This window comes from Choloepus didactylus, chromosome 9 (assembly GCF_015220235.1).
Source record: "Choloepus didactylus isolate mChoDid1 chromosome 9, mChoDid1.pri, whole genome shotgun sequence".
In the NCBI taxonomy this organism is placed as follows: domain Eukaryota; kingdom Metazoa; phylum Chordata; class Mammalia; order Pilosa; family Megalonychidae; genus Choloepus; species Choloepus didactylus.
Genome location: NC_051315.1, coordinates 65,764,101 through 65,908,279, shown reverse-complemented (window position 1 = coordinate 65,908,279; position 144,179 = coordinate 65,764,101). Strand labels below are relative to the sequence as shown.

The window sequence follows — 144,179 nt, the reverse complement described above, 5'->3', positions numbered from 1 at the left end:
ATGCAAATTAAGACCACAATGAGATACCATCTAACACCGGTTAGAATGGCTGCCATTAAACAAACAGGAAACTACAAATGCTGGAGGGGATGTGGAGAAATTGGAACTCTTATTCATTGTTGGTGGGACTGTATAATGGTTCAGCCACTCTGGAAGTCAGTCTGGCAGTTCCTTAGAAAACTAGAGATAGAGCTACCATTCGATCCAGCGATTGCACTTCTCGGGATATACCCGGAAGATCGGAAAGCAGTGACACGAACAGATATCTGCACGCCAATGTTCATAGCAGCATTATTCACAATTGCCAAGAGATGGAAACAACCCAAATGTCCATCAACAGATGAGTGGATAAATAAAATGTGGTATATACACACGATGGAATACTACGCGGCAGTAAGAAGGAACGATCTGGTGAAACATATGACAACATGGATGAACCTTGAAGACATAATGCTGAGCGAAATAAGCCAGGCACAAAAAGAGAAATATTATATGCTACCACTAATGTGAACTTTGAAAAATGTAAAACAAATGGTTTATAATGTAGAATGTAGGGGATCTAGCAGTAGAGAGCAATTAAGGAAGGGGGAACAATAATCCAAGAAGAACAGATAAGCTATTTAACGTTCTGGGGATGCCCAGAAATGACTATGGTCTGTTAATTTCTGATGGATGTAGTAGGAACAAGTTCACTGAAATGTTGCTATAGTATGTAACTTTCTTGGGGTAAAGTAGGAACATGTTGGAAGTTAAGCAGTTATCTTAGGTTAGTTGTCTTTTTCTTACTCCCTTGCTATGGTCTCTTTGAAATGTTCTTTTATTGTATGTTTGTTTTCTTTTTAACTTGTTTTTTCATACAGTTGATTTGAAAAAAGAAGGGAAAGTTAAAAAAAAAAAAAAAAGAAAAAAGACAAACAAGGAAAAAAAAAAAAAAACAAAAAACGATGTAGTGCCCCCTTGAGGAGCCTGTGGAGAATGCAGGGGTATTCGCCTACCCCACCTCCATGGTTGCTAACATGACCACAGACATAGGGGACTGGTGGTTTGATGGGTTGAGCCCTCTACCATAAGTTTCACCCTTGGGAAGACGGTTGCTGCAAAGGAGAGGCTAGGCCTCCCTGTATTTGTGCCTAAGAGTCTCCTCCTGAATGCCTCTTTGTTGCTCAGATGTGGCCCTCTCTCTCTGGCTAAGCCAACTTGAAAGGTGAAATCACTGCCCTCCCCCCTACGTGGGATCAGACACCCAGGGAAGTGAATCTCCCTGGCAACGTGGAATATGACTCCCGGGGAGGAATGTAGACCCGGCATCGTGGGATGGAGAACATCTTCTTGACCAAAAGGGGGATGTGAAAGGAAATGAAATAAGCTTCAGTGGCAGAGAGATTCCAAAACGAGCCGAGAGATCACTCTGGTGGGCACTCTTACCCACACTTTAGACAACCTTTTTTAGGTTCTAAAGAATTGGGGTAGCTGGTGGTGGATACCTGAAACTATTAAACTACAACCCAGAACCCATGAATCTCGAAGACAGTTGTATAAAAATGTAGCTTATGAGGGGTGACAGTGGGATTGGGAATGCCATAAGGACCAAACTCCACTTTGTCTAGTTTATGGATCGATGTGTAGAAAAGTAGGGGAAGCAAACAAACAGACAAAGGTACCTAGTGTTCTTTTTTACTTCAATTGCTCTTTTTCACTCTAATTATTATTCTTGTTATTTTTGTGTGTGTGCTAGTGAAGGTGTCAGGGATTGATTTAGGTGATGAATGTACAGCTATGTGATGGTGCTGTGGACAATCGAAAGTACAATTTGTTTTGTATGACTGCGTGGTATGTGAATATATCTCAATAGAGTGATGATAAAAAAAAAAAAAAAAAAAAAAAAAAAAAGAAGACATTGCAAGACTAAATAAAAAAATGGATGATCTTATGGAAATTAAAGAAACTGTTGACCAAATTAAAAAGATTCTGGACACTCATAGTACAAGACTAGAGGAAGTTGAACAACGAATCAGTGACCTGGAAGATGACAGAATGGAAAATGAAAGCATAAAAGAAAGAATGGGGAAAAAAATTGAAAAACTCGAAATGGACCTCAGGGATATGATAGATAATATGAAACGTCCGAATATAAGACTCATTGGTGTCCCAGAAGGGGAAGAAAAGGGTAAAGGTCTAGGAAGAGTATTCAAAGAAATTGTTGGGGAAACTTCCCAAATCTTCTAAACAACATAAATACACAAATCATAAATGCTCAGCGAACTCCAAATAGAATAAATCCAAAAAAACCCACTCCGAGACATATACTGATCACACTGTCAAACATAGAAGAGAAGGAGCAAGTTCTGAAAGCAGCAAGAGAAAAGCAATTCACCACATACAAAGGAAACAGCATAAGACTAAGTAGTGACTACTCAGCAGCCACCATGGAGGCGAGAAGGCAGTGGCACGATATATTTAAAATTCTGAGTGAGAGGAATTTCCAGCCAAGAATACTTTATCCAGCAAAGCTCTCCTTCAAATTTGAGGGAGAGCTTAAATTTTTCACAGACAAAGAAATGCTGAGAGAATTTGCTAACAAGAGACCTGCCCTACTGGAGATACTAAAGGGAGCCCTACAGACAGAGAAACAAAGACAGGACAGAGAGACTTGGAGAAAGGTTCAGTACTAAAGAGATTCGGTATGGGTACAATAAAGGATATTAATAGAGAGAGGGAAAAATATGGCAAACATAATCCAAAGGATAAGATGGCCGATTCAAGAAATGCCTTCACGGTTTTAACGTTGAATGTAAATGGATTAAACTCCCCAATTAAAAGATATAGATTCGCAGAATGGATCAAAAAAAATGAACCATCAATATGTTGCATACAAGAGACTCATCTTAGACACAGGGACACAAAGAAACTGAAAGTGAAAGGATGGAAAAAAATATTTCATGCAAGCTACAGCCAAAAGAAAGCAGGTGTAGCAATATTAATCTCAGATAAAATAGACTTCAAATGCAGGGATGTTTTGAGAGACAAAGAAGGCCACTACATACTAATAAAAGGGGCAATTCAGCAAGAAGAAATAACAATCGTAAATGTCTATGCACCCAATCAAGGTGCCACAAAATACATGAGAGAAACATTGGCAAAACTAAAGGAAGCAATTGATGTTTCCACAATAATTGTGGGAGACTTCAACACATCACTCTCTCCTATAGATAGATCAACCAGACAGAAGACCAATAAGGAAATTGAAAACCTAAACAATCTGATAAATTAATTAGATTTAACAGACATCTACAGGACATTACATCCCAAATCACCAGGATACACATACTTTTCTAGTGCTCACGGAACTTTCTCCAGAATAGATCATATGCTGGGACATAAAACAAGCCTCAATAAATTTAAAAAGATTGAAATTATTCAAAGCACATTCTCTGACCACAATGGAATACAATTAGAAGTCAATAACCATCAGAGACTTAGAAAATTCACAAATACCTGGAGGTTAAACAACACACTCCTAAACAATCAGTGGGTTAAAGAAGAAATAGCAAGAGAAATTGCTAAATATATAGAGACGAATGAAAATGAGAACACAACATACCAAAACCTATGGGATGCAGCAAAAGCAGTGCTAAGGGGGAAATTTATAGCACTAAACGCATATATTAAAAGGAAGAAAGAGCCAAAATCAAAGAACTAATGGATCAACTGAAGAAGCTAGAAAATGAACAGCAAACCAATCCTAAACCAAGTACAAGAAAAGAAATAACAAGGATTAAAGCAGAAATAAATGACATAGAGAACAAAAAAACAATAGAAAGGAGAAATATCACCAAAAGTTGGTTCTTTGAGAAGATCAACAAGATTGACAAGCCCCTAGCTAGACTGACAAAATCAAAAAGAGAGAAGACCCATATAAACAAAATAATGAATGAAAAAGGTGACATAACTGCAGATCCTGAAGAAATTAAAAAAATTATAAGAGGATATTATGAACAACTGTATGGCAACAAACTGGATAATGTAGAAGAAATGGACAATTTCCTGGAAACATATGAACAACCTAGACTGACCAGAGAAGAAATAGAAGACCTCAACCAACCCATCACAAGCAAAGAGATCCAATCAGTCATCAAAAATCTTCCCACAAATAAATGCCCAGGGCCAGATGGCTTCACAGGGGAATTCTACCAAACTTTCCAGAAAGAACTGACACCAATCTTACTCAAACTCTTTCAAAACATTGAAAAAAATGGAACACTACCTAACTCATTTTATGAAGCTAACATCAATCTAATACCAAAACCAGGCAAAGATGCTACAAAAAGGAAAACTACCGGCCAATCTCCCTAATGAATATAGATGCAAAAATCCTCAACAAAATACTTGCAAATCGAATCCAAAGACACATTAAAAAATCATACACCATGACCAAGTGGGGTTCATTCCAGGCATGCAAGGATGGTTCAACATAAGAAAAACAATCAATGTATTACAACACATTAAAAACTCGAAAGGGAAAAATCAATTGATCATCTCAATAGATGCTGAAAAAGCATTTGACAAAATCCAACATCCCTTTTTGATAAAAACACTTCAAAAGGTAGGAATTGAAGGAAACTTCCTCAACATGATAAAGAGCATATATGAAAAACCCACAGCCAGCATAGTACTCAATGGTGAGAGACTGAAAGCCTTCCCGCTAAGATCAGGAACAAGACAAGGATGCCCGCTGTCACCACTGTTATTCAACATTGTGCTGGAAGTGCTAGCCAGGGCAATCCGGCAAGACAAAGAAATAAAAGGCATCCAAATTGGAAAAGAAGAAGTAAAACTGTCATTGTTTGCAGATGATATGATCTTATATCTAGAAAACCCTGAGAAATCAACGATATACCTACTAGAGCTAATAAACAAATTTAGCAAAGTAGCGGGATACAAGATTAATGCACATAAGTCAGTAATGTTTCTATATGCTAGAAATGAACAAACTGAAGAGACACTCAAGAAAAAGATACCATTTTCAATAGCAACTAAAAAAATCAAGTACCTAGGAATAAACTTAACCAAAGATGTAAAAGACCTATACAAAGAAAACTACATAACTCTACTAAAAGAAATAGAAGGGGACCTTAAAAGATGGAAAAATATTCCATGTTCATGGATAGGAAGGCTAAATGTCATTAAGATGTCAATTCTACCCAAACTCATCTACAGATTCAATGCAATCCCAATCAAAATTCCAACAACCTACTTTGCAGACTTGGAAAAGCTAGTTATCAAATTTATTTGGAAAGGGAAGATGCCTCGAATTGCTAAAGACACTCTAAAAAAGAAAAACGAAGTGGGAGGACTTACACTCCCTGACTTTGAAGCTTATTATAAAGCCACAGTTGCCAAAACAGCATGGTACTGGCACAAAGATAGACATATAGATCAATGGAATCGAATTGAGAATTCAGAGATAGACCCTCAGATCTATGGCCGACTGATCTTTGATAAGGCCCCCAAAGTCACCGAACTGAGCCATAATGGTCTTTTCAACAAATGGGGCTGGGAGAGTTGGATATCCATATCCAAAAGAATGAAAGAGGACCCCTACCTCACCCCCTACACAAAAATTAACTCAAAATGGACCAAAGATCTCAATATAAAAGAAAGTACCATAAAACTCCTAGAAGATAATGTAGGAAAACATCTTCAAGACCTTGTATTAGGAGGCCACTTCCTAGACTTTACACCCAAAGCACAAGCAACAAAAGAGAAAATAGATAAATGGGAACTGCTCAAGCTTAGAAGTTTCTGCACCTCAAAGGAATTTCTCAAAAAGGTAAAGAGGCAGCCAACTCAATGGGAAAAAATTTTTGGAAACCATGTATCTGACAAAAGACTGATATCTTGCATATACAAAGAAATCCTACAACTCAATGACAATAGTACAGACAGCCCAATTATAAAATGGGCAAAAGATATGAAAAGACAGTTCTCTGAAGAGGAAATACAAATGGCCAAGAAACACATGAAAAAATGTTCAGCTTCACTAGCTATTAGAGAGATGCAAATTAAGACCACAATGAGATACCATCTAACACCAGTTAGAATGGCTGCCATTAAACAAACAGGAAACTACAAATGCTGGAGGGGATGTGGAGAAATTGGAACTCTTATTCATTGTTGGTGGGACTGTATAAGGGTTCAGCCACTCTGGAAGTCAGTCTGGCAGTTCCTTAGAAAACTACATATAGAGCTACCATTCGATCCAGCGATTGCACTTCTCGGTATATACCCGGAAGATCGGAAAGCAGTGACACGAACAGATATCTGCACGCCAATGTTCATAGCAGCATTATTCACAATTGCCAAGAGATGGAAACAACCCAAATGTCCTTCAACAGATGAGTGGATAAATAAAATGTGGTATATACACACGATGGAATACTACGCGGCAGTAAGAAGGAACGATCTGGTGAAACATATGACAACATGGATGAACCTTGAAGACATAATGCTGAGCGAAATAAGCCAGGCACAAAAAGAGAAATATTATATGCTACCACTAATGTGAACTTTGAAAAATGTAAAACAAATGGTTTATAATGTAGAATGTAGGGGAACTAGCAGTAGAGAGCAATTAAGGAAGGGGGAACAATAATCCAAGAAGAACAGATAAGCTATTTAACGATCTGGGGATGCCCAGAAATGACTATGGTCTGTTAATCTCTGATGGATGTAGTAGGAACAAGTTCACTGAAATGTTGCTATACTATGTAACTTTCTTGGGGTAAAGTAGGAACATGTTGGAAGTTAAGCAGTTATCTTAGGTTAGTTGTCTTTTTCTTACTCCCTTGCTATGGTCTCTTTGAAATGTTCTTTTATTGTATGTTTGTTTTCTTTTTAACTTTTTTTTTCATATAGTTGATTTGAAAAAAGAAGGGAAAGTTAAAAAAAAAAAAAAAAAGAAAAAAGACAAACAAGGAAAAAAAAAAAAAAAGATGTAGTGCCCCCTTGAGGAGCCTGTGGAGAATGCAGGGGTATTCGCCTACCCCACCTCCATGGTTGCTAACATGACCACAGACATAGGGGACTGGTGGTTTGATGGGTTGAGCCCTCTACCATAAGTTTTACCCTTGGGAAGACGGTTGCTGCAAAGGAGAGGCTAGGCCTCCCTGTATTTGTGCCTAAGAGCCTCCTCCCGAATTCCTCTTTGTTGCTCAGATGTGGCCCTCTCTCTCTGGCTAAGCCAACTTGAAAGGTGAAATCACTGCCCTCCCCCCTACGTGGGATCAGACACCCAGGGAAGTGAATCTCCCCGGCAACGTGGAATATGACTCCCGGGGAGGAATGTAGACCCGGCATCGTGGGATGGAGAACATCTTCTTGACCAAAAGGGGGATGTGAAAGGAAATGAAATAAGCTTCAGTGGCAGAGAGATTCCAAAACGAGCCGAGAGATCACTCTGGTGGGCACTCTTACGCACACTTTAGACAACCTTTTTTAGGTTCTAAAGAATTGGGGTAGCTGGTGGTGGATACCTGAAACTATTAAACTACAACCCAGAACCCATGAATCTCGAAGACAGTTGTATAAAAATGTAGCTTATGAGGGGTGACAGTGGGATTGGGAATGCCATAAGGACCAAACTCCACTTTGTCTAGTTTATGGATCGATGTGTAGAAAAGTAGGGGAAGCAAACAAATAGACAAAGGTACCTAGTGTTCTTTTTTACTTCAATTGCTCTTTTTCACTCTAATTATTATTCTTGTTATTTTTGTGTGTGTGCTAATGAAGGTGTCAGGGATTGATTTAGGTGATGAATGTACAACTATGTAATGGTATTGTAAACAATCGAAAGTACAATTTGTTTTGTATGACTGCGTGGTATGTGAATATATCTCAATAAAATGATGATAAAAAAAAAAGATACACAGCATAAAAAAAAAAAAAAAAAAAAAAAAAAAAAAAAGGAAAGGGAAACCACAAATGGGAGAATATACTCATATTCTGACTAAAGACTTATCCAGAACACTTTTAAAAATAAACTCTTAGAACCTAACTAAAATTGGACAAAAGATCTGAACAGCACTTTCCAAAAGAAGCATATGATTGGTCAATAGGCCTATGAAAGATGCTCAATATCACTGTATCAGGAAAAGGCAAAATAAAATCACAGTGAGATACAACTACTCATGCTCTAGAATGGCTAAAATTAAAATGGCCACCAATACACCAAGGGGTGTAGAGCAAATGAAACTCTTGAAAATTGCTGATAGGAGGGCTCTATAGTATAGCCACTTTGGAAAACATTTTGTAGTTACTTATAAAGTTAAGCATACACTTAACAGATGACGGAGCATTTCCACTCCCAGGTATTTACTCAAATAAAAACATGTCCACACAAAAATCTACACATGAATGTTCATAATAGCTTTATTCAAAATAACCAAAAACTTGAAACAACTCAAATGACAATTAACAGATGAATAGATAATGTGGTACCTCCACACAACACATAAAATGGACTAAGTGAATAAAAGGAATGAACTATTGATATATGTGACAACATGGGTGAATCTCAAAAACAATGTTAATCAAAAAAGTCAGTTATGGAGTACATACAATATAATTACACTTACATAAAATTTTAGGATAGGTAAGATTAATATGTAGTGACAGAGGACAAATCAGCAGTTGCCAGGAGTCTGGGGGTTGGGTACTGACTGGAAAGAGTCATGAAGACTTTGGAGGGTGATGGAATGCTCTATATATTGATTTTGGTGATAGTCACAACCATGTCTACAGTATCCTAAACCTGAAAACTAGACATTTAAAGTTTGCATTTACTATATGTAAATTATACCTCTATAAAGTTGATTTTAAAATCTAGACTGAGATACTATTTCTTACCTATCAGTTTAGTAAAAATCAAAGAATTTGACAACATACTGTGTTGGTGAGGCTGTGGGGGGAACAAGAACTCTCACACATTACTAGTGACGGTACAAATTTGTACTATCCATAGAGAAGGGAACTTGCCAATAGCTAACAAAATGACACAGGCATTTACTCTTTAACCCAAATATCTTACTTCTGGGAATCTATTCCAAAGGTATACTGTGAACAACATATACATACAACTTTTCATTGAAACAGAGTTTGTTCTGCCATAATTGCAAAAGAATGGAAAAACATCTAGATGTTCATAAATAAGCATCAGGTTGAATATACTAAGGTACATCCACACAATGTTAACGCAACAGAAATTAGGAATAAGGTGTAGCTCTATATACTATGATGGTGTGAACTCCAGGATATACTGTCAAAAATGAAAGCAAGCAAGGTGAATAAAAGTGTATATACTATGTTATCATCTATTTAAGAAAGATGAGGATACAAATACACATTTTTAGGAAAAATGGTAAAATATTCATACACCTATGTATATGTATGTATATATATATATATATATACACACTCACACATATATGCATAAATACATACATATTCATACTTTTGCCCTTTTGAAAGTGGAATAAAAACATTTACTTATCAGAGAAGGGAGGGAATATGATATATTCAGAGCAGGGATAAAAGCTAGACTTCTCTGAATATGTCCTGGGTTTCATTTATATATATGAATGTTCTAGTTCTGTTCAGTGAAAAGGCCTAGAGATGATGATAATTCCAGTAGCAATGAGCATCCCTTTTGTGGTCCCTAAACACCATTTCCCATGAAAAAGAACACGAGCTCTTAAGAGAGATGGATGATTCCAGGTCTGGGGAAGGGAATGTATAAGATAGGTCATAATAAAAAGCAAGGAGCTAGCAAATACAACCCTAGTCAAAAAGACTCAGAAACCAAACAGAAGACGTTCCCATGGGCCAAAGATGGGGAAATTTGAGCATCAATAAGGATAATAAATGCAATGGATCAAAAAAAATATTTTTAGGTCCATGTGCTCATAATAATATAAGAAAAAAAGTACACATCTGGTCACTTTTGAGAGGGTTAGGGAACAAATTCGTTAATTTGAAAAACAGTAAATGAAGACAAAGAATCAAGCATTTATCCCGTCTTTTATTGTAAGGAAAGTAAGAACTGCCTTAGTTACCAATAGATGAGGGGAAGTTTCTCTTTGTAGATGCATTCCAGCTAATAAATGAAGAAGGAATAATAGAATTAGAATACCATCATTTTGCAAACCTTAATGAATTAATGGATCAAGGCAATGATCAAATGGCTAATACCATCATAAAAGAGAGGTAACCAGACATTATAAGCTGCCTACCACCTATGAGGTATTCTTATATAAATCTGATCTAGCCCCCAGATCTAAAAACCAGTTTGCTGGAAATAGGGAGACAGAGAAGCATGTTAAACAGCATTAAAAGATACAATCAGCAAAATCCAGACTGTGGGAAACACTGTAGGACAAGCAATCCAGTTTTTTCAACAACTAAAAGCCAAGAAAAAATAAGAAAGAGATGGAGGAGTTCTCTATAGATTATATGAGCCTTGAGAGAACTGTCAACCCAGTGGCAATGCATGGACCTTATTTGGATGTTAATCCAAACAAAACAATTTTAAAAACACATTTATGAGACAGCTGAGGAATCTGAACATTGACTGCATATCAGATGATATAAGGTATTTTTATCATTTTTGCTAAGTGTGAGAATGGTATTTAATAAGGTTTAAAAAGAGTACTTATTCTTTAGAAATACATACTAATGTACTATATTTAAAGATAAAACATGTCATATGGGATTTGATTTAAAACAATGGAGCACAGGGGAGAGGTTATATAGATGAAACAAGATTTTCTGTGAGTTCATTTTAGTTGAAACTGGGTGATGGAAACAGAGTTTTTTTGTTTTTTTTTTTTGTATGTTTGAAAATTTTCATGAAAGAAAGTTTTGTTTTGTTTTGTGTTTAAATACCATATGTAAAATGGCTGAAAGGACTAAAGATACCTGGCCTGGAGAAGAGAAGTCTAAATCTGGACATGTGAGCTAAAATAGATGTTTCATTACAAGAGAGATCAGACTTGGTGAAAGCTACAACACAATATAAAGAATTATATTTTAAACCTCATACTACACACAAAAAAAGGAAATTTCTTGGTGAGGATAATAGTAAGATAACATTTATCAGTCCTGTTAGGTGAGAAATAAATAAATAAACACATAAAATAAGGCCATGAGTCCCATGGAGCAGGAAGAGGGAAGCACGTGGACCACAAGGCAATACACATCCAACTAGAGCAGAGGGAAAAACAGTCTATGCCAATCTGGAAGGATTAATTAGCAAAAAATAATAGAGCTGATGAAGATCAGAAACTGAGGAAAAAGTAGTGGAAATGAAGATGAAGGGATGAATTCCAAAAACGACTCTTAAAAACAATTGACAGTACTTGATTATATTGAGATAAAGAAGAAAGAGAAGCCAAAGATGATTCAATTCAGTTCAACAAATATTTACTGAGCATCTGTGTGTACTGGAAATAGTCTCAAAGACCTTACAGTCAAATTGGGGAAGTGAATAACTAACACTGTATCTATACCTATACCTATATCTATATCTATAGATACAGGTATAGATATAAATGTTCTATAACACAAATTAGCATGATGTTGTATGGGAACACAGATGAAAGAACAACTGAATATGATAGTGATATTAAACTGAGATGGGGAAAATACCGTAGGAACAGCAGTATAGAAAGGACATACAGAATTCAAGATGCTTATGTGACATCCAGTTGACTACGCTCAACAGGAGGTTAGACATGCTCATATTTCAGCATATAGGTGATGACTCTCAAAATAAATAGATTAGTTAAGTTTGGTGGGAATTAGCAAAAAAAAATGTCACCTTTATACTTTGGTCTTATAAATACAATATTTGATTTGATAGCATCCTTTGTCAAGTTTACATTTTTATTAATTTAAGTCTTTCCTGAGTTCTAAGTAAAGAATACTTCAATTTAATGCTGCTAGACTTTCATAAATCAACCGAACCTAATGTCAAATTCCCTGATGCACCATTTAAGTACATTATTTAAGAGAAATTTAAATAACTTACTTGTAAATGGTTTCCTCACTGCCTTTATCAGTATCGATACAAAATAGCAGGGTGATAATGGCTACCTTCAATGAAAAAATGTTATTTCAAAGACACAAATCTAATAAATTGTTGTTTTAAGGACTAAGAGAAGGTAGATGCAGCTCTGCTCATGTAACTGAAAGGAAATAACTTTTTCAAATGAAAACAAATCATATTTCTCCTTTGAAATTTTTGTACTCAATTTCTGAATACACTGTTTTAGAATGTATAGTTTGCTTTTTTTTTTGAAACTCTGGAAAATTGAGAAACTGTCTCTAAAGTTCATTTATCAATTGGTCCAAATATTTGCAACAACGCAATGTCTCAGAAGTGTTAACATTTGTTATGTATTGTCAAATTGTAAAACACAGTTTTCAACATCAATTGGCATCAAGAACTCAATAAGTTAAACGCACCATATGGTAGTAAGTGCATACACTAGGAACAGGGAGAATACCATCTGTTATTTAAGCACTAGTTAGTCATTTTCTTGGTTTGAGAAAGAAATCCAGTAACAGCATATATAAAATTTAAAGGGGGTTATGAATATATTGAACATTTGCTTAATTTCTTAAATTTATCAAAATACACTTAATAAAAATCCTTATGATGGATCATTTTAACCTTATATACATTCTATACATCTTTATAGTAAGAAACAAAAGTTAACGTTTTCCAAGATAACTTCACCAACTTGAAAAATGAACTGAAGTTTTATTTAACTATCACCTCTCAAAGATATGAAATGGAAGACTGCCTCAAGATCCCCATCTCACAGAATGCGGTTTTTATTTTTATCTAAGAAATGTGCATGATACAGTACCTGACTAAACATAATCCAATTTGATTTGTGTTGCAGCGGTTCTCCAAAGAACAAATCTGTAAAATTACAACATGTGAAAGCTTAACATAGTGATAGAAAATGGCAGTGGCATGGTTCATATCTTAAACTGACAGACTGATGGTGATTATTGCAAGGACAATGCCCTGCATATGTCAAACGATTTGCAAATAATTTATGTCACCTTTCCTTCCATTATTGTTTCTGCAGAGGACATAAACTGTGTCACCAATATTAAACTGTCTGCAAAAAAGAGCCGAGCTCAGCTTTCTCCTCTCTGAGAAGGCAGAGCCATCTGCACCCAGACAAACATGCATATGGCCATCATTTGTCCAACATCTTACACAGTATGAAGGTTTTTTACTTGAAATGCCAACCTGTGTGGCAGATGATGTATGTGTTTCCTCAGTCCCGTGATTACCAGGCCCGCACCGCTGTGCCGCGCTCTCACCTCATCAGTTCCACAAGCTGCACTCCAAGGTGTGTGACGCATTTGCAGCAAGATGGCTTCTGACACACCGTGAGGCGGAGGTGTTCTGATGTGAATATTTGACTCTAGATTTTGTTCCAATCAGGGTCAAAGTCTGACCCTCAGAAATTAGTGTGGGTTGAGATTTAGGACTCAAAAACAGCAATTTGAAAACTGGAATGAATATATTTTGATGAAAAGGAAAGCAAAGGGCACCACGGCTATCCCCTGGTTGACCACTATGCCAAATGCCTTAGAAATGACTGCTGTTTTGTTCCTTTGGATGAGAAGGAGGCATATTGGTTATCACCAGTTGAAAACAGAAAATGTTACCCCTGCAACAAGTAGGTGTAACTAGTGTTAGGGATTTGCCATTACTACAGACTAGAAGTAGAGGGAATTGCCATCCTTGTAAAATGAAATGAAATGACAAGGAAGCTCTCTGGACATGTAGATGAAGTTTTAGGAACATTTAGGAATTTTCTTACATATATATACGTATACACACACACATGTTCATGCACACACAGAGAATAACAGTGAGATTCTAAAACATAATTGTCTAAACTATTAGTTTTTTTGGTTTTGTTTGTTTGTTTGTTTGTTTTGCTAAAATAAGAGCTCTCCAGAATCCAGACATTCAATTCAAGGCAGAGTACAATATTTTTCTCTTAATATGATCCTCTATTTTTATCAGAGCAATAGAGGAGGATAACTAAGAAATTTAAAGATTGTCCCAAAGGGATCTGGTTAGACATCAAATAGCTTTTACAAAACCACACATTTTGATGAGTTAAGTGTAAATTCATCAGAAACATATGGATTTATTTTCCCATAAAATTCACATGGACATAAAATATCTCTCCTCCCTTTTACAATGATGGGGTGGGGGGTTGGGGCAACTGGCATAAACAAAAAAGTTTTAAAACGGACTTTGAAAACTTGACCAAAAGTACATAAGTTTAATAAATGGAATAACTCCTTAAAATTAATTTACAAAAGTCAATGTACTTACCAAAATGAAAACATATCTCAGTTAGAACTAATTATGCTTAAGGGAGTAAGCTAAATTTTGATTTGGGCAACAAGGCCATCTTATGATACCATATATGATATCCAGAAATTGAGTACTCTCAATTAAAAATAACAGGCCGTTAACAGAATTACCATCAATATTTGCCACTTTTGATTACCTACAATTCTTTCCATTAATAACAAGAAGGAAGAAACTGGAAACATATATATATTAATAATAAAATTATAGAAAACAAGCATGACGGATTTTGTGAGTTTATATTTGGGGAGTTTTTAAGATGTGGCCAGCAGCCCCACAGGAGCTTCTTCTGACAAATGTTTTAAAATAAGCATTGTCAAGTTTGGCAGAGCTAAATTACACCCAGTTTACCCCTCTCTTACCCACAGGACTTTGTTCTCCTAGACTCTAAAAATACCAGGGATATGGGTATTAAAGATCTCTCTTAAGTCATAGAAGCTTCTTTTGGAATTTCTTTGAATTAGAATTGTGAAAATTAATACCTTTTAAAACTGCTACCAGATATTTCCACTTGGATGTCCAATGCAATATGTCCAAAAATGGCCTCCAAACTGTTAACCTCACATGAATTTGCTTTTCTATCAACTATATCTTTTCTACCTCAAATCCTATTTCTAGCTCAAATCCTTTGACCCTACTTTTTCCGTTCACCACATCTGTGCCGGTTTGAAACTGTTATGTACCCCAGGAAAGACTATGTTCTTTAATGCAACCTTGTGGAGGCAGACTTATTGTGGGTGGAATCTTTTGATTAGGCTGTTTCATGGAGATGCGACCCACCCAACTGAGGGAGAGATCCTTTGATTAGATTATTTCCACGGAGGTGGGACCCGGCCCATTTAAGGTGGGTCTTGATTAGTTTACTGGAGCCCTTAAGAGAGCCCAGGGGCCAACACAGACCCAGATGCTTGGAGATGCAGACAGAAAGACATTTGGAGATACTAAGCTAAGAGATGAAGCCCAGAGTTTGCCCCGGAGAAGCTAAAACAGGACCCCCCGACGCTTAGAGAGAAACGCCTTGGGAGAACAAGCAAGGGTGCACAGGAGCTGAGAAAGAGAAGCTAAGAGAGACGGGAGCCCAGAGACATTTTGGAGAAAGCCATTTTGAAACCAGAGCCCAGGAGAGAAGGATCAGCAGACTTTACCATGTGTCTTCCCATGTGACACAAGAACCCCAGATGCCATCAGCCTTTCTTCAGTGAAGCTTTAGCAAACCAGAAAAACATCCCATTAGCTATCAAGCCTGTTAACTTTTCCTTCCAATTTTTTCTCAGATGTACTCTTCAATTTCCTCTTTCTTGACAACCTTTCTAATCAAGATTCTCATTGCTTCACACTTGAATTAATGAAATGGCCTTTCATTTTCATCTCTTAGCTCTGAAGCATTCTACACATCACTTCCTGATCCATCTAGCTCAACAGACAATTTAATCATAAAATATTCTTCTTTCCAATAAAAACAACACTTTGCATTTGTGGAGTGCTTCATAATCCACAAAGCAGTTTCACATATATTAACATGTTTGATCTTCACACCAAGCCTGTGAGGTGGGCAGAAGAGTCATTAACATTTCCATTTTGTAGATGAGGAAGCTAAAACTTGGAGAGGGAGTGACTTGCCAAGTAGAGCCAGGAGTTCAACTCAAGTCTTTTGACTCCAAGCCCAGAGTTATTTCCTTTATGCCACGCTGTTTTGATGACTGCACATTGTTTAAATGTCAAAGTTGTTTAAGTATGCCGTCAAGGCCTTTTGTAATCTAGTCCAAACTTATAACTTCATCTTCGATTGCTACCCTACAGAAATGTTCTGATCCAGCCACATTGTTTAACCTACCATCCATGAATTTGTTGGGCACTTTTTACTCATACTGTGACCTTCTAATCTAAAAGTGTTTCTCTATTCAAAACCTACATATTTAACTTTTTAAAATGCAATTCAATTAATTTTCTCCATGAAGTGTTCTACAATGATTCCAGTAAACATCAGTAATTTTTCATATGTTTAAATTCAGTGTCTTTTTTTGCATTCTTAACAATATATGACTTATGTGCCTCATAAACTACTGCTTTTTTTTTTTTTTGCACTCTCATTTAACTTTTCATGCATCCTTGTTTTGTCTACCCGTATAGATTGAATTTTCTTGAGAGCAGGGGCTGTGTCTGACACTTTCTATGCAATATAAAATGCAATATAAATAAATAAATGCAACAAAATAAATTAAAATGCAATATAAAAGATATTTGTTTAATTGAAGTCATCTTGGTTGAGTTTTGCTAGAAGATGGATTTTAGATTTGGGATTTCTATTCTGGCCTTATAGTTGGAAACCATATTCAGATATGATTACCCCCATTAGATGTTTTCAATTTAATTTTATATATTTTTAAAATTTTTATATTTTAAAAATCTTTAAATATTTTTAAAGATTCACTTTAAATATCAAACAAATTATTAACCAGCTTCAAAGAAGTTTAAAATAAAGTAACCTTTTTGGGGACTGTTTTAGAAGTCAAGCTTTAATTTGATCTTATTTTTCTGATTAGGTGTGTTCACATACACACAGATAGTATTCCTTAACTCCTAGAAGAAAACCACTTGAAGCTTATCTTCTATAGCAGAAATGTACCATTAATCAATAGTAATTATTAAATACAATGAAGCTTTGACAACATAGGGAATGAAAAGAACATAGACCTATACTTTGTTTATTCCTCAGATGTCCTTTCCTCACCTTAAAATACTTTCTAACATAATTATAAATATCATAAAGTACAGCATTTTGATTTGCCATTCAAGATCATTTTTCTTGTTCTATTGATTTGAAAATATAAATGACAAGTTTTTTCAAGGCTTTCTGTACTTATTGAAATGCAACTTCTGGAAAGCAAACCATATTAATCTTGACTTATTGCATTTATTCAGTCCTTAACACACTTTTATAGTTCTAACATCAATTGTACATACCGAAAAATGTGTATTTTAGATAGCATGCTCTCCTCTATCTTCCTGTATATGTGGAATATATTTATAATAGCTGTTTTAACAGCTTTGTCTACTAATCCTGACATCTGTGCCATTTCTGAATCTATTTCTATTGATTAATATTTCTTCTCATTATGGATATTTTTATGCTTCTGTGCATGCCTGGTAATTTTTTATTGGATGGCAGACATTATGAATTTTACATTATTGGATGCTAGCGATGTGCTCCTGAGAAGCGGTTAAGTTACTAGCAATCAATTTGATCCTTTTGAGGCATTTTTTTAAACTTTGTTCAGTGAGTCCAGAACAGCCTTTAGTCTAGGTTTAATTTGGCCTTAATACTGAGGCAATTATTTTTTTGAGGACTCAATTTGATACCACATGTGTCAGAAGTCTTTCCACTCCAAGTGATGGGAAAAACTATTTTGGAAACTCTGTGAGCTCCAAAGATGTTCTGCTTGCTCTTTTCCAGTAGTTCTTTCCCCAGACTTGGTAGTTTCTTCATATGCATGTACTAATACTCAGTTGACGACAAGGAGAACCCTCTGTAGAGCTGCAGAAATCTCTCTCTCCGTGCAGTGCTCTCCTCTCCAATACTCTGCTCCGTGAATTCTAGCCTGGGGCCTTCTTGAACTCTGAACTCTCTTCTCCTCAATTTAGGGAGACTACTGGGCTGTATTCGAGTTTCCCTCTTTCCTGTGCTGCCTGGAAAAGCTCTCTTAGAAAAAGTTGGGCAATCGAAGGGCTCATTTCATTTGTTTCCCTTCTTGTAGGGATCATTGTATTGGACTGACTGTTGTTTTATGTCTGAAAACCATTGTTCCATATATTTTGTCTGGTTTTTTTTTTAGCTGTTTAAGACAGGAGGATAAACCCAGTTCCTGTTACTCCCATCAGAACTGGAAATGGAAGTTCTAAGGTAGAATTATGAAAGGTGAAAGTTGCTCCAGGGGTCAGAGCAAAAATGAGCTTTTCTTATTTGGAATCGTTAAAGAATAAAAACAACAGAAATGAAAATTTACTTTTTCTAAAATAAGACTTTCAGCAATGATATTTAGTTCAAAGTAGAAAAAAGAAAAATTCATTGACTCGTTTACTACACTTCAGAGTAAAATCTTTAATTTATACAAATATGAAGAGGGAATTCAAATTTTCATGGGAATCTAAAATGTACCCATTCTCTTGCAAAATCACTTTCATTTCTTAAACATCACAATTACATTGTTTCAATAGCCAGAAATGTTTTCTGATGTAATATTGGAATATAAGGTGTTTTCCATTTGTTATTTGGTAGCAAACAAACAAACAAAATAGCACAACTGCAACACAAACTTGTTCATAGTCGAAAGAAAGAAAGAAAAAAAGAAAGAAAGAAAGAAACGAACAAAATAAACAGAAAAATCGGTCAGCACAAGCTGGTTTTTTTTTTTATGTGCCCCACTTTGTATTGGTAAGACCAGATAATGAGTAGCACTTTTTCTTTGTAACAATTCATTAATCAGAGAAATGATCCTTGCTAGTGTTTAGATGTTTTACTTAATTTGGTACCTCTGGCCTGCTGCCCCACTAGTGCCAAAATTATTATTTCTCACCCAGCAGGTGATAAATAACAACTTCAGTCGTGATTAATACCAGGAATCCTTCAACCTGACTAATGCAAAAAAAACTTGAGACCTACGGAAGAAGTGGGTGATAATTGTTGTGAGAACTGTTGCAGCTCTGCTCTGCTCAGCTTGTGAGGGAAGAAATCCACAGGAAATGAAGCATTTGCTGGCAGTCCAGCTGATCCTACGAGGCTTCATTAAGTCCATCTCAACATTTGCCATTTGAATACCAGTGTTGGACTTTCTCCCTCCCAACACTAAGTTTTAACTATCTTCTGAGAAAAGAAACCACTAACTTATTTTGCATACATTTAAATATTTATTGAATGAATGAATGAATGAATAATAGATGAGAAAATAGAATTCTTGCCCAAGTATTCGACTTTATAATATTGGTCACTTGAGAGCTACTTACGGTTATCTCTTGTCATTTCACTAATAACACAATTGTGCACAAATTTTTTTTGCTAAAACCCACAGCAAAAGTAACATTCTCTAATGGTCAAAAGAAAACTGGTAGCAATGGTCAGTATAAAGCCACATGCTGCTGTCAACTTGATTATTATCATTTAGTATTTAGATACCAAGGTAGTATAGTAGTTGTCCTCAATTAGGAAGATGGTAAGGGGAATATATATTGTTTGGAAAAGCTTCCCAGGATATTAGCTGCATCCTAATTGAGAAACACTGCTTTAAATGGTACTATATAATTTAAATTACAAGTCATTGGATTCACAATAGTAGTAAACCAGTTGATTTTGGCCTACAGACCTATTTCTTTGGCAGGCAAGTTGTTTTATTAATTTTATTTCAATGCCTATTTAGGTAGGGGATGTACTCTCCAGTTTGACACAGTCCCACTATTTCCTATTATCTAGTACCTAGTCTGTTTCACTCTATTCATTATATGACTGGCTTCAGAATTGAGTTAGTGATTCCTGGCTAAATGGGGAGGTACTGAAAAACCAACCAAGAGGAGGGAAGGAAAAAAAAAAAAACTAAGAAAATGACTTGGATAGAAATATGTGACTAAGTATATTTATAGATTTGCAAGAAATACAAAATATCTAAGCATCAAGTTCTTCAGTTAAAGAAAAAATATTTTACCTCTGGCCTTATCTAAACAAACAATGTCTGGCATGGTATCAAGATTACTTGAAAATTGCACAATGCTATAAATAATATGTTAACACAGAAGAGGGGAATGTAGTCTAGTCTGTATCTCAAGATAACTATTAAGAATGGTTTCAACAGGCTTTGAAGTAGGTGGAGAAAGAAACAGAATGAAACAAAAATCATCTTCCCTCATTAACCAAACTCATAATTCTTAATAAAAAAGTAAAGAAAGGAAATTTAAATTGAAATTCTAGATTACTGATTTATCACTGATTCACTCTTTAAATCAAGAGGAAATAGAAAACCTAAATTAATGATCATCAAAATAAATTGAATTGGGAGTTAAAACTCAACTTCCTCTTCAGAAGCCACTAATCTTTGAAGAACAGCTAATCTATATCTTATAGTTCTGTTTCAGTGGACAGAAAAAAGTGTCCCCCAATTCATTTCCTTAAATCTACTTTATTGAGATATAATTTCCATATAATAAAATGCAGTTTGATGAATTTTGACAAATGCATACATCTTAGAACCAACACCAAAATAAAAATATAGAATTTTTCCATTACCCCAGAAAGTTCCCTGTGCACCTTTGCATTTAATCAATCAAACAAAAAACAGAAAATGACTGAGGCAGCCACTGATTTGCCTTCACTATAGATTACTTTTGCCTATTCTGGAATTTCATATATATGCACATAGAATATGTATGCTTTTGTGGCTGGTCTCTTACCCTCAGCATACATAGGGTTTTGAGATTCATCCTTATGGCTGCAGGTACAGTAGTAGTTTATTCCTTCTTATTACTGAGTACTATTCCATTGTATTCATGTATTTTATTTTTTAAAAATTCTGGACTATTATGAATTAAGCTGCTATGAACATTCAGGTACAAATATTTGTGTGGACATGGTTTCATTTCTCTAAGGCAAATATTTAGGAATGGAACTGCTCCATCATATAGTAAATGTATGTTTAACAAACTCTTTTTCAAAGTGCTTGCACCAATTTATACTCCACATCCTTTAATATACAATTTTAATATACAACTTTTCAATTTTAGCCATTTTAATGGGTGTGTAAAGGTAAATCATTGTAGCTTAATTTACATTACCCTAATGGCTAATGATGTTCAGCTTTTCATTTGTTTATTGGCCATTCACATATTCTCTCTCGCATAATGTCTGTGTCTTTTGCTCATTTTTGAACCTGGGTTGTCTGTCTTCTTAAGTTGTGAGAGTTCTTTTTCTGCTCTGAATACAGTTGTTTATCAGATATATTATTGCTAATATTTTCTCCCAGTCTGTGGCAAGACTTTTCATTTTATAAAGTGTCTTTGGAAAAGTAGAAGTTTTAAGTTTTTGATGAAATCTACTTTTTCAATTTTTTCTGTTCTGGTAAGTGCCTTCTGTGTCTTATCTAGAAAATCTCTGCCTACTCCAAAGTCACAAAAATTTTTCCCAGTGTTTTTTTTCTAAGTTTTGAAGTTTTAACTTTTACATTTAGGTCTATGGTCCATTTTGAGTTAACTTTTGTGTATAGTTGAGGTAAAAGTTGTTGTTTCCCATAAAGATATTGAATTGTTCCAAACCATCTCTCTAAAAGAGGTATCTTTCTTCCTTTGAATTACCTTGGGTTTTATTGAGTTTTTTCTACTGGCTCTGTTCTCTATTTCAATTTTGTTTCATTTATTTTCTCCTTGTTTGTCCATTTTCTAACTTATTGATTTCCACTCTTTATTATTTCCTTCATAGTAGTTATTTGGAGTTTAATAATTCTTTTTTTAGATTCTAAAGGTGGACGTAGGATCTTTGATTTTGGGACATTCTTTTCTAATATATACATTTAAAGCTCTCATTTTCCCCTAGGTACTGATTTAGTTGCATCCCACATATTTGGTTATACTGTATTTCCATTATACCTAAATTCAAAATATTTTCTAATTTCCCTTGTGATTTCCTTGACCTTGGGATATTTAAAAGCATGTTGTTTAATTTCCAAATATTTGGAGATTTTCCATGGCCTCAATTTACTCAATAACTATTTGCTGAGCACCTACCATATTCTCAACATGTAATTAAGGTCCTGGATATAAGAAGCAGTGAGTTAGCAGTTCTTATCCACAGAACTCACCTTGAACATTCCATTGCAAACTATAGGTGTTTTATAAATAAATGAAAATAAGCACATTGGGGGACATAAACATGAAATTTGATAAGGACCTAACTCTCAAAAGAGTATCAGTGTAGTGGTGAAAGAATATGACACCAGGAGAAAAGGCTATTCGGTATTCAAGAACTTGCTGAAATAACGCTCCTTCTGTTATCTAATGAGAAATTCAGCACTTCCAAATTCTCCAAAGAAACAGATAATGAAAGCCTAATCTGTTATTTATTTTAGTTGTGGAAGGAGGCGAGGACTTTTAACATCATATAGTCAAATGACTGTCAATAAATTATACACTGAATCTACATGATATGAATAAACTTATTATTTACACAATGATGGCCTGTTGTTCAGGAATATATCATATATTAACTAAATATTTAAAGCATCAATTATTTATCATGGTAAACAGCTAGACAGTGAGTGATGCTTCCTATTTAAAAGCCTGGACATTTACATTTTTTTATTAATTGCCTTAATTTCATTATTAGTTTTGCCTTTTCACTTGAGACTCCATATATGGTCAATAAAGAGTCTCACATGTTTTTTCTCATGTGTGCCATTTTCATCTTGTCTTTCAGTGTCTGTTGGTTGTACGAGTTCTCAATAATATTTAAGAATGTAACTTACTTGTTCCAGGAGGAAAAAGCAAATAATTATTATAATAAATAGGACCAGGAATTAAAACTAAATGTATGTCAGATGCCCACTGTCATCATTGTTATGGTGGAAGTTCTAGCTAGAGCAATTAGGCAAGAAAAAGAAATAAGAGGCATCCAAATTAGAGAAGAAGAAGTAAAACTTTCACTCTTTGCAGATGACATGATTCTATATGTAAAAAATCTGAAAAATCTAGAGCAAAGCTATTAGAACTAATCAATGAATACAGTAAAGTGTCAGGATACAAGATCGACACACAAAGATCCGTAGTGTTCTTATACATAAGTAATGTGCAACAAGAGGAAGAAATCAAGAAAAAAATTCCATTTACAATAGCAACCAAAAGAAACAAGTATTTAGGAATAAAGTTAATGAAGCCCACAAAAGACCTATACAATGAAAACTACAGGAAACTGCTAAAATAAATTGAACAGGACCTAAAAAAATCAAAGAACATACCATGTTCATGGATTGGAAAACTAAATATAAATGTCAATTCTACCTAAACTGATTTATAGATTCAATGCAATAGCAATTAAAATCCCAACAATTTACATTGCAGAAATAGAAAAACCAATAACCAAATTTATTTGGAAGGGCAAGGTGCTTCAAATAGCCAAAAATATCTTGAGAAAGAGGAACAAAGTGGGAGGTCTCACACGTCTTCACTTTGAAGCATATTACAAAGCTACAGTGCTCAAAACATCATGGTACTGGCATAAGGATAGAAACACTAACCAATGGAATTAAATTGAGTGTTCAAAAAATAGACTCTCGCATCTACGGACAATTGATCTTTGATAAGACAGTCAAGTCAGAGCAACTGGGACAGAGCAGCCTCTTCAATAAATGGTATTTGGAGAACTGGATATCCATTTCCAAAGGAACGAAAGAGGACCCCTATCTCACACCTTATACAAAAATTGACTCAAAATGGATCAAAGACGTAAACATTAGCACTAAGAACAGAAGACCCTTGAAGAAAAGGTAGGGCAATTTCTTAAAGATCTTGCGATAGGAGGCGATTACACCCAAAGCATGAGCAACCAAAGAACAAACAGACAAATGGAATCTCCTCAAAATTAAACACTTTTGCACATCAAAGGGCTTTGTCAGAAAGTAAAAAGGCAGCCTACACAGTGGGAGACAATATTTGGAAACCAAATTTCAGACAACGGCTTAATATCCTGAATATATAAAGTGATCCTGGGGGGGCGGGGCAAGATGGTGGACTGGTGAGCTGTATGTTTTAGTTACTCCTCCAGGAAAGTAGGTAGAAAGCCAAGAACTGCGTGGACTGGACACCACAGAGCAATCTGACTTTGGGCATACTTCATACAACACTCATGAAAACGTGGAACTGCTGAGATCAGCGAAATCTGTAAGTTTTTGTGGCCAGGGGACCCGCACCCCTCCCTGCCAGGCTCAGTCCTGTGGGAAGAGGGGCTGTCAGCTCCGGAAAGGAGAAGGGATAACTGCAGTGGCAGCCCTTATCAGAAACTCATTCTACTGATCCAAACTCCAACCATAGATAGAATGAGACCAGACACCAGAGAATCTGAGAGAAGCCAGCCCAGCAGAGAGGAGACAGGCATAGGAAAAACAACACGAAAAACTCCAAAATAAAAGCGGAGGATTTTTGGAGTTCTGGTGAACATAGAAAGGGGAAGGACAGAGCTCAGGCCCTGAGGCTCATATGCAAATCCCGAAGAAAAGCTGATCTCTCTGCCCTGTGGACTTTCCTTAATGGCCCTAATTGCTTTGTCTCTTAGCATTTCAATAGCCCATTAGATCTCTGAGGAGGGCCCTTTTTTTTTTTAATCCTTTTTTCTTTTTCTAAAACAATTACTCTAAGAAGCCCAATACAGAAAGCTTCAAAGACTTGCAATTTGGGCAGGTCAAGACAAGAGCAGAACTAAGAGAGCTCTGAGACAAAAGGCAATAATCCAGTGGCTGAGAAAATTCACTAAACACCACAACTTCCCAAGAAAAGGGGGGTGTCCGCTCACAGCCATCATCCTGGTGGACAGGAAACACTCCTGCCCATCGCCAGCCCCATAGCCCAGAGCTGCCCCAGACAACCCAGTGTGATGGAAGTGCTTCAAATAACAGGCACACACCAAAAAACTGGGCGTGGACATTAGCCTTCCCTGCAACCTCAGCTGATTGTCCCAGAGTTGGAAAGGTGGAGCAGTGTAAATTAACAAAGCCCCATTCAGCCATCATTTCAGCAGACTGGGAGCCTCCCTACACAGCCCAGCAGCCCAGAACTGCCCTGGGGGGATGGCACTCACCTGTGACATAGTACAGTCATCCCTCAACAGAGGACCCGGGGTGCACGGCCTGGAAGAGGGGCCCACTTGCAAGTCTCAGGAGCCATACGCCAATACCAAGAACTTGTGGGTCAGTGGCAGAGACAAACTGTGGCAGGACTGAACTGAAGGAGTAGACTATTGCAGCAGCTTTAAAACTCTAGGATAACCAGGGAGATTTGATTGTTAGAGCCACCCCCCCTCCCTGACTGCCCAGAAACACGCCCCATATACAGGGCGGGCAACACCAACTACACACGCAAGCTTGGTACACCAATTGGAACCCACAAGACTCACTCCCCCACTCACCAAAAAGGCTAAGCAGGGGAGAACTGGCTTGTGGAGAACAGGTGGCTCGTGGACGCCACCTGCTGGTTAGTTAGAGAAAGTGTACTCCACGAAGCTGTAGATCTGATAAATTAGAGATAAGGACTTCAATTGGTCTACAAATCCTAAAAGAACCCTATCAAGTTCAGCAAATGCCACGAGGCCAAAAACAACAGAAAATTATAAAGCATATGAAAAAACCAGACGATATGGATAACCCAAGCCCAACCACCCAAATCAAAAGATCAGAAGAGACACAGCACCTAGAGCAGCTACTCAAAGAACTAAAGATGAACAATGAGACCATAGTACGGGATACAAAGGAGATCAAGAAGATCCTAGAAGAGCATACAGAAGACATTGCAAGACTAAATAAAAAAATGGATGATCTTATGGAAATTAAAGAAACTGTTGACCAAATTAAAAAGATTCTGGACACTCATAGTACAAGACTAGAGGAAGTTGAACAACGAATCCGTGACCTGGAAGATGACAGAATGGAAAATGAAAGCATAAAAGAAAGAATGGGGAAAAAAATTGAAAAAATCGAAATGGACCTCAGGGATAAGATAGATAATATGAAACGTCCAAATATAAGACTCATTGGTGTCCCAGAAGGGGAAGAAAAGGGTAAAGGTCTAGGAAGAGTATTCAAAGAAACTGATGGGGAGAACTTCCCCAATCTTCTAAACAACATAAATACACAAATCATAAATGCTCAGCGAACTCCAAATAGAATAAATCCAAATAAACCCACTCCGAGACATATTCTGATCACACTGTCAAACACGGAAGAGAAGGAGCAAGTTCTGAAAGCAGCAAGAGAAAAGCAATTCACCACATACAAAGGAAACAGCATAAGACTAAGTAGTGACTACTCAGCAGCCACCATGGAGGCAAGAAGGCAGTGGCACGATATATTTAAAATTCTGAGTGAGAAAAATTTCCAGCCAAGAATACTTTATCCAGCAAAGCTCTCCTTCAAATTTGAGGGAGAGCTTAAATTTTTCACAGACAAACAAATGCTGAGAGAATTTGCTAACAAGAGACCTGCCCTACTGGAGATAGTAAAGGGAGCCCTACAGACAGAGAAACAAAGAACGGACAGAGAGACTTGAAGAAAGGTTCAGTACTAAAGAGATTCGATATGGGTACAATAAAGGATATTAATAGACAGAGGGGAAAAATATGACAAACATAAACCAAAGGATAAGATGGCTGATTCAAGAAATGCCTTCACGGTTATAACGTTGAATGTAAATGGATTAAACTCCCCAATTAAAAGATATAGATTCGCAGAATGGATCAAAAAAAATGAACCATCAATATGTTGCATACAAGAGACTCATCTTAGACACAGGGACACAAAGAAACTGAAAGTGAAATGATGGAAAAAAATATTTCATGCAAGCTACAGCCAAAAGAAAGCAGGTGTAGCAATATTAATCTCAGATAAAATAGACTTTAAATGCAGGGATGTTTTGAGAGACAAAGAAGGCCACTACATACTAATAAAAGGGGCAATTCAACAAGAAGAAATAACAATCGTAAATGTCTATGCACCCAATCAAGGTGCCACAAAATACATGAGAGAAACACTGGCAAAACTAAAGGAAGCAATTGATGTTTCCACAATAATTGTGGGAGAATTCAACACATCACTCTCTCCTATAGATAGATCAACCAGACAGACGACCAATAAGGAAATTGAAAACCTAAACAATCTGATAAATTAATTAGATTTAACAGACATATACAGGACATTACATCCCAAATCACCAGGATACACATACTTTTCTAGTGCTCATGGAACTTTCTCCAGAATAGATCATATGCTGGGGCATAAAACAAGCCTCAATAAATTTAAAAAGATTGAAATTATTCAAAGCACATTCTCTGACCACAATGGAATACAATTAGAAGTCAATAACCATCAGAGACTTAGAAAATTCACAAATACCTGGAGGTTAAACAACACACTCCTAAACAATCAGTGGGTTAAAGAAGAAATAGCAAGAGAAATTGCTAAATACATAGAGACGAATGAAAATGAGAACACAACATACCAAAACCTATGGGATGCAGCAAAAGCAGTGCTAAGGGGGAAATTTATAGCACTAAACGCATATATTAAAAAGGAAGAAAGAGCCAAAATCAAAGAACTAATGGATCAACTGAAGAAGCTAGAAAATGAACAGCAAACCAATCCTAAACCAAGTACAAGAAAAGAAATAACAAGGATTAAAGCAGAAATAAATGACATAGAGAACAAAAAACAATACAGAGGACAAATATCACCAAAAGTTGGTTCTTTGAGAAGATCAACAAGATTGACAAGCCCCTAGCTAGACTGACAAAATCAAAAAGAGAGAAGACCCATATAAACAAAATAAGGAATGAAAAAGGTGACATAACTGCAGATCCTGAAGAAATTAAAAAAATTATAAGAGGATATTATGAACAACTGTATGGCAACAAACTGGATAATGTAGAAGAAATGGACAATTTCCTGGAAACATATGAACAACCTAGACTGACCAGAGAGGAAATAGAAGACCTCAACCAACCCATCACAAGCAAAGAGATCCAATCAGTCATCAAAAATCTTCCCACAAATAAATGCCCAGGGCCAGATGGCTTCACAGGGGAATTCTACCAAACTTTCCAGAAAGAACTGACACCAATCTTACTCAAACTCTTTCAAAACATTGAAGAAAATGGAACACTACCTAACTCATTTTATGAAGCTAACATCAATCTAATACCAAAACCAGGCAAAGATGCTACAAAAAAGGAAAACTACCAGCCAATCTCCCTAATGAATATAGATGCAAAAATCCTCAACAAAATACTTGCAAATCGAATCCAAAGACACATTAAAAAAATCATACACCATGACCAAGTGGGGTTCATTCCAGGCATGCAAGGATGGTTCAACATAAGAAAATCAATCAATGTATTACAACACATTAACAAGTCAAAAGGGAAAAATCAATTGATCATCTCAATAGATGCTGAAAAAGCATTTGACAAAATCCAACATCCCTTTTTGATAAAAACACTTCAAAAGGTAGGAATTGAAGGAAACTTCCTCAACATGATAAAGAGCATATATGAAAAACCCACAGCCAGCATAGTACTCAATGGAGAGAGACTGAAAGCCTTCCCTCTAAGATCAGGAACAAGACAAGGATGCCCGCTGTCACCACTGTTATTCAACATTGTGCTGGAAGTGCTAGCCAGGGCAATCCGGCAAGACAAAGAAATAAAAGGCATCCAAATTGGAAAAGAAGAAGTAAAACTGTCATTGTTTGCAGATGATATGATCTTATATCTAGAAAATCCTGAGAAATCGACGATACAGCTACTAGAGCTAATAAACAAATTTAGCAAAGTAGCGGGATACAAGATTAATGCACATAAGTCAGTAATGTTTCTATATGCTAGAAATGAACAAACTGAAGAGACACCCAAGAAAAAGATACCATTTTCAATAGCAACTAAAAAAATCAAGTACCTAGGAATAAACTTAACCAAAGATGTAAAAGACCTATACAAAGAAAACTACATAACTCTACTAAAAGAAATAGAAGGGGACCTTAAAAGATGGAAAAATATTCCATGTTCATGGATAGGAAGGCTAAATGTCATTAAGATGTCAATTCTACCCAAACTCATCTACAGATTCAATGCAATCCCAATCAAAATTCCAACAACCTACTTTGCAGACTTGGAAAAGCTAGTTATCAAATTTATTTGGAAAGGGAAGATGCCTCGAATTGCTAAAGACACTCTAAAAAAGAAAAACGAAGTGGGAGGACTTACACTCCCTGACTTTGAAGCTTATTATAAAGCCACAGTTGCCAAAACAGCATGGTACTGGCACAAAGATAGACATATAGATCAATGGAATCGAATTGAGAATTCAGAGATAGACCCTCAGATCTATGGCCAACTGATCTTTGATAAGGCCCCCAAAGTCACTGAACTGAGTCATAATGGTCTTTTCAACAAATCGGGCTGGGAGAGTTGGATATCCATATCCAAAAGAATGAAAGAGGACCCCTACCTCACCCCCTACACAAAAATTAACTCAAAATGGACCAAAGATCTCAATATAAAAGAAAGTACCATAAAACTCCTAGAAGATAATGTAGGAAAACATCTTCAAGACCTTGTATTAGGCGGCCACTTCCTAGACTTTACACCTAAAGTACAAGCAACAAAAGAGAAAATAGATAAATGGGAACTGCTCAAGCTTAGAAGTTTCTGCACCTCAAAGGAATTTCTCAAAAAGGTAAAGAGGCAGCCAACTCAATGGGAAAAAATTTTTGGAAACCATGTATCTGACAAAAGACTGATATCTTGCATATACAAAGAAATCCTACAACTCAATGACAATAGTACAGACAGCCCAATTATAAAATGGGCAAAAGATATGAAAAGACAGTTCTCTGAAGAGGAAATACAAATGGCCAAGAAACACATGAAAAAATGTTCAGCTTCACTAGCTATTAGAGAGATGCAAATTAAGACCACGATGAGATACCATCTAACACCGATTAGAATGGCTGCCATTAAACAAACAGGAAACTACAAATGCTGGAGGGGATGTGGAGAAATTGGAACTCTTATTTATTGTTGGTGGGACTGTATAATGGTTCAGCCACTCTGGAAGTCAGTCTGGCAGTTCCTTAGAAAACTAGATATAGAGTTACCATTCGATCCAGCGATTGCACTTCTCGGTATATACCCAGAAGATCGGAAACCAGTGACACGAACAGATATCTGCACGCCAATGTTCATAGCAGCATTATTCACAATTTCCAAGAGATGGAAACAACCCAGATGTCCTTCAACAGATGAGTGGATAAATAAAATGTGGTATATACACACGATGGAATACTACGCGGCAGTAAGAAGGAACGATCTCGTGAAACATATGACAACATGGACATAATTGAAGACATAATGCTGAGCGAAATAAGCCAGGCACAAAAAGAGAAATATTATATGCTACCACTAATGTGAACTTTGAAAAATATAAAACAAATGGTTTATAATGTAGAATGTAGGGGAACTAGCAATAGAGAGCAATTAAGGAAGGGGGAACAATAATCCAAGAAGAACAGATAAGCTATTTAACGTTCTGGGGATGCCCAGGAATGACTATGGTCTGTTAATTTCTGATGGATATAGTAGGAACAAGCTCACAGAAATGTTGCTATATTATGTAACTTTCTTGGGGTAAAGTAGGAACATGTTGGAAGTTAAGCAGTTATCTTAGGTTAGTTGTCTTTTTCTTACTCCCTTGTTATGGTCTCTTTGAAATGTTCTTTTATTGTATGTTTGTTTTCTTTTTAACTTTTTTTTCATACAGTTGATTTAAAAAAGAAGGGAAAGGTTAAAAAAAAAAAAAGAAAAACAAGGAAAAAAAGATGTAGTGCCCCCTTGAGGAGCCTGTGGAGAATGCAGGGGTATTGGCCTACCCCACCTCCGTGGTTGCTAACATGACCACAGACATAGGGGACTGGTGGTTTGATGGGTTGAGCCCTCTAGCATAGGTTTTACCCTTGGGAAGACGGTTGCTGCAAAGGAGAGGCTAGGCCTCCCTATGGTTGTGCCTAAGAGCCTCCTCCCAAATGCCTCTTTGTTGCTCAGATGTGGCCCTCTCTCTGGCTAAGCCAACTTGAAAGGTGAAATCACTGCCCTCCCCACTACGTGGGATCAGACACCCAGGGGAGTGAATCTCCCTGGCAACGTGGAATATGACTCCCGGTGAGGAATGTAGACCTGGCATCGTGGGACGGAGAACATCTTCTTGACCAAAAGGGGGATGTGAAAGGAAATGAAATAATCTTCAGTAGCAGAGAGATTCCAAAAGGAGCCGAGAGGTCACTCTGGTGGGCACTCTTACGCACACTTTAGACAACCCTTTTTAGGTTCTAAAGAATTGGGGTAGCTGGTGGTGGATACCTGAAACTATCAAAGTACAACCCAGAACCCATGAATCTCGAAGACAGTTGTATAAAAATGTAGCTTATGAGGGGTGACAATGGGATTGGGAAAGCGATAAGGACCACACTCCACTTTGTCTAGTTTATGGATGGATGAGTAGAAAAATAGGGGAAGGAAACAAACAGACAAAGGTACCCAGTGTTCTTTTTTACTTCAGTTGCTCTTTTTCACTCTAATTATTTATTCTTGTTATTTTTGTGTGTGTGCTAATAAGGTGTCAGGGATTGATTTAGGTGATGAATGTACAACTATGTAATGGTACTGTGAACAATTGAAAGTACAATTTGTTTTGTATGACTGCGTGGTATGTGAATATATCTCAATAAAATGAAGATAAAAAAAAAAGTGATCCTACAACTCAACAACAGAAAGACAAACAAGCCAATCAAAAAAATGGGCAGAAGACATGGACAGACACTTTTCTGAAGAGGAAATACAAATGGTTCAAAAACATATGAAAAAAATGCTCAACTTCACTGGCTATAAGGGAAATGCAAAACAAAACCACAATAAGATATCATCTCACACTTACCAGAATGGCCATTATCCAAAACACAAAAAATTAAAAGTGCTGGAGAGGATGTGGAGAAAAAGGCACACTTATTCACTGTTGGTGGGAATGTAGAATGGTGCAACCACTCTGGAAGACAGTGTGGCAGTTCCTCAGGAAACTAAGTATAGATTTGCCATATGACCCAGCTATTCCATTACTAGGTATATACTCAGAGGAACTGAAAGTTAAGACACAAATGGACATTTGCAAACTAATATTTATAGCAGCATTATTCACAATAGCCAAGAGATGGAAATGGCCAAATGTCCATCAACAGATGAATGGATAAACAAACTGTGGTACATACACATGTAGGAATATTACACAGCTGTAAGACAAAACAAAGACACAGAACATAAAATAATGTTGATAAACCTTGAGGACATTATGTTGAGCAAAGTTAGCCAGAAACAAAAGGACAAATACTGTACAATCTCACTAATATGAACTAACATTAATGAACAAACTTTGAGAGTTAAAAGCTGATAACACAGGCTACCAGGAGACAGAAAGAGGGTAGCGATCAGGCATTTGATGCTAAAGGACTACAGAATGTTCAGCAGGCTTAATTGTACAGACCCAGAAATAGACAGCATAATACTGTGTGATGGTAGCACAATTTTTTAAGAACACTGAACAAAGATGTCCATGAGTAAAGCTGAAAGAGGTGGGCTAGAAGCATGCATGATACCTGAGGTAAAGATAGAAGATAAAGACTGGGACAGTTGAACTTAGCAAAAACTGGAGTGGTCAATGATTGTTACTAAATGTACAAATATAAAACTGGTCTTGCATGTGGAAGACCAAATGAATGTCAACCATGCAGAGTGTTGGAAAGGGGATGGCAGTGGGGAAGAAATATAATTAAAAAAAAACAAAACTGGAATCTATGGTCAACAGTAACATTGTAATCTGCTTCCATTAAATGTAACAAAGGCAATATACCAAAGCTAAATGAGTATGAGAGGGGGATATAAGGGAGGGACATGGACTTCTTGGTAGTGGTGTTGTTGTCTGACCCTACTATTACATTGTATTGTACGATATTTTATTTTTCTTTTTATTATCTTTTTTATTATCCGTTAAAAAAAACAAAAAAACTTTTTTCTGTAGTAATCAATATGTTCAAGTTCTGTTGTGGTGCTAAATGCACAACTGTATGATGATACCATGAACAACTGATTGTATACTGTGGATAATTATATGGTATGTGAACATAGCTCTATAAAATTGTATGGAAAAATACAAACAGGGATAAAAGTGTTGGAGAAAAGATGGAGAGAGGGATGCACATATTTACTGTTGGTTAAGAGGCAGAATGGTGGAGCCCTTCTGGAGGACAGTAAGGTGGTATCACACAAAGCTAAGTATGTGGGTGCCATAAGGTCCTACAACCTCATTAGGGGGCATTTACTTGGAGGATCTGAGAGCAGGGAAATGGATGGACATTTGCACACTGGTGTTTATGGAGAGATTATACATGATTTCCTATGGGTGGAGGTGGCCTAAGGGTACACTGACTTAGGAACAAAATGGTGAACTGTTGTGTGTACATACAAGGAAATACTGAGCTACTGTGAGGAGTGAAGCTCTGAGACATGCAATGAGGTGAACAGAACCTATAGACAGTATTTTAAGTGAACTATGCCAGAAACAAAGGCAAACACTAAAATGCCTCACCAATATGGACTAATTGTAATGTGTAAATTCAGAATTGAACCTTAGAGCACAGCTTATCAGGGGAACGCTTATTCTAATGGATCCTAGATTGCAAGCTCTTACAGTAGTCACATCTATTCCAGAATTGTAATGACTATCTCCAGATTCCAAGATGCTGATCCCTTTGTGTATAACCTGATCAATCCCTGGAACTTTGAGTATGTGTGTGACACCTGAAACTCAGAGCTAGAACTTGGCAGATAAAAATGTCAGTATTAGCACATATAGCAACTATTAAAGCTGAAAAAGAATCCAGACTTCAACTAGAGATATGACTGAAGCAGATGTGGTCAGGACTAGAGCAAATCAGGCCAAAGGGTAAAGAACAATACTGAACGCATTTTAAAACTTCAAATTCCATGTGAGACCAAGGGAAGAGATGTTTAGTTGGTGCAAGAGCTATATTTCCTAAACAATTTAACTCTCACAGTTCGTTCAAATACCATAATTACATGAAACTTTTAATAGGAAGTGAGACCTGGTAGGTTTGCATAGGTTAGTGTGAAATAGCGACACATCCCAATGTAATTTGGACAGAGAATAAAAATATATATGCAGGACCTCCCTGAGGAGCTGGGGAGGTGTTGGGCTTCCTCACCTGGATTGTTGCCAATGTTCTCACAAACATTGAGGACTGGCAGTTTGATGTGCCGAATCCTCTATCACAGGACTTGCCCTTATGAAGCTTGTTACTGCAAAGGAGAGGCTAAACCTGCTTATAATTGTGCCTGAGAGTCTCCTCCTGAGTACCTCTTTGCTGCTCAGATGTGGCCCTCTCTCTCTAGCTAAGCCAACTCGGCAGATGAACTTACTGCCCTACCCCCTACGTGGGATCTGACTCCCAGGGGTGTAAATCTCTCTGGCAATGCAGGATATGACTCCTGGGGATGAAGCTGGACCCATCCGGACCCAACATCATGGGATTCAGAACATCTTCTTGGCCAAAAGGGGGATGCAAAATGAAACAAAGTTGCAGTGGCTGAGAGATTCCAAATGGAGTCAAGACATCACTCTTGTGGGCATTCTTATGTACTATATAGATAACCCTTTTTAGATTTTAATGTATTAGAATAGCTAGAAGTAAATACCTGAAACTATCAAACTGCAACCCAGTAGCCTTGACTCTTGAAGATAACTGTATACAATGTAACTTACAAGAGTTGACAGTGTGATTGTGAAAGCCTTATGGATCACACTCCATTTATCCAGTGTATGGATGGATGAGCAGAAAAATGGGAACAAAAAACTAAACAAAAAATAGGGTGGGAGTGGGGGTGTTTTAGGTGTTCTTTACTTTCATTTTTTATTCTTATTTTCACTTTTTCTGGTACAAGGAAAATGTTCAAAAAATAGACTGGGGTGATGAATGCACAACTATATTATGGTACTGTGAATAACTGATTGTACACTTTGTATGACTGTATGGTAAGTGAATAAACTGAATAAAAAAATAAAAATAAAACAATAAAAAAAACTAAACATGTATAAATGATATGTGCACAGTTCCATATAAGATAAGCACTTTTTCTTTCAATTAGTACACCAACAAAAAGCTGAAAATAGCAATATCCTTAATGCTTTATTTTCAATTCACTCTGGTTTTATAGGAGTGAAACATAACACTGATGAAAGTAGACTGTATTAAATTCAGTAAGCCAACATTTCTGATTTAAAGAAAAAATCACCATGAAATTAGTAGTATTTCTAGTCTAAGTTATATTGTAGCTCTTATATACATTACCATTTTTAAAACAACTTTGGTTAAGTTTAGTTTTAAAGCTAAGAGAAAAACAATAAGGAGCTAATCCCCCAGAAACAACTTTGTGCCTACTGTAGATGGTGTTTCTTTTGAAGGCATAATTAAACCAAAATAAAATACACATTCAACATTAGCAAAGTATGTTATTTAGGAGCAGAGAGTTTTAAGTATGCTATCCCCTCAAGAACACTTCCAACTCAATAATTTTGGAAAATGTATATATTAAATATCTGGGCATGAAAAACACAAAAAGTACTGAACAGTGTCTAATACACTAATCTTAGGACACTGATCTGAAGAGTCAGTGTCAATTAACTTAATCTATCACCTAAGTTAATGTTTCAGTAATCTGGCATGTTTGGTAAAAGTTTTCAAAATACTTAGTAAATGCAAAGGGCTTATTTGTTTTTAAAGGTACTGTCTTTGACTATCTCTCACTAATGGGAGAAGATAAGAGTCAGGAGAGAGAGTGTTTTTCAAATTAGAATCGATAATATTTTCTCCTCATCACTAGGAAGGCAAGGATAAATGAATACTATATATTTTTAGTGCTTAAATGGGATGTAAACAAATCAAATAAACTATGTTTTACAACTTTATAAAGAAATGTTAGTAATTAGGTACAAACAGACATAGTTAGCATTCTAGAAACTAGATACATCAATTAACTGATACATTAATTAAATTTCATCCTATTATAACTGATTCTAATAATAACCTTGAAACATTATAATATCCTAGAATATTTCTCTGATCATTCTGAGAAATTCAAACTATGGTTGAGGCAATTTCACTGTTAATTACATTCTACTGAATTTCAATTATTTGAAAACCGGCAATCTATTTAACATGAAATACTACATACCTCGCTATAATAACTAAAGTTACTGTACCATTTCTGTGCCATATTTCAAATTGGAATTTGGTATATGATATATTAGTATTTCTAATCAATGAATTCAAAAAATGGTGTTGAAACAACTGGCTAGCCATTTGTATAAACAGATAAGTAAATAAACATTCAAACAAAAGATAAATAAAGCTGAATCCTTAACTCTCTCGTTTCTTGCCTCAAGATAATTAGATAGACCACCATAACAGCACAAATCAGAAAGCCATAATGGAAAAAGACTGATATATCTGTTACATAAAAATTTTAATTTATTTCTGGAAAAAAATATCATAAAGTTAAAAACAAATGGAAAGCTGAAGACAAATATCTGCAACACCTATAAAAACAATACAAAGACCAAATGTAAATCATTAAGAACAAGAAGCAATCCAACTGGTGATGAACAAAAACAAAGATTACAAATAACCAATATGAAAAGATGTCTAACCTCACTAACAGTTAGATACAAAATGAAGGGTATTGAGATACTATTTTTCACTTAGATTGGCAAACATTAAAATATTTCATGGTGAAATACAGTTCCATGGGAATGGAAATTGATGTAACTTAGACCTCATGTTGGGTCACAAAGCAAGTCTCAATAAAATTTAAAAAGATTGAAATCATACAAAGCACTTTCTCTGACCACAACAGAATGAAGCTAGGAATCAATAACACGTGGAGAACTGGAAAATTCACAAATAAATGGAAGTTCAACAATACACTCTTAAACAATCAGTGGGTCAAAGAAGAAATTGCAAGAGAAATCAGTAAATATCTCGAGATGAATGTAAACAAGAATACAACATAACAAAACTTACGGGATGCAGCAAAGGCAGTGCTATATGTTTGTCAGAATTGTACTATGCAATAGTACAATTATGAAAATGTTCTTTCATGAATTATAATTAATGTACCACACTAATGCAAGGCATTAATAAGAGGGTGGTACATGCAGAAAAAATATACCCTAACGTAAACTATGGACTATAGTCAATAATACAGTTTAATATTCTTTCATCACTGGTAACAAAGATACCACACTAATGCCAAGTTTTAACAATAGGGGAATACATGGGATGCTGTATTTTTTACATGATTTTTCTATAAACCAACAACTTTTCTAAATAAAAGAAAATTTAATGAGATCTCCAAAATGCAGCAATCAAGATTTATAGAAAAGAGAAAAAGCAGCAGCCACAATTCAACACTCTTCTCTCAGCAATGCAGAACACTCCTGTCAGGAATGTAGAACAAGTAGACAGAAAATCAATAAGGATATAAAAAATCTAAACAAAATTATCAACCAGCTTAACCAACTTAACATTTATAGAATACTATACCAACGAGAGCAAAATACACATTTTTTTCAACTTTACATGAAATATTCACCAAGATAAACCATATTCTGCATCACAAAACAAACCATAAGACCATTTTAAATAACTAAAATTAGACAAAGTATGATCTAGGAAAGTAAAAGAATTAAACTATACATCAATTACAAAGATAACTGGAAAATCTCCAAATACTTTCAAAGTAATAATACACTTATAAATAAGCCATGATTCAAAGAGGAAATCACAAGAGAAATAAGAAAATATTTTGTATTGGATGAAACATATCAAAATGTGTGGGGTCCAGCTAAAGCTCTGCTTGGAGGGAATTTTATAGTACTAAATGTGTATATTAAAAAGAAAGTCTAAATCAATCTAAGCCTCTCCCTAAAGAAACCAGAAAAAGTAGAGCAAATTAAACTCAAAGCAAGTAGAAGGAAGGAATAAGAGTAGAAATCAAAGAAACAGAACAACAAAACTACACAGAAAAACCAAAAGATGGTGTTTTTTTTTGGAGAAAAAGAAATCAATAGAATCAATAAACCTCTACCCAGACTAACCAAGTAAAAGAGAAGGAAAAAATTACAAATACAAAGAAGGAAAAAATAAAGGGCATCACTATAATCTCATAGACATTAAAGGAATAATAAAGGAATACCAAGAACAACTCTATGCCCATAAATTCAACAACTTAAGAGAAAATGGACAAATTCCTTTAAAGGCACAAACTGCTAAAGTTCATTCATGAAGAAAAGGATGACCTGAATAGTCCTAAATTACTAAAGAAATTAAAATTTTAGTTTAAAACCTTCCAATAAGGAAACCCCTAGGTCTAGATGGTTGTACTGGTGAATTCTACCAAACATTTAAGGAAGAAATAATACCAAATCCAAACTCTTCTAGAATACAAAAGAGGGAAGAACACTTCCTAACTCATTTAATAAGGCCAGAGTATTAATCTGACAGCAAAACTAGACAAAGCTATCATAAGAAAGCTAGAGACCATCATCTCTCATAAACATGGATGTAAAAATTCTTAACAAAATGCTAGGAAATCAAATCCAACAATATATTTTTAAAATAATATAACACGACCAAATTAGGATTTACCACAGGACACCAAGGCTGATTCAACATTTGAAAATCATTTCCTGCAACCCACCATTTCAAAAGTAGTCTTTAGGGAAAAAAATTTTAAAATATGATCATTTTAAAAGTTGCAGAAAAAGCCTTTGAAAAAACACACCATCCATTTATTTTATATATATTATTTATTATATATATATATATAAATATAATAACTCAACAAACTAGGACAAGATGTGACTTGCTCAACCTGATGGTAGCTACAAAAAAAGTCTACAGCAACATATGAAATGGTAAAAGACTGGGTACTCCCCACATAAGATCAAGAATAAGGCAAGGATGTCCATTTTCACTACTCCAACTCAGCACTGTACTAGAAGGAAGTGCAATAAGGTAAAATAAAAAATCAATGAACAAAAAAGTAAAAGGATACAAATTGGAAAGGATGAAATAAGGCTATTTCTATTCACAGAAGACAGGATTGTCTAAGTAAAGAATTCCAGAAATTTACAAAAAAGATACTAAAATTAATAAGTGAGTTTAGCAATGTCACAGGTAAATATTTAAAAACCAATCTTATTTCTAAATATTAGTGAATTATGGGAGATTGAAATTTTAAAAAGCACCATTCACAATAAGCACAAAAAACATCACATTCTTTGTAAAATCTCATAAAATGTGTGTAATGACTCTATACTGAAAATTACGATGAAAAAAATCAAAGAAAATCTAGATAAAGGGAGAGGTACCATGTTCATGGATTGGGAGGTTTAATATTAAGATGGCAATTTTCCCCAAACTGACCTATAGATTCAACACTGTCCCAATCAAAATCCCACCAGAAATTTTTCTAGAAATTGACAGGCTGATTCTAAAATTTATATGAAAATACAATAGCTAAAAGGTAGAAGCAACCCATATGTTCATCAGCAGATGAATGGATAACAAAATGTGGGATATACATAGAAGGGACTATTATTCAGCCTTAAAAAGAAATGACACTCTGAAACATGCTACTACATGGATGAACCTTAGAGATATCATGTTGAGTGAAGTAAGTCAGACATAAAGGGACACAGTGTATGACTGCACTTATATGAAATAATTATAATATGAAAAGTCATAGACACAGCAAGTAAGAGTACAGGTAATAGGGGGAGGAATGGGGAGTCAATGTGTAATGGGTACAGGGTTTCTGTTTGGGGTGATAGGAAAGTTCTGATAATGGATGGTGGTTAGAGTAGCACAACCTTGTGAATGTGATTAATCCCACTGAACTACATGCCTGTGATGGCTGAGATGGGTAAGTTTATGTTGTATATGTTTCCACAATTTAAAAAAATAAAGAGACTAAAGAGATACTGACACTTAAATGCAATATGTAATCCTGGCCTGTTTCTAATAATGAAGGAAACAATGCCCAAAATGACATTATTGGGACATATGAAAAAACTTTGGAATAAAGTCTATAAATTATGTATAATGCTAAATTTCTAGAACTTGATAAATGTACTTATGTAGTTACATAAGTGAATATCCTGTTCTAAGGAAATACACATGCATGTATTAAGTGTTCAGGAGCATGATGTATACAATGCATTCTCCAATGTTTAGAAAATAGATAAATGGATAAATAGATAAACAGCTGGCTGGATGGATGGATGGATGGAAAGAAAGATACATAGATGAGATAGATAAAAGGAAAGAATGATACAGCATATGTAGCAAAATGTTAAAAGTTGGTGGATCTGGGTATCTGGGCAGGAGGTATGTTGGAGTTCTCGGCTCAGGTGTTGTATTATTTTTGCAACTGTCGTAAGTTTGAAATTATTTCAAAATAAAAGTTTAAAAATCTATATAGAGATATGCAGGAGGAGGCGGGGCAAGATGGCAGACTGGTGAGCTGTAAGTTTTAGTTACTCCTCCAGGAAAGTAGGTAAAAAGCCAGGAACTGCGTGGACTGGACACCACAGAGCAATCTGTCTTTGGGCATACTTCATACAACACTCATGAAAACGTGGAACTGCTGAGATCAGCGAAATCTGTAAGCTTTTGCGGCCAGGGGTCCCGCGCCCCTCCCTGCCAGGCTCAGTACCGGGGGAGGAGGGGCTGTCAGCTCCGGGAAGGAGAAGGGAGAACTGCAGTGGCTGCTCTTATCGGAAACTCATTCTACTGATACAAACTCCAACCATAGATAGACTGAGACCAGACACCAGAGACTCTGAGAGCAGCCAGCCCAGCAGAGAGGAGACAGGCATAGAAAAAAAACAACACGAAAAACTCCAAAATAAAAGCAGAGGATTTTTGGAGTTCTGGTGAACACAGAAAGGGGAAGGGCGGAGCTCAGGCCTTGAGGCGCATATGCAAATCCCGAAGCAAAGCTGATCTCTCTGCCCTGTGCACCTTTCCTTAATGGCCCTGGTTGCTTTGTCTATTAGCATTTCAATAACCCATTAGATCTCTGAGGAGGGCCATTTTTTTTGTTTTGTTTTGTTTTTAAATCCTTTTTGCTTTTTCTAAAACAATTACTCTAAGAAGCTCAATACAGAAAGCTTCAAAGAATTGCAATTTGGGCACGTCAAGTCAAGAGCAGAACTAAGAGAGCTCTGAGACAAAAGGCAATAATCCAGTGGCTGAGAAAATTCACTAAACAACACAACTTCCCAAGAAAAGGGGGGTGTCCGCTCACAGCCACCATCCTGGTGGACAGGAAACACTCCTGCCCATTGCCAGCCCCATAGCCCAGAGCTGCCCCAGACAACCCAGTGTGACAGAAGTGCTTCAAATAACAGGCACACACCACAAAACTGGGCGTGGACATTAGCCTTCCCTGCAACCTCAGCTGAATGTCCCAGAGCTGGGAAGGTGGAGCAGTGTGAATTAACAAAGCCCCATTCAGCCATCAGTTCAGCAGACTGGGAGCCTCCCTACACAGCCCAGCAGCCCAGAACTGCCCTGGGGGGACGGCACTCACCTGTGACATAGCACAGTCATCCCTCAACAGAGGACCCGGGGTGCACAGCCTGGAAGAGGGGCCCACTTGCAAGTCTCAGGAGCCATACGCCAATACCAAAGACTTGTGGGTCAGTAGCAGAGACAAACTGTGGCAGGACTGAACTGAAGGAGTAGACTATTGCAGCAGCTTTAAAACTCTAGGATCATCAGGGAGATTTGATTGTTAGGGCCACCCCCCCTCCCCGACTGCCCAGAAACACGCCCCACATACAGGGCAGGCAACACCAACTACACACGCAAGCTTGGTACACCAATTGGGCCCCACAAGACTCACTCCCCCACTCACCAAAAAGGCTAAGCAGGGGAGATCTGGCTTGTGGAGAACAGGTGGCTCGTGGACGCCACCTGCTGGTTAGTTAGAGAAAGTGTACTCCACGAAGCTGTAGATCTGATAAATTAGAGATAAGGACTTCAATAGGTCTACAAACCCTAAAAGAACCCTATCAAGTTCAGCAAATGCCACGAGGCCAAAAACAACAGAAAATTATAAAGCATATGAAAAAACCAGACGATATGGATAACCCAAACCCAAGCACCCAAATCAAAAGACCAGAAGAGACACAGCACCTAGAGCAGCTACTCAAAGAACTAAAGATGAACAATGAGACCATGGTACGGGATATGAAGGAAATCAAGAAGACCCTAGAAGAGCATAAAGAAGACATTGCAAGACTAAATAAAAAAATGGATGATCTTATGGAAATTAAAGAAACTGTTGACCAAATTAAAAAGATTCTGGACACTCATAGTACAAGACTAGAGGAAGTTGAACAACGAATCAGTGACCTGGAAGATGACAGAATGGAAAATGAAAGCATAAAAGAAAGAATGGGGAAAAAAATTGAAAAACTCGAAATGGACCTCAGGGATATGATAGATAATATGAAACGTACGAATATAAGACTCATTGGTGTCCCAGAAGGGGAAGAAAAGGGTAAAGGTCTGGGAAGAGTATTCAAAGAAATTGTTGGGGAAAACTTCCCAAATCTTCTAAACAACATAAATACACAAATCATAAATGCTCAGCGAACTCCAAATAGAATAAATCCAAAAAAACCCACTCCGAGACATATACTGATCACACTGTCAAACATAGAAGAGAAGGAGCAAGTTCTGAAAGCAGCAAGAGAAAAGCAATTCACCACATACAAAGGAAACAGCATAAGACTAAGTAGTGACTACTCAGCAGCCACCATGGAGGCAAGAAGGCAGTGGCACGATATATTTAAAATTCTGAGTGAGAGGAATTTCCAGCCAAGAATACTTTATCCAGCAAAGCTCTCCTTCAAATTTGAGGGAGAGCTTAAATTTTTCACAGACAAAGAAATGCTGAGAGAATTTGCTAACAAGAGACCTGCCCTACTGGAGATACTAAAGGGAGCCCTACAGACAGAGAAACAAAGACAGGACAGAGAGACTTGGAGAAAGGTTCAGTACTGAAGAGATTCGGTATGGGTACAATAAAGGATATTAATAGAGAGAGGGAAAAATATGGCAAACATAATCCAAAGGATAAGATGGCTGATTCAAGAAATGCCTTCACGGTTTTAACGTTGAATGTAAATGGATTAAACTCCCCAATTAAAAGATATAGATTCGCAGAATGGATCAAAAAAAATGAACCATCAATATGTTGCATACAAGAGACTCATCTTAGACACAGGGACACAAAGAAACTGAAAGTGAAAGGATGGAAAAAAATATTTCATGCAAGCTACAGCCAAAAGAAAGCAGGTGTAGCAATATTAATCTCAGATAAAATAGACTTCAAATGCAGGGATGTTTTGAGAGACAAAGAAGGCCACTACATACTAATAAAAGGGGCAATTCAGCAAGAAGAAATAACAATCGTAAATGTCTATGCACCCAATCAAGGTGCCACAAAATACATGAGAGAAACACTGGCAAAACTAAAGGAAGCAATTGATGTTTCCACAATAATTGTGGGAGACTTCAACACATCACTCTCTCCTATAGATAGATCAACCAGACAGAAGACCAATAAGGAAATTGAAAACCTAAACAATCTGATAAATGAATTAGATTTAACAGACATCTACAGGACATTACATCCCAAATCACCAGGATACACATACTTTTCTAGTGCTCACGGAACTTTCTCCAGAATAGATCATATGCTGGGACATAAAACAAGCCTCAGTAAATTTAAAAAGATTGAAATTATTCAAAGCACATTCTCTGACCACAATGGAATACAATTAGAAGTCAATAACCATCAGAGACTTAGAAAATTCACAAATACCTGGAGGTTAAACAACACACTCCTAAACAATCAGTGTGTTAAAGAAGAAATAGCAAGAGAAATTGCTAAATACATAGAGACGAATGAAAATGAGAACACAACATACCAAAACCTATGGGATGCAGCAAAAGCAGTGCTAAGGGGGAAATTTATAGCACTAAACGCATATATTAAAAAAGAAGAAAGAGCCAAAATCAAAGAACTAATGGATCAACTGAAGAAGCTAGAAAATGAACAGCAAACCAATCCTAAACCAAGTACAAGAAAAGAAATAACAAGGATTAAAGCAGAAATAAATGACATAGAGAACAAAAAAACAATAGAGAGGATAAATATCACCAAAAGTTGGTTCTTTGAGAAGATCAACAAGATTGACAAGCCCCTAGCTAGACTGACAAAATCAAAAAGAGAGAAGACCCATATAAACAAAATAATGAATGAAAAAGGTGACATAACTGCAGATCCTGAAGAAATTAAAAAAATTATAAGAGGATACTATGAACAACTGTATGGCAACAAACTGGATAATGTAGAAGAAATGGACAATTTCCTGGAAACATATGAACAACCTAGACTGACCAGAGAAGAAATAGAAGACCTCAACCAACCCATCACAAGCAAAGAGATCCAATCAGTCATCAAAAATCTTCCCACAAATAAATGCCCAGGGCCAGATGGCTTCACAGGGGAATTCTACCAAACTTTCCAGAAAGAACTGACACCAATCTTACTCAAACTCTTTCAAAACATTGAAAAAAATGGAACACTACCTAACTCATTTTATGAAGCTAACATCAATCTAATACCAAAACCAGGCAAAGATGCTACAAAAAAGGAAAACTACCGGCCAATCTCCCTAATGAATATAGATGCAAAAATCCTCAACAAAATACTTGCAAATCGAATCCAAAGACACATTAAAAAAATCATACACCATGACCAAGTGGGGTTCATTCCAGGCATGCAAGGATGGTTCAACATAAGAAAAACAATCAATGTATTACAACACATTAAAAACTCGAAAGGGAAAAATCAATTGATCATCTCAATAGATGCTGAAAAAGCATTTGACAAAATCCAACATCCCTTTTTGATAAAAACACTTCAAAAGGTAGGAATTGAAGGAAACTTCCTCAACATGATAAAGAGCATATATGAAAAACCCACAGCCAGCATAGTACTCAATGGTGAGAGACTGAAAGCCTTCCCGCTAAGATCAGGAACAAGACAAGGATGCCCGCTGTCACCACTGTTATTCAACATTGTGCTGGAAGTGCTAGCCAGGGCAATCCGGCAAGACAAAGAAATAAAAGGCATCCAAATTGGAAAAGAAGAAGTAAAACTGTCATTGTTTGCAGATGATATGATCTTATATCTAGAAAACCCTGAGAAATCAACGATACACCTACTAGAGCTAATAAACAAATTTAGCAAAGTAGCGGGATACAAGATTAATGCACATAAGTCAGTAATGTTTCTATATGCTAGAAATGAACAAACTGAAGAGACACTCAAGAAAAAGATACCATTTTCAATAGCAACTAAAAAAATCAAGTACCTAGGAATAAACTTAACCAAAGATGTAAAAGACCTATACAAAGAAAACTACATAACTCTACTAAAAGAAATAGAAGGGGACCTTAAAAGATGGAAAAATATTCCATGTTCATGGATAGGAAGGCTAAATGTCATTAAGATGTCAATTCTACCCAAACTCATCTACAGATTCAATGCAATCCCAATCAAAATTCCAACAACCTACTTTGCAGACTTGGAAAAGCTAGTTATCAAATTTATTTGGAAAGGGAAGATGCCTCGAATTGCTAAAGACACTCTAAAAAAGAAAAACGAAGTGGGAGGACTTACACTCCCTGACTTTGAAGCTTATTATAAAGCCACAGTTGCCAAAACAGCATGGTACTGGCACAAAGATAGACATATAGATCAATGGAATCGAATTGAGAATTCAGAGATAGACCCTCAGATCTATGGCCGACTGATCTTTGATAAGGCCCCCAAAGTCACCGAACTGACCCATAATGGTCTTTTCAACAAATGGGGCTGGGAGAGTTGGATATCCATATCCAAAAGAATGAAAGAGGACCCCTACCTCACCCCCTACACAAAAATTAACTCAAAATGGACCAAAGATCTCAATATAAAAGAAAGTACCATTAAACTCCTAGAAGATAATGTAGGAAAACATCTTCAAGACCTTGTATTAGGAGGCCACTTCCTAGACTTTACACCCAAAGCACAAGCAACAAAAGAGAAAATAGATAAATGGGAACTCCTCAAGCTTAGAAGTTTCTGCACCTCAAAGGAATTTCTCAAAAAGGTAAAGAGGCAGCCAACTCAATGGGAAAAAATTTTTGGAAACCATGTATCTGACAAAAGACTGATATCTTGCATATACAAAGAAATCCTACAACTCAATGACAATAGTACAGACAGCCCAATTATAAAATGGGCAAAAGATATGAAAAGACAGTTCTCTGAAGAGGAAATACAAATGGCCAAGAAACACATGAAAAAATGTTCAGCTTCACTAGCTATTAGAGAGATGCAAATTAAGACCACAATGAGATACCATCTCACACCGGTTAGAATGGCTGCCATTAAACAAACAGGAAACTACAAATGCTGGAGGGGATGTGGAGAAATTGGAACTCTTACTCATTGTTGGTGGGACTGTATAATGGTTCAGCCACTCTGGAAGTCAGTCTGGCAGTTCCTTAGAAAACTAGATATAGAGCTACCATTCGATCCAGCGATTGCACTTCTCGGTATATACCCGGAAGATCGGAAAGCAGTGACACGAACAGATATCTGCACGCCAATGTTCATAGCAGCATTATTCACAATTGCCAAGAGATGGAAACAACCCAAATGTCCTTCAACAGATGAGTGGATAAATAAAATGTGGTATATACACACGATGGAATACTACGCGTCAGTAAGAAGGAACGATCTGGTGAAACATATGACAACATGGATGAACCTTGAAGACATAATGCTGAGCGAAATAAGCCAGGCACAAAAAGAGAAATATTATATGCTACCACTAATGTGAACTTTGAAAAATGTAAAACAAATGGTTTATAATGTAGAATGTAGGGGAACTAGCAGTAGAGAGCAATTAAGGAAGGGGGAACAATAATCCAAGAAGAACAGATAAGCTATTTAACGTTCTGGGGATGCCCAGAAATGACTATGGTCTGTTAATTTCTGATGGATGTAGTAGGAACAAGTTCACTGAAATGTTGCTATATTATGTAACTTTCTTGGGGTAAAGTGGGAACATGTTAGAAGTTAAGCAGTTATCTTAGGTTAGTTGTCTTTTTCTTACTCCCTTGTTATGGTCTCTTTGAAATGTTCTTTTATTGTATGTTTGTTTTCTTTTTAACTTTTTTTTTCATACAGTTGATTTAAAAAAGAAGGGAAAGTTAAAAAAAAAAAAAAAGATGTAGTGCCCCCTTGAGGAGCCTGTGGAGAATGCAGGGGTATTCGCCTACCCCACCTCCATGGTTGCTAACATGACCACAGACATAGGGGACTGGTGGTTTGATGGGTTGAGCCCTCTACCATAAGTTTTACCCTTGGGAAGACAGTTGCTGCAAAGGAGAGGCTAGGCCTCCCTGTATTTGTGCCTAAGAGTCTCCTCCTGAATGCCTCTTTGTTGCTCAGATGTGGCCCTCTCTCTCTGGCTAAGCCAACTTGAAAGGTGAAATCACTGCCCTCCCCCCTACGTGGGATCAGACACCCAGGGAAGTGAATCTCCCTGGCAACGTGGAATATGACTCCCGGGGAGGAATGTAGACCCGGCATCGTGGGATGGAGAACATCTTCTTGACCAAAAGGGGGATGTGAAAGGAAATGAAATAAGCTTCAGTGGCAGAGAGATTCAAAAACGAGCCGAGAGATCACTCTGGTGGGCACTCTTACGCACACTTTAGACAACCTTTTTTAGGTTCTAAAGAATTGGAGTAGCTGGTGGTGGATACCTGAAACTATTAAACTACAACCCAGAACCCATGAATCTCGAAGACAGTTGTATAAAAATGTAGCTTATGAGGGGTGACAGTGGGATTGGGAAAGCCATAAGGACCACACTCCACTTTGTCTAGTTTATGGATGGATGTGTAGAAAAGTAGGGGAAGGAAACAAACAGACAAAGGTACCCAGTGTTCTTTTTTACTTCAATTGCTCTTTTTCACTCTAATTATTATTCTTGTTATTTTTGTGTGTGTGCTAATGAAGGTGTCAGGGATTGATTTAGGTGATGAATGTACAACTATGTAATGGTACTGTAAACAATCGAAAGTACAATTTGTTTTGTATGACTGCGTGGTATGTGAATATATCTCAATAAAATGATGATTAAAAAAAAAATAAAAATAAAAAAAATAAAAATAAAAAAAAATTAAAAAAAGGAAAAAATAAATTAAAAAAATAAAAAAATAAAAAAATAAAAAAATCTATATAGAAAGGCAGAGGATCCAGTATAGCCACAACAGTTTTTGAAAACAAAACAAACATTGTTGGAAAACTCACAGTCTCTGGTTCCTGATTTAGTATAAAGTTACAGAAGTCAACAGTGTGATATTAGTATCGAGACAGACAAATACATCAATAGGACAAAATAGAGAGCCCAGAAATAGACCCATATTTTACAAAAGTGCAAAGGCAACACAATAAAGAAAGGATAGCCTTTTCCACAAATGGTGCTGGAACAATTGGATAGCAATAGGCAAAATAAAAATAAAAATAAAAATAAAAATAAAGAACCTCAACTGATACCACACACCATAAACAAAATTAACTTGAGTGGATAATACAAATAAATGTAAAACCTAAAACTATAAAATATTAGAAGACATAGGAGAAAATCTGTGTCACCTTGGGTTAGGCAAAGATTTTTTAGACGCAACAGCAAAAGCATAATCCGTAACAGAAAAAAACTGACAAAAGGTCTTCAAACAAAGCTATTAAGAGGATAAAAAGACAAGACACGCTGGAAGAAAATATTTCCAAATCACATGTCTGATAAAGGACTTGTAACCAGAATATATAAAAATATTTTAAAACCCAATAAGAAACAACCCCCCCGAAAACAACAACAAACAAAAACAATGGGCAAAAGATTCGAACAGATACTTCATCAAAGAAGATATTCTTTGTAAATGAGCACCCGAAAAGATGTCCAACATCCTTAGTCATTAGAGAAATGTAGAAAATCACCATAAACTAGAAACAATCGAAATATCCCTTAACTGGGAAATGGTTATACTATGGCAGATGGTACATCCATACAATGGAATACCACTCACCAATAAAAAGGAGCAAAATACTAATAGACACAACAGCATGGATAAAATTCAAATGCCTTATGAATGAAAGAAGGCAGACTCAAAAAGCTACATTCATGAGTCCATTTATATGACTATAAGGATAGAAAAAAGATCCATGGTTACCAGAAGCTAAGAGTAGATGAAGCCTTGGTTAACCACAAAGGGGCTAAGCTAGTTTCTTGGGATGATGGAACTATTTCACATCTTGATTGTGACGCTGGTTATATTTCAAAACATGAAGAACAGTGTGTGAAAAAAGGTAAATTCTACTGCATGCATATTATACATTAGTAAAAACATGAAAACAACCTAAAAATTAGAAAAGGATAAAATTTATTATTGGTTTACTCTTTTGGGACCAATTTTTTTTTTTAAGTCTACAACAGGGTTCAGCAAACTACAGCCCACATGCCCAATCCACCTGCTCCCTTTTTCTGTAAATAAAATTTTATTAGAACATAGCCATACTCCTTGGTTTACATATTGTCTATAGCTGCTTTCACGCTATGATGGAAAACTTTTGTATGGTCATGACAAAAATTATACAGCCCACAGGGGCTAAAACACTAAATATCTGACCTTCTCAGAAAAGTCTGCCAATCCCTTTTCTACACAATAAAGTAATAATTTGATTTCTAAAACCGACATTTGGCTACTGGTTACATAATAAAGACTCAAATACACATGGGTATCTAATCTTGCTTATATTAACATCTTTGAGAAACTTTAGCCTCAAAGATGTTTAAGACTTTTCAAACATTATTCCTCACAAACTCCTAGGATATAATTTACATGGAAAATACTACTCTTTGTGGAGGTGGAAATGTTGTCCCAGAAACATTTACTAAGTTAGCTTAAGTCACATAGATATTTAGTATAGGATAAACATAAAAACGATATAGTATGTATTCCTGACTTTGTTAAGGTCAATAGCTATCAGGTCTCGATTTCATACTTAACACAAAATTATACTTTGGAGAGAAATCATGCTGGGTTACTGAAAAGCTTTCAATTAAGACAATTTTAAGTATGATAAAGAGATTTTCATAGTTTTATCACAAAGTTAATTACCATAATTTATGAAAATGTAAAAAAAAATTTTAAATAGAAATTTGACCCCACTAAAACTATAAAGAATAAAAATTCTTAGGAAGTTAAAAATACATTAGGAAAATATCAACATCAATCTGGATATAACCAAACTTTTTAATATTTTCTTTTATTTAAGGCATAATAAAATTTACAAAACGTTTCACTTATGTGGCTACAAATGGTTGAGAAATACTACAAAAAATTGTCTAAGAAACAGCTGGCTATAATACTTTAAAACAATGACATTAAATTAATTCCAAAGTTATTTATATCATGTTCATTTTTTTTTTTACAGAATGTAGTATCTTGAAATACCTCAATATCCAGGCACATTTTACCTATTTCCCATTAATAGACACAACAGTAAGAAAAATACAACTCATTATCTATTAGTCAAAAGCATTAGGAAGCCATATTATTAGTGAATTTCTCTGATTAACATATTTTATAATTTCAACTTTTCCTAGATTTAGGGTACCCAACACATTAATACTATAGCTACTTATCCAACATTCAAATCAATTAAAAAGCAACAAATTGGACTTCTAAAGGTTTCATAGAAGATAAACTTATATTAAACCCAATAATGCACATTATTCAGAAGTCATCAAAGATACTGCAGATTGTATATCTTGATTTATAGTTTCTCACATTTAAAACTACATTCTGAAAAATTACTTATGATTTAAAATTTTATTCAAATAAGGTGCATGCTACTTATTTAAAAATTCAAAATACACACAATATTTGGCAGCAAAATATTTAGCTTTTTTGTCAGCAAACAGTAAATGGGAACAAGCATCGCTGATTTTTCAGTGATAATTTTTAGCTACTGTGACTCAACTGCAGAGACCCAAATTTTAAAAGTAAAGGCAAAAAACTGAATCACCATAATGGGATATCAAGGTTTCCATTTTCTTATACAATCTGTTTAGATAGTGACTCACCTCAATAAGAGAGGGAAATAAGACCTCTCTCGGGTGATCTATAGACAGTAAGTCTTAAGAATATACAGCCTAACTGGAATAAACAACCACTGTCTCTCAATGTTCCTCTTATTAAGAATACAACCAGTTGTAATAATAAGATTAAGCTATCACAGCCCATGTTGACTTAGTATTTTTATGTCCAAAAACCTCAAAGACAAAAGTCTAGATTTTGTATTCTGGGGTACAAATGATATTTGTACAAGTAAATGAATGCGATCATTGTTATAAAAAAAAAATCACTATATAAAAAAAGAAATACACAAAAATATATACAAATAAATAGTCATTAAAATTGTACAAAAACACAGGCAACTGAGTATTTTTAATTTTAATAATAATACACATTACGAAATTCATTTAGGATAGTGTAACAGCTTTATAGCTCAAAGAGAGTACCCAAAGTTTATGTGGGATTTATACTCAGTAGAACCTAACATATCCTTTATCTGGTAAAAATCTATAATCTTTTAAAACAAACAAACAAACAAACAAAAAGCCTAGTTGTTCAAAGCCAAACTGCTGCCAGACTGCCTGGGTTTGAATTCTAACTCCTTTACTTATCAGCTCCATGATCTTGGGCAAGTTACTAACCTTTCTGTGTCTCCATTTCCTTACCTGTAACCGGGATAATAACTCTCATAGTGTTGCTGTAAGGATTAAATGAGTTAAAAATGCCTGGAATATAAAAAGAAAATACCTTAGCACTATCATCATTCTAGACATTTTCTAGAAATTTCAAGTACCACAATTTCCAGACATTCTGACTCTTTACAGCCTCTTTCTGGTTTTATAAAATATAAAATACTAGAAGATTTGAGGAGATAAAATATAATCCTTAGAGCTCACATAGATATTTCCATTGATATTCCTGTGGAAAGTATCCTCCCTCCCCTGCAAAAGGAATAAAATAGCAAAGATCCAGAACAGGTCTGGGGTCAGGGTAGGAAGGGAACCCCAAATCCCACAGGAGCAAATGTAGAATTCAGTGCCTCCTCCCAAACCCTCATCTTTTCTGTTTCCCTTCCCTCCCTGTCCCCAGTCCCTACTTCTCTCCAGGCTGTTTCTTTTTTATGACTGCAAACGATAGTGCTTTATTTTGTTTATAATAAAATAATGATGAGCAATTTAACCAGCACATTTCTCCTGTTTATACTCAGGGGATTTTTTTTTGTTTTCTGTTGGCATAATAAAGACAGACCATTTCAGGGGGGAAAAATAAACACTGACCTATGGATCGTCATCTTAAAAAAATAAGATCCATGAACCTACCCCTTTATCAAATGTAAATTATAGCTGCTCTGATGAAATGTTTTAAGTCAGTTAAGTTCATAGATAAAGAATGATTTTAAATGTTAATCTATTATAAGATTTAATCATTTAAACATTCACATTTTCTAAATACGTACTTGTTAAGAACATTGTCCCAATGATCAGGCTCACCATATATCCATCAAAGTAATCTGGAGTATATAACCCAAATGACTTGCCTTAGAAAAGGCACTGTTTATTCACATGTATAAAGCTCAGTGAGGAGAGTTTTGGAAAGATAAATATATATATATATATAACATCCACACAGTTGTTAAGCTTTACTTTTATTTTTATACATGTTTCAAGGAAACAAAAATTTCAAGATACAGAGTACATTATATCAAATGGAATAATTCAGAATTATTTTAATGTGTACACAAAGAACAGTATTAAGTACATGTAAAGGATATATTATATAATATGTTTTGAGGTTTCCAAAAGCAGTGTTTTTGGTTTTAAAATTCTGATACCATTATCTATTATAATATTAAAGTAATATATATTTCAAAAGTTGGATTTTTAAAAAATAATTAATTAGTAACTCTAAGACAACCTGATAGGTGAGTTGCCTTTATCACGATCTTCAAAATAATGCTGTTCAATTCTTCTACAGAAAGCAAGGAGGTTGCTATAGTTTTTCACCTTCTCAGAAAGTTCATCATTGGTCAACTGTGTGGTAAGAATGGTGTACAGATGCCCAAATACCAGTGCATCTAGTTCAGTAGGCCTAAAACAAAAGTAAAAATTAGAGTACCATGAATAACATTTAGCTTTTACAGCAGAAAATATACCACTTTTTAAAAAAACATTTTATTCATCATTTGAAAAGAAAAAAAATTACAGAAGAAAAAATTCCTAACCAAATATAATAGAATTTTATTGTTTTGACTTGGAGTTTCTATTATAAGATTTAAAAAAACATCTTTTAAACTATGATTTGCTAGTTGTTTGACCTGTTTTTTTGAAGTAGTGGTATTATCTGAGATAAATTAAAACAGTATTTGTGTTTTATGATTACCAATTAAATACTCTAAAATAATATAGGTGTAATAGAGAATAACAAATGTATCCCATTAATGCAAGGTGTTTATAATAAGGGGGTATATGGGAACTGTGTTTTCTATATGATTTTTCTGTAAACCTACAATTTTTCTAATAAAAATAATGTAAGCGTATAATTTTCATTTTATTCATTAATTTAATCCCTAAATAAATACAGCAGGTCTTCAATATGCACACCGAAATATAAAAACAAGAAAGATATACTGAAACATGGACACAAAATATAAAATACCACAACAAAATTTAGTAAGTACTTTAATACACACATAAACAAAATGTTGACAATGCATAGATTTCACCGTGGTGCTGGGACAACAAATGATCTCAGATTACCCAATAACACATCAACATTATTTAACTTTAATTTTGCCACTTCTAAAGTAACTTAGTTTTCTGAAAGAGATATAAAGATGGCCTCAACAAAAAACTGTCTAGCGTGTTTTACCTTTAATTACACAGGCATACTTCATGTTATTGTACTTTGTGTTATTGTACTTTGCGGATATTGTTTTTTTTTACAAATTAAAGGTTTGTGGCAACCCTGCATCGAGCAAGTCTATTGGGCACCATTCTTCCAGTAGTATGTGCTTATTTATATCTCTGTGTTACATTTTAATTAAGGTACGTACATTTTTTTTTTAAATCAAGGTATTGTATGTACACTTAACAGACTACAGTATAGTATAAACCTAACTTTTACATGCACTGGGAAACTAAAAAATTCATTATCACTTTATTGAGATATTTGCTTTATTGCAGTGGTCTGGAACCGGATCCACAATATCTTCAAGGTATGCCTGTATATTACTTACAAAAAATGAACTTTATCTACACGCTACTAATGGTCTATAAATGGGGCATTACCAATCTACATTATATTAAAATAATTACTACAGCAACATTACCAAAGGAGAAAATACCATCATAATTATAAACTAATTATTGCTGCCAGTCTCACAGTGATAAAAGTTTTTGAAAAATTATTTGCTAGCCCACTTAAATGTGAAAATATGTTGGGGTAATGTGGTTTGGAAGAAAATAGGTTTGGATGTCAGTCAAATCTGAATTTGAATTCTACCTCTGCCACATCCTAGCTATATGGTCTTGAGCACTATTGATAAATGACCTCATGTAGTTGCATGACTTTAATTAAATACCATCTTCATGCCACTAATTTCCAAATATTTATCTCAAGTCCCAGTCTCTCCCCTGAGCTCTAGACTCATACATTCAAATGCCTATATGACATTTCCACTTGAATGTTGAATAGCATCTCAAACCTGCTCATCCTTACCCTGTCTTCCCAAAATAAAAGGCACCACTCTCCACCCAGCTGTTCAAGTCAAATATCTAGGGGTTTACCCTTGAGTGCTCTATTTCTCTTATTCTCATAATATCCATCAGCAAGACCAGTGAGACTCTACCTCCAACACACACTGAATGCCACCACTTGTCTCCCTCTCCATTATTAACTCCTGTTAAAGCCACCATTATCTTTCACCTGATGGCTGCACTAGCCTCCTAATGTCTCCCTGCTTCTACTGATTCACCATATAGTAGCCAGAGTGATTTTTTTTTAAATGTCACTGGATCATATCACTCCAACTTAAACTATTTCAATGGATTTTCATTCCACTTAGACTAAAATGCCCAATTCCTTACACTAAGCATACATAGCCTAGATGATCTAACCCCTGTCTACCTCTTCAGCCTCATCTACCATTTTCTCCCTGGACCCCTTCTCAAAACACAACCAAACTGGCCTTGCTTCCTTCACTTGAACATAGCCAGCTCCAGCCAATCTTAGGGCCTCGACACCAATTATTTCTGTTGTCTAGAATACTTGTCCCCTGAACTTCACATTGCTGGCTCTTTCTTGTTTTTTGGAATAAGGCTGAGAGTCACATCCTAAAGAAACCTCTCCTGACTACCCCAACTAAAGTATCCACTTAGTCACTTACTATTATGTGATCCTATTTTCTTTCTCAACATGGCACTTAACAATATCTAATATATTTTTTGCTTATTGTCTGTCTCCCTCTACCAGACAGCAGGTTCTATATGAGAAAGGATCTTGTCTACTTGTTTCCTGTTGTATCCCCAGTACCAAGAACTATGTCCAGCACACAGTAACTTCTCAATGTGTATGTGCTGAATGAATCAATGAAAAAGTGATGCATTTCTTACATCATACTATAACTATGTTTCCTTAACTGTTTCCCCCACTATATTTTAAACTCTTTGCGGGCAAACACTGAGTATATTTTATATCCCCAGTTCTTAACACAGTATCTAAGGAAACCAATCAGCATTTGCTGAATTAATGAATGAATCAATCATACAATCAAATAGACAGAAAACAAAGCACCATGATGAAAGGTATATGGGATATTTTTTCAATAGTAGTCAGTCACATTCTTTCAAAGCCTTCCCCCTTTTGACATATTCATGAAGTATTAACCAAAGTCAGGTGTGCAATCCTATGGCCATATTTCAAAAGGTAGCCAACTGTGAGAGATTTCAAATAGAGTCAAGAGGTCACTCTGGTGGACATTCTTATGCACTATATAGATAACACCTCTTAGGTTTTAATGTATTGGAATAGCTAGAAGTAAATACCTGAAACTACCAAACTCCAACCCAGCAGTCTGGACTCCTGAAGACAATTATATAATAATGTAGATTACAAGGGGTGACGGTGTGATTGTGAAGACCTTGTGGATCATACCCCCTTTATCTAGTGTATGGATGAGTAGAAAAATGGGGATAAAAACTAAAGGACAAATGGGGTGGGATGGGAGGATGATTTGGGTGTTCTTTTTTCACTTTTATTTTTTATTCTTGTTCTGGTTCTTTCTGATGTGAGGAAAATGTTCAGAGATAGGTTGTGGTGATGAACGCATAACTATGTTATCATACTGTGGACAGTGGATTGTATACCATGGATGATTGTATGGTGTGCGAATGTATTTCAATAAAACTGAATTTAATAAAAAAAAAATGAAAAAAAAAAAGGTAGCCAACTGGATAGTTTAAAACATCCCAAGTGTCCTTCGACTCAAACAGTATCATGAGCAACAGCACCATCACAATACCATCTAATAGTGCCATAACAGATGAAGAAACAAAACAAACTGATTGCTGAAAAGAACCAAGAATGCAGAAGTTAGATAAATGTAGAGCTAAGGCATTTTGTGAAAAGTAATATAAATACCAATTCTGCTACATCCCTAAACATATTTCTTAGAAGGCATACCATATCACCAATTAAGGATTTATTTTCCTAATCCTTGTTTAGGGCTAACTATCCTTTGCTTCTCATACTAGAAAGAAAGGTGAATGTATAGCCTGATCAAACTTCTAATAGAGTTGATGGGCATCCATTATCATTAAGTGAAGGCTTTGACTGAGTTCAAGTAAGAATATAAGTTCAATACAGTGGTCTAGAAGTACCCCTGCAGTGCTAACCTGCTGTTTGCTGCAAACACATCCACACAACTCCAGAGGTACTGAATTCTATATGAGTATGAGCATACACAAATTGATCTGATGTTACATAAAGTTAGCAACTTAATGGCAAGTTACTTTAGAACACCTAACAGGAAGTAGAATACAATATACTAAATAAGACAAAGCATATACATGTGCATATGAGTACATACATATATACACATATATTATAATATACACATATATTATAAATATATTTATTTGTTACATATATTTATTTATTTATTACACATATTTATTTATTTATTACATACATACCTTCATGTAACTGTAAACCCATTTTTTTGGTAATCCTTACAAATTTCAGCCAATTAATTGACTCGCATATATATACTACCAATTCCTACAATTTTTTCTTTTTAAAAAGTACACTTGTGGTAGTGTTATGCAACTCTATACCCTTGTTAAAATTCATAGAACTATACACCTTAAAGCCACAATCTTACTATATGTAAAACACAACTCAATAAACCTGACTTAAAAAAAGGCAAGAAACAAACTCTTTAAAATATTTGCAATTCATGTGAGAGATAGGGAGTAGGGGGTGGATTTTCCCAGTATTTCTACTGAATTATTTAATAAACCCAAGATCTTTATGTACATCCTGCTTTAATTCCTTTCCTACATCATATGGAAAGAACACATAAGTTTCCACCCTTCTGCTTACTAAATAGTTTGTGGATTGTACAGAGCAACTCTTTTCCCAAGACCTCTAAGAACTTTCATATATATTGTTTCATTTATCTTTATAGACTTTTTATTAGAAAAATACCCCAGGTGACATACAAATACATTTTTACAGTCCTAAGAAATTTCTTGCCTTCTTATTTTGCATTACCGTTTTTTTTCACATTTCTTTTAGTCATCTACTATTCTTTCATTTGACTATCAGAAACTGTAGTATAAAATGTAAATGTTTTCCTAACCACTGTCACTTAAAGTTTTTCTTGCATTCACATCTTTTTTGTTTTCTTTATTCATTATGATTCCATATTCGTTTATTTATGATAAATTTTATAGTTATCAGTCTAGTTTCAAAATATTAATTTGTCTGGCTGTTCCTTAATTTTTCTTTCCCAACGTACTATTAACTTGTCATCCCTTTATACTATTAGATATACTCTACATATCCTTTCCTTATACACTGATCACTGATCTTTAGGACTGTTATTCAAATTTGTAACTCAAACCCCTGGGAATCAACTTTTTCTATATTTTGCCTTTGGATATTTTTGAGCCATTTCCTCTTATTGTTCTTAACTGGTGATTTCTTAATTGAATAAGTCTCAATAAAATCTTATTTCTCCCTGAAATTTTCCACCTTAGGACCTCCAAGTATAAATTTTGCACCATTTCTTCAATTTACCTTCCCATCAGTATACAAACATATTTCTTCAAGTTTTGCTCTTTATTTCAAATCTAATTCCTTTTCCAATTTCACATTCAATTTATTCTAGTTTAACCAACCTTTATTGAGCTTATTCTAGCTAATAAATTTTGTCTGGAAAATACATAAGCCTGAAAGGAGCTCAAAAATGCATTAGAATAATACAACTCTTACAATCCTGATTAAATTTAGAAAAAAAATTTTTTTCTACTTTTTCTTCTCCATTATTAAAATGGAAACATAAAAATATCACTTCAAGAAGAGTTTTAATTTTATCATTCCAAGTCTACATTCATCAGGTGAGAGGGAACAAATGACCTAGTAGTCTTTGTGTAGGTATCTTAACAGGTATCAACAAGAAGGTAAATACGTAGCAGATAGTACAGATTTTGTTTTATCTGCATTTCAGAATTATGTTTTAAATATTTAATAGCTACTAACACTATATATTATGAAGGCTAAAAAAAGCCACCAATGTTACCAGTTATCTTATATTATTTCTGATCTTTTCCAAATTCACTTTTCTTCTTCCTTCCAACTATTTAGCATCTTTGTCCTCTCTTCTCAATTACTATTTTTGCTGCGAGATCTCTCTTAACTAGCTTTTTCCTTTCTCTCATCAATTAAAGTCATTTGCTTACCTTTGAGCATCTCAACATCCCCTAGTAGGTAAGCTAGGAAGGGAGTTGATTCTAATTTTATGGGGAAGAGGGGATGGGAAACAAGGAAATAAAGTAATTTGTCCAAATCAGTTCAGTATATGTTAGAGCCAAGACTAGAATTCTGGGCTGCTGACTTGGAGTCCAATACTATATATCCTGATTTAAGCCAGTGCTGTATTCACTAAGATATAATGTCTCACAAAGCAATGACTCCTGCTACAGATAAAGGAATGAGAAAAATTTGCCACAACAAAGTGAAAATACAAATGACTTTTTCTTAAATGTTGTATATTTGTATTCTAACATTAATTAAGCAATTGGATAAAGATACAACTTAAAATTATACCTATTATTAAATCATAATTATTTGCTAGAAAAGAATGATTATATAAGCTTCATTTAAGGTAAAGTATTTCAAAAACCTACATCTTAAAATCAATTAAACAGTTCCTCAAAAGCAGGCCTTCAGTTTTGTACTTATTCTAAATAATGATTTTTTTCATTAAAGTTTAAATATAATTGTTCCCTCATGAAGGAAAAAGGTATCCATCAAATCACATGCCAAATGATCTCTTTGCATTGAGTTTAAAGGAGAAAAATAAGTTACATCTATATGTGCCTGGCCTCCCCTGAACAGAGTATGCATAACAAAATCAACTCTTAAAAAGATGCACTTCAAACAATAAAACATACCCCTTCTGAGCTTTTCAACTCCTAAGAATTCCTGTATCAGGAAGAAAAGGAATTACAAAATACTAACATTTGGATAAATTTCTTTTGCTTAAGAAACTAAACAAACAAAGAATCTGCATAGAAAGCAACACTAGAAACAGGAGCATAGCTGTAAAGGCTTTATTTACCAGGACTTCATGGTTTGAACCCTGTGACCTTTCTGCTTCAGAGATCAACAGACCCAAATTTTCTTTTAATACTTATGTTATAGATTTCCAAGCGATTGTTAGTCATTTTTACTACAAATATTAATATCTCTACCAAAAGATGTTTGATATGGCTATTGAAGATGAATGTCTAGGAAGATGTAATAAATAGCAAATAAAACTTTTAAAAGATCTATCAATCTAAAGAGCAATAAATTTTTGTTAAAAAGTCAAGAAAAGGTTAAAATTTCTGAGCAAATCATTGAGATTAAATGCTAACTTAAACCCAGGTTAAGCTAGTTCACAGAATAGACAGCTGATTCTGACCTAATAAAATTGTAAAAATGTTTTTAAAAAAGAAAAATTCATTCTTACCTACATTAGAGATTCTTCTCCAAATTACAAAAAAAAAAAAAAATTCTGTCTTAAGGAGCAATGAAACATGAATTACTCAATTTGCATATGTATATATACCCATTATATTCATTTCTGTGCTTTACAAATATTTTCAGTAACTTTTTTTCATTGACTTTCAAAAGATATAGTGCTTGTCTATCTAATGGCATTTTTTATCAGTTTTATTCACTTTTCTATATAGACAACTACAGTTATACTAGCAGCATCTTCACGTTTTAATAGTATTCTGTAAGTTCAGAAATCTTAAGATTTCATAGTTCTTAACTACCTCTATTAGACCCTTTATCATATTATATAGTAATGATGAGTTTATATGTCTGTCCTTAAGAGAAATTCTTAATGGCAAAGACTGCATCTTAGAAATTTTGGCCTCCCAGAATCTAACACTGTGCCTGAGACCCATGAAGTATTAAATAAACATTTGATGAGTGCAAAAATGAAATTTGAAATCAACTAAATCTTTTCATGAATAAATTCATTAGGTCATCATAATTCAGTTTTACATATTCTTTATCTAATTTATTAGGCTATATGAAAAATAATTCTATACTAATACATGATAATTTCACTGTTAATTAACGGTCTATTCTTGATTTTAAAAAGTCCTCTATGATAAAAGAAATTGCAATCCAACAATATAGATGAGAAAGTAACAAAAAAAAAAAAATTGACTTTCTTACTGCTTATTGAAGAAATAAAGTTGTGTTCCCAGTCTTTGAGAAAGAGCTTGACAGCACTGGTCTACATCTTCCAAGACCTAACATAGGCAACAGGCCCCAAGGAAAAATACTTAAATTAGCAAAACGAGTGCATTTAAGTTATTTAAAAGGATTACCATGAAAAAAGTTTCTCCTCTCAAAACACCACTCTCCACAAAATTGTTCATATATTCAAATGACACATTTTAAATATATATATAAAATCTGCCTTAGAGATGACACTGCTGACCCACCCTGAGTATAAGCATTTGAGTTCCCATCCCGCTAGTAGGGACGGATTTTATTTACTCCATCCCTATTCATTTACTGAATCCCCCTTGGGGCCAATGGCACACATCAGTGGATGGCTGGCTAGGATTAGGTATAACCTTGGAAAGAGACAGTAATTAACTTAAAGATGTTCAAATTCATGACCTTGACAAGACCTATGTATTTTAATTTTGCTGCTTCAGTAAATTTAAGACCAAAGAAAAATAGATATATTAAGTATTGTATTAACAGGGTTTTTTTAAAGTCCTGATGCTGCAGATCTATATTTATTGACATAAAAGATGCCTACAATGTATTGTTCGATGGGGGAAAGATATCAGATTATAGAATAGTAGATATAATATGATCCCATCTAAGAAAAATGTTGAGACATCTAGGAGAATGTTCTCCAAATTGTTAACAGCGGAAATCTCAATGGTGAGTTTCAGGCAATTTTTTTTTCACTTTGAGCTTTTCTGTTTTATATATACATTTTTTACAATAAGCATGTGTGATTTTTATAAAATGAAAAAACTACTTCATGTCATAGAAAATAACAGCAAAGTTTTGCTTATCTTATTTTTGTGAATTTTTTTAAAAGAGTATCAATACAAAAAATGATTTTTTTAATGCATAAAAGCTGAGGATTTTGTCAACTTCAACCTGAACTGACCTGGTCCAGAGTCTTGTTACCCCATCCAATAGCTTTCATCTTTCGCTTGACTTCCCACTGTTTCTGATAGGCCAAAATATGATTCAGAGGCCAAGGGTAAGGTGATCCATATCTAGCATGAGTGATCTAAAGCAAAAAGATTTTGTTAAAACATGGTCCTTCCTAAAAATGAAGACTGTTTTTACAAGTAGAATTCTGAGGGAAATATATTTTCAGAGAACATGAATAGCACAATCTTAAAAAAATACAGAGCTTGCGATCTAAAAAATTAAAATTTTAAACCATTCCCTTTAAAAATATATAAACTTTTATGTACTTTACAAACAGTTATATCAAACTGACACATAGCTTCCCTAAAATGTATGTGCAAGCAAAATTAAAGTAAGTGAAAAACTGTATCACTAATGGTATAAACCATAATGTTTCATTTATGAGCAGGGACTTGCCATTCTGAGCAAAAGTGTTTTCTCATTAAATTTTAATTAAGATAAATGCTGCAGAACCACTCACCTCCCCTACTGTAGCTTCATCACACCACTGAAGATACAACTAGAAACAAAAGAAGAGTCACTAAAACTTTAGAATACCAAACAGAAAATGGGTAAAGGAAGTTATATCCTGTCATGGTTAAGTTTTTATAAGCCAACTTTATAAAAGTCACACATGTGAGTTTTTTTCCCCTACACAGAAACCTTAAATTTGATGGTAATACTTTATAAAAGCAGTATTTCTTATTCATACAATACATCTCTAAATACCACTAAAGTATTTTAACAGTATTATTTAAATAAACTTCACAAGGCCAAAGTAAAATAGTAAGTGGGCAAGAATAAAGAAAAATAGTGAGTGGGCCCTTTTCCACAAGTAGAAAATCTAAAATTGAAAATGTCAAGTAACTCGTTTAAAGAGAATGATCAAATAATTTGGGCAGCCATCCTAGCCTTAGAATCACTTGACTATTTTCCCATTTCTCAATAACTGTAAAATAAAACATAACAAAGTTTATATTTAATGGAGGGGAAAAGTTATTTTCAAGCACTATTATCTTGTATTATACCTCTGCAGTCAATAGCATATTGTTGACTAATTCCATGTAAGCTTTCATTTCCGCTTTTTGGACTTCATCCAGCCCATCACTAAGAGAATGGCCCTAAGGGGAATTTAAAAAAATTTAAAAGAGCATCATATTAAATATACAAATACTTTCAGTTATCTTACTACCAAGAATATAACATCAATGTTTTTACTATAAACATTCAATGGATTAATTTTCAAAATGCTTCCTAAAACAAACATATTTTATATGAAAACATATTTAATACTCTGCTATAATTACAAAATAAATAAGCTGTATTTATTTTTCATCATGAAAGTATATCTTTCAATTGAGAAAGTGATATTAACTATTAGTTCACAAAAGAAGAAAATAGAATCTTAAGTAAATCTTGTTTTTTAAATTAAGAGACTAACCTTATTAGTAATAAAAGAAATGTCAAAACACTAACATGTATTGCTTATAAAGTTGTCAAAGATGAAAAAAATAGCATATGTAAAGGTATAGGCAAAAAGACACTAAATTTTTAGATTCTAATACACTGTAGTAACCGGTGGATGCATAAAATGGTATATCTTTAGCTGAATCTGGCAATCTGTTTAAAGATTTTAATAGTGCATACCCTATGACAATATAAATATCACTCAGAAATTTCTCCTAAGAAGACAGTCAGACAAATATACAAAAGTGTTTATGTCCAAGAACATTTACCAGAGCATCTTTCCAACAGCAAAAAATTGACAACAACCTAAAAGCCCATTACTAAAGCCTTAAGTAAATAAATTATAACACATCCATATACCAGAATACTATACAACAATTTTAAAGGATGAAGTTTATCTATAGTCATTAGCATGGATCCAAACATATTGATGATTTTAAAAGGCAGGTTGCAAAGTAACACATAATAGTATAATCTATATTTTCCATATATGCATAAAGGTCTAAAAGGATGGTCCCCAAAATGTTAACGGTGGTTGTACCTTGCTATGTATTAAAATCTAAACTGAATAAATGAAAGTAAAATAATTCAAATTGTAGATTAACACATCCTATCTCCCTACTCAAAGGTATAACAACCTAATAGTTTTCATTTATGACCAAAATTGTCATAAGCATAAAACAGAAAATTATCAACCATTTGGAAAGATCAAATTACCTCTTTACCTTTGATTTACGTTGGGGGAGGGAAGGGTACTTTAGAAATATTTCTCCAGTGGTTTATATTGGCATTTTTAAAAAACTAGGTTAAAATCAATGTAAATGTTAAGGCACACTAAAGAATGATGAATGACTTTTTTAAGAATAAGTGTGATTAAATGCATTTAGTATCTTTTTTATTACCTTGGCTTTAACAAATTGGACTATTGGACCAAGTTCTGATACTACTTGATTTCCCACATGAATAAAAGGTACTTTACCTGTTGAGGAAAAAGAAATGTATGAAAACACTTTCAATAAAGTTTGTGGTAGTAAAAGGATATTAATACAAAACTGGAATATGTTTTATTAATATTCAAACTAAAGATTTAAAAAAACTGAAACTTTAGAAAATTAGAGTCAAATATGTTGGCATTAAATTCTATACATTTTTAAACACTGATTACTGACTCAAGAAAAGAGAACAAGTAGATTCATTTCTAGAGTTCCCATTTGGATATAATAACGCATCATAAAATTCCCCTTTCAGAACTAATATTAACAAATCACTACAAAGCAATAAATACTAATTATCCAAGTTTCTAAGCCAGGATGTTGATCATTGATAAATTTCAAAGAAAATTAACTGGACTTTCTCTTCAAAGTACAATAAACTAATCTATATTTTAAACTACATTTAAGAAACCTTTTTATATCTTCTAATTTTAAGTCTCTGGTACCCATTAAGGTCAATACTTTAAGCACATAATGGTTCATTAATAAATGTCTTTGACTCAAAAATATCAGGAATTAAGAGAATAAACAGGCTTTGAAGGTATGCTAGTTTGTGAGTTATGATACAAATTATGTTCCCAACACATGTACGAATAAAGAACAGGTGGTATGCCTACCAAAACTGGCTTTTCTAAATAAACGGACATTAAAAATGTAATATTTCACTTTAATACATACTAATACTTGATGAAATTATCAGAGATGATGAGAAAAAAATAGTATTCAAATAGCAAGAAGGTCTATCCCAAATGCCAGAGGATGAAACCTGCTCTCAGACCTAGTTCAAATAGAGTTCATGCTAACAGCAGGCCTCTTCATCTCCTATTCAATAGATTCACTCCTCTCAGCTCAGTCAGCCTAAGGGTAATGGATGAGGTGCATAGCACCAACAAAAGCTTCATCTGCAACCATAGGATAACATGCATTACAAAGGAAAGGCAAGCTTTTTGGGATACAACTCAATAGATGTATTTATAAGACACTTCCATGTTACCCATGTAAGAACACTGAATTCAGCATTCCTTTCTTCTATCGCTTTATAAATTTAGTTAAAATGAAAAAAATCCTTATCTGGGTAAGCATAAGGTCATATTGTCTTTTAACGTGGTTATAATCTATGTAACTACTAGCCTGTTAAAAATAATGCAGGCCCTCTGAGAAAAAATTATCTGGGAATGAAAGCTACTTATGAATGAGTGCCTAGACTGGAGGATATTTTGGAGGTATGATCTTTTTGGAGCAAAGGGTATTTCTGATTTTCAACATCCAGTTTGGAGTGCTTGGAAGAAAGAACTTATACTTGTATATTTCTTTTTTAAGAAATACATTGAGCATTGTACATTCCAAAGCAGGGAAACGGTGTGGATAGTCAATGAGTACCCATCTTATATATCTCTAAATATAAAGATATATAAAATTCAGGGTGACAAATTAGAAGTGAATAATGTTTTCTGTCACTAACCTGACTTAAAATGGAACCAAGGTTATGTTCTTATTATTGAAGGTATCAGGCAAAAGCATAGTGAGACAGCTATTCTCTGTCACCAGTCAAAAGTCATTCTTACTATTAAAAAAACCAACAAAAAAACAAAAATGGAATGCCCATTTTTTATTTTATGACCAATAATCATATTTAGAACTTTTATTTCTAAAGAAAGCAAGAACATTTGCCAAGCGAGTTTGTAGATTCAAAGAGTGTTAGAAATAGAAAGGATCATGGATGCCATCTAACACAACCACCTCATATTAGAGAAGTCACCGAGGCTCAGAGAAGAGAAGTCCTAAGGAAAAAGTTGAGATGTGACAAAGTCACAGAAGGACTAGAGTAAAAATTCCCTCTTAGCCAAGCAGTCTTCTATTCCAAGCTACTTTTTGCTCTAGAAATCTACAGCAACAAGATCAAACAAGCAAATAAAATTTAAAACATTTCCCTAACCACCCTAAATAATATGAATGAAAGGGAATGATAATTTGGGATACGATGAAATTTAAGAATCTTAGAAATCTACTGTAGACTCCTATAAATGTATGAATGTACATACGTGTGTATGTATGTATGTATGTATTGTATGCCTCTGTAATATTTATTGGTTTGTCTTTCATAGAGTCCAAACATGATAATAAGTACAGTATGGTCATTTTAGGAAACATGTGACTTCTATCTGACTTCTCTTCACTTGCCGAAGATTTTAACTTCAGTTTTAGTTTACTAACCTTCTTATATGTATAATATACAAACTCTTTTTGTATGATTATTACACAAAGGAAAAAGATGGACAGAAAGCAAAATAATTCATTTGACCAGAATTCAGTAGTTTATAAAACCTATGTAGAAAATCATCACAAAAATGAGGCAATGAATAACTCTGAGAATCCAAAATGTTTATGCTTATAAATCTAGAAATTCTTTTGTGGAAATATTTATAAACTGAATATCCATAAACTTATAAATGTAGATGGTATTCATACAGAATTTTCAGTGTGTATGGGAAGGGTGTCTTGACACCTTTTGACAATTATTAGCATTCTTAAGAACTTAAAATAAACAAAATTTTTAATACAAGTCATCCCAAGTTGCTGTCACAAGGAAGAGATAGATAAAGGACTCCCTAAATAGCAATGTAACACACTTATACCAACTAGCTATACTCCACAGATTCATTCATTAAGGAATGGTTCTTTGTGTTATTATTGCTCTGTTAAAACTATAATTATAATAATTCCTATCAATTACATTTAATTTTTTAATTTATCAGCTTTGTGGCATTATATATTTATGTCAAAAGTTATCCGAATCATATGTATTTAAAACAGCACTTTAATCTACTAATATATGATACTGAAGAAATGATAAAGGCATTATTAAAAATGGCAGAAAAGCTAAAACTTCCTAAAGTCTGTTAAAATAAAACATTAGAAAAAAGAAAGAATTAGAAACCAAAACTTTCAGTGGTGACTTTAACTCAGATCTATGACAAGTTAATTTAATTATTTCACAATCTCTATTCCTCTACTTGCATACTGGGAGAAGGTAATTTAGGGAAGGGTGTTGCATAATGAATGGATTCATTTAGTGAATATTAAATTTTGTTTACTGAAGAGAAAGAAGTTCTATGAAAGGAAGACTAGGGAAATTTGAGATGACATATTTCCTCAATATTTACTATTTAAAACAATTCCTGTAACATTCTAGTAACCAACCATCTCCGATCACAGAGTTGAAACAGTGTGTCCATCCTAAAACTGTGAAGTTTGCAACTGTTATTTTATAAAGCTAGGAGAAAATACTCCCAAAGTTTAGAAAAGATAGGCATTTTTAACATCTGGGTACAAAATGGGTTATCACTGCAATTTTAACACTGCAAAATATTAACAGAAAAAAAAATTCACTTACCAGATGGAGACATATATTCTGCATTCGCCCTACAAACCACTTTGATGGGCAGATTACACATCTGCAAAAAGGTCTGTAAGTCAAGAGAAGTATATAGTAAGCCTACTGAAAGCATATGCATATTTGAACAAAATTTTTAATTGTTTTTTTTTCCAAACTTAAGTAACAGCTGATATAGTAACATTTCTACTGGAGAAGAATGAATCGATTGAAAGTGAAGTATTTATTTTCCAAACAAAAACAAAACATCATTTCACTACTAAAAATCAGTAGGACTTAGACACCAGTAGATAAATGAAATAAAGCATTTATATAAGCTTAAGAGAGAAAATGTGAATTATCCACACTTTATTGTATTAGCTTATGTAAGTCAGTGACCGCATATATTGTTTTAATTTTCTTTAACAGATCACTAAAGTGTAAATTTTATAAGCTATTGCTTGATTCCACTCCTCTTTATAAGACCACTGTCTTTCTATTCTTAGGGGAAAAACTCTCGAAATGTTATTTCTGCTACTTCAAAATTCTCTCCAATAATACTCATTCACTTTCCTAACATGTAGCTTCTAATTTGCCTTTTTAAGGCTTAACTTGTTTATTTTCACTTTGTTTATAATAACAAAAAAAGTTTAAGCAACTTATATGTCCAACAATAAGGGAATGGGTAAATCCAAACCATGAAATGTTATACAGCCAATCAAAACAAGGTTTTTGAAGAAATTTTTATGACAAGGAAAAATGTGTGCATTACAATATTAAGTGAAAAAATACAAAATTGTTTTTACTATATCACACAAATTCACTTTTAAACATTTTTAACACACCAGTGAATTCTGCTAAACCAATACGCCTTCTGCCTGGTTCTCACCACTATTTTTTATAGTACTCTCACTCCCCTTTCTCTCTCTTCTGTGATTTCTTGGCTAACTCTCTTTCACCACCCACAAAATTTACCTATGTTCTTTCTTTAAACTTACTCACTTGGGGAGGTCATAGGTTACAATGGCTCTAATTCACCACATGCAAATTAGAAAACAAAACCTTTGGTCTATTTTGAATCGGAAGGAATGATTATAAATAGCAAATGGAAGTTGAGAGATAAATTAATAAGTAAACACAGATATTACTTTTTATATATTAAGATTATGAATAAAGAGTCTCCTCCCATCCAACAGAGATTTCTCATAGAGTGGCTTATTAAAATTCCTTCCTCAGATCTAGATTAGAAATCAGTTCTGAAGAGTCTTGTTAAGTATTAAAAGTACTGAACAGTAGTTAATATCTTGTACAAAGAACTCTATTACCCAAAAGTATGTCAATTTTCTTCCTGATCTAGCCCTCTAAGAATGCTTCCCTCTAAGATAAACCCTACCTTAGTCTGATCCCTGTGTACTTAAACCCTCAAGATTCTTGCATTGCTCTGTAAACTTATATATGCATGTCTACCTTTCCAACTGAACGTAATCTCTTAGGAAGCCAAGGAGCAGGTTTTTTATTTTTTTTCTAATTCTGCCCCTCTTCTCATTCTCCCTCATTCTCCCATAGCTAATCCAAGGTAGTGCACAACTTATAATAAGCATTCAATGCTGTTTACTAAGACAATAGCTCTCAAGAGTTTATTGTGGAAGAGCTGTAAATTATTCTCCCATATATGTTCTCCCCTTTCTCTACAGTGGTAGAGCCCATGAAGTATAGCTGAATACATGGCTGCCTGAAATAAAAACTTTTTTTCCTACTTTCCTTTGTAGCTGTGTATGGCCAGTGTCTAAATTTTAGCCAATAGGACTTAAAGTTCTGGGCAACTCCTGGGAAGTTTCTTTAAAAAGACGAGGTATGACGTCCTCTTTTCTCCTCCCTGCTGACTGGAATATGAAAAGGATGACTAGAGCTACAGCAGCCAAACTGCAACATGAAGTAGAATGTGGGGATGGTAGAGCAACAAGAATGAAGGGGCCAAGTCCTTGATGATCATGTAGTCACCAAACCTAGACTGCCTGTGTTTACATGAGAGAGAAGTAAACTTCTGTCTTTCAAGCCACTGCTATTTTGGGTTTTCTGCCATTCACAGCCAAACTTAATCCTAACTAATCTACCAATTACTGTTTCTAGTTTTAAATGCCCTCTCACCCAACCAAAAGTTGACTCCTCTGTGTCTGTGTACATGTAAACTACCGAACAGTCCAAATACCACTTCAACCTCACTCCCAGTTTATTGCAATAGTAAGCTTTTTGACTGACTCACAAATATAGACTAAGGCAGTGGTTTTCAAACACCAGCATGCATCAAAATCACGTGGAAGACTTGTTAAAATACAGACTTCTAGAAAGGAAAGAATTAGAGAAAAAAAGTATAAACAGCTCTGTCAGAGAGCTTGGTTGAGAAGAAAAGGAAGAAGGGAGTAGAATAGTCAACTCCTGTGGTGATTTGAACCTGGGTGTACCCCAGAAAAGCATGTTGTTAAATTTAATCAATTCCCATGGATGTGGACCTATTGTAAGTAGGACCTTTTGATGAGGTTACTTAAGTTAAGGTGTGGCCCATCTCAATCAGGATGGGTCTTAAATCTTATTCCTAGAGTCCTGATAAGTGGAGTGAAATTCAGACAGTCACAGAGGAAGCAACCAGAAGCTGAAATCAGCGGAGCCTGGAAAAGAAGAGAGAGCCAGGAGACGCTGCCATGTGCTAAGGACTAAGTATCACCAATAGCTAGCCCTGGAATACCACCGTTTTTCTTCAGAAAGCAAGCATCACCTTGATGACACCTGGATTTGGACTTTTTCCCAGCCTCAAACTATGAGTGAATAAATTCTCATTGTTTAACCCAACCTATTTTCCAGTATTTGCTTGAGCAGATTAGGAAATGTCTATTATATATGTATCAATGATAAGAGATGACGTGAACACATTAAAACACAAAGCAGCAACAACAACAACAAAAAAACACACACAGTGGAGACAGGCTGAAAGTACAAGAAAGAGGTGGGATAACTAATATACAAGATCTATGAGAAGGTAAAAGGGGATAAAACAAGAGTGCTGATAGAGGGAATCATTTTGTCAAGAAATAAGATACCTTTTCCATGTAATACAAGGGAAGTCTTTAGGAATTTGAGATCAATGCAAGTTGATAAGTGAAAAGGAGAAGAAAATGAGGAAATGCTCACATTGTGTGAAATGGGAGAAGAAATCATCTATTGAGAATTACCAACTAAGAAGAGATGATTGAAGCCTTTGGAAGAGCAAAAAGAGTTTGAAAGAACACTTAATATATCTTCTCAAAGGTGCAAATACTATGCATTTGTTAAATAACAATTATAATACCACAGAAATAGTAAATACAGTAACTTTTGCTAAACCACATGCATAGTGGTAACTATACTAATCGATATTCATCAAAGCTGTATTTCACTGAAAAAAAAATTAAACAAAATTGTAATGTTCTGCAATCAAACCAATGCTTCTCAGGCCTGTGATATTTTTACTTCTTTACTAAAAAAAAATAACTGATTAAATTTGACCAATTTAACACATTCAACTTACCACAGACTTCATTTTAATGGCATAATTCTGGTTAGCCCAAGATTAATTTACAGCAGTTACTACAATAACTTTTCATCACTGATTATAAGAGATGTTCTGAATTAATCTGGAGTTCACAAAGAAGTTTAGTGTCACAAACAAAGCCAAGCTTTGGTTCAAATAGTATTTCTCCTTTTCTTAGAAAATGGAAGAAAACCTCATAGAGGTCCCAAAATAGTACTTTTGTGTCAATATCTTATCAACCCCTAAAAGTACTCCAAATGAAACAGACATGATACAACAACATGAAACACATTTTGGTTTCAATTTTGAAATAGCAATCTTTATATTTTTATTTTTTTAAATTTTACGAAATCCAAAGAAAAATGTAATTCTAATTATAATAATGAACTTAGGATAAGTCAATCTGCTATTCTTCAGCTGGATACTTTATTCCAAACTAACTGAAATGATTGGCAATATAAAATAATTGGAATAAAAACCTAGATACTTTATTATAAACTAATTAAAATGATTGGCAATATGAAATAGTTGGAATAAAAACCTTAGCATATGCTATCAGAATAATGTTCTATAACTATGCTGTCCGATATGGTAGCCACTAGCCACATATGCCTATATAATTTAAATTTAAATTAAAGTTAAAGAAAATTTTAAACTCAGTTCTCCAGTCACACTAGCCACATTTGAAGTGCTTAAGTCATGTGTGGCTAGAGGCTAACACTACATTGGATAGCACAGATATAGAATACTTCCCTCATCACAAAAAGTTCCATTGGACCATGTGGGTCTATAACAAGACTAATCACTGCTTAAAAGAGATCTTAGGAAGAGAAGCTGGCATAATCTGAAAGTGATTAGGCTAAGTATTATAAAAGCAATCTACATAACAGTACAGTGTTCACACGTGATGCCAGTGATCCATCAGCTTTTGATGATGGTGATACATTAAATGCCATGATATTTCCAATTTCAGAAAGAACTAATATATGATTTATCTAATTTGCTGAGAAACAACAGTTGCTAAAATCATCAGGCAAATTTATTAACATTTAAAAACTAAGTACTTATGAATTAATAAATTAAAACCATAACCAGTAAATATACTCCTTCTTTGAATACGAGTACCTAAGCATACAACATGGTGGGGAATTTTTTAAACACAAATATATACTTGCACACAGAACACAGTACCCAGTATCTGATTTCTAAGACCCTGAAATTTAATAAGCTTGATGTAGTTTCAACATATTAAATTAATTAATTGAATTCATAATGTTGGAAAAAATTATTGAACGGGTAGCGTGTTGGGATTTTTTTTTTTCCCAAATAAAAAAATTTCAAAGGAAAAAAATAAAATTAGATCATCAATTACTGGTAAAACAAGAAGGACTGAACTTACACATTTATATCTACAATCTTTCAAAAAATCTACTAAAATAACAGTGAAAACAAGGAAAATAGATAAACCCAGAGGGACACAAAGAAAGGAAGAGGAGACAACACAGACCAGAGATGTCAATCCATTTTTACAAGATGAAAAGTGGACAAAGGAATGCTAACAGACTTGGCAAGGCAGAAGAGGCTGAAATCTAAGAGTCCACGGAGGAGAAAACCAACACATTTGCATCACAGAACACTAGGAGGATTAAAATATTGGAGGCACCAAGCACCACAGAAAGCAGAGGTGAGGTATGGAACTGAAAACAGAAAGACTAGGTGAAAGTCTGTATAAGCATCTGAACAACTATCCCTCCCCTGATCTGGCAAGAGACAAGCCTTACTCTCTGGAAAACTGAACCAGAGAAGCTTTGACCCAGGGACCGAAGGCACAGCAGAGGGCCCAGGTGAGGAATCACACTGAAAAGAGCAAAGTTAATTGAAAGTATGCACACTGACTAAAGAGACCTACAGCCTTCCTATCCCTCTTGGCTCACAAACACTGATGAACAAATTAAATCCCTCTAGGATATCTCTCTGGGGAAAAGACCTATAAATACTGATGGTTTTTTGTTGTTTTTTTTTTTGGGGGGGGGTGGGGGGGCAGGGGAAGAAGTGACTCTCTCAACAAAAATGGCAGCTCACTGTGTAATCAGTCTACAGTGAAGCCCACAAAAGCCCTTCATCTCCCCATCAGCATTTTAGTGACTCATTCTTAAATATAAATTGTTAATGGAGATCAATAGATATTTGAGGGAAGTCTCTATCATAAAATACAGAGCCAAAACAGACCAAAGAAAAGGAATTCAGAGGAAACAAAATGCAGAGAACAGAAGACAATTTAAAAAGAAAATTTAATGGCTGATATTTATTAAGCACTTACTACATGCCAGATACTTATTGAAAAACTTCACCCTATGAGGTAGATACAAATATCTCTCTTTTAAGATGAGAAAACTGAGGTACAAAGAAGTTAAGTAATTTGATCAAGCCATACAGTCATGAAGTAGTAGAGTAGATATTTGAACCCAGACAGTCTGGCTTCATTCAGAACTATGCCCTTAGTTCTTATGCTATACTGTCTCCTACGGAGTAAGGATAGAGAACAGGAATTGGAGGAGGAATGGAGAGGAAAAAGAGAAGAACCAAAAACAAACAGAAAGAAGAAAGCCCTTGGAAATTAAAATAATATAAGATTTTTTTAATTTAAGAAAAGAAAATAAAACTGAGGAATTCTCTCAGAAAGTATAGGAAAATGGGAGAAGATGAAAGAAAACAAAAGAGAAAATACAAAAAAATTAAAAGATTACTCCAAAAGGTCCAATAACTGAAACCACTAGTTAGAGAGAGAAAATGAAGGAGAGAAATCAAAGAAATAATCCAAGAAATTTCACAGAACTGAAGAACATAAATCCAACTACCCAACATAATGAATACAGAAAGTCATACCAACAAATATTATTATGAAATATCAGAATACCAAAAATAAAGAGTAAAAAGTAGCTCCTAGGAGCTTTCAACATCGAAAGAGAGAGAGAGAAGGGAGGGAAGGAGAAGAGAGAGGAAGAGGTAAAGGGAAAGAAAGGAAGAGAGGGGAGGGGAAAGAAGGCAGGGGTGGGGAGGGGAGCAGCATACAAAAGACTGAGAAAAACGATAACACTGAATGTTTCAATAGCAACTCTGGAAGCCAAAAAACACAGTGCCTTCAAAGTTCTAAGTGAAAATCTTCCCAAACTAGAATTCTAAAAATGTCCATAAAGTATCAATTGTGTGTGAAGACAGAATTAAAACATTATCATGCTGTTTGGTACAAAACTTTACTTTTCTGTGGCACCATATCTAATTTAACCTGTACAGTCAGTTTACTTAAACAGCATAATTACATGGAACCTAGAACAGGGAATGAGATTCTGTTATTCTGTACAGGTTAATGTAATACCTGATACACTCCAGAGTATTTGGGACAGAAAATAAAAAAGTATTTGCAAAGTCCCCTTGAGGGACTGGGGAAAAATGTGGAAGTATTAAACTTCCCCACCTGGGGAATTCCAGATATTCTCTCAAGCATTAGGGACTCCCTCGATCTTGGGGCTTGCCCTTATGAAATTTATTCCTCCAAAGGAGAAGCTAAGCTTACCTATGAGTATGCCTAAGAGTCAACCCCAGAAAACAACTTCTGTTGCTCAGATGTGTTCTCTCTTTCTAAGCCAATTCTGCAAATAAACTTGCTAACCTCCCCTCTACGTGGGACATGACTCTCAGGGGTGTAATTCTCCCTGACAACATAGGACATGACTCCCAGGGACGAGCCTGGTCCTGGCATTGTGAGATTCAGAGTGCTTTCTTGACCAAAAGGTGGGGGTGGGGTGGGGTGGGGGGTGGGGGGTGGGGGATGGAACAAAATAAAGTTTCAGTGGCTAAGAGATTTCAAATAGAGTAGAGAGATCGTTCTGGAGGTTATTCTTATGCTTATATAGATATTCCTTTTTAGTACCAAGTGTATTAGATAGAAGGAAATACCTGAAACTATTGAATTGTAATCCAGTAGCCTTGATTCCTGATGATGATAGTATAACCATATAGCTTTTAGGGGATGACCATTTGATTGTGAAAACTTTGTGACTGACACTCCCTTTATCCAGTGTATGTGCAGATGAGTAATAAAATAAAGACAAAAATAAATAAATAATGGGGGTGGATAATGGGTATGGGATGTTTTGAGTGTTCTTTTTTATTTTTCTTTTTTTCTTTTCTTCTTTTTTTTGGAGTAATAAAAATGTTCTAAAATTGATTGTGGTGATGAATGCACAGCTATGTGCATTCAGTAAGCCACTGATTGTATTCCTTGGCTTGATTATACGTGTGTGAATATATCACAGTAAAACTGTACTTAAAAAAAAAAAGGCATTATCATGGAAGCAAGGTCTTTAAACTTGTATTTCCCATGCACCCTTTTCTCAGGAAGCTAATGAAGAATGTGCTTCACCAAAACAAAAATAATAAACCAAGATTAAAAAAGAACATAGGATCCAGAAAATAGGGGATTCAACATAGAAGAAAGGCAAAAAGAATTCTCTAGAAGATGATTAACAGCCATCACAGGAAAATAGCTCTGCAGCCAGCCAATAAAGGAACTGTTACAATTAAAGCATAAAGGAACAAGATTTCAAAGGCGGTGCTTTCAAGAGTTAAATGTATATATATAACATTACCTGATGTGTCTGGTCATGGTAAGAAGTTTTACAGTTCTGCCAAAGAATTTGGAGCAGAAAAACTAACCAATAAATTTAAAAAACAATTATTTACCCAAGGAAAAACAATCATATAAAAAGAACTGTTCATTGTACATTGAGTTACTCAGGTGAGAAAAATGTTTATATTCTAATTATAATGTAGACAATGAATATTAATTTAACCAGAAATGTGAGATAACTATTGGGAAGATGGAGAAGGAATAGGGGAGGAGAGATATAAGAGCTGAATTCCATAGTGGAATTCAATAGATATATTTAAGATTAAAAAGTGAAATAGTAACATAAATATCTTACTTAGAAATACATAGGTAAATATCAATAAAAATAAAACAGCTAAGAAACTGAAAGTGGTTGTCTTGGTATCAGGATTCGGGGGTAGGGTAAGAGTGGAACAGTTGACTGGTTTTTTTAAAAGCCTCTCATACACTGCTAGTGGGAGTAAAAATTGTTACAACCACTTTGGAAAACTACTTGGCAATATCTACTACTAAGTATATGTCTACTCTGTGAGACATCATTCCACTTCCAGAAATATACCTTAGAGAAATCAGGCATATGACTCCTAACAAACATGTACAAGAAAGTTCATAGCAGCTTTATTCATAATAATCAAAACTGGGAACAACTCAAATGTCCATTAACACACATAAATTTTACTCTAAAATTCCCAATTCCAAGCCAAAAGGGATACATGATTTGTCACCAATTGCTTTATGAGAAAGGAAAAAGTAAATTAAAAGGATTATACATTTTTCTTGGCTCTAAATTATTTACAAATAATATTCATTGAGAACCTTTAAATAAGAGACATTCTAAAAACAGTCCCAGAGGATGACTTCAGTGATAGTCCTTGAAGATTCTAAATTCTATAGTCAGCAACTACTTCTGAATCATATCTTCTAGGTATTAAAATGGCTCAATTTTTTTCAAAAAAAACTGGCTTTGAGAAATAAAATATATTTTCATTTACATATAAATGAAAATAAGACCAGAGGTCTAAAGACACAAGGACAATCTGTTACTAAATCCATACAAATTTCTTAAATCCAAGATTCAAAAGTTATAATTGTAGATAGCATTGCCACTGCTTTTGATTAGATATAAAGCTAGCAGCATGAATGCTGGGGTGGAGGGGCAAGCTTTCAAATGTTGCAGACAACTGAAATCAGGAATAGATCCTATTATAGTATATTTCTGCAGTAACCTGGTGACAAGACTTATGATTCCTCTTGCTTCTCATTTCAGATTCCTCTGTTGTCTAAAACTGCCTTTTTACAGTTATAATTTCCAGATATGTGCTTGGGTCCTAACTGTCAGATGATAATTATCAGCTGAATGAATGAACAATGGACATATGAAAATTTGAACAGTATATCAAATAAAATAAATATCAAAGAGTGAAGAAATATCAAATTCAATTATTATTCTAAGTGATTTTTTTAAATGAAGCAATAGAAAACATCTGATAGTAAAAAGCAAAGAAAAACAAGGCTGCTTAGTCGAAGTCCAAAACACAATATTCATATTCAATCATTGTGAGGACCCAGGGCCCAGGGCCCTACCCTCTCTTCCATTACTGAGATATATGCAGCTGACCACAGGACCAGCAACAAGCCCCCCCACCTCCAGGGGTGAAGCATTAAAATTTCCCTCCCCTAATCACTGTTAGTAACCAAATCTTGAGACCTTATTGCAACCAAATCTCATGAGATCCTGTTGTAATCAAATCTCACTGAGAAACTCCATTGTCACAAACCTTCATAAGCCTCCCCACCTTGGTACTCCTCCCTCTCTGTGGGAGCCCTGGGCCCCCAAGTGTCTTGAAGGCTGCACAGAGCAGTTTGCTTGACCTAGAACAGTTAAGGTTTGACCTATTCTCCTTGTAATATCAGGTGCTAAATGTAATCTATACCTGAAACTACCTCCTTCCTGAGACTCCCTGAGACACTGTTATCTACAAGATAATCTATAATCCTCCCTTCCTTCCTGTTGATTACAATCAACCCCTCCCTACATTGCAGGACCCTGCTTCCCACCTTATGTTCTCACACCCATTGGAATGTCAAGCCCTTATAACCAGCTTATTCAGCCCCCGCAAAGTGCGGATTCTTTCCACATTGTGCTCTGAACTCGCCGCCATTCAGAGCAGCTCTTGAATCCATTCAGAGAAGCTCCTGATTTCAGGGCAATGTGACTCGACTTCCCCATCCTGTAGGTAAGCCCCATAATAAAAGCTTATGTCTCAGAACATGTCTGTGCTTTCTTTAGTCCTTCAGCTACAAAAGCCCTCTTGGACCATGACACACTCTCTCTGCAGAATGACAGAACACTAACTTCACTTTCCTGACCCGCCACCATCGGAAAAATCATCTCCTGTTTTGTAAGTCCCTAATTAAATTCATGGGTAACTCCATGCCAGGTGAGTTTGGTCTTGGGGCTAATATGAGTTAGAACATTTGGCGAGCCAGCCAGGAGACCAGGAAACCACCAAATGTAATGGGCATGATGAGTCCTAGGAAAGGAGACAGACCAGGGGGAATACTGTGATGGTCTGAAACATCCATATGGGGAGAGATGGCAGCCCTCCTGAACAGCTGGATTGCTAGTTCTCCTGCAACAAGCTGCAGCAGCTGTTGCATGGCCTCTAATAGGAGTTGTGCACTCAGCTGTGGAAGAGACATGGCAGTCAAAGCTGAGGTTCACTGTCCAGAAGGAGAACTTAAGTTAGAAAGAGACATGCAGATAGCCTAGGCAGATATGAAGGATGCATTAAATGAGAGTCTGTGCCATGTAGATAAAAATTTAGAAATATTAGCAAGCTGGTAGAGTGAGAGGGTACAAGTTGCCCAATGGGCAAGTGAGCCATATCATGACTTCTTCTGACTGGGATCCCAACGCGAGGGACCCCACTGATTTTTCTTCCTATGAGGAAGAGCCCCCATCTGACTGCGAACCTGAAATTGAGGAAACTAAGCATGTTCACTCTCTGGCCAACAAAAGATCAAAACGGAGCAAATATAACACCGTATCCCCAGGCACGGGGGGATGGTGCTGCAGCTGCCACTGCCCTAGCAGCACCTCTTGATCAAAAGGTGCTGGTTACAATGCAGTATTATACTGCCACTGAGTTACAGGAAATTGGGAATCAATACAGACAAAAACCTGAAGAAATTTTACCAGATTGGCTGCTGCACCTGTGGGACACTGGCACAGAGGGAATATTGCTTTCAGGATTTGAAATAAGCAAACTGACCTCTATTGCCATTCACCCTTCCCTCTGCCAATGTGCATATTCCTTAGCTACCCGACCTGAGTCCAGCTTACCACTAAATTGGTTAGTGATTCAGTATAAAGAAACTTGTCCCAATGTGGGGGATATACCCCAGGTCACACACACACACACACACACCCCACTAGAGAACACTGATGAATAACAAGATATACTAAGGGGGCTAGGAATGAAATGTACAGTTTATGCTGCCTACTTTGTGGAACTAGATAACAAAACTTTCACCATGGGCATTAAAAACACAATGTTACAAAGTGCCCCAAATCAATGGTACAGGACACTGGTGCCCATTCTTAGCACATTAGTGGGGCAACCCATCTCCAGGGTTGCCCAAGTAGTAGCAGATCTAGAAGAATCTGAACACCTAAGGTGAAAAGGGACTGGAGTCAGGGTTATGGGCCATGCCCCAAAAAGACATGACAGTCCAAACTGTGTGTCACGCAGACAGATGTGGGCTGACCTAATGGCTGCAGGTACTAAAACTGAAGATACTGATAGAAAGCCGAACACTGTGCTAGTAAGGTTATGGAGTAAGTTACCAAAAGGGCAGAGATATACCAAATTTAGAAACAGATCACCAGAGGAAGAAACAATCTCTGACCAAAAAACCTGGCCCTTATAGTACCCCCCCCACTACCCCTGCCAAGAAGGCATGGCAAGCCCCTTTCCCCTCACATAGGGGATAGGTCAAGATCCCAAATAAAAGCTACATATGCGGACACTGGGGATCAGAGGCCGCATATTGAGTTAATTATTTTCTGGTCCCCCATTGTGCTGGTTTGGAGCTGTTATGGACCCCAGAAAGCCATGTTCTTGTATTATAATCTTGTGGGGTGGGACCTTTCTTTAGATTATTTCCAAGGAGATGTGACCCTGCCATTCAGGTGGGTCTTAATTAAATCACTGGAGTCCTTAAGAGAGCTGAGAGCCCACATAGACCCAGATGCTTGGAGACACTAGGAGATGCAGACAGAAAGAATTTGGAGATGCTAAGCTAAGAGATGAAGTCAGAGTTTGCCCCAGAGAAGCTAAGCGAGGAACTTCAGATGCTTAGAGAGAAATGCCCTGGGAGAACAAGCAAGGATACACAGAGCCTGAGAGAAGCTAAGAGAGACAGAAGCCCAGAGACATTTTGGAGAAAGATATTTTGAAACCAGAACCCAGGAGCAAAGGACCAGCAGATGCCAGCCACATGCTTTCCCAGCTGAGAGGTGTTCTGGATGTCATCAGCCTTTCCTCAGTTAAGGTGTCCTTTTGTTGATTCCTTGGTTTGGAAACTTTAATGACCCGAGAAAGGTAAATCTGTGACCTAATAAATCTCCTTTATAAAAGCCAATCCATTTCTAGTATTTTACATAACAGCAGCTTTAGCAAACTGGAACACAGAATATCTATTAGGAATTGATATTTTGCTGGATATCACTCTGCAAACTACTGTAGGTGAATTCCATCTCTGGTGCCAAGTGGTCAAAACCATCCAAAGAGGACATGCTAAGTGGTCACTGGTAAAGGTACCCTTCCCCAAGATGCACAGCAGCAGTGTGTCAATATAAGTTGCCAGGGGGCATCAAGAAAGTACTGCTACCATCAAGGAATTAGAGTGCACTTTAAAATCCCTATTCACAGCCCATTTAATAGTCCAATCTGGCCAGTAAGAAAAACTGATGGAACCTGGCAAATGACTATTGATTATAGAGAGCTTAACAAAGTAACTCCTCCTTTGTTTGCAGCTGTACCAAATATAACTACTTTGTTATAGGACATAAGTATGCAATTAGGCCAGTTTCATTTTGTGTTAGACCTTGCTAATGCTTTTTTTAGTATCTCCTTATACCCCACCAGCCAGCCTGGGTTTACCCTCACATGGGAAAGACAACAATGGCCATTTGCTGTGCTACCACAAGGATATCTTCATGGTCCCACTATTTGCCATAGTTTGGAAGTTCAAGATTTAAAAATGTGGAAAACTCTGGCAGAGATCACTCTCTTGCAGAATTGGAAACAACTGCTAAGACTATTCCCTCTGCTATTGCTGATAAGTTGTAAAATAACCCCACTCCACATACTACTAAACAGCTCTTGGTTTGTTGGATTATTGGAGACCATTTATACCCCATTTAGTGCAGATTCTAAAACCCTTGTTAAGTCCTAGTTAGGAACAGAAAAACATGGAAATGGGATATTCCACAGCAGGCTGCTTTTGAAAAAGCCAAACAGGCTATTGAACAGGCTCAGGCTTTAAGGGTGATGGATCCTGATGTGCATTGTGAATTAGAAGTGGTCAGTACCAATATTGGCTTTGGGTGGGGCTTGTGGCAAAGGCAACAGGCAAAGCGAGTTCCCATTGGCTTTTGGCTTCAGCTCTGGAAAAGAGCCGAACTGCAGTACAGACCCTTAGAAAAACAACTGTGTGCTGCCTATAATACCCTGCTGCAAGTTGAAGGACTAACTGAAAAATGCTCTGTGTCATTGTGTACTGCCTTCCCCATACAGGGGTGGATAAAAAACACAGCAAATAAACTGCATTCAGGGAGTGCTCAGCTCAGCACTCTGATAAAATGGAAAGCCCATCTACTGCAAAGCAGTGTCTTTAACAACAGTCCCTTAAGTGCAGAATTGTATGTTATTCTAGGACCAGTTTCCTATGTGAAAGAACAACACTTGCTCCTCCCTGCTGATCCTCCTGATGTGGCTAAGCCCGTGGGGTATTGGGGTCACCTAAGATTTAAAATATAAAATCCCCCCACCCCCCATACCTCAAGGTACTGTATGTATGAGTTTGTGGACACTTACTATGCCTATGCTAACCACAGATTTAACGCAAGAAAACTCCCTGCAATTACAGGGGAAAAAAGTATGATAGCTAAAACCTCTCACAGCACCCCCTCCCCAGGAATTCTTCTGTCCACTAATGGAAACTTAGCTTGTATATCAGCAGAAATTCCCCCTTATTGTTCCCCATAAACATCTTTCTTTTTGCCCACAGCACCCTAGGTAACTCATGCCCACAATTGAACCCAATGTTGGGTTTGCATGGACTTGCCACCTTTAGTGGCCTTTCTTGCACTGTAACTCCTGCGAATTGGACTGAGTGGAACACCCTGCTGACCTGGCAGAATTCAATGCATCGGAAAATAAGCACAGATTGTATCAATTGTCAGTAGCATCTGTTTGTGGGTTTGTCATTTCTGTATGGGGAGGACCTCTAGTGTTCTGTTGTCTCGTACTCCACAATGTCTGTTCTATGGTAAATAGTCTGCTATATGGGGATGGATTGTGAGGACCCAGTGCCCGGGACCCCATCTCCTCCTTCAGTACTGAGATACACACAGCCGCCCACCTGCCAGACAACAGTCCCCTCCACCCCCCGGAGGGGAGCACTAAAACTTCCCTCCCCTAATCACTGTTAGTAACCAAAGCTTGAGAGATCCTGTCATAACCAAATCTCCCAAGAAACTCTGTTGTCACAAACCTTTATAAGGCACTCCCCACTCTCTCTCTGTGGAATGGCAGAATACTGACTTCACTCTCCCAACCCACCAGCATTGGAAAAAACTGTCTGTTTTGTAAGTCCCTAATTAAACTCATGGGTAACTCCATGCTAGGTACGTTCTTTGGTGTTGGGGCTAATCTGAGTTGGAACGACCAGTGGCTGGGGGTATAAATCAATGCAATCTTTTTGGAGGACATTTTGGCAATAACTACCAAAATTCCACATTCACACATCCTTTGACTCAGCAATTTTATTGCTAGAAATATATCATATGGACATATAGGCATAAAATTATACAAGATATATGGAAAGATATTCACACCTAAACCCTGTTTATAATAGCAAAAAAAAAAAAAATAATAACTACAATAGCATAATATCCATCAGTAAGGGACTGGCTAAATAAATTGTGATGGATCCATCAGTGGAATATTTGTAGTCCTCAAAAAAGAATGATGTCACAATGCAGTTGAACCGCTCATACTAAATTCCAAGACATTTCTCATCTGGAATCTTCTATAAGGGCTACTGAATGACATAGGAGACAACATATTCCAAATGCAGAATTGCTTTTTGTGTGGTTGTTTCTTCTAAAGGCTTAGAGCAAAACATTAAAACAGCTCAACAAGGCTTGCAAAGGTTTATTTTGTCCAATCTGTAGCTTTCTGATGGGCTGGCTAACTTGACAGGAAGATACAACTTTGAATATCTAGAAGAATGATTGAGAGCATTTATTCATTCATTCACCCATTCAACACATACTTCCTGAGCACTTGCTATGTATCAGGACTGTTCTAGGCACAGGGAGTAGGGTAGTGAAGAGCCTTTATGGAGTTTACATTCTAATGGAGACAGAGAAGCAAATGAACAGGAAAACATACATGGGGATTCTTGCTACTTAAAAATACAAAGCAGTTTAAAGGCATTTTATCATATACAGAGTGGTGAGAAAAGGGCCCACCAATAAGATGACATTTGAGCATAAACTTAGGGAGCAAGCCATGCATATATCTAAGGGAAGAGCAATTCAAGTTCAAAGGCCATGAAGCAGGTCAAGACTGGTGTGTTCTAATAGCAACAAGGAGGCCAGTGCGATTATGTGGGAGTAAAGATAGTGAGAGTAAAATAGTGAGAGTTAAGAGATGCGATCAGAGAAGCAACCAGGAGATAATGTAGTCCCTTGAAGTTACGGACTTTGGCTTGTATTTTGAGTGAGATGGGGAACCATCGGAAGGTCTTGAGCTGAGAACTGTTAGAATATGACTGGCAGTTTCGAGGATTATAAACAGTTACACAGAGATTAGACCATAGAGAGTAGAAGAGTAGGAGCAGGGTGAACTAGTTAAGAGGATTTTGCAATAATCCAGGAAAGAAATCATGGTGGCTTAGACCAGGGTGGTCATGAGGGAGGTGGTAAAAAGTCAGACTCTGGCTATATTTTTAAGGTAGAGCCAAGAGGATTTGCTGATAACTGGATGTGAGTAGAGGAAAAAGAGAGGAATACAAAGATGACCCCAAGTTTCTGACATAAACAATTAGAAAGATGAAATTGCCGTTTACCAATACAGGAAAAACTGCAAGATGAACAGGTTTGGGTAGGAGAGATTCAGGAGTCTTTAGATATTCTTCTCTAGTTATCACTTCTCTTCTAGACTTTCATAGGATAAGGATAGCAGACAATTTCTGCTCTCTTTTCAAATGCCTGGAGTTGCTAACTAAGGGCACAGCTACATGGTTTGAAAACCAGATAAGGAGGTTCTATTTAAATGTTGAGAAGCCTAACCTTGAAGGTCACCCCACCTCTTTTGTGGACACAGGTAACAGAAGTACCTACATGTAGATACAATCTTTGTCAACACTTTCCCATAGGCATAGAACTCTCAATAAATAAATTTGGGTGAAATTAAATTAAAAGCCAAAAAGTCATCCATTTATTTTACAGAAAACAATAAATATGATATTTCTGATAGCAGTAAAAGAATAGAATCTACAACATTAGAAACCATAAAATATAAAGTATCCTTTGTTTTAACTGCATTAAGTTTAAAAAAACAAAACAAAACAAACACACACACACAAACACACAAGAAAAAACAGGTAAGAAAAATACTCAGTTCAGAAACTAGTGAAAAGGGCTCAACCCTGGCTGGAAATAGAGCCAGACAACAACGGGTCTTCCTGGTTCTTACCTTGGCACAGGGAGGATGCTGCTGCATTAAAATTGCTATACTCATCATTTAGAATAATTTTACTTTCTGTAGCTGAGTCATAAGCAATATCACTCTTACGACTGGGCAACCATCAGAACATTCCCAATCCCTTAACTCCTACTGGTTAAGTACCCTAGCAGAACCTAACAGATCCTAATTAGAGTACAGATTTAAGAAGCAAGTTGCTTAACTGGAAGACTACAGTATACATATGTTCAGGAAACGTAATCCTCTGCATCAATCTTAAGAGTCAGTTTAGAACAACAAGGAGTTATTAGAGCAGAAGCCTCTCAGTGAGACATCTCTAGGTCCCTCTTGGTGAGGGACTGTGTTAGCTGAGAAAGTTGTAAAACGAAGACAATTTATTAAGCAGATTAATTGAGGTGATGTATACAAAATACTTTACATACCATCTGGTACATAGCAGTTAAATAAATATACGATATTATTAGCATAAGTAATATTAGTAATAATAAATACTCATTTACCCATCTGCAAAGGAAGAAAGACTGTTAAACCTTGGTGACAATATGAGAGAATATATGATGTATTCAGTATGTATCTTTATATAATATAAAGTATCATGTAACAAGGCAAAATCTAGGGAATAAAGCTATCCTGATTTTAATATCAACTCTTACTTTATGAATAATTTTTGAAAGTCATATACACTGATAAAGCATCTCCGCCACCAGAATAAAAGCTTCCTTAGGACACAGAGACTGTGTCTATCTTGTTCATTACTTTGTCTTCTGCACACAGGAGGTTCTCAATAACCACTTATATAATGAATAAGCCATAGATATTCATAAGAATGAACACAAACATACCTAAACACATAGAAAACCAGTAAGCTACAAAAAATTAGTACTTTACTGTTTTGGGGTCCAAAGCTCACTACTTTAAAAAGTTAGATATAACTATTAAATTCAGAGACTTTTTTAAAAATCAAAAAAGTTACAAATATCAATAAGCAAATATTGTTTTAGAAGCAGTAACCAGAATTCAACTTAAAGAATAATAATTACCTGTGCAGAAATCATCAATTCAATAAGCATAAAAAGCTTTCAACAGGACAATTTTGCCACCAAAAATGTGAAATGCTATTTGAGACCACATACAAAGACAGATCACATCAGAGAACAGAACCTTCCTTAATACAACTCTCACGTGAAAACTACTCCTGGAATACTTGGCTCAATTTTAGATACATCAACATCTGACAGCTATAGAAAAAAAATCAAGTTCAGGAAGAAAGCAAGAAAAAAGATAAACAATAGAAAAAGATACAAACTTTCCACATAATTAGTAAATATAATAAAGTTATAGAGTAAAAATTAAAAAAAAATAATTCTTGTAACCCAAGAAACTAACACATTGCCAATTGTACAGTTGGTGTTCAATGAACAATTTGGGAGTAAAAAAAGAAAATTCCTTTTTACTGAGCTCCTACAATGAATGTTCTAAAGTTTTACTGTTTACAGCCAAAAAACATTCCCAACTGAGGAAAATGATTAAAAACCCACCAAATTAAAAATTCCTAGGATAAGCTAAATAGTAGACGGCAGGTACGTAAAATGTATTCATCTCATTTTGATAAACTAATGGTAATTAAAAATCAAATAAAAAATCGAATGATTCACCAATGAGTGGCACCAACTAACTCCTTTCCTCTTGTTTATTCCAAAAAACAAAATGAACGTGTCTTAAAAGATGAATACAAAACAATACTCTCTTTAATTACACTTAAACAAAAAAAATCAGCATTACCTGCCAATAAAAATATAAAAAACAATCCTAAATTTTAAAGAATTGCCCTTAACAAATTTTTAAAGGATTGGATGCTTTTACACTGATTAATATCAGGAATTTAAGGGACTATAAACATAGCTTCTAAATGTATAGAAGCCAAATTAATAAAGTTATTAAAATTCTAGACAGGGAACAATCCATTTTCAGTCCCAGCACATAAAGCTATCCTTACACAGCAGACTTCAGGTTTTCTTCTTTAGGACACACCTACTACTCATTTCATAATTAGATTTGAAATATTTTATGTAAGAACTCACTAAGGACTATTCTAAAGCATGCAATGCCATTTTCAAGGTATTAAATGGAAATGGTTCTGAATTTTAATTCATATCCTATTTTACCAGGACACAAAGGAAAATCCGTGACAACTGAAGAACTATTTTCCACCATACTGAAGAGGCACGTTTTAAAATTAAAAACCATGAACAAATCTATCTACAAAATGATACATTTTTATATCAAACAGCTGCAGACCCTGTAATTGAAATAATGTGTGTAAGGATACAGATGAAAAGTGTTAGGTATCATTCTTGAAGTGACAGATTAAGTTCCTAATAGAGTTACAGTAATAGCCATATTTATAGTTGAACATAAATTAAGACCTTAATTATATTTGTGACTATTTTAAACAAAATAACAAATTCTTTTGTACCTGTGAATGTAATTTATAGCAAAGCCAGGTTCATTTTCCAAACCAATCTATTTCATACTGCAGAAGTACTGTGGTATAATGATATAATGCAATTCTTGTTGTAGAATGTTGAAAGAGTAGATTCGCTAAAAGCACAGAAAAGGTTTGAAGATAAATGAAGATGCTATTCATTCAAGGGTAATTTCATCTTAGAACTATATGAAATATGTTTTACTCTCACGGGGTATTGTACAGTCTCAGATTTAAGTGTATTTTCAGCTCAAATATAATGTTGTTAGATCAATTATGTTGATCGTGTACATCTAATAATGAAGAATTCTAGCCTTTTTTGGTTTAAAAAATAGACTTTTTTTTATCTTACTACTATGTCTTTATTGTTCTGTTTAGCAGTAACATATTTTAAAATCTAGCTTGCTATTTACTTTTTAAACAAAAAGTATACCACTGATATACTAACTTGCAATCTCTGAAAACTATAGACTATAGAATTCTTGCTAAGTTAAAATAGATATTTATATTAGCAAACTACTACCCTGTATAACCACTTTACATTAATATATTGGACTAATTACTAAAAATGACAACACTAATAGCCACCTAATTCTAAATATACTTCATTTGCACAAATCCTACAGAGCTAATTTAAATGTTTTATATGTACCATACCATTTATGTGTTGAGGGATTAATACTGATAATTTTTAATCTGCTAAATTCTGTTTGCAATTGTTTGCACAGTTCACAGTTATCTTTTATAAAGAACAAATTTTACATATTTAAATCATTCCAGATGCTATAAGCATAATTCACCTAATGCTTCAATGCTTCTAATATATAAAAGGTGATGTAATACAAGACAATCTGAAGAAGTTCAATTAAGTCATATCAAGGAAACATCTGCATTTTGCTAGTTTTAGAACACTGAAAAGGATTTTACAAGTACTCTTATCTAATAAATGTTCACTAAACTCTCTCTACCCCTTAGCTTCTCCTTCCTTCTCCTAACTCTGAAAGCGAATTCAGATACTCATTTTGCACAGGATGATCAAAGTGGGAGGAATGAACAAATTTAAAAACTAAAATTTTATACTTTATGCAACTTTAAGAAAGTTACATCAATTTTTAAATGTTTTTTATAAAATATTATTCTATTAATTCTATTAAAATATATCCACTGGTGTCATCCTACTTGTATTTATATAAGGTTTAAACTGACACTTAAAAATTGCATAGGACCATGAACAACTTGTTTAAAGCAAAAATGTATCCAACCAGACTGAAAATTCAAAATCATTTCCCCTAAAATCCTTCAGGTAAGCTGTCTACTATGGCCCTTTGAATGATGTGACAAGTTTACAGAGGCTGTATTTTCATTCTCACAGTTGTTTCTCCATTGCAACGATCAACCTGCCACTCCAAAGGAAAGCAAGCTCCCGCCTCCTTTTTCCCAATCACTACAGTAGGATATTATCATTTACCACTAATTAATATGTCCACCTAAAAAGCAGCATTTGCAAAGGAAAAAGCAAGGGTCAGCTAACTATCTGAAAATCCAACATGTTAGTGTTCATGGCCAAGCATTAATGGGGCTCATAAAAATGCTGACTTTTTAAAAATGTATCACATACTCAACAGAAAGTAAATAGTTTGTTTCTGTGACTTTCCTTTCATTTTTAGAGATAAAGTGTCTATTCACAAGGGGTAGGGAAAAATGAAAATATTAAATGGAATAGGGAGATTTCCCTTTACCTAAGCTTAAATGTTATTCTTATAGGAAGATTACTTTTTCATGCAGGATTCTAATAATGATTATCAGTTTGAGACACTCTCTAGAAATAAAATAAAATTTTTACAATATATAGAGAACTAAGCTATACATAAAAAAGAAAACCAGTTTCTTTTAAATTGGCTTCATAGATACTAAATGAAAATCAACATTTTATTAAAGACATTCACAAAATATGTATATAAATCTTTCATGTCAAAATAGGCACTAATCTACACTCAATATCATCATTTCTATTGCTTTTGCTTTTTCAAGAGAGATTTCCAATTTGTTATCTAACTTCATCCTCACAACAACCCATAATATAGGTAAGAGTGGCTTTATCCAAGTTCAAACATCCAAAACTGAGACACATTTATCTTTTACATGTTAACGCAAACTATAAACTATAAGATATCATTTGCTAGGAAATATCAGAAATAATTTGTTAATTAAATGTTCACTTACTACTGGACAAAAATTCAAAGATCTTATATCATTGGACTAGTCTGATATGCATATGTGTTATGAGTGTGGACTCTTGACTCAAGACTCCTGAGTTTCACATTCCAGCTCTGCCAATTATTAGTTATGTAACTTTGGGACAAATACTTAACCTGTCATCGCCTTAATATCCTAATCTGGAAAATGGAAATAATAATAGTACCTACCTCATAGGGTTGCAGTGTGTGAGGATTATCTATGATATCTAAAGCATTCATAACAAGGCTTAGCACACAGAGTAAGTGCTGTATAAGTTTTAGCTACAATTATTTACTGTTGTTCATTTAACATTACCTATAGAATGTAACTATAATAGCACTTGCCTCATACAGGATTAAATGAATTAAGAATTAAATTCTCAGCACAGTGCCTAGCACAGGGTAGGCACTCATCTAGCTGTTGTTTTCAGTTTACTTCCATAATTTGTGGGTTATATGACCTTAGGCAAGTCTTTGCCTAGCTTCACTTTCCACATCTTTTAAAAATGAAGTTAATTGTACCCTACAGTAGGGTAGTGAAATGGATTGAATGAGATGTGCCTTACACAATAGAACCATTCAATAAAAATTAATTTTTAAAACAAATTTTATTTAGTATTATTGAAATAACATTTTACATGAATTAAAGCATTCAATATTAATATTTCAAAAGCATGGCATGAGAGAATGATTACAAAAATTATTATTAATGTTCACACAAATATATCCAAAAAATTTCTTGTATGTAAATTGCATTTGCAATTACTTTGGCATTTGGCATTTTCAGACATTAACAAGCCCACAAACTTCTCTTGCTGACACTGATTATGTTTTACTACTGGCAAAGACTCAGGAAAGAAGGAAATAACCAACTGTTTTAGTTTGCTAATGCTGCCGGAATGCAAAACACCAGAAATGGATCGGCTTTTATAAAGGGGGTTTATTTGGTTACACAGTTACAGTCTTAAGGCCATAAACTGTCCAAGGTAACACATCAGCAATCAGGTACCTTCACTGGAGGATGGCCAGTGGTGTCCGGAAATCCTCTTAGCTGGGAAGGCACGTGGCTGGTGTCCGCTCCAAAGTTCTGGCTTCAAAATGGCTTTCTCCCAGGATGCTCCTCTCTAGGCTACAGTTCCTCAAAAACGTCTCTCAGTTGCTCTTGGGACATTTGTCCTCTCTTAGCTTCTCTGGTGCAATAGTCTGCTTTCAACGGCTGTCTTCAAACTGTCTCTCATCTACAGCTCCTTTCTCAGCTCCTGGGCGTTCTTCAAAGTGTCCCTCTTGGCTGTAGCTCCTCTTCAAAATGTCACTCTCAGCTGCACTGAGTTCCTTCTGTTTGTCAGCTCATTTATATGGCTCCACTGATCAAGGCCCACCCTGAATGGGTGGGGCCACATCTCCATGGAAATATCTCATCAGAGTTATCACCTACAGTTGTACGGGGCACATTTCCATGCAAACAACCTAATCCAAACGTTCCACCTTAATCCCCACTAATATGTCTGCCCCACAAGATTGCATCAAAGAATATGGCTTTTTCTGGGGGACAAAATACATTCAAACCAGCACACCAACATTCATCGCATATTTACAAGGTGCTACATTTGGAAAGAAGAGGCCAACTGCCCACTTCATTTGTGGAATCTGCTAAGACAGCACAAATAAATGGGTAAAGACATCAACTTTTTAAGCAAAATCAAACAAAACATTTATTGCAGAAAACCTATGGAAGACATAATATTTGCTCATACTGTATTTCTGGACTGACCTGCACTGTCCAATTTAAAGGACACTAGCTACATGTGGCTACTGAGCAACTGAAATGTGGCTAGTACGAATTTAGATGTACTGGAACTGCAAAATGCACCCCAGAATTTGAATTTAATATGAAAAAAAGTAAAATATTCCATTCATAAATCTTTTACTGATTACATGTTATAATGAAAATAACTTTATATACTGGGATAAATAAACTACATTATTAAAATTAATATTATCTACTTCTTTTTACTTTTTTATAACAGGGCTATTCAAAAATTTAAAATTACCCGTGTGGCCTGTATTATATATCTAATGAGAACTTGGTTTAGGTTTGGAGGTAAGAGAAAGTAGTAACAAAGAATTATTATAAAAGCTCTTTTCCTAATCGATATAAGCTTAAGTTCTCCAAACCAGAAGTAATACGAAATGGAAGATTTTTTCCTCTCCTCTTTCTCTCTCTCTCTCTACATATGTGTATACACATAAACATACATATGCATATGTATATGTGTGCCTATGATATATATTACACACATACTGCTCATGAGAACCAGAGAAACACATTATACTTCACTATATTCAAGATTATTTTATGACCAGACAAATATTTTATGACCAGACAAATACTTCAGATAATGCTAATACTTTGAGAATGAGGGATTATTTTATGACCACACAAATACTTCAGATAATGCTAATACTTTGAGGATGAGGGAAAGGAAGAAAATCTAAGAGGAAACAGCCACAGGAAAAAAAAATTATTTTCCTTTAAACTGAAACCTAAAGGTTCCTTTAGCCAAAACAAGACCTCACCGCTTAGTTTCAGGGGTATAATAAATACCAAGTATATGTGGTAAATAGAATATAAATTTCCTAATGGCTTAACTGGCAGACTATTAAAATATCTGATGTATGACATTTGGTGTCTTTCTAGAAATACCCAGTTTATGGATACCTGTCATATTGTTTTTGATCAGCTTTATACATCAAAAGGGAGGGTCTTTAACTGATTCTCTAAATGGATGCTGGTCCCCTATCTAGAAGAAAATTACTCCATAAAGTTACATCAGATATCTGGAAAAGTCACATTTATAGTCATGGCTACTATCAGCTGTCAAGTCCAAGAATATTGAAGAAAACCAAGAATTTTTAATATATGTTGGTTAATTTATCATCTAAGTGACATATGTAGGATAACAAAAAAACTGAAATGGTTAAGCAAATACTACACTTTAAAAGGTCTTTTTCTGGCTTTATATTTAATTGTAAAACATATTTGATTGGAGGTAAGAAAGCAAATTAATAAGAACCATAAAAGTAGAGCTGCTATATAAAGCACATACAGATCAACTACTTAGCAAAAGTTTTTTTTTCTTTCTTCCCTGTTACAGATTATTTAAAACATTAGTTTGTCTTTTTAAGGTGGTATGGTGGTTTGAAACTGTATGTACCCCAGAAAATCAAGATCTTAAAGATAATCCATTCCTGTGGGTGTAAACCTATTATAAATAGGACCTTCTGATTAGATTACTTCAGTTAAGGCATGGCCCCAAGTGGGTTTTAACCCTCTTGCTAGAATCCTTTATAAATGGGATAAATGCAGACAGAGGGGGGGAGGGGAGGAGGGAGAAAGCCAGGGAAGCAAGAAGCTGAAAGCAAGGAAATCCAGAAGAGAAAGGCGAGACCAGAAGACACTGCCATGTGCCTTGCCATGTGACAGAGGAGCCAGGATCACCGGCCAGTCTCCAGGCAGAAAGCATCATCTTGATGATGCCTAGATTTGGACATTTATATGGCTTCAATACTGTAAGCTTGTAAGCTAATAAATTCCCATAGTTAAAGCCAAGACATTTCATGGCGTCTGCTTTGAGCAGCTTAGTAAACTAAAGCAGATGGTAATGTATCAATATCACGGTTTGTACTGAAAACAACTTAAACAACTATTCCAGGGTTCCTCAGCCTTCACACTATTTACATTTGGGGATGGATAATTCTTTGCTGTAGAAGATGTTTAGCAGCATCCCTGGTCTCTACCGACTAGATGCCAGTAGCAATCCCTCCCCCGCAGATTGTAACAATCAAAAATGTCTCTTAACATTGCCAAATGACCTTTGAGGGAGTAAAAATCTCTCCCATTTAAGAACCACTGATCTATTCCTATCCAAATTCTCTCCTACTTGATGAAAACTACTTCAGTATTTTCTAAACTACTATTGTTTAGTTTAGGGGCTCTTCATAGGTGATCCTGCAAATGGATTCAGGAGGGATATCAGTAAACTTCCTGCAATCATATGCAGACCTGGGTATATGTCTGTTATCTGTGTGTGAGTGCACTGGAATATTTTCTGAAGAAATGTTCTATGGTCTGATGAAATGTTCTTTTTTTAGATCCTAGAAGAATCACCCAAAAATATCAATTAAAAGGGTTAAGAATCAGTGCTTCAACTAAAATATTCATTGTACCATGAAGCTTTGTATCTTTTCAAAGATACAAAGATTGAAAATACTATTTTATACACAGCAATTAATTTTACTTGTTGCTGTTGATTATCAAGCAAGAATGCTTTTACCACCATTCATTCAATAAACATTTACTGAGTACATACTATATGCCAGGCACTATGTTTATAAATATTTGAAAGCTAAACTTAAATCCAGCTCACAGGACACACACATACACACACACAAAGATTTAAAATAGCAGTTATAAAGTCCATTTTAGTGTATAAACCAACCGGAAATTTCTGCTTATCAAAAGTTAACAAAAAGAAAATACACTACTTATAATTACTATTATCTAAAGGAAAATAAATAAAATAAAGATAGTTTACACTCTTGGTAAAAAAGATATAAATCTTTTAAAAGGAAAAGACTTAAAAGAAAAAAACTATACTAATAAATTATTGTACCAGATACATTTCTTGCATCTTTTCCTTCCTTTCTGCTTTACAAAAATAAACACTGTTTCGACCACTGTTATTAAGACCAGAGGAGATCAAGTTGAATAAAAATATAAATGAGATGACCTAAAATTAGCATTGTGCTTGAATGTAGCAAAGGTTATTAGCATTGTGCTTGAACACAGCAAAAGCTCAATAAAACAGTTCCTTTCCTTCCCTTTTTTTCAGTCCACAAGAAGCTCACAGTCTCATCTCCAATAAAAGCTACATCTCTTAGATTTCTCTTTTGAGTTAAACTTTTAGGTCTTGCAAAATAAAATCCCCTTTGTGATTCAAACTACAGAAACTACATAAAAAGCAGCTAAATACATAAAATGCTCAAATAACTATATAATTCTATAAGCTAAATAAATATTTCTTTTTTTAGGCAATCACTAAGTATCCTATTATTCCTATAGTGCAGTTCAGGGTTTAGAGTGCCACTAATCTATTTCTGATTATACAACTGTGAAATACAACTCGAAGAGCTACCGCATTCAATAAGTGGTTTGGGGATAATAGATACTAATGTAATCAATAAATATATAAGGAATGGCTGGAAAAGAATATGTTTGCTTCAAGATTACCAAACTCATTAAGCTAGAATGAGTAGACTGATGCTTTAAAATGTGAATAAATCTTTACAAATATATTAGAAAATAATTCTGTGCCCATAAATGAACATACTACTTCAAATAATAAATACCATCACATCTGGCCACAAAAAAACTGCTAAGAAACAGAATTTGCCTAGCACATAAATATGACTTTTTTAAATTAAACAAAACAATGAATAATGAAAAAATTTATATTTATTTTATATACTGACAATAATTGTCTAAATAGTATTACATAATAAAATTATAGTTCAACAGAGAAGCAACATTACATTGATGATGGTAAATTACACAGAAAAATTCTAAACATATAGTCTCAGACTTTCTGGAAGGGAAAAAATAATTGCAACTCAAAATGATGCAAATCACCTAGGGGGTGAAAAAACATTCCATTCTTTACATATTTACCTGCACAGCAAGAGAAGCTGCATTGTCAGAAAGCAAAATTTGCTCCCCTGTGGAAATACAATGAACAGTCCAAGTCAAAAGTATGATTGCTAGACAAGTAAAATATAATTATAGTATTTTTATTTATAAAACTATTATTTTTAAAAAGAAGAGGTATAGCCTTTCACCAAAGTAATTAAGTTCTCTATTAATGCTACTGTGTAATAATTTTGGCTAAATTATCACAGTATGTAAGTAATGATAAAACAGAACGATTTCCTCTAAAACTAATCACTTATCTAATTTTATCAGCAATATGTAATTTAAAATCTCTTGTTTTAAAATATTCATTTTTCAAGTTTTCAAGAACTATTCATCTCCATTTCATTAAAATCAATAAAATAAACCTTTGTAGTTAAAAGTAAAAGCATTCACAATCTCTAAAAGCAACTTGCAGTTAACATTGCACAGTGTGTCTAGGTCTGTCACACAAAAGAAAGATGACAAGTTTGCTGCAATAAAAATTCCATGCTTAGAAGACGAGGGCTGCTGCCTATTAGTCTTCATTACTTTGCAGTCTTCTGACAACTATAGCAGGCTGCTGAGCCCCAAATGGGGGCCATAATGTGATGTGATGATATATGAAGAGCTGCTAAAGGGAGCCTGAACCATCCTAGCCTATACATTTTAACAGTTCCTTTTTACTGAGAGCCCACTTTACCACAGGACTTCAAAAATCTGCTGTCTCAGCTATTGGTGCAGTAAATCTGCCAAATGCACCTGCAACCACATCATTTTACACTGCCTACAGCAGCCACTATAATGAGTCAATAATAAACTAAGGACCTTACAGACCATGAATAGTTGGTTTATACAGGCAGATACAAGTTTAGGTAAAATCTCCTAGACAAAATATATATGGAATCCCTTCTTTGTGTTTTATGTTCTTTTTGCAGTAAATTATATTACTGAGAGGTTTTTAAAAATAAATAAATTTTTATATAAAGCCATTTTTAATTGTGAACAAGGACCCACCTTTTAGTTGCTGATATAATGTAGCATTTTCAGGCCAAGGTTCTGCAGCTGTGGAAACAAAATAGTGGTAATTAGGCACACAGGGCAAAACATATCAATAACCAATCAAATTAATAAGCATGTTTGCCTAGAGTATTTAAAGTCAATTGCCAAGGTTACCTTAAATATGGCAACTAATTACATACTACCTGTATAAGGAGGTTAGATAACTTGTTTTAAATGGATGTTTGGTTTATTGTTTGATGGTGGTTTTTTTTTTATAGGGAGGAGATGGGAGACATCTTGCCCAATAAAAAATGAGAATTTAAAAAAATCAAATAGCCTATGTGTTACTACTCCTTAGGCTCCTTCAATATACACATATCCAGCTATATCCATATGTATGTTTTATACACACACACACACACACACACACACACACACATAAAGATATTGAATTTCAATTCACTACAAAGAGCATATAGTGAAACTTAATATCTGTAACATTTTAATGTAAACTTTCAGAAGTTTCAAACAGACAAAATCTGTGAAAGAATCAAATACATCCACATCAGGCTGTGCATCTTCTTATCATCAAAAGCTGATAGTACTTAAAAAACACAGTACTCTGTATATTCTAGAACATGTCATGCTTGCTGCCCACCCCCCCACTCCCACCGAGCCACACAAAAAAATTAAAGCAGAGCAGTATAATGAAACAATAAGGAACATGAAATAAAGCTAGTAAAACTAATTTTAGGCCTGAAGTCAAGCTTGACCTTGACCCTTTAACTTGCATCTAGAGAAGGCTCCAGCTGCAAAAAGAATCTTCCAATTCCTGGAAAAAGCATAAGATTTGAATTCTGTCTAATCAACAGCACTTAAGAAACAATGGCTCTGCTGGAAGAACATACAGCATATCATTTACTGAATCACCAATTCTGACAAAGTTAACTACATTTGCTCCCAGCAAGAAAATAAATTAAATATATGAGATTTGATAATAATTAATATTCTTCTTACTGTGTTTATATTAATCTAGTCTTTGATATAGCAACAGATTATTATTTTTGTGATATAATTCTAGCTGTTTTGTTTTTTTTAAAATTTATAAGTGTGATGTATTTTTTTCCTTAAGACTGATCACTTAGGATGCTCTAAAACTACTGGGGGAGGGGGAGGGATGGACTCCTTTTTGCTTTTACTTATACTTTAGAATGAAAGAAAAGCAGTAGCATTATTATAGATAATAATGTTACTTTTGCTTTGATTTGATTTTGGGTACACAAATCAAACCCATTTTAGGATAATACCATCAATCATCAAGCAAATAATGGACCATACATACATAGTTTGTATGCTGTTACCCACAATACTATGTGTATAAGTAAAGGCTATTGGATTTCAACTCACATACCAAAGAGGTAGTGCAACTGAATGGTTACTACATTTTACCTCAAACTTTTTTAACAAAGTAAAATTTCAATGAAAACCAGTTAACCTGTTTAACAGTTTTTAAAATAAAAGTCAGGGAAACAAAATACAAGCTGACATTAGAGAATTACTCAAAAATAACCTTTTAGGATAAATTGTATGGTCAGTACACCTACACCATTTACATCTATACTAGAATCAATACGTGAAGTTCATTCACTATAAAACTGTATGTCATCAGCAATTCATTTATATGCACTGCATTAATCTTATTAAAGCAAAAAAGCATAGGTATAAAATACACAAACATTTCAAAGAGTAAATATTGAAACTAAGTTCCTTGAAAGCACAGATGTCTTACGCATCTATGTATCCCTCATTGCACCATGTGTTACATACAATTGGTGTTTATTAATTGTGTGTGAGAAAAAAAGAAAAGGGATATTTGATTCAACCTACTGCTCCATTCCCTAAACATTCTGGTTGATCAAAGTTTTACTGACCCTAGTATTACCAAGTATGTTAAGGTAATGGGGTACTCTTAGTAAATATTCTTAACATAGCATTCTATGTATATTCTAGTAGCATTCTAAATATTCTAAATATAAATATTATAGTAGTATTTGGCTACTACCAAAAGTAGTTTTAATTTTTGGTTAGCTGTTTGCGCTATATGTTACACATAGACTACAAATTTTCAAAACAATGGAAAAACATACACTTAGCATTAAATATATGCTGAATAAAATTTAAGTGTTCTTTGATAAATCGGAAAAACTACAACACTACTCTATAACATCACAGGGTTTTCATATGCATTTAGAAATTCCAGTTAAAAGTTAATTTATCATACCCCCCATGCAATCTCTAGATTCACATATGTAAAAGTAACGAAACTCTCACAACATTATTACCTGACTGCAAATAAGAATAAAGAAGTTGCCTACAAATAGCAAAAACTCTGTTATTAACCTCAAGGTGAGGTGTGGGGGGAAGACGGGGTATATTTTACTTGATCCAAGATATAAACTATGCTCCAGTTCAAAAATTCTTATGAAAAATAAATTCTTAAAAAGTGAACTTACTAAAACTGCTGACGTTTTCTTCACAAAGAAACTATTCCTTAAAAAGAGAAGGCATCTAAACCGATAGAAACCTACATAATCGTGTTATTTTAGTTGCTTGGAATTCTAATGTTATCAAGGATCAGTAGGCAAGAAATGGTACAGTGTTCCAGGAATGACTAGCTACCTATCTCACTAATGAGCAGCTCCAAGTATAAAAACATCATGATTTAAGTGCAACAACTATATAAAACAGCTCAAATAATTACATTTTAAGCATGACATGGAAGAAGAAATCACTAGTGTGTCATTTGATAAGAATGCCAAAGCTCAAAATCCTAAGTTGGGTGGCACAGCAATGGATCTCCAAATCAACATGCGGGTATCATTCTAGGAAATGAGCTCTACAACTGTCCATGAATCATGAACATTATTATCCACATATAACAAAGTACAAAGCCTATCCCTTGGTTTGGGTAATATCAATTAAGGTCTTTTATTGATAATATCTATGATATGAATGGCACTCAAAGTCCAAAAAAATAACTTCTTTCCCATCTTCTCTTCCCAAGGTCAGACAAATCAATACCCACCTTGCTGAACTGTGTAAAGGGGGTAAAGAGTTCAAAATTATGGTACCAACAATAAACCTTAAAAACCTGTAGCATTTAAAAAGAAAAATCTTTTCAACACATTTTCATCTTTTACTAGTTTTATTTCAGTTGGCCTGAAATGTTTAGACCACAGACTACTCCAATAGTGAATAAAATTTCATGACTCACGTATCCTAGCTATTCTCAATTTCTACCACCAAAAGCACTCACTGACCTTACACCCAAAGCAAAAGCAATGAAAAAAGAAATAGATAGATGGGACCTCCTCAAAATTGAATACTTCTGTGCCTCAAAAGACTTTGCCAAGAAAGTAAAAAGGCAGCCTACTTAATGGGAGACAACATTCGGAAACCACATATCTGATAAGGGTTTAATATCCAGAATACAGAGAGATCCTACAACCCAACAACAAAAAGACAACCCAATTTAAAAATGGGCAAAAGACGGGGATAGACACTCTTCTAAAGAGGAAATACAAATGGCTCAAAAGCATACGAAAAGATGCTCATCTTCACTAGCTATCAGAGAAATGCAAATCAAAACCACAATTAGATACCATCTCACTCCTACTAGTGTGGCCATCATCAAAAAAAGAGAAAACTACAAAGGCTGGAGAGGATGTAGAGAAATAAGTACACTTATTCACTGTTGGTGGGAATGTAGGATGATGCAGCTGCTCTGGAATGCAGTTTGGCAGTTCCTCAGGAAGCTGAGTATAGACTTGCCATATGATACAGCAATCCCATTACTAGGTATTTACTCAGAAGAATTGAAAACAGGGACATGAACAGATATTTGCATACCAATGTTTATAGCGACATTATTCAAAATTGCCAATATGGAAACAGCCCAAATGTCCATCAACTGTCAAGTGGATAAGCAAATTGTGGTATGTACATACAATGGAATATTATGCAGGTGTAATACAGAATAAAGTCATGATGCATGCAACAACATGGATGAACCTTGAGGACATTACATGGAGCTAAATAAACCAGAAGCAAAAGGACAAATACTAGATGTTCTCACTAATATGAACTAACTATAATGAGCAAACTCTGAGAGTTAAATTAGAGAGCACAGGTTATCAGGAGATAGAAAGACAGCAGATATTGGGCAATCAATGGTTAAGAAGTACAGAATGTTCAATAAGGTTGATTGTAAAGGTTAGAAAAGTACAGAACAATACTGTGTGATGGTAGCATAATATTGTAAGTGTAATTACAAAGCTGTGGTATGAGTATGGTTGAAAGAGGAAGGCTAGAGTCATGTATGTCACCAGAAGGAAAGCTAGAGTATAAAAACTGGGACTGTATAGCTTAGCAAAACCTAAACCGGACAATAATGGCGGTTAATAGAAAACTAGAACAAACGTACATCACTATTAACGAGGTGTTAATACTAGGGTGGTATACGGGAAAAAATACAATTAATGTAACCTAAGGGCTATAGTTAGCAGTAACATTGTAATATTCTTGCATTAATGGTAACAAAGTCACTCTACCAAAGCTAAATGTCAATAATAGGGGGATACAAGGGGTATGGGATTTTTTCTTCAGAAGAAATGAATAAGTGAGAACGTTCTCATATTAACTGTAGTGATGAATGCATAACTATGTGATTATATCAAGAACCACTGATGGTACGCTTAGGATAGATTGTACGGTATGTGAATAAAATCGTTAAAAGAAATACTAATAACGGGGGATAAGGGATATGAGCTATTTTGGGTTTTCTTTTTTATTTTTATTTTTTTTTGAAGTAATGAAAATATTCTAAAATTGTGCTAATGAATGTACAACTATGTGATGATACTGTGAGCCACTGATTATATACTTTGGATGGATTATACGTTGTGTGAATATATAGCAATAAAACTGCATTACAAAAAAAAAAAAGCATTCCCTGATGTGAAGTGCCTTTTTAAACCTGCTTAGGAAAGGGCCAACTTGGAAGAAACATAGAAGGTGAGGGCACCAGCTCCAGGGGCCCCGGGTGTTGGCCCACAGTGGGGGTGGCACTGGTTGGGTCAGGAAGGGTCTGGGATGTGGCTCCTTCTCCTCTGGTGAGGTCTGGGCCAGGGCGAGGCTGACCAGGCGAGTTCAGACATTCGAATACTTGAAGTGGGAGCACTTGCGATTGAAGCTGTACCAGGGTGTGGGGCAAGGGCAGTTCCTCCGGGGAATCTGATGGGCTATGCCATGGTCATGACCCAGTTATATCGTCTCACCCCAGATTTACAAAGTAAGTAACAAAGTGCCCTGAGGAGCCAGGTGTTACACCCCGTCTTCCTTAAGTATGGCAGCAAGAAGTGAACGCAGTATTCCTGGTGTGGCTGCAATGATTTTGTTACAGGGTCCGTGTTGCCTGAGACACTGGGAGTTGGCAGGTACACTTCAAAATCCATGGACAAGGGAAGAAGAAGAATCTGCATGGAGACTTGCTTGGCAATCTGGTACACAAAGGATCGGATGCAGCAGGGCCTGTGTGGGAAACATGGACAAATTTGTGGGGCTGGGAGTATTGTAGACACTACCCCAATGAGGAGAAGCAGAAAGAGACAATGATGGACATCGATGGCAAGCATAAGTAGAGGGACTGCACTGAGGTCCCTGGGGTTCGCCTGCCCCAGGGCTACTACATCAGCACCTCCACCATCACTGGGGATCTCTCAGATAATCATGATGTCATTTCCCTAAAGTTGTTTGAGTTGACAGTGGAAAGAACCCCAGAAGAGGACAAGCTGCACCAAGATGTGTTCTTGCCCTCAGTGGACAATCTGAAGCTACCTGAGATGACAGCCCCACTGGTGTTGCTGAGCAGCTTGGCCCTCTTCCTCATCATCTTTTTTCTCTCCGGTATTTTTGGTGTTTGCCATTGTCATTGGTATCATACTCTACAACACATGGCAGAAGCAGACCCAAAAGCGTTTCTGTTGAGTCCTCCTGCAGCCACTGCCTCTGTGATATTACATTAGGTATGGCCTGCACACTGCCCAGTGAGTCTTTCCCAGTCTCCAGCAGCTGGTCAGGGGCCCTGTGGTCACTGGAGCTCTGGATGAAGGGACCTCACATTCCCATGGCCATCCCTGGGGACAACTGGTTGCTGCTGTAATGTGCTTTTCCCTGCAGTCCTTCCAGTGCGAGTGAGGGGGGATGGACAGAATATACACCCTAGTGATGTCAAAGTCACAGAGAAGAGTTTCTCAGCCTAGACTGCCTTGTTGGACTCAGAGGGCCCTTGTACTACATCTTGAAATTCTCAAAGAACAGAAGGTCACTAACTCGTCATACCTTTCATTGGATGTTGGTTTTCACCTAAGTCTCCGTCAACATGAGGCACTTTCCTTGGAAACCTGGAGAAAAACTTCTTCCACCCCTCCCCTCCCACTCCACCCATTCCCACATTCACTGTCCTCTCCAAATGTGACCTGACCTAGAAAAGACATTTGGATGTCTCTATGCTGGGGCCTAGGGTGGCAGAACAACTTATGTTTCAGTGACCTTTTCCTTAGAGAGCCACAGGGCAAGGGCTTTCTGCTTTGGCCCACTGGCCTTGTTCTACAGCATGGACTCAGCTCCATGGCCTTCCCAGTCAGGTTTGGCTGAAGGCTGGTGTGCAAGTAAAGTGAAGCTTGGAAGCCTTTGTGGGTACCATGGAATTAACTGTGAAACTGACCAAACTGCAGGCTTTGACACCAAAGGTAACATTTGCCATGTGGTCTGATCAGAGGAAAGGGTCTCTGAACCTCCTGGAGCCTGCATATTTGGAGTTTCCCATGAACTATGCTCTGAGTGTTTAAAAGGTAAGGAAGCCTTCTTCTTTCAGCCTGGGCTTGGATACTCCCCAAAGAGGAAACTTGCCATCTTTTCCTCACTGGATCAAAAAAAGTTGCTGACCTTGTGTTGCAAGTCTGGGAGAAAAAGACCCTCGTCATCTGGGTCTGCAAGAGTTTGTTCTTGAGTAACAGGGCCTGAGTGTCATCCTGTATGTGTCAGCCTTTTTTCTGCTGCCTTAACTGACCAGAGGACACCTGCTATTCATCTGGCTGCCCGGTGATGCCATTGGTTAACAGGCCAGAGTCTCCCTGAGGCCTGGGAGTTTGGAAGCACTCACAGCCCAAGGGAAATTCTTCAGAGCTTCTGACTCAGTGTCCTGCCTTCCTTGGGTGGGTTTCGGGGAAGGCCAGGCCATTTTCCTGAGCCCTACTCTGCTTTCTCCTGGGTCCAGAAAGCCCTCAGCTCAGCCAAGAAGGAAGGGAGGGTCAGCCTTGGCTGGGTGTGGGTTTCTGTTCTCTAGAGCCTTCTTCGGTCCTTCCCCATGTGTTTAATTCAGCATCTCAGGCTGTCAAGCGTTCTTGCAGGTGGGATTCAAGTGGGGCTGAGAAATAGCAGCAGAGTGGTTCCAGGGTGCCCAGCAACAAACTGTGACCTAGAGCTTGGCCTTAGGACTAGGGAGAGCTGAAAAAGCAAATAGCTCTTTTGTCTTTTTTTCAGTTCAAGGGGAGATTGGGTAGCCAAATGTAGTGGGAGGACCGAGATGGCCAGGGCAGTGGGGGAGGGATGGCATCTGGTGATTCCAGCTCCTGCACTGCTGCAGGCCTTTCAGAGAGGGCAGGGAAGACACCAAGTGCAGGCTCCACCCAGCACAGTGTGTGGCTCAAGAAAACCACCCAACCTAGCCAAGCATTGTCTGTCCTGCCACAGCTCTTACTTTTGCTCTAGAAACACTGTTTGCCATTGTGAACAGAGCTGCTTATTGTTCTGGGTGCTGCTAGAGGAGGGAACGTGTGGTCCTCAGTGTGGTTCCTTTACGTGTGGACACTGGGGGTGAGTGCTGCAGCCCCTCCAGACAGTGCCCCCCTACCAGCTGGTCGCTCACCCTTCCTCTGCCTTCAGCTCTTGGCATGGTTAGGACGTGGCTGCCTGTCTGTAAGTCTCCTCTGAAAGGCTGTTGTTTTTGGCCTTGCATAGTTTTCAAACACCCAAATGATAAAGTGGCTCTTGGTTATAAAACATGTTCATTTCAGTGGAAAACAAAACAAAACAAAACACAGAAGATGAAAATAAAAGTTTCTGAAAAGGGGTTTAATAGGAAATGGGGGTTGAAAGAGAATGTTTGTCCAATGCTGTCAAAGTGCAAGTTTCTGATATTACCAGCACATCAAAAGTAAACTTTGTTCTTAAGACACAACACTAGTTATGCGTGGCTCTTAGAGTAAAGACCAGAATCCTCAACATGGCTACAGTGTTTTATTTAGCCTCACATGTCACCCTCTCTACCTCCCTGGCCTCATGAGAACCCCCACAGCAACCTCTGTACTCCAGCCACACTGGCCTTTATGTAGTTTCTGAATGTACCATGCCCCTTCCTGCTCCAGAGACTTGCTTGTGCTGTTTCCTCTATCTGGAGCAATCTTCCCCTCTTATTCTGTATTCACATGTCAATGCAAACATCACATCCTCAGGCAGGACCAGCTTCATTAAGTGTGGAACCTGTGCTGTTGTACCACATCCCCAATTAGAAGGGCCCTACACTCGATTTAATGCTCTACTGTCACAGTCTTAAAATTCTTAAAACAAGGGGCCTCACATTTTCATTTTGCTCTAAGCCCTACAAATTATGTCACCTTCACTGACCTTCTGGAATAGTTCAAACACTCCCTTTACAAACTACGGAACCATGCACATCCCATTGTACCATTTGCCACATCAATTTGAGTGACTATTTGATTATTTCTCCCACTAAAACATAAGCACCATAAATGCAGGGCTCTGTCTGATTTTGGCTTACCACTTCAGCCCTAGCACCTAGCACAGGCAATCAGTAAATGTTAGATGAATAAATATCTGTTTTTATTATTACCACAATCATTATTGTTACTACTCTGTACCACATATTCTACAAATCCAGCAAGGAAGATAAGGAAACTACACAACACTGAAAAAATATATATACAAAATAAACTGTACCCAGAGAATTTCAATACTACAACCAACACAATCTAAAATTATTAAATAGCTGCCTAAAATAGTTGACAGAACCTAATTCTAAAAGTTAGCTATGTATTTCTTACCTCTGCATCAATCCTAAAACTGAAAATATGTTTCTATGTTTCATAACAAATATTTAGCTTTCATGAGATACTACCATTATAACACTAGTGAAGGTCCTCAGCATCTTACAACTCCCCTTTTTGCATCCTATGACTCTAACACAGGGATTACCATGTTCTTAAATCTCATGTCCCCATCAATAAAATATTTGAGCACACAGCCCCAAATGGGTTTAAAAATCATGTTTGGTATATCATGCACACTTTAAAACATACACTAAAGAAGAAAGTTGTGTTTTTTGTTTGTTTTTTTGTTTTTTTAAAAAAAAAGGATAAAAAAATCAAAATCCAAGTTCCAATATTTTCTTCCTATACTTCAAAGGACTGAACCACATGTGCACACACCCCTCCCCTCTCTGGAGAACACTGCTCTAAAATAACTGTTTAATTGAAGCATTTAGCACAGAATCCAGCCATTCATGTACCCCTGAAGAAAGAAAAGTCCTGATCTATCCTGGTAAGATCATCTTTGATCAAAAAGAAGCTAGGGGAGGAACATACATACATTAGTGAGGAAGATGGGGGATACCTACCTAGCAACCTATCTAACAACAGGACCTATATATCCAACCATAATAATTAAAATTTCCCCAACACTAATAAGTAGCATGGTGTAGCCTATCTGGAGGACAGTGTGGTGGTTCCACAAGAAGCTAAGTATGTGGGTACCATAAGGTCCTGCAACCTCATTATGGGGTATATACTTGGAAGACCTGAGAGCACTGACACAAATGGACATCTGAACACTGGTGTTTATGGTAGCAGTAGTCACGATTTGCAATGGATGGCAGTGGCCTAAGGGTACATCAACTAATGAACAGAATGGTGAACTGTGGTGCATGCATACAAAAGAATACTGAGCAGCTGCAAGAAGGAATGAAGCTGTGAGACACACAACTAGGTGGAATGGATCTTGAGGACAGCATTTTGAGTGAAGTATGTCAGAAACAAAAAGACAAACATTATAATGCCTCACTAATATGGACTAACTATAATGTGTAAACTCTGATAATTGAATCTCAGAGCACAGCCTATCAGGGGAATGCTTACTGTAATGGCCCCTAGATTGTAAACACTTACAGCAGTCACATCGATTCCCAAGTTGTAATGGTTATCTCCAAATTCCAAGATGCTGAGCTCTTTGTGTCTAACCTGGTTGGTCCCTGGAACTTTGGGTATCTGTGTGACACCTGACACTCAGAGCTAGAGTTCAGCAGCTATGAATGTGTCAGTATTACTTCATACAGCAAATGTTCAAAAAGCTGAAAAAGAGTTCAGACTTCAATTAGAGATACAATTGAAGTGGATCTGGTTAGGACTAAGGCAAATCAGGCCAAAAAGTAAAGGACGATACTGACTACGTTTTAAAACTTCAACTTCTGTGCAAGACCAAGGGAAGAGATGTTTATATGGTGCAGGATGTATACTTTCTGCAGCACACTACATAATTTAACTTGTACGGTCAGTTTATTTAAACACAATAATTACATGGAACTTTGAATAGAAAGTGAGATCTTGTAAGTTTGTACAGATTAGTGTGAAATCCTACTACATCCCAAAGTAATTTGGGTAGAGAATAAAAATATATTTGCAGCCCCACCCCCAACCCCTGCCCCAAGAAACTGAGGAAAAATATGGAAATATTGGACTTCCCCACCTGGGTTATTACTGATATTCCCACAAACATTGAGGACTAACAATTTAGTAGGCTGAGCCCTCAATCTTGGGGCTTGCCCTTGTAAAGCTTGTTACTGCAAAGGAAAAGCTAAGCCTACTAACAATTGTGCCAAAGAGTCTCCCCAGAGAACCTCTTTGTTGCTCAGATGTGGCCCTTTCTCTCTCTAAGCCCACTTGGCAGGTGAACTCACTGCACTCCCCATTACGTGGGACATAACTCCCAGGGATTTAAATCTCCCTGGCAATGCAGGACATGACTTCTGGGGATGAGCCTAGACCCAGCATTGTGGGATTGAGAAAATCTTCTTGACCAAAAGGGGGAAGTGAAATGAAACAAAATAAAGTTTCAGTGGCTGAGAGATTTCAAATGAAGCCGAGAGGTCACTCTGGAGGGCATTCTTATGTGTTCTACAGATATCCCTTTTTAGTTTTTAGTGTATTGGAATAGCTAGAAGGAAATACGTGAAACTGTTGAACTGCAACCCAGTGCATAACTATGTAGCTTATATGGTGTGTCTGTGTAATTATGAAAATCTTATGGTTCACACTCACTTTATCCAGTGTATGGACAGATGAGTAGAAAAATGGGGACAAAAACTAAGTGAAAAATGGAGTGGGATGGGGGTGGTGGTGGAAGGCTTTGGGTGTTTTTTTTTTACTTTTATTTTTATTCTTATTTCCATTATTTTTGGAGTAAGGAAAATATTCAAAAATTGGGGTGATGAACGCACAACTATATGATGGTACTATGAACAGCTGATTGTGCACCATGGATGACTGTATGGTATGTGAATAGATCTCAATAAAACTGAATTAAAAAAAAAATTTCCCCAACACACTTCATACATTCTCACCTTCATTATTTTGCTCAAACAATTCCCCTCAGCCCAGAATCCTCTTTCACCTTCTTATGCCCAAAGCCTATACCTTTTTCAAGACCAAAATTAAATGCTACCTCCATCAAGAAGGCTTTAGGAACTAAACAAATCTAATTTTTCCTTTACCTATATTGTCTATAGCAGTTTGTACGTTATCTCGTGTCATATATTATTTTCTCCTCTATTCTATTGCTACATCAATATCTTATCTCCTACTAGGCAGTAAGTTCCTAAAATGTGAAAAACTCCTATGGTCCTGAGGTCATTTATTAAAGATCTGGCTTCTCAATTGCTGAAAACTGAACATGGCATTTATAAAAATATGTGCCAAAATATGAAATTCAAATTAAGATTTACTTTTTTTGTCTAAGTAGCATTTAAAGCTAACACGTTTATTACAAGAGTACCAAAGTAAGCTACCCACCTTTCAGAAATTAATTCTTTCAGGATAGAGAAACTACTATATCATTTTCCATGTCAAAGCAATAACTTACTCTAAAGTCCTCTAGTGACCTGCAGTAATTCACTCTTTAAAATTAGAATTACTTCTTATTCAGTAGCAAAAGACCCACTAAATTTTCTATCATTTTTATAAAGAAGAAATATATTTGTATTTTATAGTTACAAATAAAGAACATCTAGAACTCAAATTATCACAGCACCTCATAACTAAGCTTGTATCCAATCAACATTATTATAAGTCTTTTACCCACTTAGTCCTTTACCTGCTTTCCAATTTTGCCCAGTCCTAAACCCTGATTATTTTATATTTAGTATCTACTTTACCAAGAGCAAATAAGATGCCTCTTAAAGTTTCAGTCTTTTTCAGGAATGTAGACTTTTTTTATTCAAACAAGTATTTCTTAAATTTTTCTAAGAAGCTTTCTCCACTCCTACAAGTACTTATATGGGAGGAGAACAAAGCAAAAAAAGAAGGACACATATACTCGTGCACTTCTGAAAGTCAAAAAGAAAGTAAATAATGCATAAATAAATAAATTACTGTTAGAAATGCACATGTGTAAAAGCCCTAGACCCAAAACACACATATTTGCTTGTCATTTATTTTAAGTGTCTTTAAGCTACCTACCATTTTTAAAGGTTTATCAACCAATACAATATACAAAAAAACAAGTCTTTATAACAAATACATTATAATTTGTAATCAAATGACTACTAGTCAATAAATTCACATATGTACATCCAAAGGCCACGTCAAGACTCTATATTTTACTTGCAATATTCTCTTAAGTTAACAAGTTAGGTGATAAGTCATTCTGGTGGCAGAGGATCTATCTATTCTATTCAATTCAGGGTATTTCAGAATATGAAAGTGCTATGACCTAGTAAACAAGTCATAATTACAAAGTCCATCTCTTGACAGGAAAAGGGCTACAAAACAAGATGCCCTTTTTTTTTTTAAGTTCTACATTCTTAATGTACAACACAACTCCTCTGGCATATGAATATAGGTGAAGACATAATTCATGCAATAATAGGCACTAATATTACACGCTGCTTCAGTTCTGTCATATTTCCAATCCATCAAATTGATTAATGTTATAATAACGCTATACAAACCTATTATTTGTGCACTAATGAAGTCAACCCAGTTTATCCTTAGGCAACTAAATTCCAAAAGCTCATAGATGTCATCTCTTCAGCTTACTAAGACTATTGAGAGTAAGAAACATGTATAGCCTAGCTCCAAATTTGGATGGCACTCTGCCAAAGGTATAAAATGCAAATACTACTAATATAACAAAATGTTCAAAGAGCATTTGGCAGTTCTTAAACATGGACAAGTTACTACAAGACCCATAGAAAAAAAGAAGGAAATAAATTTACTAGTTTGACATAACTACTATAGAGATGCTTTCAGTGATATAAACATAGACACTCAGTTCAAAAACTCAACAAGTTTTAAGGGAGTTATGATATGAAGGCTACATTTAAAATAGATTTGAGATATATTTAGACTTAAAATGTGATGATATAGCAGTTTATCAAAACTGGAATTTGAAGAGCTATGTATTAGATACAATGGAAATTCAACTTGCAAACTCTAGTATAATTCAAACACTATATCCCAGGTAATACTGATCATGAAATGATCAAACAGTGGTGCTCCTAAGCTACTATTACATAGAGAATGTTTAACAAGATTACAAAGAATATGAAAGCAGGAAGTGACAATTCTCACAAAAAGAGTTTAAAACTACCATCACCTCAGCAGTCAAAGATCATGGTTCATATTAGGAAGTGGTTCATGTTGGAGAATAAAACAGGCAGCCAGCATTTTGTAACATAGTGGTAAGGGTACTTAAAGAATATACTTCATCAAGCAAGTACAGATACAAAGATTAAGGGCTCTGAAGCAAGAAGCAGGAATTCTAGGACAAATAGTAGACCAGAGAAGTTGGAAACACAAATACAAAAGGATTTCCAGACTCGGGGAGAAGATTGCAACCAACACTATTCCCTTGGCTACAAGTTATCATCAGTCCTTACAGAGAAGAAATCTGTTGATTGACATCAGAACCCACTGTATATCCTTTAATGCTTGTTGCAGATACAAATATGTATGGTAAAGGGTACACAGTTCTCATTTTGGAAGTGAACTTAGCCATGTTCTACAAATCTGTTTTATTGTTCATTCAATAAATATTCACCGATGCTTATACTTGCCAGGCACCACTCTAAATGCTAAAGATAATATCATAAAGAAAACTAAGTTACTGCCTTTAAGACACTTATCCTCTAGTGTTACCATGTGCCTATCTCCACATTTGTTACCTTTTCATCACAAGTTTTAAAACCCCAAGAAATACATTAAACATTAAGTAACTGATTTTAATTCTCATCCACTATCCAAGCCAGAATTTTAAACTGATGAAGAGTCATAGTAAAATTAACAATGATAACAATGCCTAATGAAAAACCAAACACTTTTATTTTTACATTATTTCCTAATGATACATAACCTTTTTAAAATTCACAAAACAAGAAAATTAGAATAATTCCTTAAATTTATGAATACCAAAACATTTTCCTAAAACCTAACAGCCAATAACTAAAAGAAAAGGTCAACAGAAGGCCAGATCATTAGAGTCAAGTGCTAATATTACTTTATAGAAACAAATACTGAAGTCATGATGGCCTCTTCATGTTTACCAATAGACAGAATTTATCAGCATAAAGTTCTAGTCAGTGCTCTAGGTTGACCCAGGTAATTAAATATGACATATGTGTAGAAATTCCATTGTAATCTAAGCATACCACATCCACTGAGATAAATATGTACCCCAGGTGAAGTCATGAAACTCTGGCTTATAAAAGTTCTTAGAGATAAAAATATATCATCAGCACAAAAACTTAGTTAAGTGTATAATCACAATGAAATGCACTTTATGGTTTCTATTTTGCTAACACAGTTACAGTTAATGGGAATTGCCATGACAAAATGATTGTTTTTATGAAAAGAACCTTCTTTATTACTAACCAATCAAATTTCATTTTTATTACTGGTGTAAAAAGGTTCAAAACCATGATTCATTTATAAAGCGTACAAAAATTTTAAAAAGTGTTCAAGAATAGAGGATCATTTACAAAGCAATAAAAAATTAAAGCATGCATTTCTCTGACTGCCAGGCAAATACTTCTCTTCTACATATAAATGTCTGTAGCTGGGTTTGCTGAATATTATAATTCCTGTCTTTGAACAAAAAATGAGAAGCCTGAATTTTCTCTATAACTCATCTCCATTTGATAAATTTAGTCTATCTGATAAAATTTCTTACCAAGAAATTTTTAAAATGTTTGAAAAATGTTAAGAAGTCTGATGATGTTTTCTTTCAATTTTCACTCAAATATGCAAGGCTTGAGCTAACATTAATAACTCAAAAGTCTTCAAAGGAATAAGACCAGCAAATTTTATGGGACACCCATCACCAGAATCTTTTAAGATGAAAACTAAAAAATACATAATTTCAGAGTATGAAATGTTAATAAAGCACACAAGAAAATTAAAACTCACACCATAGCTTAACTATGGACATTTCAAGATCAGACAACAAGCTTTTCAAGGGATCTTAATGTCATATCAAAGTTTTCTAAAGGTTAACAAAACATTACCTCTAAGAACTTGCTTTCCATCCTATTCATGAACACAGCATAACAAAATAGTCAATACTGCTGTCAACAAACTGTACTTTGCCCCTAATCTGAAGTTAACCTCTTTTGTCTTTGTTTTACTTCACCATCTGCCCTTTCAATACAAAGTTCCATGTGCCAAGGTGATAAGCCCTACAATCTAAGACTATTTGTATGACAAATGTGAATGAAAAAAAGATTCTCTGAAATGTGATGGCCAGTTCAATAACTTCTCAATAATTCCTCATTGCCTTCCTTAATACTGGAGAATCCTCAGAATATTTAGCAAAAATTCCTAACAAAATATCTTTATTTTCAAAAACATAAGAATTGAATGCATTGTATTTTTTCAATTATCTGTTGCAATTATCATCATTAAATATTCTGATATGCAAATGCAGAAGTCTTTACTATCACATTCTTCATTCTCTCCTCAATACGTCTTGTGAGCAATAGCATAACTTCTATTTTCCAAAAGAACTTTTAACCTACATTTTCCAGTTCTTAGAGCCTCTAGAACCCTTCTGAAATGCTGTAGAGTCCAGATTCTCCAGTGTTCATATATAGGGGATATGAGATAGAAAACACTTTACTACTGAGATTAAAAAAAAAATTTTAAACATGCCTGTTTTTATCATACTTGCTCTCAAGTTGCTTACATAAGGGTTCCATGGAACACATTTTCAAAATGACCTTTTTAGATCATACTATAAATTAATGCTACTGCTAGAATGAAGTTATTAATATATTTAAATAATTAAGTACCCACATGTCTACAATGAAATAAATGAAATATTCCAAGTCATCTTTTTCCATCCTTTATATAGTTTCCTGGACTTCTAAATAAAGAATGGAACAGATATTGCCCATTTCAAAAGACTAATAAATTACAATATGATGAAATTAACAAGTATGCTTAAAATATAACAAGGCATTGGTAAAACAAGAAGATAATTCAGAAAAGATGGTATAGGACTAAATAAATGTGAGGACACTTTGAACATTTTCTCCTGTCCAAAATGGTAATTAGATACCAGAAGTAAAAAGTAACATCATCAAAGGCCCCCTTGCTATAAGGAGCAAGGCTCTTGGGCAATACAATTAACACAGAGACTACCATGTATTGAGCATTTATTATGTACAACCCTATACTAGGTGCTTTAATATACATTACAAAATATATTAACCCTTTTTGCAAATGAGGAAACCAAGGCCTAGAAAGGTCTGCCCAAGATCAGAGAACAAGAGGCAGAGATGAGCTTAGAACCCAGTTTTGTCTTACTCCAGTGACCAGTTCCTTATCTTTGTACACTATTACCTTCAATTTCCTCATCTGTACAACAAAAATAACACCTAAGCGGATCCAACTGTTAATATTAGCAATCATGTACATAAATCATATTGCACAGTGCCTAAAAAATGGAAGCTTACTCTTATCATCAATAACAAGCTACCTGCCAGCTAAGTTTTTAAGGCTAAAACTTTTTAGCCGTGTCCAGTACACAGGCCTCCATTGAAAAAGACGTACAGTATATACACTTATGATCTATACTCAAGATTCAATTTTATAATGAAGACAAACATAGCTGGAGCTTATCAATGTACAATATACTAGAATAATTTGCTATAAAAATAGTTTTAATAATTGCAAGAGCTATTCGTGGAACAATACTGTGCGATAGTAGCACAATATTTTAAGTATAATGAATATCCAGGGATGAGCCTGGCCCTGGTATCGTGGGATTGAATATGCCTTCTTGACCAAAAGGGGGAAGAGAAATGAAACAAAATTAAGTTTCAGGGGTGTGCCTGTTTGGATATATTATGTCCTCCAAAACACCATGTTCTTGATGCAATCTTGTGGGGGCAGACATATTGGTGCTGATTAGGTTGGAATCTTTGGATTACATTGTTTCCATGGAGATGTGACCCACCCAACTGTAAGTGATAACTCTATTTTAATTACTTCCATGGAGGTGTGGCCCCGCCCATTCAGTGTGGGTCTTGATTTAATCACTGCAGTCCTTTAAACATGCTGGCACAACCTCAGCAGGTGAACTCACTGCCCTCCCCCCTAAGTGGGAACTGACTCCCAGGAATGTAAATCTCCCTGGCAACGCAGGATATGACTCCCGGGGATGAATCTGGACCTGGCATCATGGGATTGAGAACATCTTCTTGACCAAAAGGCGGATGCAAAATGAAATGAAATAAAGTTTCAGTGGCTGAGAGATTTCAAATGGAGTTGAAAGGTCACTCTGGTGGACATTCTTATGCACTATATAGATAACACCTCTTAGGTTTTAATGTATTGGAATACCTAGAAGTAAATACCTGAAACTATCAAACTCCAACCTAGTAGTCTGGACTCCTGAAGACAGCTGTATAACAATGTAGATTACAAGGGGTGACAGCGTGATTGTGAAAACCTTGTGGATCATACTCCCTTTATCTAGTGCATGGATGGATAAGTAGAAAAATAGGGACAAAAACTAAATGAAAAATAGTACTGATGGTACTGTGAACAGTTGATTGTACACCATGGATGACTGTATGGTATATGAATATATTTCAATAAAACTAAATTTTCACTGCCCTCCCCCCTACGTGGGATCAGACACCCAGGGAAGTGAATCTCCCTGGCAACGTGGAATATGACTCCCGGGGAGGAATGTAGACCCGGCATCGTGGGATGGAGAACATCTTCTTGACCAAAAGGGGGATGTGAAAGGAAATGAAATAAGCTTCAGTGGCAGAGAGATTCCAAAACGAGCCGAGAGATCACTCTGGTGGGCACTCTTACGCACACTTTAGACAACCTTTTTTAGGTTCTAAAGAATTGGGGTAGCTGGTGGTGGATACCTGAAACTATTAAACTACAACCCAGAACCCATGAATCTCGAAGACAGTTGTATAAAAATGTAGCTTATGAGGGGTGACAGTGGGATTGGGAATGCCATAAGGACCAAACTCCACTTTGTCTAGTTTATGGATCGATGTGTAGAAAAGTAGGGGAAGCAAACAAACAGACAAAGGTACCTAGTGTTCTTTTTTACTTCAATTGCTCTTTTTCACTCTAATTATTATTCTTGTTATTTTTGTGTGTGTGCTAATGAAGGTGTCAGGGATTGATTTAGGTGATGAATGTACAACTATGTAATGGTACTGTAAACAATCGAAAGTACAATTTGTTTTGTATGACTGCGTGGTATGTGAATATATCTCAATAAAATGATGATTAAAAAAAAAAAAAAAAAAAAAGAATCTATGTTATGCTATGTAGCTTGCACAGTGTGACTGTGTGATGTGAAAACCTTGTGGCTCACACTCCCTTTATCTAATGTATGGACAGATGAATGGAAAAATGGGGACAAAAATTAATGAAAAATAGGGTAGGATGGAGGGGATGGAAAGATTTGGGTGCTCTTTTTTGTTTTTATTTTTATTTTGGAATAAGGAAAAGGTTCAAAAATTGATTCTGGTGATCAACACACAACTTTATGATGGTGCTGTGAATAATTGACTGTACACTGTGGATGACTGTAGGGTGTGTGAATATACCTCAATAAAACTGTATTTTGAAAAAGTAAATGAACAATGGGGGGAGGAGGGGAATGGGATATTTTGGATATTCCTTTTTATTTTAATTTTATATTTAGGGATAGTGGAAATGTTCAAAGATTGATTGTGGTGATGAATGCCCAACTATGACTATACTGTGAACAACTGATTGTACACTTTGGATGATTGTATGTTATGTGATTATATCTCAATAAAATTGCAATTAAAAAAAAAAAAAAAATGTAGCTTATGAGGGGTGACAGTGGGATTGGGAATGCCATAAGGACCAAACTCCACTTTGTCTAGTTTATGGATCGATGTGTAGAAAAGTAGGGGAAGCAAACAAACAGACAAAGGTACCTAGTGTTCTTTTTTACTTCAATTGCTCTTTTTCACTCTAATTATTATTCTTGTTATTTTTGTGTATGTGCTAATGAAGGTGTCAGGGATTGATTTAGGTGATGAATGTACAACTATGTAATGGTACTGTAAACAATCGAAAGTACAATTTGTTTTGTATGACTGCGTGGTATGTGAATATATCTCAATAAAATGATGATTAAAAAAAAAAAAAAAACTAAATTTAATAAAAAAACAAACAAACAAACAAAACCCACACTAGTCAGTTTAGCTCAGATGCTAGCTGGCTTAGCTCAAAGATGCTTGGAGTTGTGGACCCCTGATACTGGCTGCAGCTGAGAGTGACATTTTGGAGAGCACCTGGAGAGACAGTTTGGACGCGGCCACTGAAACCAGACTTTTGCTGACACTTTGGGGACATTAGCCCAGTGTTTGATCCGGAGAAGCTAAGAGAGGACAAAACATCCCAAGAGCAACATTTTGAAGAAAGCACAGGAGCTGAGAGAGAAACTGGAACACAACCCGGGATCAGCAGATGCCAGCCATGTACCTTCCCAACTAAGAGAGTTTTTCTGGATGCCATTGGCCTTCCTTTGGTGAAGGTATATGTGCCAGTTTGAATGTATTACATCCCCCAAAACGCCATTATCTTTGATGTAATCTTGTGCGGACAGATGTATCAGTGCTGATTAGACTATAATTCTTTGGGTGTTTCCATGAAGATGTGACCCACTCAACTGTGGGTGTGACTTTGATTGGATACTTTCCATGGAGGTGTGGCCCCACCCATTCAGCATGGGCCTTGTTTAGTTTACTGGAGCACTACAGAAGCTCAGACAGGAGTGAGCTTGCTACAGCCAAGAGGGACACTTTGAAGAATGCACAGAAGCTGAGAGAGTAGCTGCAGATGAGAGACAGTTTGAAGATGGCTGTTGAAAGCAGCCTCTTGCTCCGGAGAAGCTAAGAGAGGACGCCCCAAGTGCAACCGAAAGCGACATTTTGAAGAGGAGCAGCAGCCTAGAGAGGAATGTCCCAGGAGAAAGCCATTTTGAAACCAGAACTTTGGAGCACACGCCAGCCACGTGCCTTCCCAGCTAACAGAGGTTTTCCGGACACCAGTGGCGTTTTGGTACCCGATTATTGATGACTTACCCTGGACACTTTATGGCCTTAAGACTGTAACTCTGTAACCAAATAAACTCCCTTTATAAAAGCCGATCCATTTCTGGTGTTTTGCATTCCAGCAGCATTAACAAACTAGAACAGATTTTGGTACCGGAAGTGGGGTGCTGCTGAATTTGCAAACACCAAACATGTTGGAGCAGCTTTTTAAATGGATAAGGGGAAGATTCTGGAAGAACTGTGAGGATTGATAGAAAAGGCCTAGACTGCTTTGAAAAGACTGTTGGTAGAAATATGGACTCTAAAGATACTTCTGATAAGGCCTTGAGTAGAAATGATGAATGTGTTGTTGCAAACTGGAAGGAAGGTGACCCTTGTTTTAAAGTGGCAGCGAATTTGGCAAAATTTGAGTCCTGGTGTTGGATGGAAGGCAGAATTTGAAAGCAACAACCTGGAATATTTAGCTGATGAGATCTCCAAGCAAAATATGGAAGAAGTAGCCTGGTTTCTACTTGCAGCTTATAGTAAAATGCAAGCAGATAGACATAAACTTAGAACTGAACTCTTGGGTTCAAAGAAACCAGAAACTGATGGTTTGGAAAATTCTGGGCTTCCAGGGGGTAGAACCCCAGAAGCTACAGCCCAATGTGAGGATTTAACCAAACATGGAACCCAACCACCATTCCAGTAGAAGCCAAAATTGGAGATGGAGTTGCTTAATGTGTGCCACACACAATGCAAAGATTTTTGAATTTTCACACCAAATCTTTAAAATAATATATACTGTTATCATAGCCATTGTTCAAATGAGAAACCTGAGGTTTAGAAAGGCAAGTAATTTGCCCAATGTCACATAGCTAGCAAGTACCCGAACAAGAATCCAGGTCAAACTTACTCCAAATCCACAGAAAGTATAAAAGCAAAGGAAAGGAAGTGAGCAACACCATAGCAGATTGCTGCTGTTTAGTACTCAGTGCCTTTCTGTGGTAAGGTGAATTATGTACTCCAACAAACACATGTTCTTAATCTTAATCCACATCCCTCTGGGTATGAATCCATTATAGAAGGACCTTTTGAAGAAGTTATTTTTAGTTGACATGTGGCCAACTGAATCAGGGTGGACCCTAATCCAGATTACTGGAGGCCTCATAAAGAGAACACAGAAGTCATAGAAGCCAGAAAGAAGACATCACCTTGTGACGGGAGGCAGAGATGCAAACCAAGGAACCTCAAAGTTTGCAGTAAATCAACCCCGGAACACGTCTTCAGGGAGAACACCTTGCCAACACCTTGATTTTGGACTTTTTCTAGCCTCAAAACCATGAGCCAATAAATGCTTGGCATTTAAGACAGGAGCACTGGCAAACTAAGACACTCTCCCTCCTTCTTTTACATGCAACTGGTAGCAATGGGAAGCTGGAAACTTACAGTCACACAGGGATGGGCAAATAGCCAGGCCTGTCTATCACGTTACTCCATCTTTTTGGCTACAGTGACTGCTCCAAATGTGGTCATGCAACCAGAATGGAACTACTTGATCCTGCCCTAGGATATTCCAACACCCAGATGACTAAAAAAACATCAAAATACAGAAACTCAAGTAATATACTGAAAAATCTTATCTTAAAAAAAAAAAAAAAAGCAAGTGAAAACTTAAAATAAGTTGTTATAAAAGACTTTGAAAAACCACATGATAATATCAACTGATGCAGAAAGGCATTTCACATTTGTGATATTTTTTATGAAAATCCTTTATTTCTATATAATAATCATATGACGATTTTTTTTTTTTTTTTTTTTTACGAATCAAGGGAGCAGGGGGCCCACTTGCATCTCGTGCTAAGTGGACGACAATGCAGCCTTGTTTTAGCTATTTATTTCAGAAGATCAGGTGTATATCCTAAAGGTGCTCAGGTGGGGGGGGAACCCACCAGATACCTATGTTTACATCAGGTGTATACAATCTAGGTTTACATCAGGTGAATAAAATCTAGGTTTAAGACAATGGTAGTCACAAGACACGCATCTTTACAGGGCGGGCCTGCATGGCATTCTATGCAGGCCTGCGGCTCGGCATTCTAAGCCACCACCCCAGATATGCCTCAGGCTACTTGGAAGACTCAGTTCCCCACAATCATAGTACACACAGCCCATTCACAGGTTTGTGAGCAAATTAGTGATACCTATAGCAAAGAGAAGAAATTGCCCAGCTTCTAGTTTTTACTATGTGGCAGATGCTCTCTGAGCAATAAACTGAGCTATTTAGAAATTTAATATCAATTACACATTAAATATTCAAATTTATCTCCTAGTCAATTCTTGAAGAAAAATTTGACAGCTGTTCTTTGGGGGAATTGAACCCCAGAGAAAGTTCCCCAACTACCAAAGACATATTGTGAATGCTGTAATGTAACATTTCATCAGGTTAGGTGGCTGAATATCTTCATAGATCACCTTGAATTTTTAATGCTTTGGATATTTTTAACGCAAGCTGATGTACTTTCAGCCTACATGAAGCTGTAGATTTGGTCTGCCTGGAGACTTCCTATGTACCTAAACCTAAACAGACTTCCCTGTGTCGGCAGGGTCTGATCCTATGCTCGTTGTGACAGGAGTCACAATGAGACCTGACTCATGGACACATCATTAAGTACTTACTTGCCTGAAGAAGCTCTTGATATTGAGTATTCCTGAGAGGCCAAGTGGAGTCCAGGACAAAGCAAATCACAAATGTAGGCAAATTATCTGCCCCACCAAAGATCTGATTCTCACCACTCCATTAGGAGTACTGTGTCTCCCAATCTCCTTAGTGCCTTGTTTGCAATTATATCTTTTTCGATGACTAGTTTTCCTTCTTCATGTAAAAAGGCATCATTTAATGGATTTTCATACATTGTAAATCTGATCAAGGAATGTCTTAGGATTTGCATGGTACAAGAATGAAACAAATGTAAACAATACCTAAAATATCCATCCAAGATAAACTGAAAGATATTTAGCATGATTTCATGGTATCCTTAAAATATTAAAACAAAACACTTTCTACGTTAACTAGAATAATTGCAAAAACTAAGCTAATACAAAAATATGCAATCTTTCAGCATATATGACCATTCTCTTTCATTTCACTTTTTACTTCCTGAGTACAGGAGAGACTTGTGTATGATGGAGAAAAATGGCAAAATTAGAAAATGAGAAATTTTATAATTGATGATTATTCATTTCATATACCTTCTAATTGTTAGCTTATGAATCTTCATGTTTCCCAAAGGCAAGGTGTGTTATGAAAGAAAATAGCAGTGTAATATTGATTATCGAGATTTTTGTGTTCTTTAAAGTTGGATGGGGACCATATTGACATTCTTAGGATATATCCCCATAAAATTCCACGTCATTACAATGGGAAAACAATTTTTGCAGGTTGTAGAGAAACCTGGAGAAATTTTACCATTATCAAGTTGACATCACCAGGGTTGGGGTGAGTGGATTTTGGGTACCTTCTGATGGGATGCACTGGCAAGAGGACGGAACTAGGCTGGGGTGTTCTTGTTGAAATGCAGGCCTGAGTCTGCTGAGGAGGTGGTGGGCAGACCTAGGTTGAGGGGCAGATGAGCTCCATGAGACAGAAACAGAAAGGTGAGAGAGCCTGGGAGGACAAGGCAATTAATGGGTGGGGTGGAGAGCTGACTGAGATTAAGTGAATGGGGGGGTCTAGATGCAGGGTCAAGGACATAGAGGAGAGAACCCACAGGAAGTGAACTGAAATGGGAGGAGAATGCTGACTGAAGAGCAGAAACTAAGGGATGTAAGTTAGGCCTAGGAGACCTTGAGGGATGGATCTGAGGTGAGAGGTGGGGGAGAGGATTTCTCTGAAGGGCAGAGGAACTGGGGTGAGCCTGCCTGGGAGGGGGGAAATGAGAGAAACTGATGCATGAGGGGACAAATCAAGTTGCCCAGTGTAAACCGAGGCTAGTGTTGGAGGGAGAATGCAAATGACGATATTTTTATATTAAATAATTTTATGCCTTTTGTATTTTTGCTAAGACACATGAGAATATAGTTCACTTTAATCTCCTCTCCACTTCGAATTTTTTATAATAACCCTATTGCTAATCTCTCCATACACAGCCCTTGAAACTTCAATTAATGTAAAGATCTATTTAATATTCCAACCATCTTTCCTCTATCTTTAAATTAGCATGCCTGAACTTCCTCTGCCTCTACTCTTCCTTTCTACAGATCTTTATGAAAGAAATCTATATCTTACTTTTCCACAGTCAAGATAGATAATTGTGTAGCCATGGTCTATACATGGGCCTAAAGTTGGAAGTCTGAACTCAGAATTCATATTTTATGACCATAAAATTACTTATCAGTTTACTTCTGGTCTGAAATGAATTTCTAAAGTTCTATCCATAAGTCAACTCTGATGAAAAGACATCTCTTGAGCAAAGCAGCCAAATCATGATTGCATGCTGGAGAACCATGTAGTATGTATATCAGCTCTGCTGGGACCTCAGGATAAGACAAGCTCTTATCCAAACGAAAGTAGGAACAAACCTCAGGGATTACTAGTGTTGAAAAGATCAAAGTTCCAATCTTCTCAGAGAACACTTGGCTCCTGGTATTCATTGTTCTGCCACATACACACATACACACACACACACACACACACACACACACACACGTGCACATCCTTGGAGTTCATTTTGGGTACCTGGTGCTAAGAGAACTTTGGGGAAGCCATAAAGGTTTTCTAGGTCCCTTTCTATCCCTCAGGCTTGGAGAGAACTAACACCCACAAATGAGAAGGCCGGCAGCAGGAAGGCTTTTTCCTGGCATCTCAACACTTTTAGTACAACACTAGCCCTTAACAGAATGAACTGGACTGCTCTGCTTCCTATCACCCATGTGTTGTTCACTACTACTCAGACTGCAAGAGTGACCAGAGACATCAGCACACACAAACAAAATGAGAGTTTGCCTAAGGAGAGCAATTAAAGCAGCAGCTCCAAATTAAATAAAATTGCCGGAGTAGACGGTGACAATGAACAAATTTTTTTTAAAAGTGATAGCTTGTAAGGGGAGATTCAATTGAAGAGAAATATTCTGGATATAAAATATGTTTTTAATTAACATATGAACTGAAAAAGGGAATGGTAACCTGGAAATCAAGTGGAAAAATATCTCCAGAATACAAAAAAAAAAAAAAAAAGCACAGTAATAGAAACACAAACACTTGTCAGATGAATACAGGATATTCAATGTTTAACCAGTTGTTTCAAAGGAGTAGAAGGAGCATTTGGCACAGAGAATATAATTAAAAACATAAGAAAATTTCCTCTGCTTGAGGAAACTTATAAATTTAGAGAATAAAACTACCAAAAAAAACCTTATAAAATTAATTTTAATAGACAAACACTCCTAGAACTATACTACTATATATTCCTGAATCTTAGCGATGATGAAAATAAAATAAGTATCTAGAAGGAATAAAACTTATATCACAATTCTTATCAACTACATTGAAAGCTACAAGGTACTGGAATAATATCTATAGAATACAAAAAGAGGAAAAGAAAAACCACATGATCATCTCAATTGATACAGAAAGGCACTGAACAAAATCCACCACCCCTTCATGACAAAAACACTTCAAAAACTAGGATTAAAAAGAAACTTTCTGAACAGGATAAAGGGCATATGTGAGAAACCTACAGCAATACCATACTCAATGGTGAAAGACTGAGAATGTTCCACCTAAGATCAGGAACAAGACAAGGACATCCACTGTCATCAACATTATTCAACATTGTACTGGAAGTTCTAGCCAGAACAATTACACAAGAAAAAGAAATAAAAGGCATCCAAATTGGAGAGGAGAAAAGTAAAAACTTTCCCTATTTACAGATGACATGATACTATACATAGAAAATCCTGAAAAGTCAAAACAAAACTATTAGAGGTAATAACAAATTCAGCAAAGTGGCAGGGTACAAGATCAATGTGCAAAAATCAGTGGGTATTTCTATACACTAATACCAAAACAAACTGCAGAGAAAATCAAGGAAAAAACTAACAGAATAGCAACTAAAAGAATCAAATATCTAGGAATAAATATAACCAAGGATGGAATGGCCTTGTACACAGAAAACTAAAAAACACTGCTGAAAGAAATCAAAGACCTAAATAAATGGAAGGACATTCTGCATTCATGGATTGGAAGACTAATTAATTTTAAGATGTTAATTCTACCCAAAGCAATTTAGATTCAATGCAATCCTAACCAAAATTCTAACAGCCTTCTTTGAAGAATGGAAAAGTCAATCATCAAATATATATGGAAGGGTAAGGGGCCCTGAATAGACAAAGCCATCTTGAAAAAGAAGAATGATGCTGAAGGACTCACACTTCCTATTTTACAACCTATTACAAAGCTATAGAAATTAAAACAGCAGGGTACTGGCACAAAGATAGACATATAGAGCAATGGATTCAAATTGAGAGCTCAGAAATAAACTCCCACATTGCCAATTGCCAACCAATTTTTGACAAGGTTGCCAACTCCACTCAATGGGGAAAGAAGAGTCTCTTCAACAAATGGTTCTGTGAAAACTGTATGTCCATATGCAGAAGGATGAAGGTGAACTCCTACCTCACACCATATATAAAAATTAACTCAAAATGGATGAAAGACCTAAACATAAGTATTAGAACTATAAACTCCTAGAAGAACACATTGAGAAGAATCTTCAGGACCTTGTGATAGGCAGTGGTCTCTCAGACTTTACACTAAAGGCAAGAGCTACAAAAGAAAAATAGATAAATGAGGCGTCACTAAAATTAAAAACTTCTGCACAACAAAGGACTTGATCATGAAAGTAAAAAGACAACTACAGAGTGGGAGAAAATATTTGGAAACATATCTGATAAGGGTTTACTATCCAGAATATACAAAGAAATCCTACAGCTCAACAACAAAAAAAGAAAAACAATCCAATTTAAAAAAAAATGGGCAAAAGACTTGAATAGACATTTCTTCCAAGAAGATATACAACTGGCAAAAACTGCACATGAAGAGATGCTCAACATTACCCACAAGGGAAATACAAATCAAAACCACAATGAAAAAAATATTTCATACCGACTAGAATGGCTACTATTTAAAAAACAGAAAATTACAAGCGTTTAATGAGAGTCACCTATGGAAAACAGTTTGGCAGATCCTCAGAAAGTTAAGGATAGAATCACCTGTGGCCTGGCAATCCCACTTCTAGGTATATACCTAAAAGAAGTGAAAGCAGGGATTTCAACAGATATTTGCACACTGATGTCCATGGTAGCAATATTCACAAATACCAAAGGTTGGACACAACCACAGACTCCATCAACAGAAAAATGGATAAGCAAAATGTGGTATATAGGAGATGGAAGAAGATGGTGGCATAGAGGGGAGCAGAAGCTAGTCAGTCCCCCTGGAACAACTAATAAGCAACCAGGAACAAATAGTAAATAATCTGGAATAATCACGGGGGGACAAACGTGACCGTCCACTCATCATACATGAACCTGAATTGGGAGGAATGCCCAAGATTGCAACATAAAATCTGTAAGTAAAAACTGCAGATCCGAGACAGGAGACACCTCCCCCCACGGCCCAAACTGCAAAGCCTCATGACTCTAGAGAGCAGCACTCTCCCAAACTGCAAAGCCTCGCTGTGCTAGAGAGCAGCACTCTCCGAGCAAGCAAATATAGCTCAGCTGAGCTCCAACTGGGATTTTAATTAGCAAACACGGACTGCTCAATATAAGCTACGAATCCCCAATAAGCAGAGACTTTTGGTGACATCTGACCTTGGAGAGCCAGAGGACCTCTCTGGGAGGGAGGGGGAGCCCAGAGGACTGGGTGTTGTCTCTGGCTGACAGGTGAAACTGGAGGGGAGGGGGCTGCTGACTGACCCTGAAGGGGGTCTTTCTGTCCCTTTTTCAGCTCAGTGAAGAAAGCCTCAGCTATTTTCAATTCCCAGTGCCCAGATCCAGACAAGGGTGGAGACAGCACAGTCAGAGACTATTCAAATGCAAATGACATCTCCCCAGGGGGTATATCTTTCCTAAGAGGAAAGAGGCAGTGTCAAGCTCTACTACCCGCCTTCCATTCAGGAACAGACCACAGAGCCTGGGGGAAAACAGCCACAGGCCACAAATCCTTACACCAGTTGGGAATGACAGGCTGACAGGCGCGACCTGCTGGGCAGAAAAGCACAGTGACTTGAGGTCTCACAGGGTGTACCAATCTTCTAAGACACGCCCTCAGGGAGACCTGAAATTATTGCCTCCTTCCAAGACCTGAGCCCATTCTGGTCTAGGAAAACCTGATTGGGGTAACCAAAGAGGCCAGATGCTTAGACAACACAAAACTACAACTTACACTAGGACGGGCAAAGTTATGGCCCAGTCAAAGGAACAAACATACACTTCAACTGAGATACAGGAATTTAAACAACTAGTGCTGGATCAATTCAGAAAGTTTAGGGAAGATATGGCAAAAGAGATGAAGCATATAATGAAAACATTGGGTGTACATAAGGTAGAAACTGAAAGTTCAAAAAAACAACTGACAGAATCTATGGAAATGAAAGGCACAACACAAGAGACAAAGGACACAATGGAGACATACAACACAGATCTCAAGAGGCAGAAGAAAACACTCAGGAACTGGAGAACAAGGCACTGAAAGCCTACACACAAACGAACAGATAGAGAAAAGAATGGAAAAATATGAGCAACATCTCCGGGACTTAAGGACAAAACGAAATGCAGGAATGTATGTGTCATTGGTGCCCCAGTAGGAAAAGAGAAAAGGCGCAGAGCAATAATAGAAGAAATAATCAATGAAAATTTCCCATCTCTTACAAAAGACATAAAATTACAGATCCAAGAAGCACAGCATACCCCAAACAAATAGATCCGAAGAGGCCTACGTCAAGACACTTAACAATTAGATTATCAAATGTCAAAGATAAAAAGAATCCTGAAAGCAGCAAGAGAAAAGCGATCCATCACATACAAAGGAAGCTTGATAAGACTATGTGCGGATTTCTCAATAGAAACCATAGAAGCAAGAAGGAAGCGGGGTGATATATTTAAGATACTTAAAGGGAAAAACCATCGATGAAGAATCCTATATCTGGCAAAACTGTCCTTCAAATATGAGGGAGAGCTTAAAATATTCTCTGACAAAAGACAATGACAGAGTTCGTGAACAAGATACCTGCTCTACAGGAAACACTAAAGGGAGTACTACATACAGAAAGGAAAAGACAGGAGCAAGAGGTTTGGAACACAGTTTTGGGATATAGTAGCACAGCAATGTAAGTACACTGAACAAAGATGACTGTGAGTATGGTTGAAAAAGAAGGTTAGGAGCATGTGGGACACCAGAAGGAAAGAGGAAAGATAAATACTGGGACTGTATAACTCAGTGAAGCCTAGGGTGCTCAACGATTGTGATAAAAGGTACAAATATGTTTTTACATGAAGTAGAATAAATGAATGTCAACATTGCAAGGTGTTAAAAATGGGGTGGGACTGGAGGGAAAATACAATCAATGCAAACTAGAAACTATAGTTAACAGAAACATTGTATTATGCTTCCTTTACTATAACATAGGCAAAATACCAAAGCTAAACGCACATGTGGGGGGACATAGGGGAAGGGTATGGGACTCTTGGCATTGGCGATATTGTCTGACTCTTTATTCTACTTTAGTTTAATGCTATCTTTCCTTTTGTTGCTTCCTAGCTGTCATGTTTTGTTTTGTTTTTTTCTCTTTCTCTTTCTTTTCTTTTTCTCCTGTCTCTCTACTTTCTTTGGCTCTTCCTCCTCCTCTGTGGAAGAAACGGAGATGTCCTTATACAGATAGTGGTGATGGTGGCGAATACACAAATACATGACTATACAGGGAACCATCGATTGTTTACTTAGGATGGGATGTATGGTGTGTGAACAAAATCGTCTTAAAAAAAAATGGGGTAGTGAAGAAACCATGAGGGCACTATATTCAGTGAAATAAGACAGACACATAAGGACAAATGTTGCAGGGTCTCACTGACATGAACTAATTATAATATATAAACTCATAGACATGAAATGTAAGTTATCAGGATATAGAACGAGTCTAAAGAATGGGGAGCGGTTGCTTATTATGAGCAGAATGTTTAACTAGGATGAACTTAAACTTTTGGAAATGGACACAGGTGATGGCAACACATTGTGAGAATAACTAACAGTGCTGAATGGTGTGTGAAGGTGGTGGAAAGGGTAAGCTTAAAGTCACATATGTCACCAGAAGGAAAGTTGGAGGTTAAAAGATGGGAATATATAAAACAGTGAATCTTCTGGTGGGCAATGTCCATGATTAACTGAACAAATACTAGAAATCTCTCTCATGAACTAGAACAAATGTATGACATTATAACTAGAAGTTAATAATAGAGGGGCATATAGGAAAAAAAATATACCTATTGCAAACTATATACTACAATCAGTAGTATTTTAACATTCTTTCATCAATAGTAACAAATGCACTATACCAATACTATGAATCAATAATAGAGGGGGGTGGTTAGGGGTATGGGAGGATTTGAGTTTCCTTTTTTGTGTGTGTCTTTTATTTCTTTTCTGGAGGAATGAAAATGTTCTAAAAATTGAAAAAAAAATTAACTGTGGTGATGGATGCACAGCTGTATGATGGTACCATGAGAAACTGATTGTACACTTTGGATCTTTGGATAATTGTATGGTATGTGAACAATCTCAATTAAAAAAATCAAAAAAAGAAAAAGAAAAAAAACAAAGAAAATATGGTATATACATACAATGGAATATTATATTCAGTGATAAAAAGGAATGTGGCTCTGATACACTACAGCATGAATGTCCTTCAAAGACCTCATGTTGAGTGAAATAAACCAGACACACAAGGACAAACATCGTATGATCTCACTGACATGAGATAACTAGAATATGCATATTCATAGAATCAGAAACTAGAACACAAGTTACTAGGGGACAAGGTTGGGATAAGGAACAGGAAGTTAATGCTTTATTGGTACAGAGTTTCTCTTTGGGATAATGGAAAAGTTCTGGTAATGGATGGTGGTGATGGTAGCACAACATTGTGAATGTAATTAACACCAATGAAGTGTATATTTGGATGTGGCTGAAAGGTGAAAGTTTAGGTTATATGTATATTACAGAACAAAAAGTTAAAAAAGCATAATGTAAACTATGCACTATAGTTAATAGTATAATGATAATAATACTGTTTCACCAATTGTAACAAAGGTACTACACTAGTGCAAAGTGTTAATAATAGAGAAAACTGCATATATGAGGGCAGGTATATGGGACTCTGTACTTTCTGCATGATTTTTCTGGATACCTACATCTCTAATAAAAGAAAAGGAAAAAAGATAATTATGCTAATAGAATTATTTGAATAACATTTGTAACTTGTGCTGGGAAAAAAAATAAAAAGATTTCGAAAACTTTTCAAAATACCCAGGACTATTTGTATCCTCCTTTAAAGTTCTAAATCCAGCATATCATCATCTAGAGGTCCAAACTATTCATTCAAAATCATAATTTACCATTTCTTTACATATTACTGAGTTAAAAGAACAATTCAAGATCCTCTTCCATTTTAAGAAATGTATCCCAAGAAACTACTAAGTAGATGCACAAATATGTACATGCAAGCACTGCTTATAACAGAGAAAAACCATATATACCTATGATGGCTTTGGGACACAACAAATTGGCCAGGCTCAACCATATGCCTCAGAAATTCCTTTCTAGTATGTTTTGGGTTAAGGTAGGCTACAAAGGATATTCTCTAGCAGGAGTTGGGAAGACAGAGGGAGGCAGCAGTCATTTTGTAGCATACATGCAACTTCTAGTTATTCAAATGTTAATCTAGGTGCTGCTAGAAGGGATTCTGAAGGGATTTTGCAGATATAATTAGACTCCGTAATCAGCTGACTTCACCTTAATCAAAATGGGGATTTTTGTGGGTGGGCATGACTTAATCAGTTGGAAGCCCTTTAAAAAAAGGGACTAAATCATCCCTGAGATTAGACACTCCAAATAGCAACTGGGCCTACAACTGCTCTCTTTCTCCTGGATCTTCCCTTCCTGACAGCCTGACAGCGAACTGCCACCTTCAGCTCATGCTAGTGGGGTTTCCATATACTCATGATCTTCCCTTCCTGACTGCCTGACTTGTGGACTTTGCACTTGCTTGGCCAGCCCCCACAAGAGCATAAACCAATTCCCTTCATATATAAATATTCTCCTGGCTCTGCTTCTCTGGTTGAACCGACTGATTCAATACCTTAAATATCACCAGAATAAGACCAAGTAAGTAAATCATGATTTCTCATTACAATGAAATCCTATGTAACCATTAAAAATTATGATATATAATTCTATTCAGACATGGATAGAAACCCCATATGACAAAACAGTTTACAGAAAAGTATGTGTATTATATATTATTTACGACAAAATTTTTTGTTCAGGGAGAGAGAATGAGGTAGCTTTGTTCACCAAACTCTTAATGAGAATAATGGGATTTTAAAGTCTAAATTTGGATGTTGTAATTTCAAGTGAATTTTATTTTATTCATTACGCTCTTCTGGATTGTTTTCATTTTCTACAACAGCCATGAATCATTATTAGCAGAAAGAAAAACAAAACAACAAAGCAAAACAAAAACAAAAACAGAAAATAAAACAACAAGAAAAAAACAAAGCTTTCTCACTTGACAGAAAAAAAAAAATGACAGGTAGACTTGCAGGTCCAAATAGTTCCCTTTGATTGAGAACATCTCGACCAAAAGGAGGATGCAAAATGAAACGAAATAAAGTTTTACTGGCTGAGAGATTCCAAAATGGAGTTGAGAGGTCACTCTGGTGAACATTCTTACACACTATATAGTTAACCCTCTTTAGGTTTTAATGCATTGGAATAGCTTGAAGTAAATACCTGAAACTGTGGAACTGCAACCCAGTGGCCTTGACTCTTAAACACGACGTATAACAATGTAGCTTACAAGGGGTGACAGTGTGATTGTGAAAACCTTGTGGATCGCACTCCCTTTATCCAGTTTATGGATGGAAGAGTAGAAAAATGGGGACAAAAACTAAATGAAAAATAGGGTGGGATGGGGAGGATGGTTTGGGTGTTCTTTTTTACTTTTATTTTTTATTCTTATTATTTCTGGTGTAAGGAAAATGTTCAAAAATAGATTGGATGATGAATGCACAACTATATGATGGTACTATGAACAGCTGATTGTACACCATAGATGACTGTATGGTATGTGAATATATCTCAATAAAACTGAATTTAATTTAAAAAAAATAGTCCCCTGTGCTACTTCTTAAAGGACAAACAGGAGTTATCCAAGTAAAGCAGACATTTCAGACAGAAGGCAACCTGTGCCAAAGATGGAAACCATAAATAATTTTAAAAAGCTAGAGTTTAAGGAAAGGAATGACAAGAGATGAGGCTGGAGAGATAAACTTGGTCTAAGATATGATGAGTCTCATATGCTTCACTCTACTCTACTGACAAGGGGGAACCAATGACGATATTAAAGCAAGAAGAGTCACACTGGCATTTTAGGAAAATTAAAACTAAACAAACAAACAAACAAAAGACCAAGGCTTGCAGTGTAGAGATTGCTCTGGAAGGAGGCCAGACTGGAAGTAAGGAAACCAGTTCGTAGGCTACTATAGTAATCCAAGTGAGAAATGACAAAGGTAACTAAGGTAAGCAGTAGAGATAGAATAAGCTATTAAATCATACTAAGGAAGAACTGACAGAACTTGGTGGGGATTCCCTGGTAGTAAAGAGACAAATGGTTCATTTAAATTGGGGGTTCAGAGAAGGCTTTTAGAAAGATGCTCTTTATGCCTCAGTAAGGTCATTTCAAGAATATCAAAGATAGATGCTAGATGTCTTTGATGTTTCCAAAAGAAATATCAAGCAATGTGCTGACTTATGCCCGCTGGAAGGGAGAATAAGCAAATTATTAAATACACTAAAAGTTAAACATCCAAACTTCAAAAGTAGATTCTAATTACTTATTAGGTTATAATAGGATTACGTGAATATAGCACTCTAAATTCTTGGTTTTGACCTCTTCCAAGAAAAACTGAATTACAATCCTAGAAACAGAAACAGTTGAAATAGTAGTTAGATGTGAGTCACACAAATCACTTATAAGTCAAACACAGGGTGTGTCGGTTTGAATGTATTATGTTCCCCAGAAAAAGCCATAGTCTTTGAAGAAATCTTGTGGGGCAGACATATTAGTGGGTATTAAACTGGAATATTTGGATTAGGTTGTTTCCATGGAAATGCGCCCCACCCAACTGTGGGTGATAACTCTGACTGGATAATTTCCATGGAGGTGTGGCCCCACCCATTCAGCACCAGCGTTGATTAGTTTACCGGAGCACTATATAAGCTCAGACAGAAGGAGCGAGCTTGCTACAGCCAAGAGGGACACTTTGAAGAATGCACAGGAGTGGAGAGAGGAGCTTCAGCTTACAGAGATATTTTGGAGATGGCCTTTGAAAGTAGACTTTTGCTCCAGAGAAGCTAAGAGAGGACAAACACCCCAAGAGCAACTGAGAGTGGCATTTTGAAGAGAAACTGAAGTCTAGGGAGGAACGTCCTGGGGGAAAGCCATTTTGAAACTAGAACTTGGAGCAGACGGCAGCCATGTGCCTTCCCAGCTAACAGAGGTTTTCTGGACACCACTGGCCACCCTCCAGTGAAGGTACCCAATTGTTGACGGGATACCTTGGACACTTTATGGCCTTAAGACTGTAACTTTGTAACCAAATAAACCTCCTTTATAAAAGCCCATTTATTTCAGGTGTTTTGCATCTGGGCAGCATTAGCAAACTAGAACACAGGGTTTCTAATTTAACTGCCCCCCTTTTTTGCTTCTTGTCAAAATGTAATCCTTTAAGTCTTTAAAATTATAATCATATAAATTACAAAAGTGAAACATGCTTACTACAATAATTCAAATAATTCAGAAGTATAGTTTAGTCTCTTTCTCCATCCTTCCCCAACATCCCAACTTTATTACCCAGAAGTTACTGCCTAAAATTAGTTGAATATTCTTCCATAAATTCTTCTTTGCTTTTAAAAACATATACCTATTTACAAATGATTTATTTAGCAATATATTATTCTGTAATTTGTTTTTATTTAATATAGATATGCTTTCAAGCCAATATATTTAACAGGTTTACTTCATCATTGCTAGTATCTGTAATAATGTAAGCACAGAATACTTTGATACACACTTAGAATATTTCTAGTTTTCTGCTATTACAAATAATGCTACAATTAATATCTTTGTATTCTTTTTAAGTACTGCCCTTAACTTTTCTATCCAATAAATCCCCATGGAATTTCTGCGTCAAAGGATGGGCATGTCTTTAATTTAATAAAAATTGCTAAATTAGGTTATCAGAAATTAGTAATAATTTACAGACCCACCAATAGTTTGAGGTAACTGTTTTCTCCAAGCCCTTGTCAGTACTAAAAATGATCATATTCATTTTTGCCTGTTTAGGTGGGAAATATTGGTATCTACTGTTAATGATGAAGAGCATCATTTCATATGTTCATTTGCATTTCCTCTTTTGTGAAATTCCTCTTCATATACTTTGACCATGATTCTGTTGAGAAGCCTTTTTCTTATTAATTTGTAGGATCCTGTTTATGGACTCTTTCACCACATAAAGCATCTTAAATTTTTCTGCAACCAAATCTGCCAATCTTTTCTTTTTTGGCTTCTGGATTCTGTGTCTTGCTTAAAGCCTCCTCTATTATCACAAGATTATTAAAATAATCTATATTCTCTTCTAATTATTTTATTACAATTTTTTGTTCTTATGTTAATCCAACTGGAACTTACTCACATGGTGTTATGACTTAGTAGTTGCTCCAATACCATTTATTGAATTATCCATCTTTAAATGCCTTCTCCTAGAGTAACAGATTACCATAAATAGCCAGGATGGCAAACAGATAAAACTTTAGAAATTCTTAAACTTCATTAACTGAAGCAGAATTTCAAACTTATTGAAAGACATTCATCATTCGCTCTTTAAAAGAAATCATACATACGGTAAAAATAGAAATAATCACTGTCTGAAATCTCAAAATTATTCATTGATTCAGGTCACAAATACATTTTGAGCACCAAATGACAGGTGCTCACAATACAAGGAGGAACAAAATAATAATGATCTCTGCTTTCCTGCATATTGCAATCTAGTGGGAGCTTTTATCTCTCCTTTTTATCTCTCCTGGGAAGCTTTTATATACTTCAACTGGAAAAGGAAAACAGAAATCTATGTTCACACAAATGCAAAGCAATGAAAAACATTTTGGCAAATTTTATGACACATACACTACTTCCCATTTCCAAAATACTACCTTCTTATTTCAAAAGTACCTGTAAGTATTTATCCTGGTGACTGTCTCATTACTGTAGTCATGCTGAAAATACTACTAGGGATTTAAGATTAAATCCATTTAAAGATTAACTATTGGACATCAAAAACTACACCTAGAATACCTATGCCTAGTCTCCTTGCTTTCTCAACAATACTTAATTTTTTTACTATAGTAAAGAACCTCAATACCAGAAAACACTATAAATTCAGATCTATATTCAGTCCATCAAATCAAAGGTGTTTCCTAAAAGTATATGTAGATTTAAAGATGTTTCAGTGAATCCTAGAGACCTGGCAAATGGCGGTATTGCGTCATTTGGAGAGGAAGCATGAACTTCGGTGGTCCCTCAATGCCAACAGATAACAAAGGCGACTCATCACTGACAGTCACGTTAAAATTGAGGTCCCAAAACCCAGCGGCTGCAATCTCTCTTAGACTGAAGCCTTTGGATGTCCGACTCTTGTGGCCACGCCCCCATCTCAATCCTAATACACGGCCTCCTCCACGCACTCCAGTCCCTCCTGGCAGAACGCCGCGCTGGACAAAATACCGCCCAGGAAAAGCAGACGGGAGTCAGACCCCGGTGGAATGACCTTGGCCAAGTGCCTCCACCTCCGTTTTCTCCTCCGTGAGATGAGGCTGGTACTCCGTGCCCACCTCCTCCCCCCGCCCTGGATTCAGCAACTAACGCCGCAAAGCTCAGAGAAACCTCCAGTTCTATACCCCACACTGCTCCCCGCGCCGGTCCCCTCCTCGGTCCGCAACCCTTGCCCGCGGCCACGGGCGCTACCTGCGATCTGGGAGACGAAGGCTTCCGCCACCAGAGACATGTCGACTAGGAGTTCCCGCGCCCGCGGTTTCTGCTCCCCTCGGCCCTCAACGTCCTCCTTCGTGATACCGGCGGCTCCCGGCAGCTAATGAGCCTGACCCGGGCTGACGCTCGGACTCACAAGGTTCACCTCGGCGGCAGCGGTGGCGGCGGCAGTGCGGCGACAGATGCGGCGGCAAGGACCCAAGGTTACCGCCAGGCCCCGGCAGGAACTTCCGGCGCAGCTGACAGCAGCGCGCGATCGCTTCCGCCTGCCCCGCCCCCGCGTCCTTTTTCCTCGGCCTGACGCGGCCAGCCTTGGGGTCGTCTCCTGTGGGCCCTGTGGAAAGGCCCGGGGTGATTGATACCGTGGAGAGGACCCCTGGTATGTTTGTTTCTGTGAGCGAAAGAAAGGAAGAACATTTTTACTGGCCCACTAAGGACCAGGCCCTTTTAAAAATATGTGGTCTATTTCAGTTTGTCCTCCAAACAACCCATAGGATTCTATTGTTATCATCATTTTATGAATAAAAACAGGCTTAGAGTTTTTAAACCATCGCCCAGGGGCACAGCTCAGGCCCAGATTCTAATCCACATTAATTCCCTTCCACTCTGCTGTTGCATTGATGGATCCAGCGACAGACATTAGCGTGTAATTATTTCTTTATTCACACATGCTTGCCAGAGATAAGGAGGCTTGAACAGCACTTAAACTGAGAGAGAGTTTGCAATTCAATTCTATAGACCCAAAATGAAGCTCATTTGGGAGAATAAGATGGTTTAATTCCACACACGGTGCACCCATTTGTGGGGAGGGGGGAGGGAGAGGAAGGGACACTAAATCCCATAAGTGACTTTTTCCCCCTTAACTTAGTAACTTCTTAAATTATACCTATACAGTTGAAGAGAAATCAGTATAGTTACAGGGTTGGAAGCATAAAATGAAACAGACTTCAGAGATCATCTCCTGGGCCAAAGCCCCCATTCCTGATGAGAAACAGGTCAGAGAGGTGATGTCACCAATTTTAAATCACACAGTAAATCACGAAGTCAGACAGCTTACTATGTTTTTGCAAGGGAAGCCTGGTATTCTAAGAATTACTGTCCATGATGTGTCTCCTTTCTTTGTGCTTCCATATCTCTCTGAACATCTTATTGTTTATTGTTCATACTTCTGCCTCCTTAACTAGATTATAAGCTTTGTAAGGGTGTCTAATCAATATTTGTAACTCCCTCAGCAATTAGGAAGCTTGAAAAAATAAATTTAAATTTACCTCAAAATTTACATGGAGATAAACACATCAGTGTCTTACAAAACAGCAACTTCTCTCTGGCAGTGATTCAGTGCTGAAAAGAGGCTGTGAATGGTGGAAATAGAAGAGAGAGAGAATACGTTTTTCTTGTTTGTACTGAAGGAGATAACATGCGAGAATATGCCATGCAAGAAACTAAGATGACGGCTAGGTGAGACAGGGCAAAAAAACACCTCCATGAAAAACACTAGATAAAAACCAGAAAGTGACCAGAAGACCTGTTACAGCAATGCGCCAGCTGGACGAGGTCTGCTAGTATCACAGCGGCCGTATACTTGGTGAAACCGGGAGTCTGCATTCTGAAACGAGTGAGTAAGCTGGCTGGAAGACCCGCAGCCACGCGGCGTTGTGGGGAAGTCAGGGCTTGGCATTTGGAGACCAACTGGATCTTTTTAAAAAAAAAAAAAAGGGAAAAATCCAGGAGCAGCTGCAGTTGCAGGAGTGGGAACCACGCAGTAAAACACAGCAAGAGGGGGCTGGGCCGGCCTCTCAGTGTCTGGCCTGGAGGATAGTCCGCTGCAGATACCCTCGGGGCCAGGGGAACGGAGGGGAGAGCCGGAAGCTGAAAGAAACCCCGCGGCTTGCAGCTGGCTCCCCAGAGGGCTGGATAAACTCCTGCCCGGGGCCTTGCCCACAGCCCAGAGCCCCGCCAGTTGTCCCAGAGCTGAGAAGGAGGAACTGTGCGAGGAGAGGGGGATTGAGACGCCCCGTTCGGCCTTCTTTGCTTCAGGCTGAAAGTGCCCCCGCACGGCCCGGCGGCCCGGGGCTTCCATTGAGGGACGGCATGCACTGGTGATGTAGCACGGCATTCCCTCAGCTGAGCTCCTGGAGGATCATGGCTGGGGGGGGGGACCCACTCGGAGAACCCAGGGATGCTACGCCAAGTCCAGTGGTTTGTGGGACAGCGAGAAAGAGGGTCTGGGGCTGAAATGAAATGAAAGCTTAGACTCTTGCAGTGGCCTTGAATCTCTAGGAACCTGGGGGATTTGAATATTAAAGCTGCCTTCCTCCCTGGCCACCCGTACACACGCCCCACATTCAGAGCGGACGGCTCCAGCAACACACCCAAACTGAGTTCTCCAACTGAACCCCACAAGAATCATTTCCCCACACACCGCTGGAAAAACGTTGAGAACTGACTTGAGGGGTATAGGTGACTCACAGACGCCATCTGCTGGTTAGTTAGAGAAAGTGTACATCACCAAACTGTGTTTCTGAAAAATTAGATTGATATCCCTTTTTTTTTCACAACTTGAAAAAACCCTTTCAAGCAAAACAAATGCCAAGAGGCCAAAAACAACAGAAAATCTTAATGCATATGATAAAACCAGACGATATGGAGACTCCAACTCCAAACACACAAATCAAGATATCGGAAGAGACTCAGTACTTGGCAGAATTAATCAAAGAACTACAATCGAGGAACGAAAACATGGCAAAGGATTTAAAGGACATCAAGAAGACCAGGGCCCAGGATATAAGCGACATAAAGAAAACCCTAGAAGAGCATAAAGAAGACATTGCAAGAGTAAATAAAAAAATAGAAGATCTTATGGAAATAAAATAAACTGTTGGCCAAATTAAAAAGACTCTGGATATTCACAATACAAGATTAGAGGAAGCTGAACAACATCTCGGTGTCCTAGAAGTCCACAGAACAGAAAATGAAAGAACAAAAGAAAGAATGGAGAAAAAAATTTAAAAAATCAAAATGGATCTCAGGGATACGATAGATAAAATAAAATGTCCAAACTTAAGACTCATTGGTGTCCCAGAAGGGGAAGGAAAGGGTAAAGGTCTAGAAAGAGTATTCAAAGAAATTATTGGGGAAAACTTCCCCAACCTTATACACAATATAAATATACAAACCATATATGCCCAGCAAACTCCAAATAGAATAAATCCAAATAAACCCATTCCGAGACATATTCTGATCAGACTGTCAAATACTGAAGAGAAGGAGCAAGTTCTGAAAGCAGCAAGAGAAAAGCAATTCACCACATACAAAGGAAACAACGTAAGACTAAGTTGTGACTACTCAGCGGCCACCATGGAGGCGAGAAGGCAGTGGCATGACATATTTAAAATTCTGAGAGAGAAAAATTTCCAACCAAGAATACTTTATCCAGCAAAACTCTCCTTCAAATTTGAGGGAGAGCTTAAATTTTTCACAAACAAATGCTGAGAGACTTTGCCAATAAAAGACCTACCGTACTTCAGATACTAAAGAGAGCCCTACCAACAGAGAAACAAAGAAAGGAGAAAGAGATATAGAGAATTTTAACAAACATGTATAGTACCTTACATCCCAAATCACCAGGGCACTCATTTTTCTCTAGTGATCATGGGTCTTTCTCCAGAAGGGATCATAAGCTGGGACATAAAACAAGCCTCAAGAAATTAAAAAAAAAAAAAATTGAATATACTCAAGGCACATTCTCCAACCACAATGGAATACAAATAGAAGTCAATAATTTTTGAACTGTAACTCCACTATTTACTTCCTACATGATATAAAATACACAAACTCTAATGACAAATCACTGGTTTTGAACTCAACTTAAAAATATGTAATTTTAGACAACTATATAAAGGTGGGGGAATGGAGGAGTATAGGAACATAGTTTATGTGTCCTATTGAAATGAAGGTGGTATCAAAGAAAAACAAGATTGTTATGGATTTAAGAGGTTAATTTTAAGCCCCACAGTAAACACAAAGAAATTATTAGAGAATATAACTGTAGAGATGAAAAGTAGAGTTTGGGTTAAGAGAAATGGGGGAAGGGGCAATGGGGAGTTAAGAAATGAGTGTAGGGTTGCTGTAATGGATGGTGGGAAAGAGCATTACAACATTCTAAATGTGATTAATCCCACTAATGCAAGGCTAGGGAGGGGGTGGAATGGGAAGATTTAGGCTGTATATATGTTTCCACAATTGAAAAAAAAAAAAAAAAGACAGTCTAAATAGATGACAATTGAATGCCAAGGATGACCCTGGATGGAATCTGAGGATGGAGGACAGGAGGCTCAAAGGGTCACAGTTGAGACGTAAGGAAAAGGAAATATAGAATGTAAGCTTTGTATCATTGTTGAATCTCTTGTACTTCTTAGCTGCGCTTAATGGGATTGCATAAAAGAATGTTCTTATTCATGGGAAGTGTATATGTGAATTATAGTGTTTGTTCAAGGGTGTAAGTAGCTAGCTCTCATATGTTCAGAAGACAGAACAATACATGATGGACGATAGATAGGGAGGGAGGGAGGGAGGAAAAGAAATAGCAATGTGACAGCATGTTCAAGTTGGTGGATTGGGCTATCAGGGGAGGGGGGTTAGGGTATGATGGAACTCTGTGTATGAGGTTAGTATTGTTTTTGCAAATGTTCCTATAACTTTGAATTTATTTTAAAAAAAAGAGAAAAAAAGAATATGCCATGCCCAGTTCCATCATCATAATGGGGATTTGGGGGTTGGGGGTATTGACCCAGAGAAATTATCTGCTTTTGGTATTTTGGTGTCAATCAAAGGAGAGACTCTCAGGCCCCACCCCAATCAAGATGATGGAGGAGAAGCTTCAGGTCTGCGTCACCCTACAGAAGCTTTGAACAACCAGCAAGAACTGGCAGAAACATCTTTTTCAAAGCTACAGTTAAAGGACTGCAGTAACAGAGCCATCAAGAAAAAAACTACTTAGAAGCAGTAGGATTTTCTAGCACCCAGAAGGCCCTTCTGCCTCCCTGCACCAGCTTGGAGGGGAGACACCAGCACTCCCAGTGCTGATCTGGTTCCAAAGGGATCAAGGTAACTCTCATGCACATACATGAGCATGTATAACTGGCCCAATCTGTCTGGTGATGGCCTGAGGGACACATCATCTGAGAATTTGCCCTGTGTGGGTAGAAGGCAGCTCACAGAAGTCTCCTACAAAATGAAATGAGAGAAGAGTCAAGTGGCTGCCTGGGGCAAGGGATTGTTGGCTGAAGGATACACAGTGCAGAGCCTGGGACCTTAAGAAAACTGTTTTCTGGGGAAAAGGGGACATTTATATCCTTGTAAATGGGGGAATTCCTAGGGCTACATATGCATGCCCCAAAAAAGACACATGCACAGAAAAGACAAGGGAGGCCCCTATTTTGGCCTCAAGCTATTTTCTAAACTCATTATATGGATAAACTCAGAAGGAGAAGGAGAACGCTTCTTGCACAAGTCAATCTGCAAAGACTGAGAAACATATTCTTTTATTCCTTTCTTTAGGAACAGATGTCTCAGTGTCTAAATTCCACTGATAACACATTAAAATATCAGTATCCAGGTTTCAACAAAAGGTTACAAAACATACAGGGAAACAGGAAGTGATAGAGAAAATTTAAAAATTGAAAGCATTGATGAGGAGGACCAGACCTGGGGCATAACAGAAAAAGACTTTTTTAAATGGTCCTAAATAAGCTGAAAGAGCAAAAAGAAAACATGGACAAAGAATTAAAGGAAATCAGGAAAAAGAAAAATGAATACAAGAGAATGTCAATAGAAAGATGGAAATTATGAAAAGGAACCAAATAGAACTGAAGACCACAGTAACAGAAACTTAAAATTCCCTACAAGGGTTCTACAGCAGATTGGAGCTGGCAGAAAAAAGAACCATAAACTTGAAGATAATGCCACTTAAATCATCCAGTCTGAGAAGTAGAATGAAAAAAGCATGAAGAAAAGTAAACAGATCCTGTGGAACTGTGGAACACCATCAGGCATACCACTATCCACATTGTGGGAGTCCCAGAAGAAGAAAAAAGAAGAGAGAGAACATTCAAAGAAATGATGACTGAAAACTTCCCAAATTTAGCAAAAGACATGAATATACACATTCAAGATACTCAACGAATGCTAAACAGGATAAACCCAAATAAAGCCATACTGTGACACATTATAATCACATTGTTGAATGCCAAAGAAGACAGGCGATTCCAAAAGCTGCAAGAAACAACATGTCACTACATAGGGGCCCCAATAAGATTAAGTGCCGATTTCTCTGCAGAAGCCATGGGGGCAAGATGGTAGTGGGATGACTTATTTAAAGTACCAAAAGCAAAAAAGTGCCAGCCAAGAATTCTATATCCAGCAAAACTGTCTTTCAAAAATGAAAGAGAGATTAAGACATTCCCAGATAAACAAAAGTTGAGGGAGTTCATCACCACTAGACAATCCTACAAGAGATGCTAAAGAGAGTTCTGCAGGTTAAAAAGAAAGGCTAGCAGTTTAAAACAGCATAAAAAAATAAAGACCTTCAGTAAGGGCAACAAAGTTGGTAAATATAAATGCCAGTACTATTGTATTTTGGTTTGTATCTCCATCTTTTACTTTTTACAGGATCTTAATGGCAAATGTATAAAATGTAATGAAGGAGCAGTGGTTTTGAACTCTTAATGTATAAACATGTAACAAGAACTACATAAAAGTGGGCGGATGGAGAAGTAGAGGAATATAATTTGTGTCTACTGTGCTGGCTTAGATCTGTTATGTACCCCAGAAAAGACTATGTTCTTTTAATCCAATCTTGTGGGGGCAAATCTATTGTGGGTGGGACCTTTGATTAGGTTGTTTCCATGAAGATGTGACCCTGCCCATTCAAGGTGGGTGTGATGGTTAGGTTCATGTGTCAACTTGGCCAGGCAGTGGTACCCAGGTATCTGGTCAAGCAAGCACTGGCCTAACCATTACTACAAGGACATTTGTGGCTGGTTTATTAATCATCAGTCAATTGGCTGCAGCTGTGACTGATTATGTCAATGAAGGGCGTGGGCAATTAGCTGGATTTAATCCAATCACTTGAAGACTTTAAGTGAGACAGATAGAAGACCTTCACTTCTTCTTTGGCTAACCAGAGAAGCATTTCCTGAGTTCATCAAACACTTTCATTGGAGTTGCCAGTTCACTACCTGAGGAGGTCATTGAACACGTTCATCAGAGGTGCCAGTTTTCTCCCTGAGGAGTTCATCGAACATCTTCATTGGAGTTGCCTGCCCTACGGAATTTGGACTCGTGCATACCCACGGTTCATGATACACTTTTATAAATCTTATATTTATAGATACCTCTTGCTGATTCTCTTTCCCTAGAGAACCTAACTAATACAATGGGTCTTAATAGCCTTTCTGGAGTCCTCTATGAGAAGAGAAAAGGCAGAGACATTTTGGAGAGAGCTCAGGGAAGCTAAGAGAGACAGAAGCTCAGAGACATTTTGGAGAAAGCCATTTTAAAACCAGAACCTGAGAGAAGAACTAGCAGACATTGCCATGTGCCTTCCCATGTAACAGAGGAGCCCCAAATGCCATTGGTTTTTCCTCAGAGAAGGTATCTACCTCTTGATGCCTTAATTTGGACATTTTCATGTCCTTAGAGTTGTAAATTTGCAACCTAGGAACTCCCCATTATTAAAAGCCAGTCCATTTCTGGTATATTGCATTTTGGCAGCTTTAGCAAACCAAAACATATACCATTGAAGTTGAGTTGGTATTAAAGAAAACAAGATTGTTACAGATTTAAGATTTTAAATTCAAGCCCTGTGTTAAAACATGGGAATGTATAACACAGTGAATCTTGTGGTGGGCAATGTCTATGATTAACTATACAAATATAAAAACATTCTTTCATGAGCTAGAACAAATGTACAACACTATTACAAGGAGTGAATAATAGAGGGATATATGGGAAAAAATGTACCTATTGCAAACTATGGACTACAGCTAACAGTAATATTTTAATACTCTGATCAACAGTAACAAATGTACTACGCCAATACTATGGGTCAATAATAGGGGGAGAAGGGGAATGGGAGGATTTGGGTTTTCTTTTTTGTTTTTATTTCTTTTCTGGAGTAATGAAAATGTTCTGAATTTGCTCATGGGGATTAATGCGCAAATATGTCGTTATACTGTGAGCCAGTGATTGTATACTTCAGGTGGCTTGTATGGTGTGTGAATATATCTCAATAAAATTTCTTTTAAAAAAAATTTAAGCTCCATGGTAACTACAAAGAAAAGATTGGAGAATATGCAAGCTCACAGAGACAGAAATTAGAGTACAGGTTGCCAGAGGCAGGGGCAAGGGTAATGTGAAATTTATGCAAAATAGGTATAGGATTTCCATTTGGGGAGTGCAAAATAGGTATAGGATTTCTGTTTGGGGAGATGGAAAGGTTTAAGTAATGGAAGGTGATGCAACATAGTGAACGTGATTAATCCCACTGAATGGTTGGGATTGGAAGTGGTTGAGAGGGAAAGTTGGTGTGGAATATATGTTCTCACAATAAAAAGACAAAAAGAACAACTAAAAGACAGTGACAATTAAAGGCAGTGCATGATCCTGGACAGGATCTGACAAGGGAGGAGAGAAGGTTCAAAAGGACATTATTGGGATAT

General features: G+C 36.3%; 1 protein-coding gene and 1 pseudogene across 1 annotated transcript; one reads left to right on the top strand and one right to left on the bottom strand.

The window, feature by feature from the left end:
• Positions 1-50,821: 50,821 nt before the first annotated feature.
• Positions 50,822-135,681, bottom strand: MTX2 (metaxin 2). Its single transcript, XM_037849878.1, has 10 exons — positions 135,436-135,681; positions 97,138-97,185; positions 96,124-96,170; positions 68,459-68,531; positions 64,975-65,051; positions 63,634-63,726; positions 63,087-63,125; positions 62,577-62,702; positions 61,616-61,692; positions 50,822-53,746 (listed from the first exon to the last, which is right to left on the bottom strand). Exons 1-10 carry the CDS (start codon positions 135,473-135,475, stop codon positions 53,563-53,565), a joined length of 804 nt encoding a protein of 267 aa, XP_037705806.1. The 5' UTR covers positions 135,476-135,681; the 3' UTR covers positions 50,822-53,562.
• Positions 99,898-103,167, top strand: LOC119544493 (annotated as a pseudogene).
• Positions 135,682-144,179: the final 8,498 nt, after the last annotated feature.

Coding starts and splice junctions, on each gene's coding strand:
- MTX2 (XM_037849878.1), bottom strand. CDS start 135,475: ATGTCTCTGGTGGCGGAAGCCTTCGTCTCCCAGATCGCAG. Junction 97,186..135,435: donor CTTCGTCTCCCAGATCGCAG/GTAGCGCCCGTG, acceptor TTGTTTCCACAG/CTGCAGAACCTTGGCCTGAA. Junction 63,126..63,633: donor ATATGCTATTGACTGCAGAG/GTATAATACAAG, acceptor TTTTGTTTCTAG/TTGTATCTTCAGTGGTGTGA.